The sequence below is a fragment of the Oncorhynchus masou genome, chromosome 17 (genome assembly GCF_036934945.1).
Source record: "Oncorhynchus masou masou isolate Uvic2021 chromosome 17, UVic_Omas_1.1, whole genome shotgun sequence".
Taxonomy (NCBI): Eukaryota; Metazoa; Chordata; class Actinopteri; order Salmoniformes; family Salmonidae; genus Oncorhynchus; species Oncorhynchus masou.
Genome location: NC_088228.1, coordinates 25,092,754 through 25,203,079, shown reverse-complemented (window position 1 = coordinate 25,203,079; position 110,326 = coordinate 25,092,754). Strand labels below are relative to the sequence as shown.

Below are 110,326 nucleotides of genomic sequence, written 5' to 3'. Positions count from 1 at the left end.
AAGGCACAAGCACAGTTATCAAACAGGATACAGGGAAAGATGTGACCTTGTCAAAAGTGTACACCTACATCATGTTAGGATTGCCAGCTACTGGCAGAAAGGAGCTGACTCCATATTTCCAGCAGAGAAACGAAATGACAACGTACCAAGGATGTTTGATGTGGGGAATGAGAGTCATGATACCCCAGAAATGCCAACATCAGGTTTTGCAGCAATGACATGAAGGTCATGTTGGAATTGTCAAAACGAAGCTGCTCACAAGGAGCCACTTCTGGTGGCCGGGTCTGGATCAACAGATAGAAAACATGGCGAAGAACAGTAGCAGATGTTTGGAAACCCTTTACATGCCTGCTCCTGTCCCAGTCCAAACATGGGAATGGCCCGCAGAGCCATGGTAGAGAATTCATGTGGACGACGCTGGTCTCTTTGAAAACAACATGTTTCTGTTTATAGTTGATGCCCATTCCAAATGGCCAGAGGTGTTTTGCACTGACTCCTCCACCTCAGCTCAGACAATACAGTGTCTCAGAACAACGTTTGCATGCTTCAGATTGCCGCTGCAGTTGGTAAGTGACAACGCGCAAGCTTTTGTAAGTGACGAGTTTACAAGATTCATGTCAGTAAATGGAATCAAGCACTCAACCTCAGCTCCGTACAACCCTGCCACCAATGCGCTGGCAGAATGCTTTGTGCAAACCCTAAAGCAATGACTACGTGCAGCAAAACGAGACGAAGGCAAACAAAACTGGCCAAATGAAGTGCTGAACAAACAAGCCAAGATGCTCCCCGGTGGCCGGGGAGGACAGGAAGTGATGTTGCAAGACTACAGAAGGGGAGGGAAAAGGACAAGAGGGACCGTACATACAAACGGGACCCAGAACTTACCAGGTTCAAGTGAACCCAGACACAATGTGGCGGCGTCACATTAACCAAATGCATTCCAAGGAAAACAGCACAACAATCGAGAGAGAACAGACACAGAGAGCTCCTGAGAGTGACACACGGAACTGTAGAGGACAGTGGGGCAGTAAAGAGACCCCAGGCTGAAAGAAGGGAAAGTGTTGATGAAGGTACTGCTATAGCAGAAACTATAATGGAACAAGCACACACTGAGGATGTTCAGGAGCCTCCAGACAATCCTAGGTGCTACCCAGAAGGAAGGCACCGTCCACCAGACAGACTGGACTTATAAACAAACAAACAAAAACAAACTGTTCAAGTTCAAATCAAAAGATGCAAAATAACTACAACAAGTTCTGGGAAATGTTTCAGTTGTGGTTTGGTAAAAGAAACTCCGTATAAGAGAGGGAATGTTATGTTCTGTTAATTACTGATGTCCCCTTTAAGAATGGAACACCCTTGGTCATGTGCAGTGTTATTCTGGTACTAACTCATTTTAGTAAATGTGAAGCTCCAGTTCAATTTCTTGTATTCAGTCTTTCTTATTATATAAATAAGTAATAAGAGCTAAGACACTACACCTACGGTGAAGCATGGTGATGGCAGCATCATGCTGTGGGGATGTTTTTCAGCGGCAGGGACTGGGAGACAGGATTGAGGAAAAGATGAACGAAGCAAAGTAAAGAGATCCTTGATGAAAGGATCCAGAGATCCTTGTTCCAGAGATCTCAGGACATCAGACTGGGGCGACGGTTCACCTTCCAACAGGACAATGACCCTGAGCACACGGGAAAGACAATGAGGGAGTGGCTTTGTTACAAATCTCTGAATGTCCTTGAGTGGCCCAGCCAGAGCCTAGACCCGATCGAACATCTCTGGAGAGACCTGAAAATAGCTGTGCAGCGACACTCCCCATCCAACCTGACAGAGCTTGAGAGGATCTGCAGAGAAGAATGGGAAAAACTCCCCAAATACAGATGTGCCAGGCTTGTAGCGTCATCCCCAAGAAGACTTGAGGCTGTAATCGCTGCCAGAGGTGTTTCAGCAAAGTATTGAGTAAAGGGTCTGAATACTTATGTAAATGTAATATTTCAGTGTTTTATTTTTTATAAATTTGCTAACATATCTAAAAACCTGTTTTTACTTTGTCATTGTGGGGTTTACTATTTTAGAATAAGGCTGTAACATAATAAAATGTATGAAAAGTCAGGGGGTCTGAATACTTTCTGAATGTGTACCATGTGTACCCCATACATACTGTATGACTAATAAAACTTGAAACTTGAGTCTCCACTTCTCATTTGTTTGTCTGATTTCCTGTCCTCAATGGCAAACTGAAAATGAACTTCTTCAGTTCAGACTGCATCTTGCTATACCTCTCCAGTGCTCTTTCTAGATTTTGATGATTTTTTTCTTTCTCTGTTTATTTCGACTTTGGGGATTTGGGAGATTCAATCAGCATCTCTACAGAGATTTGTCATTCTGACTGATGCTTCCGAGAATGGAACCACCAGCCAATAGGATCCCTGACACCACTCTCTGTCCTGAATCCACCCTGAGTCCTTCAGCATCTCCTGACTCAAACCCTGACTCTCCCCTTGAAGTAGTTCAGAGTCCTTAGAAGCCGTCCAATAGCAAGAGGGATGGGGCCTTCATCAGCCTCTAACCTAATCAACACTCTAGATTAGTCCACCCAGCTGTAACAATGCATGACCTAATGTGCATCCAAAGTCTGTGTCCCAAATGGCAATCCTATTCCCTATATAGTACACTACTTTTGACCACAGCCTTATGGGCCCTGGGTGCACATTAGTGTCCTAAATGAGTAGGTTGACATTTGGGATGTACCCTAATACAGATGACCACTGATAATCTACTTCAACATTCTATTTCAACAAAAACCTGACTTGGGTTCTCGTGAACTGTGCTACCCTTGTGAAAAAATCTTCTCCAATTCTCATTTATTATATGCCATATCATTATGACCAAAGTGAGGTAGTAGTGGTCTGGTTTTATTCAGCAGTATTGTGAACAATAACAGTAATACAAACAGTCATATTTAGCCACTCTGGCGTCAGCAGATTTTTGAGTGACAGATGTGGCAGACTGAGGTGTTATTCTAGTCTGTTCTATAAAAGTTAAATATCTGCATCCTAAGTTTCTGATATGGACCAATGTTGGACACCAACTGAAACATCAGAGAAATACAGAGACAATATAAGACTGCTCATTAACTAGGGGAGAGCCGGAACGAAAGCAACATGGGGTGAAAGTAACACGGCCATTTTCTCAGATAACACAGAAACTAGAATTACGTAATGAAGTCAGCAAGTTCCTAATGTGGAGGACAACCTCCCAAAAGAAACAGCCCATGTCAACCATGTTTTGACGAGTTATCAACAGAAATCGACACAAACTTGATAGTACATTTGTTGAAAGTAACGACCATTACAAACCAGAAACATGGAAATAAGACACTTGTACACTTCTCCCCAGCTGTTACTCCCGCCCCGTCCCGCCCTGCCTGTACTAACAAAAGTAAAGTTATGGTAGTTCTGTTCTCTGTCTATTTAATGGGGAAGTTCACCCTGGGGAGTCCAAGGTATTCCTAGGACAGTGAGATGTGTTTCACACATAATTAACCAGGAGGAAGGCAGGTTTGGGTTTCGGGCGGTGAATGATACACTCTATGATGGCTTCCGCTGTATTGATGAGGTGGGTGCAAGATCTAAAAATAAATACATCTGCTTTGTGGCATTTCGTGAAGATTGTATGTCATACTGATTGCTCTATACATCTTTGTGCGTGTAGATGTGGTTGTACTTGTTCGATAGCACCATCGGATGTCTTTCAGCAATGTTCCTATCGGGAGATTCGTTGCTAAATATACAAGTAGACACATTTTTTTACGATCTCTGAGACTACAACTTGTGTTGAGCGCTTTTTTTAAAAGGGGGGCAGACACTAACACAATCCTTTTGGCAAAACTGAAAGTACTGACCAGAAGCAATGGCTTCAAGTGATTCCTCTCGTCAACAAAACTTTGACGATGAAGAATGTTCTATTAACTACATGGTGACATTTAACTATATTTTTCAACTGGAAATGACTGAAGAGGATTCGAAACAAAGAGTTGGATTTAGCTAATGTTAGAAGCGCACAGACAATGCAAGCACCAAGAGGGCAGATGAAAATTACAGTGCCTAGCTAAGTAAGTTATTTTTCCTGCAAGCCACCTAGCTAGCTAACTTTCGTTTATCTACTGAAACCCATATTGTGTATTTCTGGCTAACATAAACTGTGTTACAGTGGGAGGAAATCAAATAATGCTTCTGTTTGCTTACCTAGCTAGGTCGCTAGCTAAGTTAGCTAAACAACTACTGGTAGCCATATCTATTACTAAAAATAGAAAAGGTTTTACAATCAGAGATCTTTTTGTATCTCAATTGTAAAACCTATTTTCTTTTTAGTCATAGATATGGCAAGCTACAAAGTTACAACCAGTCACCTAAAGCTAGGTTTACCACCAAATGTTAGCATGACTGGAGTTGGCTAGCTAGTTAGCCTGGCAACTGCTAACTTATGCACCTCGCTTCACATTTGTAACTTGTTAGCAAACATGTGTAATGTCAGCAACGGTAAATAATTTTACTAGCTAGCTGTGTAACATGATTGATGAGGATTTGCCTATGCGTGCCTGATAGTGTCTATCTACAGCCATGTCTGTCTGCTTACCTACCTAGGCTCATTTGTACGGTCTGGTCACTGTGCAAAGGTTGAGGGTTATGCCATATTTCTTTCTATTATTAGGCTAGATATTGTTGTAATATCTGTGCCTGTCCACATGTATGCATGTTCAACTAGTCTACCCCAATGTTCATGTTATGCTGGCACAGTACAATATTTTTGTCTTGGACAATACCGTGTGGTGCCTTCCTGGAGTTATTTCTAGATACAGAAACAGAATTACTTTGCCTGCATGTGTCATTGTAGCAGAACTGTATCCCGTGAACTGTATCTCTCTCGAGGGGTTAGACATTATGCTGGATTTCAAGCAGTTGACTCATGAGCCCCATGAAGTAATCCAACAAATGTGTATGTATTTTTGCCTCCATCTTGTCTATTTCAAGTCTTCTCCCATTGATCTAGACAGTTATGTTATGATGACATGCAGCACTTTGTGGTGGACACCCACCTTTCTCGATCAATGAGAGAAGACTTGAAATAGACAAGATGTTGTCAGTTAACATTAAACAGTGTTAACTCCCTGTATTTTAGATTTCGACAAATATTCTTTGGATATCGGAAAGTTTAGTATCTGTACAGCTTATGAATATCTTCTGTGAATCCATAAAGGCAGACAAATTTCAAAGATTGATAGAAAATATCCATATTTATTTTATAGTGGTTCTACATCAGGGCTCTCCAACTTTGTTCCTGGAGAGCTACCTTCCTGTAAGTTGATAAGCTGAACCAGGTTGGTTACAGCTGGGGTTGGAGCGAAAACCTACAGGAGGGTAGCTCTACAGGAACAGGGTTGGAGACCCTTGTGCAACATGGTCTTATGCTGAGCCACATTGGTTGCGTTTACACAGGCAGACCAATTCTGATCATTATTGCACCAATTGGTCTTCATCACATCAGATCTTTTTCAGAACTGATCTGATTGGTCAAAAGACCAAATAGTGAAAAAAAGATCAGAATTGGGCTTTATTCTGCTTCAGTACACTGGCAATGGTGTTTGGTATGGTGGGCTGGGGAAGCTGAGACTCTGTACTTATGGCAAATGATCTTGTCCTGTCTGAACGGCCAGCTGGGTAAGGTTCTGCGGAAAGTGGTGTATGGCATCTTAACCACCAACTGTTGCAGAACATTTGCTGGTTTTGCACATTTCCTGGAAAGACATGGTTGTGGTGTTAGCATTTGACATGTTTTGTGGAAGGAACGTAGGGCAACACGCCTTTGTTGGTAAAGGTGTCAACTGAATGGGACCGGCTAGCGTATTGTTTAGGGACAATAAGTGCTGATTTTGAGAGGAAAGATCAGTCAACATAGTTAGCAGGGCAGTTTTTACACAGTATGAATTGTCGTGTATGGTAGATTGAGGAGAAATGGCATCTCTCAATTGTTGTCATACACAACAATACATTTACTGTCTAAGCACAACCCTGCACTACCAAAATCCCCTTCCTCATCTCAAAGTACTGTCTGTAAACCTCCCCCAGCCCATTGACTGACAGATCATTCTTGTCAATAGCAGACCTTTGCAGATGTCTTTGTATTGTGTTTTTAGAATCAGCAGAGAGAGGAATGAAGTGATTGTGTCATTACTGTTGTAGTCTTGATTTTATACCTTTCAGTGTCCCTTGCTGGTTTCTGTCCCACAATCTTGTTGTGCTTCATAACCACAAGGTTTCCCCTCCCTCATGCTCGTGTACCCAAAATGCCACCACTTTGGGGTATTTTTCAGCAGGGCACTGTCACTGGAATGACTCCAGATGAGGGGTAGACTAAATTGATGACATGGTCTGGAAGGAAGGTACTCTGTGGCTACCTCTAACACCATAACACAAACCATGCAAACACTACCTAATTCATGTTTATGCCATGCTTACTGTAAATATTAGCTCTCAGCTTGGTAGGACATCTTGGTATATCTACAACAAAATACACAATTTAACCACCCCACTAATTGTATTGATCTCTATTAAACTGGCTAGCATAGCACACCTAACATGGACATTTCAATATTGTCAGCTAATGTTAGCTAACTAGCATCATCAAATTGGCAGGAAGATTGCTAGCCAGCTGAAACTGACTGAGAACCAACTAACTAATCATAGATGATTTATACAGATTCATCATTGCTACCAACACAAAAACAGAGTTTGTTAGCTATATCGACAATTCCCTTTTTTAGTAATGGAGTGTTTTCCAGGCAAGGGTGTAATAGATGCCTACCAGATTGAGTTACTTTTATTTACTAACGTTAGCGAGCTTGTATTAGATAACGTCAGTCAAAGATATAATGAACAAACATGTTTACTCTGCTGCTGAAGGTAGCTACCAGTCTAGCAGTGACTACCATGGCATAAGTGAAATTGATTGAGAGTGTGTATAACAAAAAAGATAGCTATATGATTTAGCTGATGGCTTTCAGAGTTCAATACTGTAATGTTAGCTAGCTAGCTAATGTTATAGTCCTGTATTGAACTCAAAGCCATGAGCTAAATCATAAAATCCAGTTAGGTTACCTATAATCGAGAATCTTCCGTTTTGTTGTTAAGGGGAAAAAATGTATGGTAGGGGGCATCATTCCTGATATCTGCAAGCCACTGGCAGCATCGGGGTAAATCTCTGGTAGGTAGAATAGTGAAAGATAACACATTTTCACACTTGTTTGTAATTAGCACAGCCAGACACAGAACACCTCACAGGCATTATGACAAAGGTTTGTGAAAAACAAACATTGTCAACAATAACAACAGCAAAAACACTTGCCTTCAGGAGTTCTGAGATTGCTGTGTGTTGTTCGCTCAAAGTACACAATGCCATCATCACAGTTGCCATCATCCACGTTGCCATCATCTACCTTAGCGGACCGTATCTGCATTCGCTATGAATGTCGGACTTTGTGGTTCACTATGAGCAGAGGAATACACAGAAAGTCGAAAACTTCCCAATTCTACCAGTGAATTGAAAATGTGCTAGTTCTAGCTTGCGGTTTGGATAATTGTTATGTTTATGACAAAAAAGTAATGCTATTATAGTAATAATTATATGCCATGGCAGAGCCAGGGTGAAATTCCACTTTCATTTCAACTCATTTACCCTATAAATGAATTTACAGTTGCTAATGGATTCCATATCCATATCCAACAAAACTATGAAATAACACATATGGAATCATGTAGTAACCAAAGAAGTGTTAAACAAATATGCATATATATATACTTTATATTTGAGATTCTTCAAAGTAGCCACCCTTTGCCTTGATGACAGCTTTGCACACTATTGGCATTCTCTCGACCAGCCTCAGGAGGAAGTCACCTTTAATGCATTTCAATTAACAGGTGTGCCTTGTTAAAAGTTAATTTGTGGAATTTCTTTCCTTCTTAATGCGTTTGAGACAATCAGTTGTGCTGTAACAAGGTAGGGCTGGTATACAGAAGATAGCCCTATTTGGTAAAAGACCAAGTCCATATTATTGCAGGAACAGCTCAAATAAGCAAAGAGAAATTACAGTCCATCCTTACTTTAAGACATGAAGGTCAGTCAATACGGAACATTTCAAGAACTTTGAATGTTTCTTCAAGGGCCGTCGCAAAAACCATCAAGCGCTATGATGAAATTGGCTCTCATGAGGACCTCCACATTAAAGGAAGACAGAGCGTTAGTTACCTCTGCTGCAGAAGATACGTTCATTAGAGTTAACTGCACCTCAGATTGCAGCCCAAATAAATACTTCACAGAGTTCAAGTAACAGACACATTTCAACATCAACTGTTCAGAGGAGACTGTGTGAATTAGGCCTTCATGGTCGAATTGCTGAAAAGAAACCACTATTAAAGGACACCAATAAGAAGAAGAGACTTGCTTGGGCCAAGAAATACAAGCAATGGACATTAGACTGGTGGAAATCTGTCCTTTGGTCTGATAAATCCAAATTTGAGATTTTTGGTTCCAACCGCCGTGTCTTTGTGAGAGTGTAGGTGAACAGATGATCCCTACATGTGTGGTTCCCACCATGAAGCATGGAGGGGGAGGTGTGATGGTGCTTTGCTGGTGACACTGTCAGTGATTCTATTTAGAATTCAAGGCACACTTAACCAGCATGGCTACCACAGCATTCTACAGCGATACGCCATCCCATCTGGTTTGCTCTTAGTGGGACTATAATTTGTTTTTTTACAGGACAATAAACCAACACACCTCCATGCTGTGTAAGGGCTGTTTGACCAATAAGGAGAGTGATGGAGTGCTGCATCAGATGACCTGGCCTCCACAATCACCCGACATCAACTCAATTGAGATGATTTGGGATGAGTTTGACCGCAGAGTGAAGGAAAAGCAAGCAACAAGTGCTCAGCATATATGTGGGAACTCCAAGACTGTTGGAAAAGCATTCCAGGTGAAGCTGGTTGAGAGAATGCCAAGAGCGTGCAAAGCTGTCATCAAGGGAAAGGGTGGCTACTTTGAAGAATCTAAAATATATTTGGATTTGTTTAACATTTTTTTGGTTACTATAGTTTTGATGTCTTCCCTATTATTCTACAATGTAGAAAATAGTAAAAATAAAGAAAAACTCTTGAATGAGTAGGTGTGTACAAACTGTTGACTGGTACTGTATATAAAAATATGGAGTCTCCAGCTATATTGATCTCTGAGTAATTAGGAAAAAAAACAAAGTGTTACTTTACTTTCGTCCCGGTTCTCCCCTACAGTATGTAAGACAATATACTTACAAAATTATATTATTCCGTGTTGGGATTGACATACCTTTGCAGTGTATCACCGACATACAGTAGACAATGAACAGGGTTATTGTAAAAGAGACAAAAAACACTTCCAACATCCAAACCTCTATTTCTCTTAAATACACTCTTAAAATAAAAAGGTGATATCTAGAACCTAAAAGGGCTCTTCGGCTGTCTTCGTAGGAGAACTCTTTGAAGAACCATTTTTGGTTACAGGTAGAACGAACCCTTTTGAGTTCCATGTAGAACCCTTTCCACAGAGGGTTCTACATGGAACCCAACATAGTTATACCTCTAACTAAAAAGGGTTCTCCTGTGGGTACAGCCGAATAACCCCTTTGGAAACCTTTTTTCTAAGATTGCAGGACATGTCCTTTTGTGGTAGAAACTTCTAGTCACAGTAACAAGTGAGCACTTCTGCTTTGCACTGCACAGCACAGGGGAGGCCCACTTATCCAGCCTGCAATAAATCTTCCTGCACAAGGGCCCCTGGGACATGGGATTCCGTTTGCTTGGCTGCCTGGGCATGAGTTGCGTTATGCTTTACTGACTGAGTATGGTGTTCAAGGGCACTGTTTTGCCAAGATGTATGTTGGTTCCTTGACCGGAGAAACTCCCCTACTGTGCACTCTGTGCTACATATACTTGGTTATGTAGCAGTCTTTGGTTATCCACACTATAACTCATCTGTGTCTCCAAGTACGTAGATGACTATGATGAACCATTACTATAACTAGTCTCATAAGAACCATTTCTCTCTTTTTTTGGACAGTAGGTGGACATTCACCTGTGTGAGCCATTGCTGGATTTATTTTCAATTCACCAAGCTTTACAGCGAAATGCTTGTCTTGTTTCTGTTAACACTATGGATGGATTAATGACTTGCCGAGGATAAAACTAAACACTGTCTCTCGCCGACTCATGACTCAATTCCAGCATGATGTAGTGCTATGAGTTATCTGTTTACAACATCAGATTCCACCCCATGTCCACCCCAGGGTGAAGTTTCTCTTAGATACAGATCTAGGATCAGCTTCCCCTCCCCCAATCCAAACCTTAACCATTTAGTGGAAAAAGGCTAAAGTTACCCTAGAAAAGCATACAGGTGCAACTTCCCCCTAATCGTCTGATGGTCACACAGTTTTGCAGGGCCCACCGCAAGGTCCAAGGCCACTACTTGTTTAATTGTTGTTGTTTTTTATGGGGCAGAGAGAACCATATGTGACCTACCGGTTCGATTCGGTCTTATGCAGCAACATTTTAAATGGTTCTTTTTTACATTGGATAAAAGTAGAGACTCCGAGCTAGAAAATGGTATATCATACACTACAGTTGAGGAACAATGGGAAAGTAATTCTGCTTTGAAAGTTGATAAACTTGTAACCTCACTTTTAAGAAAGAGGCCTTTGATTGTTTTGGTACACCAATTGGAGAGCTCTTCTTTATCTACACCCATTCAGCATCGGTCACACCCTCTTAAGCTTTAGCCCCATCCATCTCTTTAAGGGTTGATCCGAGCGTTCTGTCCTAACAGCAGTCAGCACTCAAGCTAACTGGCTAACGTTGGCTAGCTTGCTAGCTACTTCCAGACACAAATGAGAGAAAAGCTCACTGACCATTTTACTCGCCATAGCAAAGCTGGTTAGGCTGTTTTTATGTAATCCAGGGCGTTGGTGACTGCAATTGTGCTGATGGCAACAATTTATTTTTTTGCCAACGTTTACTGACATCGGCCATATCGATCGTAAATTTGTCAGTTATTCTGCCAGAGTGAATTTACCAGCTACGTCTATCAACAGCTGTCGCAGTGACATCATGAACATTTTATCAAAATGAATACTTGCATAGTGGAGTCTTTTGTTAAGACATGTAGCCAGCTAGCTAAACAATTAACCTTAATCACAACTCATGATGTTACTAGCCTGCATGAATCTGCAGCTAGCTAACCAACCATGTCCAATGTTAGCTAGCTAACATTAGGCTATAACTAGCAAAGCAAATGGCTTTGAGATACAAATAATATTACTAAACATATCATACACGTAACATTAGCTAGTGAGCCAGCCAGCTAAAGTTAGCAAGCTAGCTACTTTTTGACAAAATTAGAAAAGTGTAATATCGGAAAATGTAGCTAGCTAGACTCTCTTACCTTTATATATGGATGGACGCTTCTCCCTCTCTGTCATGGATGCCATGGTTGCCCTTCATTTGAAGATGTAATCCCGAGACAGGTGTCCTTAGCTATCATACTCTAATTCCACTGATTTCAAAACTCGGTCCTCCAGAAAGTGGAGAGCAATACTTATGCAGTTCTACTACGCAATATATTTAAAAAAGAGCTGCGTTAGACAGGATTACCTACACATACTGACCAGCTCAAATAGACAGAAGCTTGGCAGATCAATCCGAAACTCATCTCTCAGCATGTCCGAGATACTTTTTCAGTTAATATCCATTATTGCCAATTTAAAAAATAAATACACCTTTTTTTTTAGAGTTTTAGTTGGGATCTTTTGCTCTGGACAAATTCATTTCCAGGCATAATATTAAATGTATTTTGATAATTCCCAAAATAAATATTTTCCCTTATAAAATTCCCTTAAATGTACACATATTTGCCATGAGGCTGAGATACATTTTGTAGTTTTGAAGTTAATATTCTGTAATTCTAAACATTTAATTCATGGCTATTGATGTTTTCATATGCTATATTGGGGGCCGATGTCCGGGGGGGGACCAATCCCACCCCCAAAATAAATAAAAATTACATTTTTTGAGGGGAGCAAGGTGTGTGCTACGTAAGTGACACTGGCATCTCTGAGAGGAAGTACATTAACCATTATGCGAATCAATTTCTATTTGTCACATGCTTCGTAAACAACAGGTGTAGACCAGTGGAGGCTGGTGGTAGGAGCTATAAGAGGAAAGGCTCATTGTAATGGCTGGAATGGAACGGTGTCAATCATATGAGAACCACATGATTGACAGCATTCTTTTTATACCATTCCAGCCATTACAATGAGCCCGTCCTCCTATAGCTCCTCCCACCAGCCTCCACTGGTGTAGACTAACACTGAAATGCTTACTCGTTTAGAACAAGCCCCTTAAGTTTGTCATTGTTGAGTGGCTTTTATTCAAAAATAACAGTGAGAATGGTAGTCACAACAGGATGTAGCATAACACTAACTGAGGTTAGCGTAACAGACTGGGGTTAGAATAACAGACCATGTAGCTTACTATATTAATGTACTGATGACATTAGAATATAATATTACATAAAACAGGCATGCAAATAATGTACTTATGTACCTGCTCAAACACATAAACACATGCATGCATGGGCACACACACACACACACACACACACACACACACACACACACACACACACACACACACACACAGTAGTAGTATAGCCCTGGGTAACTGTTTGTTGGCATTTGTACAGGTAAATACAGCTTATGACCAATAATCCTATCACAAGTAGAAATACTCATGGATCAAAAACGTTTTTTTCTACCCCATGGGTCTCCCGGTCACGGCCAGCTACAACAGAGCCTGGACTCAAACCCAGAATCTCTAGTGGCACAGCTAGCACTGCGATGCAGTGTCTTAGACCACTGTGCCACTCGGGAGGCCCCAACACAAAATGTTTTTAATTCCAGTAAGACACACCAAGGAACGCCACAACCTGTCTGTATTGAATCTAACCTCCACAGACTGAAGCACACTGAATAGGCTTTATACTGATGTACACTGTCTGGAGCATATCCATCTTCTTTGAATATGCCTTAAGTATGACATAAACTGTTCAAGCACCCTGTACAGTAGAATAAGAGAGTATACACTATTAAGGTAATACAAAGATAAAATAGGCTGATGCACATAGCAAAATAATAGTTGTGATACCCCTTCAACAGCAATTAATGTGCCTCTGTTTAACTGAACACTAATCCCTGACAGACCAAATGTTAAAATAGAAAAGCCACTGAAAGTTAGGATGTATTTGAATGCCCTTGTTCTCTCCCAATAGTGCCCGTGGTCCCATGCAGTCTCACAGCCAGGTCAGAGTCCGGCTACTCACCTCCTGAGCAACGATGCTGGAGATGCGGACAGCCCTTTTCACTCGTGTGTTCCGGCGCTCGTTGCTGGCCACTGGCCCCCCATCCTGGGATATACTGCCCCTTCCACTGAGGGACATGGTGGATCTGCCCTCCTCTGCCCGCTCTTTCCTCCACACAGCTGCTTGTTATCCTCCCAGACTCATCTCCCCAATCTCACAACCCCGTGCCCTCCCCTGGGTGAGCTCACACTCACAGGCTATGTGCTTCTCTGTGCTGTGAATCCACACAGGGCTGTTTAGGGTTCCGTCAATCTGAGTCCAAAGAGAGATAAACAAAGTGAATGGTCCATCTGTGTTATTTGTCCTGTCATCAACTTCACTTTAGGTCTTGAACCAAAGTCCCCTTTTTTTCTCCTGCTAATGTTCCTTTGTCTTAATGATCTGACACGTCCCCAGGAGAAGAGGTGCTCCGGTGCGGTTCCACCTCATGAGAATTGTTGTCACTTCATCATGGTCTTCTCCCATTCTCTTTTCACTCTACCGCCTCATATTCTCCCTTGTGCAGTATGAGTATCAATTATGTCATGTCCAGAGACAGAGAGCTCTCCCTCTTTCTTTCTCTCCCTTTCACTCCCTCGCTCTCCCTTTCTCTCCCTTGCTCTCCCTTGCTCTCCCTTTCTCTCTCATTCTCGGAGTAGAGTCTTCACTCTACTTTTTAGTTGCTTCGCTGTATCTGTGAGGTGCCACTCGCCCTTCCCTCCATCTCTCTCCCCAACCTCGTCTTTTTCTCTCTCTCTTTCCCCTCCTATTTTTCTCGCCTCTGTAAAAGCGCTGTACCACTCAGGATCAGCTGTAATTGCAGCTGGCTCTGTCTCCTCCTCCTCCTCCTCCTCCCCTCTCCTAATTTCCACCTCTTCAGTCCATCACCAGGCCAGCTGCAGGACTTGATTGATTTCCCCTTTCCCCAAATAAACACCAACAGACTTCCATAAACCTTCTCCCCCCGTCTCTCCTTTCCCTCCCTCTCCCCCTTAGTCACACCAGCTACATATTGCATTACATTTGTTAATGCGCTTAAAATAAATTAATGTAAACAGTGTTAGGGTTTTAAAATACAAGATATTTCGCATCGCCTTGTGGTTGAACCACAGCGGTGATACTTCTGCCTCTGATACCTAGTAGCTAGCTTTTCACTGCACTGGCCCATTAACCCTCCAGCTGCTAACATGTGGTTAACAGTTTCTAAGCTGATTTGCATAGGATGTTGTATGTTAAATAATATAATATATTTTTGCCTCAGAGACACCAGAGACTGTAGACTGGTTCACCTTCTCAACAGTATCTAAACCAATATTATTTGCAACATCTTGGCTAACTTAGGCATGACCTTGGGCACACATAGTTACTCTACTAATCTAATCTTTTATTGATGCTGACAAAACCGAACCTTTCCTTTTACGTACCACTAAAGGCATCCGCATGCTTCCCAGCCGAAACAGTTTGGTAGTTGGAGTTCGTGCATATGTTATGATGACAATTTGTGAAGTTTTCGTGAGTTTTGGACTTTGGGGTGTTTTTTTTGGCTGTTCGGGCAAGCTAAAAAAAAATCTGGAGGCAGGCCAAAGTTCGGAGCCGAAGTCTACACCCCGTCGGTGATTGGTCAACAGTAGAGATTCTTCAATCAAATCTTTGTTGTCATTCAATGAGAGATGACTTGTTTTCATGCACATTTGTTCCTTGAAAAATACTGCACCAAACATCTTGGATGTAATATTGTGCGACGAAGATCTCTTTGGCAAAAATGTCAAAATGAATTACAGATTTCTTTAGTTATCGTAGATTAATTCTGAGTATTTTGAGGAAGTGTATACTGGCTACTGTGTCTCAAAATGGACAAACAGTAATATTGTCACTTTTTCTGGCGCAGGTCTTTTAAGGGAGTACGCAGCACATTCGTTCCGTTTGGCTTGCCGCTGAGCCGCTGAGAGACTGGGATAGGGTTGTAAAACAAAAAGCAGCTTGCCAAAGTATTGAGATGGCAATCAGTCTATGGGAGATTTATTTAAGATTAATCTCAGCTGGAAAGTATAGTGCTGCGATTAAACAATCAATCCAGTTGATAAAGTGAAAGAAGATCCAGTGGGTGTGTAAGGCGAGCCCATGCTTCATTACATTCCCATACCATGTGTGACCTTCCATAAACCAGGAGCTCACCTTGCATCAGCCTCACCACCTGTCGATCCAGCCTCTACTGTCTTCCAGATAGTGTGACTGGGAGCTTTGTTATTTATGACCTTGCCCAGGGGAGTGGATCCCTCTTTATTTTTCAAGTATTGTGGTGGCAGCATCATGTTACCGGCAGGGACTGGGGAGTTTGTCATGATTAAAATCAATATGAAATGACCAAACCCCATTAAAAGTTAGAGGATACCCTGCTTCAGTCTTCTGAATACCAAATACCAAAGTTTTATTTTCAAGCTGTGCAATTACACAAAATGTTAATGCCAAAGACACACCAGAATGGTTTTCCAATAGGTGTTGAGTGTTCCTGAATGGTCCAGTCTCAATCCTAAATGAAAATCAAGAGACAAGGTTTGAATTTGGCTTTCAATCAGTGACTCCCAACCAAATTCGCTGAGCTCGAGCAATTTTGACAAATACAATGGGTATATGTTGCCCTAAGAGTTGGCCAAGTTGGTAGAATCTCATTCAAAATGATACTCAGCTGTAATGGCTGCCTATGGTGCTTCCATCAAGTTTTTACTCTGGGGTGTGAATACATACACAATCAATTAATTCATTTGTAAAATGTTCTATAACTTTTCTTTCACTCTGATAATGTGGATTAGGTTGTGTACATCAGTACGAAAAAAATATACAGTGCCTTGCGAAAGTATTCGGCCCCCTTGAACTTTGCGACCTTTTGCCACATTTCAGGCTTCAAACATAAAGATATAAAACTGTATTTTTTTTGTGAAGAATCAACAACAAGTGGGACACAATCATGATGTGGAACGACATTTATTGGATATTTCAAACTTTTTTAACAAATCAAAAACTGAAAAATTGGGCGTGCAAAATTATTCAGCCCCCTTAAGTTAATACTTTGTAGCGCCACCTTTTGCTGCGATTACAGCTGTAAGTCGCTTGGGGTATGTCTCTATCAGTTTTGCACTTCGAGAGACTGAATTTTTCCCCCATTCCTCCTTGCAAAACAGCTCGAGCTCAGTGAGGTTGGATGGAGAGCATTTGTGAACAGCAGTTTTCAGTTCTTTCCACAGATTCTCGATTGGATTCAGGTCTGGACTTTGACTTGGCCATTCTAACACCTGGATATGTTTATTTTTGAACCATTCCATTGTAGATTTTGCTTTATGTTTTGGATCATTGTCTTGTTGGAAGACAAATCTCTGTCCCAATCTCAGGTCTTTTGCAGACTCCATCAGGTTTTCTTCCAGAATGGTCCTGTATTTGGCTCCATCCATCTTCCCATCAATTTTAACCATCTTCCCTGTCCCTGCTGAAGAAAAGCAGGCCCAAACCATGATGCTGCCACCACCATGTTTGACAGTGGGGATGGTGTGTTCAGGGTAATGAGCTGTGTTGCTTTTACTCCAAACATAACGTTTTGCATTGTTGCCAAAAAGTTCCATTTTGGTTTCATCTGACCAGAGCACCTTCTTCCACATGTTTGGTGTGTCTCCCAGGTGGCTTGTGGCAAACTTTATACGACACTTTTTATGGATATCTTTAAGAAATGGCTTTCTTCTTGCCACTCTTCCATAAAGGCCAGATTTGTGCAATATACGACTGATTGTTGCCCTATGGACAGAGTCTCCCACCTCAGCTGTAGATCTCTGCAGTTCATCCAGAGTGATCATGGGCCTCTTGGCTGCATCTCTGATCAGTCTTCTCCTTGTATGAGCTGAAAGTTTAGAGGGATGGCCAGGTCTTGGTAGATTTGCAGTGGTCTGATACTCCTTCCATTTCAATATTATCACTTGCACAGTGCTCCTTGGGATGTTTAAAGCTTGGGAAATCTTTTTGTATCCAAATCTGGCTTTAAACCTCTTCACAACAGTATCTCGGACCTGCCTGGTGTGTTCCTTGTTCTTCATGATGCTCTCTGCGCTTTTAACGGACCTCTGAGACTATCACAGTGCAGGTGCATTTATACGGAGACTTGATTACACACAGGTGGATTGTATTTATCATCATTAGTCATTTAGGTCAACATTGGATCATTCAGAGATCCTCACTGAACTTCTGGAGAGAGTTTGCTGCACTGAAAGTAAAGGGGCTGAATAATTTTGCACGCCCAATTTTTCAGTTTTTGATTTGTTAAAAAAGTTTGAAATATCCAATAAATGTCGTTCCACTTCATGATTGTGTCCCACTTGTTGTTGATGCTTCACAAAAAAATACAGTTTTATATCTTTATGTTTGAAGCCTGAAATGTGGCAAAAGGTCGCAAAGTTCAAGGGGGCCGAATACTTTCGCAAGGCACTGTAATTTAATAAATGTTGAAATAAAATTTGAAGGCAACAAAATCTGAAGACTGCAAGGGGTGGGTAGACTTTCACTAGACACTGCCACAAGAGGCAGCTGAGCTGGATGGCTCATAATAATGGCTGGAATGGAGTAAATGGAATGGTATGAAACACATGGAAAGTTTTGGGCTGAGCCTCCCATTCAAAGGCAAAGCTTTTGAGAGAATGGTTTAAACTACTATGCCAGTATTTCAACAGCGGTCTTAAAATAATTACCCAACTTATACCCATTAGTATTGTACATTTGAACTAGTGGTCAACTATTGTGCTGAGTTACCAAAAATTAGTAGTACTGTCAGGAAATTGAAATGAAACAAAATATACAACAAAATGCTCATGATTAAACCAACTATTGTCTATGTATCACAATAAAAGCCCACAAGAGACACACACATCACATAGCTGAAATTTTTGCCAGATCAGAACTTTACTTTCACAGAGACAAAGAATACTGTGAGATAAGATAAGCTGTATCCTACATGCTAAATGTGTTACAGTAAAATATCAGATGTCCAGCAGAGAGTCTGCAGTACACAATACTCTGAATTCTGCTTCTGCTTGCTAAAACTAACTATTACCTGTGTGACTCACTCGAGTAGATACATAATCTAACATGATCAAATTGGCCTGGGTTTAGAAATAAAATGTGTGTGGGGAGATATTTTCCATTAAAAAGAAAGCCGTCAGCTATGTGGGCTGTCTGGGTGGGTGTTTTCCCTCAAGCAGGGTTTGTTTGTAAAGCCTATGGGTCGTCGCAAGGATGATATAACTGTCTACACATTCTGATTTTGTGTATGTGGGTGGTGAGTATAGGGCTTATACTGATGTGTCATTTGATGCTTGATAGGGCTTGTAAAAACAAAGGAGTTTCCCATAAGTATGTGAGAGTCTGCATGTTTGACACAGTCCATAAAAAGAACCCAAGTTATTGCAATGGAAAGTGACACATTTCCCTCCAATTCTTTTTTCAACAGCAATAGGCATCCAGCTGCTATGCAATGGCTCAGTGCACAGAAATAACAGTTCACTTGCATCTCAGCAGGGTATATTCCTCTCCTTGATGACAATTCTCCTCTAGGATATGCTTTATCAGGGACACCCTGGAGTTACAACCATCTACAATCTCATCTCAGGTTCTAGGGTTTTTCTGCATCAGCTATATCTGCAGAGTTAACAATGTCACTGAAACACACACTCAGTCCCTCCAACTCAGTGGGCATACTGTGTGTGAAGGTGACCCATTGTTCTATAACTTCACAGGCACAAGGAGTTTTCCCAGTAGGGCCATTATCTATCTCTTATCTTGTGCTCAGGCTTGTAGCTAAGGGAACAACAGTCCACATGACGGAGTGAGTGGTGGTGGTGGTGGCCAAATAGTTACTTTTATGATGACTTCTGAATCTATGTTGCCATTGTGATTCTCTGCAAGGATTTCCTCAATCAGATAGACGTCACATACATTCCTGTGTGTGTATATATAAATACATACAATATTTATAAGCCATGCATGTATGACATTATAGTAAATGCATGTTACAGCTTCTCTATTGTTCAGAGAAAGCCAAGGCTCTAGGGACAGACCAAGCTACGGCTAGGCAGCATCACAGAGGGTGCCATAACAGTGGCAGCTGTTTCCAATAGGCATGTGAGGTATTCTATTCAGTGGTTTTCTGGCTGTTTAAAGGTAATCTCAATAAAAGTGTTTTATTTTTATCTGGCTTATGCGGAAGTGGCATAATGACATGCTACTTTATATTGAAGGTCTTTATGTACATTATGTATATTACCTTTTTGGCCTTAGTCCAGGACAGTGAAGCATTGAGCTTCCATTTGTAGCTTTTAATTAAACCCCAGAATAGCAGAGGCAATCACTTCAGATTAATTTTCCATAACAACAACATCATTATTGTCTGTGACTCAATCTTCCTGTCAACACTGCACACATGTCAGGGACAGAACATACGATGGTGTAGGATACTGTACTGTACATAACATTCAAAATGGGATTTTCTCAGAATACACCTACAGTATTGAGGTGGCATTAAAGGAGAATGTATGTAATGTAAATAAACTGAGGTGTTGTTGTTTGATACAGTACTACCTATGCTATGTATTATTGGTTGATATTATAAAATCATTCAATGACCCGTCCCAGGAAACCGATGATGTTATCAAAATGCCCCAAAGGAGAATTAACTACATGTCATATGTACCATATGTGTACCCTCCATCCACTACCTGCATTCATATACATCTGACCATTTGAACTAAGTAAAATGTTCCATCCTTGGGGGCCACTGGAAGAGAAGGCAAGGTTGTCTGTTACTGTACATGACATAGTACCCCAAAACACCTCCCACACACAAACAAGCCAATCAGCAAAAGTCACAAGGCTTTTTTGATATTATTTTAATTATGGCATTGAGTTTTCATCAAGCAAAGCTAATATTTGCATCGTTATGGTGTCTCTTAACCAGTAAATCTATCCCCATCTGCAGTAACAGAGAATAACCAGAGAATTGCTGTGCACTGTAAAGGTTGTAAATAAATACTATGCATGCACACACCAGATGTCCCTAGACCTATTTAAGCTTTGTAGTAGTAAACAATCCTTCAGCACACAGATTGATTTGTCTGCTCCGGCCCTTCCTGCAGTACAGTATTACTTATCTGTATGACACTGGACTGTCTCACTGACTTGTAACTCCAGCCACGCTGTTCTGTTCTGCCTCACTGGGATAATAAGGCCCACTGAATATATATGGGAGAGGAGGGCTTGGTTAGCAAATTATGCTAACAATTCATTGAGTACCGCCTGCATAGGTAAGCTAGATCTATCTCACTGTCGATGTAATGGAAGCACTGTTATAGTAAGTGAAACTATGAGGCAATAGGGAGGGATTCCCTGTGTTTTTTAGTCTATGCAACAGTGTCACCGGCATAGTTTTATTGGCCGTGTTTAACTGCCTATAATAGATGTACTATATTTTGAGACTAAGTGTATTCTCCTCCAGTCAACACTGTGCTTGTGTCTTTTATATTGTACAGTAAAACATATGATTAATGAGCGTGAGGTAAATGTGAACTACTGTCCTGCTAAAGCCCTGCTCAACATCTCTGAAAACCTGGAGGTTTCCATTTTAGTTTGCTAAGTCTTTTTATAAGTTTCTTCAACCGTAGAGGAGCTCTGCACTTAAGACTTACTGAAGTTGGCAGAACAATCAGTGAACACCAGACAGATAGGTGACTCACAGTAACTCTGAATGGAGTGCTGTGCACGCCTGCAAGTCACATTATGTTGGTTTGCAAAGTGTAATTCCTATTGGAATCCAGCCAGAGTTAGGATATTCAGCAGTTGGAATTTTTAATCACCCACAGCCTGCATTCAGAATGACTATCAGGGTTAGGAAAGTTGATAAGAAGACTACTTAAACCATTCAAACTGGAACAAACATTTTTTTGTAGCAGGTGCAATAAAGCTAACTTACTGATTGGATTAGTTTAGAAAAATGTATGTTATGTATCTTTGTGTAGCATAAGATTATTCACTCAATCAATGTACATGCAAAAACACAGATATTAAAAACAATCCTAAAAAAATCAACCTGCAGTAAAGCATGCTGGGAAATATGATAATGATGGCCGTGGTTTTGATGGGACTGTTTTACTCTCCACAGTGTAAAACAATAACTCTGATTATTAACACCAACACTGGGGGTTCTTATACACTCTTACAGAGTGAATTTAACTGGTAATCTAGTGGTTAGAGCATTGGGCCAGTAACTGAAAGGTTGCTGGATCAAATCCCCGAGCTGACAGGGTAAAACTCTGTTGTTCTGCCCCTGAGCAAGGCAGTTAACCCACTGTTCCCCGGGCGCCGAAGACGTGGATGTCGAATAAGGCAGCCACCCGCACCTCTCTGATTCAAAGGGGTTGGGTTAAATGTGGAAGACACATTTCAGTTGAAGGCATTCAGTTGTACAACTGACTAGGTATCCCCCTTTTCCTTTTTCTGAATCAAAACTAGAAATGTTACACTGAAAAATCAACACGGGCCTATTTGCGGTGTGATGTGGCCTGTAAAGTACTCACTTAGTGAAAGCCACAGGCCTTTAAAATGAAATAATTGAATAACCATGTCACAAACAAATACAGTCATGGGTGTTTAACTACGATTAACTCAAAGAAAAGGCACCCTGGGAAATATGCAAATTAGGCTTTATACCATACAGTGTTAAAAGAACATCCCAAAATGATTTACTGTAACACTACAGGTGTTAATTTCTTCCGCTGACAAACTGTAACAGCATCTGCACCAAGAAAAGTGAGTCCAGTTTATCTAAATCAAGTGTTATGTTTTACACTTTACGTGTTGGGTAATACTCTACAGTAGAGCTATACAAGCACCACAATCAAGTTAATTTGAACACGTTAATCTTGAAACTCTGGGGGCGCAATTTCATTTTTGGATGAAAAACGTTCCCGTTTTAAACAAGATATTTTGTCACAAAAAGATGCTCGACTATGCATATAATTGATAGCTTTGGAAAGAAAACACTCTGAATTTTCCAGAACTGCAAAGATATTGTCTGTGGGTGCCCTAGAACGGGAGCTACAGGCAAAACCAAGATGAAACGGCAACCAGGAAACCAGCAGGATTTTTGAGGCTCCGTTTTCCATTGTCTCCTTATATGGCTGTGAATGCGATAGGAATGAGCCTGCCCTTTCTGTCGTTTCCCCAAGGTGTCTGCAGCATTGTGACGTATTTGTAGGCATATCATTGGAAGATTGACCATAAGAGACTACATTTTCCAGGTGTCCGCCCGGTGTCCTCCGTCGAAATTGGTGCATCTTTTTCAGCTGCTGGTATTTTTCCATGCGATTCTGAGGGGAAAGCAGGCTTCCACGAACTGCATATCAATGAAGAGATATGTGAAAAAACACCTTGAGGATTGATTCCAAACAACGTTTGCCATGTTTCGGTCGATATTATGGAGTTAATTCGGAAAAAGTTTGACGTTTTGGTGACTGAATTTTCGGTTCGTTTTCGGTAGCCAAATGTGATGTACAAAACGGAGCGATTTCTCCTACACAAAGATTCTTTCAGGAAAAACTGAACATTTGCTATGTAACTGAGTCTACTCATTGAAAACATCCGAAACTCTTCAAAGGTAAATGATTTTATTTATTTGGTTATCTGGTTTTTGTGAAAATGTTGCGTGCTAAATGCTACTCAAAATGCTAAGCTAGCTTAGCATACTCTTACACAAATTAGTGATTTGCTATGGTTCAAAAGCATATTTTGAAAATCTGAGATGACAGTGTTGTTAAGAAAAGGCTAAGCTTGAGAGCAGGCGCATTATTTTCATTTTATTTGCGATTTTCAGAAATCGTTAACGTTGCGTTATGCTAATGAGCCTGAGGCTTTATTCACGATCCCGGATCCGGGATGGGGAGTATCAAGAGGTTTTAAGACTTGAATGGAGAACACAGCAAAATAGTTCAATCTTTAACACTTTCAAAAGTGTTATTTTAACACTTCAGTGTGACTCATGTTCACTGAAAATAGTGTGCATTTTAAACTTTCAGAGTTAAATGCGGAACACTGCAACAGTGTTACATCTTTAATACTTTCAAAAGTGTTCATGTACACCCTTAATTTTGCTGTGTAAAGACCAACAAAAGAATCTAATACAATATATTTCTGTCCTTTCCACATACACTGTATCCCCAGCCCCACGGAAAACTACAGAGTAAAAAATACAATGAACAACATCAGTCATTATGAGTATTGCAGGTTCCATGTTTGTGTTTTCTTCATTGCTGTAAAGTGGGACAACTTGAGTCAGGTGAGGGGGAGATGTAAGTAAGAAGCAGGAGAGGCTGTCCATTGGGATCCTCTGTTTAACATCTCTTATCTCCAAAGTTACTACAGAATGACAAAACAACCTTGTGCAGTGTTTACCCTTCATAAGACTTATTAAAGTACCTACTGCCACGTGAGTACAGAATGAAGTGCCTGTTCCAGCACTCCAGTGAGTCGAACACAGTGCCATGTGTCGGCCTTTTGAAAAGGGACAATAACTTCCTACGTGGGTTGTCATGAGAAACCCAGGCTTCTATACAGGTGCCATGTCCATGTCCCTTCATCTGTTTGATAGCAAAATGAATGAGCTTCCATCAGCAGAGTAGAGGAAGGCAGAAAAGGCTATAAGGCGTCGAGAGGGTATGCGACCACATACAGTAATGTCCGATTGCACTGGGGGGGGGGTGTCTTTTGAGTATACGTCAGCCGCTCTGCTATACAGTAGAGATAGGGGGTTAGGGGGCAGGTGTCAGAGCAGCCAGAGGCGAAAAATGACATAAATTTATAAAATCTGCCTGTACAGTACACCTCTCCTGACCTATTAACAGGACCTGTCGTCAACCCTTGTTCGTCCCAATGCTCACGCATTATCTTTTATTGTCCTCACAAATAACCAGTTGTTTGAAGTTCCAAAGTTTATTTGTCACGTGCACAGGTGTAAAACAGTACAGTAATAAACAACGTTTTACGCATAATACAAACTGCAGTGCACTACACCCTCATCTTCCTCTCCTCTGTATTATCATTAGTTGTTGGAGACTTGTATTGCTTGTGTTGCAGACTGTAGGCTGAAAGCAGTGAGTGGAGCGTTCCTAGCAATCTGGTCTCAGAGCATTTTGTATTATTCTGTATATAAATCTGAGACACCCCATTTGGTATGATATGTTATGTTTCGTATGGTATGTATTCATTTGTGGATGTCCATCATCCATTTCATATGATATGTTACAAATTACAATTCGTATGATATGTTACGAATTACAATTTGCATGATATGTTATGAATTGCAATTCATACAATATGTCACGAATTGCAATTCGTACAAAATGTTTTATGAATTTGCTAAATGTGTGAAACTAGGGGGCACTATTTTCATTTTTGGAAAAATAACATTCCAAAGTAAACGGGCTATTTTGTCAGGACAAGATGCTAGAATATGCATATAATTGACAGCTTAGGATAGAAAACACTCTAAATTTTCCAAAAATGTAAAAATATTGTCTGTGAGTATAACAGAACTGATATGGCAGGCGAACGCCTGAGAAAAATCCAATCAGGAAGGGACTCTTATTTAGAAAGCTCTGCGTTCCTATGCCTCCCTATTAAGCAGTGAATGAGATAGAAAAAGGAATCTGGTTTATGGTTCCCCTAATGTGTCTAGTCTCCCAATACATAGTTTCAGGCTTTTATTTTGAAAAATGAGCCTGAACGACAACATTGCGTCAGTGGTCAGCTGGAGGCTCTCAGAGTGTTTTGTGCGTAAAAGACAAATGCGGCCATTGTTTCTCTTTCCTACTAAGAAGCCACCTGTCCCGGTTGATATATTATCGAATAGATATTTGAAAAACACCTTGAGGATTGATTATAAAAAACGTATGCCATGTTTCTGTCGATATTATGGATCTAATTTCGAATATTTTTCGGCATTGTCGTGACCGCAGTTTTCGGTGGATTTCTCAACCAAACGTGAAGTACAAACGGAGGTGTTTCGGCTATAAAAAATAATCTTTCTGGGACAAAATTAACATTTGCTGTCTAACTGGGAGTCTCGTGAGTGAAAATATCCGAAGCTCAAAGGTAAAGATTTAATTTGATTGCTTTTCTGATTTTCATGACCAGATTGCCTGCTGCTAGCTAGGCATAATGCTATGCTATCGATAAACTTACACAAATGCTTGTCTTGCTTTGGCTGTAAAGCATAATTTCAAATTCTGAGATGAGAGGGTGATTAACAAAAGGCTAAGTTGTGTTTCAATATATTTCACTTGTGATTTCATAAATATTAATATTTTCTAGTCATATTTTTTGTCCGTTGCGTTATGCTAATTAGTGTCAGTTGATGACAATTCTCCCAGATCCGGGAGAGGGAGCTCCAAGAGGTTTTAAGTTACGAATTCCAATTTGTTGTTGCTAATGTTAGCTTGGTGGCTAAAGCTAACATTAGCGAGCTGGCTAACATTAGCTAGGCTAGGGGTTAGGGTTAGGAGTTAGGTTAAAAGATCAAGGTTAGAGTTAGTGTTAGAGGAAGGGTTAGCTAAAATGGTAAAGGTTAGGGTTATGGGAAGGGTTAGCTAACCTGCTAAGTAGTTGAAAAGTAGCTAAAAGTAGTAAGTAGCTGCAAATTAGCTCATTAGCTGAAATGCTAAAGTTGTCCGTGAAGAGATTTGAACACGCATACCTTTGGGTATATATGGTAGTATATACTATAGTAATTACTTAGTGTTTTTGCAGACTGTAGTATTTATTGTAGAGTTTTTACTGACATTACTGTAGTAAACACTATAGTGTTGTTATCTTTGACATAGCAGTAAAGGCTTTGTCCTTGAGGAAAACTACTAGACAAATTACTTAAAGTGCACATTTTCTATAACCTGTAGGTAGGTAGGACTAAGGTCTGAACGAACAGTTCAGAGCTTCTGCTATTTTTTTATAACCTGTAGGGAACACAATAAATTGCCTTCACTCTGTGTGCAATAAAAGTGTTTAACAGGATTTTTGAATGGCTGCCTTATCTCTGTACGCCACACATAAAATTATCTGTAAGTTCCCTCAGTCAAGCAGAGAATTTCAAACACAGATTCAACCACAAAGACCAGGGAGGTTTTCCAATGCCTCGCAAAGAAGGGATTCTATTGGTAGATACAAAGAAAAACAGGCATTGAGTATCCCTTTTGAGTTTATTTTAATTTTTTACAGGGGCGGTGCACATACAACTGCAGTCCCTTGGCAGGTTATTAAAAACTATTACAATATCAATACAGACAAACAATGAGCAGTGAGCACATGCAGAGAAACATAGCACAAGCAACACGTAGCATGCAGAAATAGCAATAGCACAAAAAGCAACAAAACAATACATAAACAGCGTTTACACACCTCACAAGCTACAGACAACAGATAACATGGAAAGGGGCAATACACTACTAGGAATTACTAGTGTTCACAGGTCTGATTGTCCTTTAGCCATGTCTTTGTTTTTTGTGTGAAGGTGTGATAGGTGGTGCAGTTATGTGTGTCTGATGGCATCGTGTTCCAGACATGGGAAGCTCTCACAGAGAAAGCAGTTTGACTAAAGGTGCTTTGAGCATTGGAAAGTCATTAATTACACTTTTGATGGTGTATCAATACACCCAGTCACTGCAAGGATACAGGCATCCCTCCTAACTCAGTTGCTGGAGAGGAAGGAATCCAACCGCTTAGGGATTTTACCATGAAGTAAATAGTGACTTTAAAACAGTTTATTGACAGAGTGAAAAGAAGAGCCTGTCCAGAATAAAAAAAAATATTCCAAAACATGCATCCTGCTTACAACAAGACACTAAAGTAATACTGAAAAACATGTGGCAAAAAAAATCACATTATTGTCCTAAATAAAGAGTGTTATGTTTGGGGCAAATCCAGTACAACATATTACTGAGTACCATCCTCCATATTTTCAAGCATAGTGGTGGCTGTGTCATGTTATATGTATGTTAGTAATCATTAAGGACTGGGAAGTTTTTCAGGATAGAAAACCCCCCAGAATGGAGCTTAACCAGAGGCAAAATCCTAGAAGAAGACCTGGTTTAGTCTGCTTTCCACCATACACTGGGAGAGGAATTCACCTTTCAGCAGTGCAATAACCAAAAACACAAAGCCATATCTACACGAGTTGCTTACCAAGAAGACAGTGAATGTTCCTGAGTGGCCGAGTTACAGTTGTCTGCTGGCAAATCTATGGCAAGACCTGAAAATGGTCGTCTAGCAATAATCAACAACCAATTTGACAGAGCTTAAAGACTTTTGAAAATAATTATGGGTAAATGTCGCAAAATCCAGGTGTGGAAAGCTCTTAGAGACTTACCCAGAAAAACCCGTAGCTTTAGTCGCTGCCAAAGGTGCTTCTACACACTATTGACTCAGGGGTGTGAATACTTATTTTCAATATATTTAGGAAAATTTCTACAAACATGTTTTCACTTTTTCATTATCTGGTATTGTGTGTAGAATTTTGAATTCAAGGTGTAACACAACAAAATGTGGAATAAGTCAAGGGGTATGAATACTTTCTGAAGACATTGTACTGTATATGGTCTATACTTGACATGTAGGTGTCTCACTTATGGCCGGCATAAATTGGGATATCAGGGAGGGGAATGGGCAGGGTATAGGTAAATTGAATACGGCAGTATATACTATAGTAATTACTGTAGTGTTTTTGCGGACTGTAGTGTTTTTGCATACATTACTGCAGTATTTACAGTAGTGTTTTTGTGGTCTGTAGTATACTGTAGTATTTACTATAGTATTCTACAGTATACTACAACATTCTATAATAAGTACTACAGTACACGAGGTATATTACAGTGTTTAGTATAGTATTCTACATTTTACTACAGAATTCTATAGTAAGTACTGTAGTATTCTATAGTAACTGTAGTATTTTTTCATGTGGGCATTGAAATAAAATTAAGTCAGTTAAGATGGCATCTCATGGAGACATAACATGCGCAGTTTGAGCTCCTCAAGGACGTGATGTCGCAGGCTAGCCCAGTACTGTCCTCTCATTGAGTAAATCAAGTTGAAGGCCGACTGGGGTACCATTAGCAACTAAATTATCCTGATAACTTCTTCTGTGTGCGATATAAAGAAATAATTGGTTCAAGGAAGCAGTTATTGGTACCATGGTTGTCTAAAATTTATTTTATTTACATGCAGATTGACCATGAAGATTGCAATTTTTCAATTCAAATGGGGATCCTGTTTTCGGCTAACAATGCCTGCAGTACCACGGTTGACCTTGAACTTCTGTGGTTTCAATGAGAGGGGCAGTTGTTCTCCCCTGGGCAGAGTTTTTAAAACTCCTCCCAGGGGCCGTGGTGGACTAATAGACTGCTGCAGTGTGTTACTGGGCTGCTAACACTGACCACATTTACATGTACACAGTGTTCCGGAAAATAGCTCATATCCCGGTTAACGTCTCAGGGCTCTACAGTACAACCATTTTACTCACATTTGCGCCTAAAAATAGATGTGTACAAACTCAAAAGCTCAAGTATGCGCACATGTTCGACTTCTGATTTTAAAGCAACAACAAAGAAATGCTGCCGTAACTATTTTCAAAGTATTTCTCCTGTTTTGTTTCATAGCTGGTATATATTCAAACAAATAATTATGTAGAGTCCTATATATACCATATATGCAGTGCCTGGGGTGATGTGTGCACTGTGAGTGAAGTGGTGCTGAAAACTTCATTTTTAGAAGTGCACAGGCATAGAAGTCACTGGTGTAGCACACACCCCCACGGCCCCCTCGAGGTCGGGCGCCCCAGATATGCAGACTGCACTAGCATCGAATAGTCCCCGCGATATGCAACTTTTCATGGAAATCAGGAACCAATACACGCAGTCAGTTAGGAAAGCAAAGGCTAGCTTTTTCAAACAAAAATTTGCATCCTGTAGCTCTACCTCCAAAAAGTTTTGGGACACTGTAAAGTCCATGGAGAATAAGAACACCTCCTCCCAGCTTCCCATTGCACTGAGGCTAGGAAACACTGTCACCACCGATAAATCCATGATAATCGAGAATTTCATTCATCCGTCCACTACTCTGGACAGTTCTGACTTGGAATATGTGGACAACTACAAATACCTAGGTGTCTGGCTCGACTTTAAACTCTCCTTCCAGACTCATATTAAACATCTCCAATCCAAAATTAAATCTAGAGTCGGCTTCCTATTTCGCATCAAAGCTTCCTTCACTCACGCTGCCAAACATACCCTCGTAAAACTGACTATCCTACCGATCCTCGACTTCGGCGATGTCATTTACAAAATAACCTCCAACACTACTCAGCAAACTGGATGCAGTCTATCACAGTGCCATCCGTTTTGTCACCAGATCCCCATATACCACCCACCACTGCGACCTGTATGCTCTCGTTACATATTCGTCGCCAGACCCACTGGCTCCAGGTCATCTATAAGTCTTTGCAAGGTAAGCTCCGCCTTATCTCTTCTCACTGGTCACCATAACAACACCCACCAGTAGCACGCGCTCCAGCAGGCATATCTCACTGGTCATCCCCAAAGCCAACACCTCCTTTGGCCGCCTTTCCTTCCAGTTCTCTGCTGCCATTGACTGGAACGAATTGCAAAAATCGCTGAAGTTGGAGACTTTTATCTCCCTCACCAACTTTAAGCATCAGCTATCTGAGCAGCTTACCGATCGCTGCAGCTGTACACAGCCCATCTGTAAATAGCCCATCCAATCTACCTACCCCATCCCCATATTGTTTTTATTTACTTTTTTGCTCATTTTCACACCAGTATTTCTACTTGCACAGCATCATCTGTACATCTATCACTCCAGTGTTAATTTGCTAAATTGTAATTACTTGTCACGCCCTGGCCATAGAGAGGCTTTCTATTCTCTATTTTGGTTAGGCCAGGGTGTGACTAGGGTGGGCATTCTATGTCCCTTTTTCTATGTTTTGTATTTCTATGTCTTGGCCTGGTATGGTTCTCAATCAGGGACAGCTGTCTATCATTGTCTCTGAATGAGAACCATACTGTTTTGTGGGAAGTTAATTTTGACTTTGTTCAGGGCACATAGCTCAAAACTTCATGGTTTGGTTTTGTTCTTTATTTTGTCGGCGTCATTTTTAAATAAAGAAAATGTACGCTTACCATGCTGCACCTTGGTCCAGTCCTTCAGCCATTACTTCACTAGTATGGCCTATTTATCGTCTTTCCTCCTCACGCCATTTGCACACTCTGTACTGTACAGTATATAGACTTTTTCTATTGTGTTATTGACTGTACATTTGTTTATTCCATGTGTAACTCCGTGTTATTGTTTGTTTCGCACTGCTTTGCTTTATCTTGGCCAGGTCGCAGTTGTAAATGAGAACTTGTTCTCAACTGGCCTACTTGGTTAAATAAAAGTGAAAAATAAACGTCATAAGTCATAAAAAAAAATATTACAGGGAATTCGCTTAAGAAATTAAAAAAATTCTCAGCCTCATGGCAAAATGTGTAGAAGAGCAAGAAATTAGCTCACGTATTCTAGAATATTGGGGAGAAACTTGATTTTTAAGCTTAAGATTTATAATTTGTGGAATTCTATGAGGAAAATATATGTTTTGGGAATTTTCATGTCAGCTCTACGACCGGAAATGCCCTTGATTGGAGCAGAGGATCCCAATTTCAAACTCTCCAATAAAGTGTTTAAAATCTGCCAATAATGGATGTTAACTGAAAAAATATATTATGTAGTTTATTGAAATAGCCCTTTGTGACTTTTATAGAATAGTTCTCTCAAAACTGTGATTCCTAAAAGATGAGTCCAGCGATTTGGTCAACTTCGTCAGATTTTTCTAAAATCCTGAATTCATCAGGAATGAGCAGGGTCAGCTATACCATAAGGACCCCTTATTCATGTCCTCGTTACATGTAGTGTAGCAAGACCACTCATGGTCTGTAAAGTTCTCTACTTTTGAGAACCTTCCAGAAGGACAACTATCTCTGCAGCACTCCACCAATCAGGCTTTTATGGTAGAGTGGCCAGAAGGAAGCCACTCCTCAGTAAAAGGCACATGACAGCCCGCTTGGAGTTTGCCAAAAGGCACCTAAAGGACTCAGACCTTTAGTCTCTGGTCTAATGAAACCAAAATTGAACTCTTTGGAGTCTGTAATCTCTGCCAAAGGTGCTTCAAAAAAGTACTGAGTAAAGGGTCTGAATACTTATGTAAATGTGATATTGCCATTATTTATTTTTAATACATTTGCAAAAATTTAGAAAACCCCGTTTTTGCTTTGTCATTATGGGGTGTTGTGTGTAGATTGATGAGGGTGAAAAACAATTTAATCCATTTTAGAATAAGGCTGTAATATAACAAAATGTGGAAAAAGTAAAAGGGTCTGAATACTTTTCGAATGCACTGTATTTGCTGTGCTAGAGATAATGTTTGCTTAAAAACGTTTTATGTTCTAAATCTAGAAAAACATGGAAAATAAATTTGCCCTGATTCATTTAATAGCGATTTAAAAACAAAACAAAAAGAAGTTTGGAGATTTGTATTACATATTTGAATATTCTAATGTTACAATTAAACAATCAATTGTAAAAATGAAATGCCTTTATGGTGCCTGATGGAGTTGACATAAATCTAGTAAGTTTCATTTTATGATTATGATGATTTTTTAATTAACAGGCTGTTCCTTTACATGGTGTGATAGCTGATACTTTGGTCTATGAAAATACATATGAGGGAACTTTTACAGATGCATCATTGAGAGCATCCTGTCGGGCTGTATGGTAGCTGCACCGTCCACACTCACAGGGTTCTCCAGAGGGTGGTGCAGTCTGCCCAACGCATCGCTGTCTGCCCCACAGGACATCTACAGTACCTAGTGCCACAGGAAGGCCAAGAAGATCATCAAGGACCTCAGCCACCCGAGCCATGGCCTGTTCACCCTGCTACCATTCAGAAGGCGAGGTCAATATAGGTGCATCAAACCTTGGACAGAAATGCTGAAAAACAGATTTTAACTCAAGGCCATCAGGCTATTTCATAGTCACCACCAATGTTTCCTCTAAACTGCTCACGGGCGTGCAGTAGCCCCGAGACTGCCCCGTAGAGCACAGAATAAATATCAGCCCAGGGAGAGAAGCAGCATATTGAACTTTTTGTTAAGTTTTCCCTTTTCGTTAAGACTATCAACATTTCCCTTTACTGTGGCAAATGTGATCGAATCAATGCAATATTAGTCACTTTCATTGCAACATTCCTGAAACAAAACGAATTACGGAAGAGATTGTGTTGTAGGCACAACGCATCAGAGTAGGATTCTGTTGTGCACGACTCAGCCGGTACTCTACACAGACTGGTGCTGCATAACCAGTAAGGCCCATACGAAAATAGATCATTGCCATATATGGATATGTGCTATTTACTTTGAACTGAAAGGTTTACAGCTGTGGACGTGAGTCGATGAGCTTGTTTTGAGATCAAAGCAAGAGCTGCGTGTAGCCACTTGTGCACATTTTGTTCATATCTTTTGTTAGTTAGTGACTTATTAGACCAGTTATAGATAATGTGTAGTCAGCAATAGGGGAGTGATTGCTTCCTGCAAGAGCACAAAACGTGTACATTTCTAGATCTATTTGAAAAGCAAGTCATATAAAGAGCATTTTTTTGTCTTAAAGGTGCAGTGTTCTATTTTGAGACAGGCTTGAATACATTCTGTAGCCAATAGACAGAGGGTAGGATAATTTTGTCTGATTCTCTGTAATAATGGTATGGGAATAATAATGCATTTTATTTTGTAAAGTGGTTTCTTGCATCAAACAACACAACAACAAGTTCAGTCACCTCCATGTCTGAAGGACAAGTGGATAAACAGGCTAATGTCAAGCCCTGCATGTTTTCTTTCAAAAGTCTCATGGAGCGTAGGCTTACGTTGAACTACATTGAACTGCTACTGTAGGCTGAATGATAGAACAGCTGTTTTCATGTTAAAATGTTATGGGATGCATCACTTTCTCCATTGTTTTTTTTAATGATCAAATAGCCACAGTAGCCTACTTGGCCACTGTTATAACTTTAACTTAAAGCAGGTACAGCCTCCGTGTTCACAGGGTTCCAGTTTGAGCTCAGCAGGCCTGAAATTTGATCAGTGTCGATTATTTTTTTTATGGAACATTGGTCACCACTAGCTTCCCTCCGCCCAGTACCCTGCCCTGAACTTTAGTCACTAGCCGGGCTACCACCCGGTTACTCTACCATGCACCTTAAAGGCTGCTACCCTACGTACATAATCAATGAACACTGGTCACTTTAATAATGTTCACATACTGTTATACCCACTTCATATGTAAATACTGTATTCTAGTCAAGGCCCATTGTATTTAACTTTGCTGTACAGATGCTATTATTCAGATATACTACATATTCTATCATATTGTCTATACATTCCATCAAATATATATATATATATTTATATTTTTACTCCGGACATTACTCGTCCTAATTTTTCTATATTTCTTAATTAGATTCTTTAACTTTTTTAGATTTGTGTGTATTGTTAGATATTACTGTACTGTTGGAGCTAGGAAAACAAGCATTTCGCTACACTCGCAATAACATCTGCTAATCAGTTGAAGGCTTTCAGTTGTACAACAAACTAGGTATCTCCCTTTCCCTTTAAATATGTGTATGCAACCAATCACATTTGATTTGATTCGAAGTTTACCAGCAGCGACTGAATTTAGAGCAAAAGTCTCTGGATAGTGCTGCCACTCTCAGGAAAGACACTGCAATGGTAGACTACAGAAGGGACAGGGTGTCTGTGAAAGCCTCTAGATCAGGGCTCTCCAACCCTGTTCCTGGAGAGTAGCTACAGTCCTGTAGATTTTCACTCCAACCCTAATCTACCACACCTGATTTTAATAATTAGCTGGTTGATAACACCAGGTTAGTTACAACTGGGGTTTGGGCGAAAACCTACAGGACGGTAACTCTCCAGGAACAGAGTTTGAGACTCCTGCTCTAGATACTGCAGTTTGTCATGAAATAGTGTCATCCTATCTATATACATCCACTGATAGGAGAAGAGCAGCGACTCACCTGAGTGAATTTCTCAGTAACCCCGTGTGTGCGGTCCATCAGTTTACACGGGGCAATTATGTCCATCTCTGCGGACGGGTGGGCCACCAGGGGGTTGGGCCTGTATTCAAGTGGGTTGACCTGTGTCACGTGACTAAAGGTCCGGAAGCGGATAAGGTTCGGGTCAGACGTGGTGTCAGATGTAACATTACGCAGGCTGGACTTCATACAGGTCATTCTGCCTGAGAAGGAATATATGTTGATGATAGTGTTAGACTTAGAAGTCTAGGCTTACTCCCTGTTTATTTCATTGCCAGTAACATAGAGTTGAAGGCGATTTGTGCATGACACAATACATAGTTATGTTGAACAGATGGAACATTAACGTAAGACAAGGATTCATCAATTACATGATTTATGAGCTCCTCTTTCATCCTCAAATGTCTCCATACAGCTCCTGACAGCCCCGCCTTTTTTATGTGTCCCATACATGTCCTCAACCTGTCCTGTCCCTTCACCTGTCCTTGCCCGTGCCCCCGCCCCCCATCCTTATCTCTGTCCTATGCCCACGAACCCTATCCCCTGTTCTCGTCTCTGTCTCCTCCTCTACCTGTGCTGCTGGGCCGCGTCTGGAGCTTCCCGTGCCAGCTGGCCCGTCCCCTCCGGATCTTGATGCCGTCCACGGAGGAGACGTGCCGCAGACTGCAGAGGCTCTCACATGAGTGGCTGGGCGTCACAATGCAGTTGGAGCCACATTCCTCATCCATCCGGAGGCAGTGCAGCCTGGGGGAGGACTGGGAGAAGCCCAGGGACAGGGCTGGGGGAGCATCGGATGTGTCTGTGGAGGGCAAGATGGACTCACCTATAAACACATATGAAATAAGTAAGCATTAAATAAGTAAATGAGAATGTGTTCTCAGTCAACTTACCTGGTAAAATAAGGGTAAAATAAATCAAATTAACATATGACAGCCTCTGCATTATCAGGGACTAACACTTCTCCAGCAGTGTAGGAGGGCACAAGGCTGAAGTCCATTTAGCAAACACTTTCATCCAAAGTGACTTAAAGTACAGTGAATGCATACGTTTTAGTACATGTGACCATAGTGGGAAACAAACCCACACCCTGGTGTTGCTCCCACCATGCTCTTACCAACTGAGCCACAAAGGACCACTCACCTCCCAGCAGGGCTCTCTGGTCCTCATCCCTGTGTAGTACCCCGGTGCCACCCAGATGCCGGCGCTCTGGCGGGGACAGCAGCTTTTTCAGTGCCACAGACTCATGACCCAGAGTAAGGAGGTCCCGCTGGTGGCCCAGCTTGGTGTCGTTCTCCAGGGACTGTTTACTCCTGCTGAGGGGGCGGACCAAGGTGGAGCGCAGGCGAAACCTATTCCGACATTCTGCACGTCAAAGGGAAAAGGTGGGCGATTACAGTTTCTGAATACACTACACCATAACAATGTCATTAAAATACTTTAATCTCTAAGATTTTACGGGAAAATCTTTGGACCCTACTCATTAACACACAGCGGATGTGCTTTGCTTACTTAGGGTCAGCCAGGGGATGGGCAACTTGTGGTTGAACTCTCTAGTTGGGGACCTGGGAATATGTGGATCAGTGGGAAGCTCGAAGTTGAGGATGAAAATGATCAGCAAGCCATCCTCATTTTTCACTGGCACCACATCGATTTTACAGGAGAAACACACACCTGGACACACACACACACCACCACCAGTGAGCAAACATGATTGTATTTTAGGGCGTGCATACCAAAGTTCCCCTCAAGAGGGAGACACACAACATCAGATGAGAGCTGCATTGATATGCCATGGAGTGGGTTTCCTCAAGGATACAATATTTACATTAAGGAAATATATTAGTCCTGTAAATTGTCCGTCCTATGAATATGATTATCTTCTCAATCCTTCTCTCTCTCTGTTAGTGAATGAATGTCAGTCAGTGCTGTTTATGTGAGTTGTCACAGAGTACTTATATGAGAGAAGAAAATAATGTTGCAGTGAAACAAATAAAGTATTTATTGTTATCATTCAATATTCAGGATAGAACTATAGACTGCATAATATTGTAAGCATGTCTTGTGATGTAACTAGGTGAGTAACTCCTACACATCCCGTCTCAGTCCAACTGTGTCAGGTGACAGTGATAGCAACCTGGTAGAGAGCTAAAGCTTTACCAGGAGCCAAACTAATCTGGCTTCCCCTGGGAGAACGGGAGAGGAGGAATAGGAGAGCGAGATAAAGAGAGAGAGGGGGTTAGAGAGAGCGAGGAGGTTAGGGAGAGGGAGGGGATTATAGAGAGGGGGGAGAGAGGGAGAGGGTAGTAGGGAGAGCAAGGGGATTAGGTAGAGCAAGAGAGAGAGGGGGGGCATGGAGGGCACTGACTGACTGTAGGTATGGGGAGGAGGTAGTCAGAAAACGCTGTAGCATGAAGGACACAGGACAGGCCTGACAGGGACAGTACTGAGGACAGGAGGAATATTCTGAATTATCACCCCTCCTCAATTAGAGCTCTAACATGGCTCTTTATTCTACCTTAATTCATCTCATTGATATCACACACCGTACTGCAAAACCATCTGCTACTAAACCCTTTGTTCTGGGCACACCACATCTATAATCTACACAGATTTACAGCATATTGGATAGGCTAAGTCACCTTTGACATGTGGAGCACACCATTAACTGATAGATCATAACCATGATGACCCTATCGAAAACTGCTACACAAAGGATTTGACTGAAATCATTGGCTGGAATTATAAGAGTCCCAAGTGGAAAAAGTGACCCAAATAAACCGGTACAAAAAAATGTAAACATACGTTAGCATAATGTATAACATATTTTTTTGTTCCCGCAGGAGATATTACAACTGCCTTGTCCTTGGTTCTTTATCTGGGGCATTAAGGAAACAAGATCATAGTTTACATGAAGAACATAAGCACCATATAAACCAAAATAAATTATAGGATTATATCCCGGAAAAGATTACCCCTCCACCATCTCTCTCTCCCTGTCTTTCTCTCCCTCTGTCTTTCTCTCCTTCTGTCATTCTCTCCCCCCCTTCTCTTCCATCCTTCCACCCTCCCTCCCTCATCATCACAAACGGTGAATTACTCATTGGAGATGTCTCTTTCTCTTCTTAAAGTATTTACATATTAGCTTGAGGAGAGAGCTGAACTATTGGTCTGTTTGTGCCGCTACTATCTTATCTCAGTCTGCAATAACACAGCCAGGGGGACAGCTGAGCTGTTCAGACTGCTTAAAACTGGAACAGGACCAGAGATGCCTGACAGAATTATGGACATACCTGTTAGAATCATCCAATAATCAGTGGTGGAAAAAGTACCCAACGGTCATACTTAAGTAAAAATAAAGATACCCTATTAGTAAATGACTCAAGTAAAAATCACCTAGTATAATTCTACTTGAGTAAAAGTCTAAAAGTATTTGGTGTAAAATATACTTAAGTATCAAAATTAAAAGTATGCTTTCAAATTCCTTATATTAAGCAAACCAGCACCATTTTCTAGTTTTTTTTTTAATTTAGGGAAAGCCACAGGCACACTCCAACATTCAGACATCATTTACAAACGAAGCATGTGTGTTTAGTGAGTCCACCAGATCAGAGTCCATAGGAATGACCATGGATATTCATTTGACACAGGTGTGAATTGGACTATTTTCCTGTCCTGCTAAGCATTCAAAATGTAACAAGTACTTTTGGGTGTCAATGAAAATGTATGAAGCAAAAAGTACAATATTTTCTTAAGGAATGTAGTGTAGTAAATATAAAAGTAGTCAAAAATATAAATAGTAAAGTAAAGTACCGACACCCCAAAAAACTACTGAAGTAGTACTTTAAAGTATTTTTGCTTAAGTACTTTACACCACTGCCAATAAAACTGCTCATCCAGCCAGCATGAATACGTATCATTAAGTGATGGCAGAACAATGACACGTCAATGAGAGACAGATCGCATTCCAGCAGATCCCAACGTAGATAAGGAGTTGAGATTGGGTCTGTCTGATACAGTATATATAGAATGTTCATCAAATTCATCACAAGTGTAGATACTGCAGTAGATCATTGAGAGAATGCTAAGGATTGATACTAGGTGTGGATACTGTTCATGAAGATGACCCTTAAGGGTTTGGCAGAACAGAGCTAGTATTTGGGATGTATTATATACCCCCTTATGGGCCCTGGTCGAAAGTGGTGCACTATATAGGGACTGGGGTGCCATTTGGGATGTAGCCCTACCTACTGGGCACACACTGGTTGAATCAATGTTGTTTTCACGTCATGTCAATGAAATTATGTTGAACCAACGTGGAATAGATGTTGAATTGAAGTCTGTGCCCAGTGTGTAGTATCTACTAGAGAGGAAATGAGTCTTGGGGATAATTGGACAATGAATGTTAATAAAAGGCTGGTTCTGCTCTCAGAGGAGAATCACCTTATTGATCTGTGGAACTCAGTGTTCTCACAGAGAAGAATTAGACGAGAGGCTAGGACCGTGGCCCGAAAGGAAATAACAAGTCCCACGCAATGAGAAGTACCTAAAACAACAATTACTTTGTGTGAGATCCCCTATTGAGTACGTAAGAGCAAAGGAAAACTAATCTCTGTACAATTAACTCTAAAACAGATTTTAAGACTAATCCACCTTTGGCTTGGCAACAAAATCCCACAGAATCACTGTTTCACTTGAACAAACATAGCATGACTCAGTTTGGATTCTGAGAATACATTTTACAAAAATATAGCACCAATGACCACTGTACCAATCCTTAATTCAGAAATGTATAGTTATTTTAGAGCAAAAAAAAAACATCGGAAGTCAGCTATACGTGTAACGGTTTTCTTGAGTCGAAGGAGAGGAGGACCAAAATGCAGCGTGGCTATTTAGATTCATGTTTAATGAAAAAAAGAACACTAACAGTACAAAAACAATAAACGTAACGAGAAAACCTAAACAGCCTATACTAGTGCAAACTAACACGGAGACAGGAACAATCACCCACAAACCCCAACACCAAACAAGCTACCTAAATATGGTTCCCAACCAGAGACAATGACTAACACCTGCCTCTGATTGAGAACCATATCAGACCAGACATAGAAATAGACAAACAAGACATCCAACATAGAATACCCACTCAGATCACACCCTGACCAAACAAAACATAGAAACATACAAAGCAAACTATGGTCAGGGTGTGACAATACGTGTGAACACATCTATGAAAAGTCAGAAATGAGTAATGTACACTCATAATAGCCATTCACAATGCCCTGTAAGTCATCACTAATAATAACCAGCAGCTCGGGACAGAGGGGCGGAAGCTCGGGACAGAGGGGCGGAAGCTCAGGACAGAGGGGCGGAAGCTCTGGACAGAAGGGCTGAGGGGGTCTGGTGCCTCTGGGCTGAGGGGGTCTGGCGCCTCTGGGCTGAGGGGGTCTGGCGCCTCTGGGCTGAGGGGGTCTGGCGCCTCTGGGCTGAGGGGCTCTGGCGCCTCTGGGCTGAGGGGCTCTGGCGCCTCTGGGCTGAGGGGCTCTGGGCTGAGGGGGTCTGGCGCCTCTGGGCTGAGGGGGTCTGGCGCCTCTGGGCTGACTGGCGGCACTGGCGGCCCCTGGCTGACTGGCGGCCCCCCGAGACTGGCGGCACTGGCGGCTCCTTGCAGACTGGCGGCACTGGCGGCTCCTTGCAGACTGGCGGCACTGGCGGCGCTGGGCAGACGGGAAGCTCCGGCAATGCTGGAGAGGAGGAAGGCTTCGGCAGCGCTGGACAGGCGGGAGCACCTGTAAGGATGAGCCGGAGAGACAGCCTGGTGCGGGGGGCTGCCACCGGAGGGCTGGTGCTTGGAGGTGGTGACGGATAAACCGGACCGTGCAGGCGCCCTGGAGCTCTTGAGCACCGAGCCTGCCCAACCCTACCTGGTTGCATGCTCCCGGTCGCCCTGCCAGTGCCGCGAGGTGGAATAGCCCGCACTGGGCTATGCAGGTGAACCGGGGACACCATGCGCAAGGCTGGTGCCATGTAAGCCGGCCCAAGGAGACGCACTGGAGACCAGATGTGTAGAGCCGGCTTCATGGCACTTGGCTCCATGCCCACTCTAGCCCGGCCGATACGCGGAGCTTGAATGTATCGCCCCGGGCTATGCACCCGCACTGGGGACACCGTGCGCTACACAGCATAACACGGTGCCTGCCCGGTCTCTCCAGCCCCCTGGTAAGCACAGAAAGTTGGCTCAGGTCTCCTACCTGGCTTCGCCACACTTCCTGTGTGCCCCCCCCCAAGAAATTTTTGGGGCTGACTCTCGGGCTTCCATCCATGCCGCCGTGCTGCCTCCTCATACCAGCGCCTCTCCGCCTTACCACCTCCAGCTCTTCTTTGGGGTGGCGATATTCTCCAGGCTGTGCCCAGGGTCCTTTACCATCGAACTCATCCTCCCATGTCCATTCCTCCTCGCGCTGCTCCTGCTGCTGCCCGTTACCACGCAGCTTGGTCCTGTTGTGGTGGGTGATTCTGTAACGGTTTTCGAAGGAGAGGAGGACCAAAATGCAGCATGGCTATTTAGATTCATGTTTAATGAAAAAAAGAACACGAACAGTACAAAAACAATAAAAGTAACGAAAAAAAGCCTATTTTTTATTTTTTTTTTTTATAATTTATTACATTCAATACCATTCATTCTTTACAACTCATAATTTTCATTCATACTTCAATAATGGTATTTTAATTTAACTAAACAAAAACCCCAAACAAAACCTCAGGGGAGCATCTTCCCTCCCCGTCACCCTACAAACTACCTTTCCCTATCTCCCCGTCCCTAATCTATCCCCTTACAAATCTAAATAACACCCAGCCCTAAACCCCCCTTCCACCTCTCCCGAGCAGCATGCTGCCCCCACTTCCTCTCCTCCCTCTTCATCCTCCCCCTCAAATCTCCTTCCATCCTCCTCAATATACCTTCCACCCCCCAATCTCTCCCTGTCTTCACCATGTTCTGCCTGGCTTCCCACAGCCCCCGTTTAAAGAGACTCATGAGAAGCCAGAGCAGAAACCTGTCCCTATCCGTCCCTCTCGCTCTCCCTACACCTCTCTCTAACCTGGCGCACGTCAATACAAAATCCCCCCTTACCAAACCTAACAACACCCGTGCCCTAGCCCATACTACTCCGGCAAAGGCACAGTCCCAAAAGACATGGCGCACAGTCTCCTCCCTGCCACAAGAGGATCTTGGACAGGTGGGGGATTGCACCAAACTATACAGGTACATGATGGAACGTACCGGCAAGCACTTATAGAGGCTCAACCAATTCAGGTCCTTGAGCCTGTTGTCCAGACCCCATGCCTGCACCCCCTCCCAGAACACTTCCGAGATGCCCACTACAGACGCCGGACTCCCTGCCTTTCTGACCTCCTCGTACAGGTGCCTGTGATCTAAACCTACTAGGGCAACTTCAACCTCAGGGTGCGCACGCAGCCACTTGGCCGCATGACCAAAGTGCCACGGCAGCTGTTCCGCCCGAGGACCCGTGTTAGACCACACCATTACGCTTCTCGCCTGATACGAGAAGAACACCCGCAGGAGGTAACCGGACGGGTGTATCACTGGATGAGCAAGCTCCGTTAACAAGAAAAAAACAAAAATTGCATCCAGCTTGAGGGGGAAATGTGGTACCCCCCTACCTCCCTCCCCGATGGGACAGAGCATGCGTGCCCTGGCGACCCACTCGCACCTGCCACTCCACATAAACTGAAACACAAGCCTCACTAGAGGCCTCCTCAGACAAGCCGGCAATGGGTAGATGTATGCTAAATACAAAAGAGACGGCAACACATCCACCTTTAGGACCAGGACTTCGCCCATAAAAGACAAATACCTAGCTTTCCACATTGCTAGCTTCCTCTGTACCACTGCGATACGCATGTTCCAGTTTAGTGTCGCTGAGCCAGAGGTCTCAAAATGGACCCCGAGAATCCTCAGGGCCCCCTCACAGAGAGATAACCCCCCAGGCACATCCGTTCTACCGCGCCATCTTCCTAAAAACTTGACGGAAGTCTTTGCATGGTTCAGAACTGCTCCCGACGTGCGGGTGAAATCCCCAAAGATGGCAAGGGACCTTGTCAGGCACGAGTCCTTGCACAACAGCAAGGAAGTGTCGTCGGCGTACTGCGTCATCTTAACACGCAGCCCACCACTTCCAGGGATCAGCAAACCTTCCACCCCTGTGTCTGCCCTAATGGCAGCCCCCAGAGGCTCCATGTACAGAACGAAGAGGAGAGCCGAGAGTGGGCACCCCTGCCTGACCCCAGACGAGAGGTCAAACACGTCACCCAAGTGACTATTTACACTAACTCGGCACCCCGCTCCGACATATAATGTACGAATCCATCCTATGAACTTCTCCCCAAATCCTAATCGACCTAACACTCAATAAAAAGGATCTATTCACGCGATCGAAGGCTTTCGCCTGATCTAGCGCTGCTACCATAAAAGGCAGTCCTCTATCTTCAACCCAAGCGATGGAGTCCCTGATTAACTGTAGGTTCCATCTAATAGAGTGGCCCTCTACCCCGCACGTCTGATCCTCATGAACGACGTAGGGAAGGGCTGTGCGCAACCGGTCTGCTAAAACCTTTGCAAGTAGCTTGTAATCTACACACAGCATGGTCAACGGCCGACAGTTGCCACGGTCTGTTACTTCCCCCTTCTTATATAAAAGTGACAGCACACCAACAGCCATTGATCCCCCAGGGACCCCCGTCTCAAGGATGGCCTTCAAGACTTCAAGGACCACTGGTCCAAGTATACCCCAAAACTTGAGATAAAACTCAGCCGGCAGCCCATCCATCCCAGGCACCTTCCCTTTTCCCATCCTCCTAAGAGCACTCTCAACCTCTTCTAGTGAGATCTGGGCCTCCATCACTTCTCTAATGTCTTCCGGCAACCGCCTGGACAAGTGTTCTAAAAACACATTTCCCTGCTCTACATCTATTTCCCTTTCCTTAAATAAACCTTGGAAATGATCAGTTGTCACCCTGACCATATCCTCTGGTTCTCTAACTATACTACCATTTTCTTCCCTAACACCATGCATTACCTTCCTACTCTGTCTTGCCCTAACCAACTTAAAGAACATAGCAGAACAAGTCTCATTATGTTCTAGAAAGCCACTATGCGCACGCTCCAGGAAAGCTCGAGCCTTCCGCTCCTGCAACTCCCTGAGCTGCGCCTTTAGGGTTGCGGATCTCTCCCAGTCAAACGACCCGCCGAGGTTGCCTGCCTCGTATTCGAGTTCAATTAACCTTTGGATACGATCCACCTCCCTCCTCTCCTCCCTTTTTTCCCTCTTGCAATACCCTATTATAAAAGCCCTAATCCTCACCTTAACTAATTCCCACCACTCTAACACCCCCTCGCACATGGACCGGAGGCCCTCAAGCCTCCAAAAGAAACCATAAAACCCGTCAACAAAAGCCTGCTCCTCCAGCACATCCCGATCTAGCTTCCAGTACCCCCTACCAAAGAGGCAGACTGGCGACCCCACCTGCAGGAGCACCCCGTCGTGATCCGAAAAGAAAACAGGCAACAGCCGCCCAGACAAACTACCCAAAGACCTGGGTACAAAAATATAGTCGAGCCTCCGCTCAACCCCCCTGGAGTTGCGCCATGTAGGACCGTCCATTTTCGGAGTAGTGTGCAGACCACCATCTACCAGACCATGGCAAGCCATTAGCCTGGCAATGGCGCCTGCACTGCTATCCCCCCCTCTTCCTAAATCTGTATTAAAATCCCCCCTATCACTAATTTCCTATTTGTGACACACAGGGGCGTCAGACAGTCCACCATCTCCCTCCTGTCTGCCACCACCTGTGGCCCATACACCACCACTAATCTAAATTTACAATCCCTTATCGTGACATCCACCCCTATAACCCTCCCCTGCATTACCACTAAAGAATCCTCCACTTGTACCTCCCTGTGCCCACACAAAATCCCTACCCCCGATGAGTGCACACCCCAAACCGACTCCCCCTTGTCCCACTCCCTCTTAAACCTACTAACATCCCCTCCATCCCTCAGGTGAACCTCCTGTAAAAAACAAAAATCAAACCCCACACCCTCCAAATAACTAAAAACCACCCTCCTCTTAACAAAATCCCTGAAACCCCTTACATTTAAACTAACAAAAGTAAAATTAGACTCCATGAAAAAATAAAAACATGTAATACACTCAAATTCTAAACCCAGACAGAAAAAAAAACAAAAACAGGAGACTCACCCGATGCTCCCCTGCTCCATATCTACCGGTGAGAACACCATCCGTAATCCCGACATCCCCCCCTCTTCCTCCATCACACCATCCCAGGATGCAGGAATAGTATTTGGCTCCGGGGTGCCCTGCACCCTGGGTCTACCCCCACAATCCTCCCCCTCCCCAGTGTTGCAGCTGGTTTGGAAAAAAATTGGGGAGGCTGAGTCCCCAAACAAAAAACTCCCCACCTCCTCCTGTACCCAGTCCTGAGTCTTGTTAGGTGTGTCCCCACCCAACAGACGTTGAGGGCCTGGGGAAACCAGCAGCAACCCAGAGGTTTCTCCCACCCCCATCACTCTCTTGGCCATCCCCTCCCCCTCACTGTCGGCCAATCACTCCCTCCGCTTCATTCTCTTCTTTGGTGATGGCGGCAGTGGAGAGATACCACCCTCCCCCCCCGCCAGCTCCTCCACCATACCCCTCATCTCTTCCACCAGGGCACGTTCCCCCCAGTCCACTTGCTCTTCCACCGTCTCCTTCTCCACCACTCCTCCCTCGCTTTCTTCTCTCTCATGCTCCTCCACTCGGTTGCCTTCTTCCGCCACTTTTCCTGGTTCTCCTACTCCCGTGCCTTCCATTTCCTTCTCTCTTCCATCCGCCGCTTCTTGCTCCTCTTCCTTCCTTGTGGCCTTCCCCTCTGGACCTTTACTCTGGTCATGAGGCGTGCTTCCTTCCCCTCCTCTTCTTCCCCCATCCCCCGCTCCTGCTCCCCCCCCAGCCGCAGACGCATATGACCTCTGACGGGCCGGGCACCCCCGCCACAGGTGTGCTGACGAGCCACACCCATGGCACGTCTTAGGCTTGTCACAATCCCTCGCCTCGTGATCCTCAGATGCACAAAATCTGCATTTTCTTGTACTGCACGAGGCGAATATGTGACCGTAGGCCATACAGCGCCTGCAAAATGGGGGCTGACATGCATAAAACAACGTCCCCCTGTCAGCCCCTAGGGAGAACATAGCAGGAGGATGGAGGTAGCCACCATGTCCCTTTGGGTCCTCTCTGAGGAGGGCCTGGAAGCCTCTCCTCCCATTCCAAAACCCAAGGGAGTCTTTGAGGTGCCTTGCTGAGGAGACGTTATCCATGTATCTCCCCAGAAAAGCCCTCACCTCTTCGTCCTTAACGTAAGGGTTGTAAATGTTGACAGTTACAACCCTAAAGTTATTCTTCGCCAGGCTTGTTATTTCGTAGTGGCACATCGGCCTCTCACCTCCCACTGCTCTTGCCCTTCTCAGGATATCATCGTGTTTTTCCTCTGTATATAGTGCCACGTCGTATGCTCCCTCCAACGAGTTGCCCTGGAAACAAAACACGTCCTTCACCGTCAGCTTTAGAATCCCCATCAATATTATCCTTCCAAAAGATTCCCGTCCTAAAGGCTTCAACTCCTTTTCCTTCCAAGCAAACCGAATCGTGTTGGCCAGCCCAATCCCAGGGACCGACCGTGTTGATGTATTTAGCACCATCTCCGAAAGGAGAATGGCGCTCGTTCTCTTCTCTTCCAAAACAAGTAAAAAGAAAAACCAAAGTGACCGAGCCTATCTGGTGAAACTACACAGAGACAGGAACAATCACCCACAAACCCCAACACCAAACAGGCTACGTAAATATGGTTCCCAATCAGAGACAATGACTAACACCTGCCTCTGATTGAGAACCATATCAGGTCAGACATAGAAATAGACAAACAAGACATCCAACATAGAATGCCCACTCAGATCACACCCTGACCAAACAAAACATAGAAACATACAAAGCAAACTATGGTCAGGGTGAGACTACGTGTGAACACATCTATGAAAAGTCAGAAATGAGTAATGTACACTCATAATAGCCATTCACAATGCCCTGTAAGTCATCATCACTAATAATAACCTTAGGAGTCAGCAAATAATAGATCAGTGAGATGTACAGTGGGGTTAGCCATTAACCATAGAATATTAATATGCTTGATGTGTGTCTAACATTTTTTAATTTTTAATTTAAACTTTATTTAACAAGGCAAGTCAGTTAATAACAAATTCTTATTTATAATGACAGCCTTCCCATAGCCAAACCCGGATGACGCTGGGCCATTGCGCGCCACTCTATGGAACTCCCAATCATGGCCGGTTGTGAGACAGCCTGGATTCAAACCAGGGTGTCTGTAGTGACGCCTCAAGCACTGAGATGCAGTGCCTTAGAACGCTGCGCCACTCACGAGCCTCCTCTTCTACAGTATGTAACCAACATCATACTGAACCTACTGTGGCACGTGTGTGATTATCTCTGATGTTATTGTATGCTTATCATGGTCTGCATACAGGATATCATATGTCTCAACACACACAACATCAATTCGGGCATAACCATTGAGTGTTCTGTGTGTGTTTATTATAAAGCTGAACGTCAAAATAGTCAAGTGAATCAAAGAGACTCGTTAAGGGGAGAGAGGCAATAATGGAGACCCATGGGGTTAGACTGGGGAGTGATCAGCTCCTCATCAGACCTAAATTACAGCAGGGTCCCAGGTCTGGCTCACTCTCAATTTCAATTAAAGGGCTTTATTGGCATTGGAAACATATGTTTACATTGCCAAAGCAACTGAAATAGATAATAAACAAAAGTTAAATAAACAATACAAAATTAACAGTAAACATTTCTTATTATGTATATATACACAGTGCTGTCTCTCACTCTATTTAACCAGGTAGGTTGACTGAGAACCCATTCTCATTTACAGCAATAACGAGGGAAATAGTTACAGGGGGGAGGAATGAGTCATTTGGAAGCTGGGGTTGATTAGGGGTCCATGATGGTATGTGGGGCAGATGGGGAATTTAGCCAGGACACCAGCGTAAACACCCCTACTCTTACAATTAGTGCCACAAGCTCTTTAGTGACCACAGAGAGTCAGCTGTTTAACATCCCATCCGAAAGACAGCACCCTACACAGGGCATTGTCCCCAATCATTACCCAGAGGAAAGGATGCCTCATACTGGCCATCCAACACCACTTCCAGCAGCATCTGGTCTCCCATCCAGGGACCAACCCTGCTTAGCTTCAGAAGCAAGCTAGCAGTGGGATGCAGGGTGGTATGCTACTCTCTCCCTCTTTTGCTAGCTCTCTCATCATCCCTATCTCTCTCTCCTCTCTCGCATGGGACAGAATTTAAATGTGATGGAGGTTCTCTAATTGCTGCTGTCCATATCGCTGCTGTGTAATGTGTGTTCCTGCCTAGATGATGATCTCACAGTGAATTCCCTTTGTGAGGACCCCTTTGATCGTAACAAAATAATGAGATTTCTAATAGCTAAGCTCAGACTTAAGAAGTGACAGTCATTCAAAAACTCTTCAAGAAGAAAACACTGAGGGTACAAAACATTAGGAACACCTTCCTAATATTGAGTTGCATTCCCTTTAGTCCTCAGAACAGCCTCAATTCGGGGCATGGACTCTACAAGGTGTCGAAAGCGTTGCACATGGATGCTGTCCCATGTTGATTCCAATGCTTCCCAGAGTTGGGTCAAGTTGACTGAATGTCCTTAGGGTGGTGGACCATTCTTGATACACACAGAAAACTGTTGAGTGTGAAAAACTCAGCAGCGTTGCAGTTCATGACACACTCAAACCAAACTACCATACCCTGTTCAAAGGCACTTAAAAATGTTGTCTTGCCCATTCACCCTATGAATGGGACACATACACAATTCATGTTTCAATTGTCTTCAATTGTCTTTAACCCATCTTCCCCCCCTTCATCTACACTGATTCAAGTGGATTTAACAGGTGACATCAATAAGGGGTCATAGCTTTCACCTGGATTCACCTGGTCAGTCTATATCATGGAAAGGTATTCCAAATGTTTTAACACAAAACCTTTTAAATAATTGTTTGTCCTATTAGACATGTGTTTATTGCATATCCCAACTCTCCCTGAGACAACCTTGGACAGAGGTCACGACCAGGGTTTGCCTTTATCAACGGTGATCCTTGGGCAATTAGGGTTAAATGCCTTGCTCAAGGGTGATGAGTTTTTGTATGGGGGTGAAGAGAGACTGTCGAATTAGGTCAAGATAAATATGAATTGCTATTTTGAAAGGTAATAATAATAATACACTTTATTTGCATAGCACTTTTCATTACAAGTCACAAAGTGCTTCCCATCATTAAATCATTTTATAAAGCCGGCTCGCCCGGGAGCCCGGCGGGCTGGCTGAGACGCGGGAGCCCGGCGATCCTGCTGAGGCGCGCGAGCCTGATGGGCCGGCTGAAGCATAACGTGGGGTGGGCGCTTGCCGAGCCCACCGAGGCAAGACGAACCCTCAAGCTAGCTAAGGCATGGAAGCCCGACGAGCTCGCTGAGGCACCCTACGACCCAACGTCACCAACCAAAACTCCCCAATGCTTCTTTTAGTGATGTCAGCATTCTGTAAGGATCAATACTGGTAGAGACAAGAAGCAGGAACAGGGAGTGAACATTTAATGCCAACGGACATGGAACAAGACAGGACAGCATCTGGACATGAATACATTACAACATTAAGGCTTACACAGGGAACAAATAGGGGAGCAGACAGTTATAGACAGGGCAATCAACAAAGGGAAGTAGTCCAGATGAGTCCAATGAGCGCTGCTGCTGTAATGATGGTGACAGGTGTGCGTAATGAAGGTCAGCCTCGAGCGCCAGAGGGAAACATTTCTGTCGCATCTCATGCCCTACACTCATCTGTCCAATGCATGTAAATAGCTTGCTCACTCCATAGCAAGCTGCTCTACCCACACTGATTGGTGAAGTAATTTAATGTTGAGCTAAATGTAAAAAATAAAATAGTTTCAGATTTCAGAGGTTTAAAAAGGAACAGAAACCATTGATATAAATCGTTCGAACCGATTCAGAACTTTATTTTGCTGGTCGGAACAGTGGAATGGAACGAAAAAACAAATGCTTCTGTTCAGAACGAAAGGATTGGGAAATTATTTTGGTTTCAAACCCTGGCTTGAAACCAAACAAGAGTTGTCTTGGGTGTGTGGTTTGATGTGGGTGTTTCTTGTGTGTGACTGACACACAAGAAACACCCACATCAAACCACACACCCAAGACAACTCTTGTTTGGTTTCAGTCATGGCCGCTAGCATTTCTTACTGAGCAAGCTCCCTTTTATATATGGCTTTTTGACTTATTGACTTCAGGAAAATTATAATTACCAGCTTGGTTTGGCTCTATCCCCCTTTAGCAGGATTTTGTATTCATCCTCCACTCCTAAACCAGAATAATGTGCCATAATAATGACCCAAATAGAAATCCCTCCTGTCTTCCAATGCTTCTGCTCTAATATTGGTGATGAGAGGATGAAATCTTTCAGGAGTTCCTGTCCCAAATCTCTGTCTTGTGGATGGAAGGCAGCCAAAAGACAGGCCATGAAAACATGCTGCTCACAAATTGAAAAGCCAATTACACACAAACCCCAGGAGAGATAGACCACAGTGTAATGCTCCAGTGTGTCCTTGTGCTTCACCATATTAACTAATGCGCTTCAGCTGAAGGGTTAGCCTAGGCTCCCAAACAGGGGTCACTTCAATGAGAAGTGAACAATTCTTCCTTAGTTGTTAATTTCTCACAATCTAAAGGCAAAACCTAGATTTGAGCCAATGTCTTAAGTAGCCGAAGTTGTTATTACTCCAACTTCGTGAAAGAGACATACTGACACGTTTTCATTTTCGTCAAAAACAACTATATATATCTGCGTGCCTTTGATTTGACGGCCTGCACATAATCAGTTTGGAGTGAGACGACCGTTAAACCCGCTTAAGTGTTCATGCACGAGTTTACCTAGCCAACATCGCCATGACATTGCTTGCAAGCAGGATCTTGGATTTCTATTTCAAGCAGTTTCTACACATAATCATGCAGCACCATCTTTAGTTGACCAGTTCTGCCCACACATCCTTTGATGGCTGACGCACACAAGCTTTGCGGTGGTGTTTCTTGCTGACATGCTATTGCTGTAACATTTCGCTGTCTGTTTTCTGCCCACAGCCTTCAGGAACTGCAGGGCGTTAGCCATGTTAACCGGCTTATGGCTACTTCTGCTGTTGGCTACCAGTTGGGGGTTTGTAAATCAGATGGATTTGATTGCGAAGATAATTTCTTGCATGTTGCTTACTGCCTTGTCAGTCACTAGGCCTAATTATCTGGCTGCAAACTACCTAGCTAAAATATAATTATTTCGGGAGTTTCGTAGCCTACACTGTTTTTCTTAAATTCCCCATGCTGCTCTGACAAGGTCCAGGAAGCACACTCCTGAACTAATCTGAGCACACAAATCAATCAAGGATAAACTCACCCTCACTGTACAAGTAGCTTCTATGGCCAAATGAGTACATCTAACTAATGAAATGAATTGTTTTATCTCTGACAGTATTCTGACAGTATTTCAGACCCTATGTATGAAGCTAGTTAGCTTGGTTGGTCTTCTGTTAGTGTACACTGTATGTGACTTGCTCCATCTTTATCAGTGGCATTGACCCCTTGCAATACATTTGAGATCTATATATTGTTGAAAAGAGGAGATTCTAAGCTTCCAAACGATGTATTACTTATGTATCAACTATTAGAATTTAGCATAGCAGAGCTACATATAACACAGGTGTCATTGATTAGTTCAGAGAAAATCACCCCATGAGTTTTGTTAGTTTTCAACGCTCCACTTGCATTCTGCATGTTGCAATATCACATTACTTAACCGTCTTGCGCGCCTGCTTCAAACAGTGGTGGCAAAAACAATAAAAGCAATTATAAACTGGGTGGTCCAATCCCTGAATGCTGATTGGCTGACAACCGTGGTATTTCAGACTTTATACCACGGGTATGACAAAACGTTTATTTTTACTGCTTTAATTATGTTGGTAACCAGTTTATATTAGCAATAAGGCACCTCAGGGTTTGTGGTATATTGCCAATATTCCACGGCTAAGGGCTGTGTCCAGGCACTCCGCGTTGCGTCATACATTAGAACGGCCCTTAGCCGTGATATATTGGACATATACCACACCTCTGGCCTTATTGCTTAATTATCAGCTTGCAGTTCGCATTGGAAAGTATGTTAATCATTTTCAAACGGTAATGAAATAATGGCTAATATGACTGGGCACTAGTCAGCCTATCAATAGCCTGTGTTGCCTTTCCTTTCTCTTACTGACAGTTCGCGTTGAGATTAGAAAAATATTTGAACGAGTTATTCTGTCTTGCACTTGCTTTTTGTCAAGTCTGCTTCAAATTAGTTTGTTTACACTGGACTTTGTTTTAATAAAATGACTTCATTCCAACCAACAAATGTCTTATGAAATCATACATTCATTGCACAATAGAATGGTGGTTTTAAAGATGTGTAATATTAACATTGTGAGACTGCGGGCAGGAACTGGATGAGACCTGGCGGTGGGATGTCGAAAAAAAACCTGTGGGAGGGTGTGGTATGAGATCTTACAGGAGAGGGCGGGCATGATACCAAAAAATGTGTCCATCTCAGACCTCTACTTTGCAATGCAGTGATGGTAATGTCTGTTTTTTTGCATAACTCATAGTTTGCTTGCTACTCATTTAACAGTTTAACAAGATAATGTGCTAGCTAGCTGGTTAAAAATGATTGCTAGTAGTAGCAAGCTTAACAGCTAGTTAGATAGCTTGTCAATTGACTGTAAGGGAGCCAATGACTCATTAACATCTGAGGGCCTTTAACAGTGTACCTCACTATGATTTCGAACTAGTTATGCAATAGAGGAAGCAAGGCATTACGTTATAATGATGTTGCTTATTCTAACTGGAGCATCGTGATAACAGGCGATCTCTTGGCTGCTCTACCCTCAGTCCAGTCCTAGGGCGGAGGTAATTTACTAACTAGGCCTACAGCACCGCATGTTGGCTTATGGTAAAGGCAATTTACGTAAGCACATTATTGCATTCATGCTTGCGTCATAATTTTGTCCAATGTACTGATTCATAAACTCATCAAAAAAAGAAACATACCTTTTTCAGGACCATGTCTTTCAAAGAATTTGTAAAAATCCAAATAACTTCACAGATCTTCCTTGTAAAGGGTTTAAACACTGTTCCCCATGCTTGTTCAATGAACCATAAACAATTAATGAACAAGCACCTGTGGAACGGTCGTTAAGACACTAACAGCTTACAGACGGTAGGCAATTAAGGTCACAGTTATGAAAACTTAGGACACTAGAGGCCTTTCTACTGACTCTGAAAAACACCAAAAGAAAGATGCCCAGTGTCTCTGCTCATCTGTGTGAACGTGCCTTAGGATGCTGCAAGGAGGCATGAGGACTGCAGATGTGTCCAGGGCAATAAATTGCAATATCCGTACTGTGAGACACCTAAGACAGCGCTACAGGGAGACAGGGCAGACAGCAGACTGTCCTCGCTGTGGCAGACCACGTCTAACAACACCTGCACAGGATCGGTACATCCGAACATCACACCTGCGGGACAGGTACAGGATGCCAACAACAACTGTCCAAGTTACACCAGGAACGCACAATCCCTCCATCAGTGCTCAAACTGTCCTCAATAGGCTGAGAGAGGCTGGACTGAGGGCTTGTAGGCCTGTTGTAAGGCAGGTCCTCACCAGACATCACAACAACGTCGCCTATGGGCACAAACCCACCATCGCTGGACGAGACAGGATTGGCAAGAAGTGGTCTTCATTGACGAGTCGCGGTTTTGTCTCACCAGGGGTGATGGTCGGATTTGTGTTTATCGTCGAAGGAATGAGCGTTACACTGAGGCCTATACTCTGGAGCAGGATCGATTTGGAGTTGGAGGGTCCATCATGGTCTGGGGCGGTGTGTCGGACTGAGCTTGTTGTCATTGCAGGCAATCTCAACGCTCTGAGTTACAGGGAAGACATCCTCCTCCCTCATGTGGTACCCTTCCTGTAGGCTCATCCTGACATGACCCTCCAGCATGACAATGCCACCAGCCATACTGCTCGTTCTGTGCCAGCCATACTGCTCGTTCTGTGCCCGGATCTCAATCCCATTGAGCACGTCTGGGACCTGTTGGATTGGAGGGTGAGGGCTAGGGCCATTCCCCCCAGAAATGTCCGGGAACTTGCAGGTGCCTTGGTGGAAATGTCTGGTTACATCTCACAGCAAGAACTGGCAAACCTGGTGCAGCCCATGAGGAGGAGATGCACTGCAGTACTTAATGCAGCTGGTGGCCACACCCAATACTGACTCTTACGTTTGACCCCCCCCCCCCCTTTGTTCAGGGACACATTATTCAATTTCTGTTAGTCACATGTCTGTGGAACTTGTTCAGTTTACGTCTCAGTTGTTGAATCTTGTTATGTTCATACAAATATTTACACATGTTAAGTTTGCTGAAAATAAACGCAGTTGACAATGAGAGGACGTTTCTTTTTTCACTGAGTTTATATTGATTGTTGAGACTGCTTTACACATGTTTTATATTTTGTATATTATTAATCTATTTTACATGGGAGAGTAGGAGTGATGGATATTTTATTGGCAGCATGTGTTTTATGCTCTGCTCATGCTATATAATGGGTCAGCTGCCATTTCCCTGCATCATCTGCACAATAGTATTGTGTTACGGCATGGATACTAATATTACATAGGCGGGAACACACGTGTGGTCGTGGCGCTACATTCTCCACTATGATGGTTTCAGTAATACTGCATCATGCACTGGCTCGAAAACATGGATTAGCTCTGGGCACATGCTTTGTACTCCTACAGTCAGTCTATTGGTTAGTTATGTCCATTCATTCAAGCTGTTATGCTCATGAAGCAATTGAGGTTAGGCATTATCTAGGTGTGTTCTATTTATTAAGAGACCTGTAAATCCATCATGCATGCTTGTACATTGTGTATATGCAAGGTATCTCTATAACTGTCACGCCCTGGTCTATATTTATTATGTTTATCTTCATTTATTGGGTCAGGCCAGGGTGTGACATGGGTTTATTTGTGGTGTGTTTCGTCTTGGGGTTGTGTGGGGTGTATAGCATAGTCTATGGCTTCCTGAGGCGGTTCTCAATCAGAGTCAGGTGATTATCGTTGTCTCTGATTGGGAACTATATTTAGGTAGCCATATTCTTTGAGTATTTTGTGGGTGTTTGTTCCTGTCTCTGTGTCTTCACCAGATAGGACTGTTTAGGTTTTCACGTTTCCGTTTGTTGTTTTTGTATTGTTCGTGTTTTTCCGTTCTTCAATAAATATGCCTCAAAAGTACCACGCTGCATTTTGGTCCGCTCCTCCTTCAACAGAAGAAAGCCGTTACAGAAACACCCACCACAACAGGACCAAGCGGCGTGGTAACAGGCAGCAGGTGCAGCAAAAGGAGGAATGGACATGGGAGGACGAATTGTTTGGAGAAGGACCCTGGGATCAGCCTGGAGAATATCACCGTCCCAAAGAAGAACTGGAGGCGGTGAGAGCTGAGAGGCGCTGGTATGAAGAGGCAGCACGGCGACGCGGTTGGAAGCCCGAGAGTCAGCCTCAAAAATTTCTTGGTGGGGCTCACAGGGAGTATGGCTACGCCAGGTAGGAAACCTGCGCAAACTTCATGTGCTTACCGGGGGGATAAGGAGACCGGGCAGGCACCGTGTTATGCTGTGGAGAGCACGGTGTCTCCAGTGTGGGTGCATAGCCCGGTGCGTTCTATTCCAGCTCCGCGTATCGGCCGGGCTAGATTGAGCGTCGAGCCAAATGCCATGAAGCCGGCTCTACGCATCTGGTCCCCAGTGCGTCTCCTTGGGCCAGCTTACATGGCACCAGCCTTACGCTCGGTGTCCCCGGTTCGCCTGCATAGTACAGTGCGGGCTATTCCACCTTGCCGCACTGGCAGAGCGACCGGGAGTATTCAACCAGGTAAGGTTGGGCAGGCTCGGTGTTCAAGAGCTCCAGTGCGCCTGCACGGTCCGGTCCACCCAGTACCACCTCCACACCCCAGCCCTCCGGTAGCAGCTCCCCGCACCAGGCTTCCTGTGCGTGTCCTCGGGCCCAGTACCACCAGTGCCAGCACCACGCATCAGGCCTACTGTGCGCCTCGCCTCTCCTGCGCTGCCGGAGTCTCTCGCCTGTTCAGCGCTGCCCGAGCCTTTCTCCTCTTCTGCGATGCTGGAGTCTCTCGCCTGTTCAGCGCTGCCCAAGCCTTTCTCCTCTCCTGCGCTGCCGGAGTCTCCTGCCTGTTCAGCGCAGCCAGAGCCTTCCTCCTCTACAGCGCTGCTGGAGTCTCCCGCCTGTTTAGCGCAGCCCGAGCTGTCAGTCTGCATGGAGCAGCCAGAGCTGTCAGTCTGCATGGAGCAGCCAGAACTGTCAGTCTACATGGAGCAGCCAGAGCTGTCAATCTACATGGAGCAGCCAGAGCTGTCAGTCTTCATGGAACAGCCATAGCTGTCAGTCTGCATGGAGCAGCCGGAGATGCCAGTCTGCATGGAGCTGTCAGTCTGCAAGGACCTGTCAGTCTGCAAGGAGCTGTCAGTCTGCAAGGAGCTGCCAGTCTGCATGGAGCTGCCAGTCTGCATGGAGCAGCCAGAGCTGCTAGTCTGCAAGAAGCCGCCAGAGCTGCCAATCTTCATGGAGCAGCCAGAGCCGCCAGTCAGCATGGAGCAGCCAGAGCCGCCAGTCAGCATGCAGCAGCCAGAGCCGCCAGTCAGCGTGAAGCAGCCAGAGCTGCCAGTCAGCGTGGAGCAGCCAGAGCCGTCAGTCTGCCAGGATCTGCCAGTCAGCCAGACTCTTCCAGATCTGCCAGACTCTTCCAGATCTGCCAGTCAACCAGACACTTCCAGATCTGCCAGTCAATCAGACTCTTCCAGATCTGCTAGTCAACCAGACTCTTCCAGATCTGCCAGTCAACCAGACTCTTCCAGATCTGCCAGTCAACCAGGCTCTTCCAGATCTGCCAGTCAACCAGGCTCTTCCAGATCTGCCAGTCAACCAGACTCTTCCAGATCTGCCAGTCAACCAGACTCTTCCAGATCTGCCAGTCAACCAGACTCTTCCAGAACCGCCAGTCAGCCAGGATCTGCCAGAACTGCCAGCCAGCCAGGATCTGCCGGATTCAACTACCTTGCTGAGCTTTCTCTCAGTGCTGGGCTTCCTCTCAGTCCCGAGCGTTCCCTCAGTGCTGAGCTGCCCCTCAGTCCCGAGCTGCCCCTCAGTCCCGAGCTGCCCCTCAGTCCCGAGCTGCCTCTGTCCCCCAGCTGCCCCTCTGTTCCGAGCTGCCCCTCTGTCCCGAGCTGCCCCTCAGTCCCGAGCTGCCCCTCATTCTCGAGCTGACCCTCAGTCCAGTGGGGTTCCGGGTGAGGACGACTAGGCCATGGTCGGCGGCGAGGGTGGACTATCCTAGGGCGCGAGGAAGGGGGACTAAGACATTTATAGAGTGGGGTCCCGCGCCGGAGCCGGAGCTGCCACCATGGACAGACGCCCACCTGGACCCTCCCTATTGTTTTGATGTGCGTCCGGGAGTCCACACCTTAGGGGGGGGTTCTGTCAAGCCCTGGTCTATATTTATTATGTTTATCTTCATTTATTGGGTCAGGCCAGGGTGTGACATGGGTTTATTTGTGGTGTGTTTCGTCTTGGGGTTGTGTGGGGTGTATAGCATAGTCTATGGCAGCCTGAGGCGGTTCTCAATCAGAGTCAGGTGATTATCGTTGTCTCTGATTAGGAACAATATTTAGGTAGCCATATTCTTTGAGTATTTTGTGGGTGTTTGTTCCTGTCTCTGTGTCTTCACCAGATAGGACTGTTCAGGTTTTCACGTTTCCGTTTGTTGTTTTCGTATTGTTTCTTGTTTTTCCGTTCTTCAATAAATATGTCTCAAAAGTACCACGCTGCATTTTGGTCCGCTCCTCCTTCAACAGAAGAAAGCCATTACAATAACCTGGTTTAGCTCAACTTTACTACAGCTGTTCAATTATGCTGTGGGTCTCGAGCTTTGTGCACAGTAGCTGAGTGTGACTCATATCTACCACCATTGTGTGGGCCGCTATGTGCGCTATTCAGCAATCGAGCAGGGTGATTTCTTGTGCTACGTGGGTTTGTCGAATTAGGTCAAGATAAATGTGAATTGCTATTTTGAAAGGTAATAATAATAATATACTTTATTTGTGTAGCACTTTTCAATACAAGTCACAAAGTGCTTCACATCATTAAATCATTTTATAAAGCCGGCTCGCCGGGAGCCCGGTGAGCTGGCTGAGGCGCGGGAGCCTGGCGAGGTGCGGGAACCCGGCGATCCTGTTGAGGCGCGGGAGCCTGGTGAGGCGCGGGAACCCGGCGATCCTGTTGAGGCGCGGGAGCCCAGCGAGGTGCGGGAGCCTGGCGAGGCGCTGGAACCCGGCGATCCTGCTGAGGCGTGGGAGCCTGATGGGCCAGCTGAAGCATAACGTGGGGTGGGCGCTTGCCGAGCCCAACGAGGCAAGACGAACCCTCAAGCTAGCTAAGTCATGGAAGCCCGACGAGCTAGCTGAGGCACCCTAGTTCCCTTGGCGACGGCACCCGGACCCAACGTCACCAACCAAAACTCCCCGATGCTTCTTTTAGTGGTGTCAGCATTCTGTGAGGATCAATGCTGGTAGAGACAAGAAGCAGGAACAGGGAGTGAACATTTAATGCCAACAGACATGGAACAAGACAGGACAGCGTCTGGACATGAATACATAACAACATTAAGGCTTACACAGGGAACAAATGGGAGCAGACAGTTATAGACAGGGCAATCAACAATGGGAAGTAGTCCAGGTGAGTCCAATGAGCGCTGCTGCGGTAATGATGGTGACAGGTGTGCGTAATGAAGGTCAGCCTCGAGCGCCAGAGGGAAACATTTCTGTCGCATCTCATGCCCTACACTCATCTGTCCAATGCATGTAAATAGCTTGCTCACTCCATAGCAAGCTGCTCTACCCACACTGATTGGTGAAGTAATTTAATGTTGAGCTAAAATGTAAAGAATAAAATAGTTTCAGATTTCAGAGGTTTAAAAGGGAACAGAAACCATTGATATAAATCGTTCGAACCGATTCAGAACTTTATTTTGCTGGTCGGAACAGTGGAATGGAACGAAAAAACAAATGCTTCTGTTCAGAACGAAAGGATTGGGAAATTATTTTGGTTTCAAACCCTGGCTTAAGACACACACAAGAAACACCCACATCAAACCACACACCCAAGACAACTCTTGTTTGGTTTCAGTCATGGCCGCTAGCATTTCTTACTGAGCAAGCTCCCTTTTATATATGGGTTTTTGACTTATTGACTTCAGGAAAATGATCATAACCAGCTTGGTTTGGCTCTATCCCCCTTTAACAGGATTTTGTATTCATCCTCCACTCCTAAACCAGATTAATGTGCCATAATAATGACCCAAATAGAAATCCCTCCTGTCTTCCAAGGCTTCTGCTCTAATGTTGATGATGAGAGGATGAAATCTTTCAGGAGTTCCTGTCCCAAATCTCTGTCTTGTGGATGGAAGGCAGCCAAAAGACAGACCATGAAAACATGCTGCTCACAAATTGAAAAACCAATTACACACAAACCCCAGGAGAGATAGACCACAGTGTAATGCCTCAGTGTGTCCTTGTGCTTCACCATATTAACTAATGAGCTTCAGCTGAAGGGTTAGCATAGGCTCCCAAACAGGGGGTCACTTCAATGAGAAGTGAACAATTCTTCCTTAGTTGTTAATTTCTCACAATCTAAAGGGAAATCCTAGATTTGAGCCAATGTCTTTAAGTAGCCAAAGTTGTTATTACTCCAACTTCGTGAAAGAGACAAACTGACACGTTTTCATTTTAGTCAAAAACAACTATATATATTGGCGTGCCTTTGATTTGACGGCCTGCACATGCTCAGTTTGGAGTGAGACGACCGTTAAACCTGCTTAAGTGTTCATGCACGAGTTTACCTAGCCAACATCGCCATGACATCGCTGGCAAGCAGGATCTTGGATTTCTATTTCAAGCAGTTTCTACACATATTCATACAACACCATCTTTAGTTGACCAGTTCTGCCCACACATCCTCTGATGGCTGACGCACACAAGCTATGCGGTGGTGTTTCTTGCTGACATGCTATTGCTGTAACATTTCGCTGTCTGTTTTCTGCCCACAGCCTTCAGGAACTGCAGGGCGTTAGCCCTGTTAACCGGCTTATGGCTACTTCTGCTGTTTGCTACCAGTTGGGGGTTTGTAAATCAGATGGATTTGATTGCGAAGATAATTTCTTGCATGTTGCTTACTGCCTTGTCAGTCACTAGGCCTAATTATCTGGCTGCAAACTACCTAGCTAAAATATAATTATTTCGGGAGTTTCGTAGCCTACACTGTTTTTCTTAAATTCTCCATGCTGCTCTGACAAGGTCCAGGAAGCACACTCCTGAACTAATCTGAGCACACAAATCAATCAAGGATAAACTCACCCTCACTGTACAAGTAGCTTCTATGACCAAATGAGTACATCTAACTAATGAAATGTTTTATCTCTGACAGTAATCTGACAGTATTTCAGACCCTATGTATGAAGCTAGTTAGCTTGGTTGGTCTTCTGTTAGTGTACACTGTGTATGTGACTTGCTCCATCTTTATCAGTGTGTAACGGATGTGAAACGGCTAGCTTAGTTAGCAGTTGGTACGCGCTAAATAGCATTTCAATCGGTGACGTCACTTGCTCTAGTTCCCCTTGCTCTGCAAGGGCCGTGGCTTTTGTGGAGCGATGGGTAACGATGCTTCGTGGGTGACTGTTGTTGATGTGTGCAGAGGGTCCCTGGTTCGCACCCGGGTATGGGCAAGTGGACAGTCTAAAGTTATACTGTTACAAGTGGCATTGACCCCTTGCAATACATTTGAGATCTATATATTGTTGAAAAGAGGAGATTCTAAGCTTCCAAACGATGTATTACTTGTGTATCAACTATTAGAATTTAGCATAGCAGAGCTACATATAGGTGTCCAGGTGTCCTTGATCAGTTCAGAGAAAATCACCCCATGAGTTTTGTTAGTTTTCAACGCTCCACTTGCATTCTGCATGTTGCAATATCACATTACTTAACCGTCTTGCGCGCCTGCTTCAAACAGTGGTGGCAAAAACAATAAAAGCAATTATAAACTGGGTGGTCCAATCCCTGAATGCTGATTGGCTGACAACCGTGGTATTTCAGACTTTATACCACGGGTATGACAAAACGTTTATTTTTACTGCTTTAATTATGTTGGTAACCAGTTTATATTAGCAATAAGGCACCTCAGGGTTTGTGGTATATTGCCAATATTCCACGGCTAAGGGCTGTGTCCAGGCACTCCGCGTTGCGTCATACATTAGAACGGCCCTTAGCCGTGATATATTGGACATATACCACACCTCTGGCCTTATTGCTTAATTATCAGCTTGCAGTTCGCATTGGAAAGTATGTTAATCATTTTCAAACGGTAATGAAATAATGGCTAATATGACTGGGCACTAGTCAGCCTATCAATAGCCTGTGTTGCCTTTCCTTTCTCTTACTGACAGTTCGCGTTGAGATTAGAAAAATATTTGAACGAGTTATTCTGTCTTGCACTTGCTTTTTGTCTAGTCTGCTTCAAATTAGTTTGTTTACACTGGACTTTGTTTTAATAAAATGACTTTATTCCAACCAACAAATGTCTTATGAAATCATACATTCATTGCACAATAGAATGGTGGTTTTAAAGATGTGTAATATTAACATTGTGAGACTGCGGGCAGGAACTGGATGAGACCTGGCGGTGGGATGTCGGAAAAAAACCTGTGGGCGGGAGGGTGTGGTATGAAATCTTACAGGAGAGGGCGGGCATGGTACCAAAAAATGTGTCCATCTCAGACCTCTACTTTGCAATGCAGTGATGGTAATGTCTGTTTTTTTGCATAACTTATAGTTTGCTTGCTACTCATTTAACAGTTTAACAAGATAATGTGCTAGCTAGCTGGTTAAAAATGATTGCTAGTAGTAGCAAGCTTAACAGCTAGTTAGATAGCTTGTCAATTGACTGTAAGGGAGCCAATGACTCATTAACATCTGAGGGCCTTTAACAGTGTACCTCACTATGATTTCGAACTAGTTATGCAATAGAGGAAGCAAGGCATTACGTTGTAATGATGTTGCTTATTCTAACTGGAGCATCGTGATAACAGGCGATCTCTTGGCTGCTCTACCCTCAGTCCAGTCCTAGGGCGGAGGTAATTTACTCACTAGGCCTACAGCACCGCATGTTGGCTTATGGTAAAGGAAATTTACATAAGCACATTATTGCATTCATGCTTGCACCTGCTTTTGTCATAATTTTGTCCAATGTACTGATTCATAAACTCATCAAAAAAAGAAACATACCTTTTTCAGGACCATGTCTTTCAAAGATAATTTGTAAAAATCCAAATAACTTCACAGATCTTCCTTGTAAAGGGTTTAAACACAGTTCCCTATGCTTGTTCAATGAACCATAAACAATTAATGAACAAGCACCTGTGGAACGGTGCTTACAGACGGTAGGCAATTAAGGTCACAGTTATGAAAACTTAGGACACTAAAGAGACAGCAATCTACACACAATAACCCACAATGACAACACGAAAACAGGTTTTTAGAACCTTTTACAAATGTATTTGAAAAAAACAACAGAAATACCTTATTTACATAAGTATTCAGACCCTTTCCTATAAGACTCAATTGCGCTCAGGTGCATCCTGTTTCCATTGATCATCCTTGAGATGTTTCTACAATTTGATTGCACTCCACCAATCAGGCCTTTATGGTAGAGTGGCCAGACGGAAGCTACTCCTCAGTAAAAGGCACATGACAGCCCTCTTGGTGTTTGCCAAAAGACACCTAAAGGACTCTCAGACCATAAGAAACAAGATTCTCTGGTCAGATGAAACCAAGATTGAACTCTTTGGCCTGAATGCCAAGTGTCACATCTGGAGGAAACCTGACACCATCCCTACGGTGAAGCATGGTGGTGGCAGCATCATGCTGTGGGGATGTATTTCAGTGGCAGGGAGTGGGAGACTAGTCAGGATAGAGGGAAAGATGAACGGAGCAAAGTACAAAAAGATCTTTGATGAAATCCTGCTCCAGAGTGCTCAGGACCTCAGACTGGGGCAAAGGTTCACCTTCCAACAGGACAACTACCCTAAGCACACAGCCAAGACAACTCAGGAGAGGCTTCGGGACAAGTTTCTGAATGTCCTTGAGTGGCCCGGCCAGATCCCGGAATTGAACCAAATCAAACATCTCTGGAGAGACTTGATAATAGCTGTGCAGCGACGCTCCCCATCCAACCTTACAGAGCTTGAGAGGCTCTGCAGAGAAGAATGTGAGAAACTCCCCAAATACAGGTGTGCCAAGCTTGTAGCGTCATAAACAAGAAGACTTGATCCTGTAATCGTTGCCAAAGGTGCTTCAAAAAAGTACTGAGTATAGGGTTTGAATAATTATGTAAACGTAAAATTTACATTTGCAAACAATATCTAAATACCTGTTTTTGCTTTGTCATTATGGGGTATTGTGTGTAGATTGATGAGGGGGAAAAAGTATTTCATAAAGTATAAGGCTGTAACGTAACAAAATGGGGGAAAAGTCAAGGGCTCTGAATACTTTCCGAATGCACTGTAGCCTCAATGGCGCTGACCATGCTGTCACATACTCCAGATAATTACACAGATTCAAAGATGAGACCTCTATATATCTCTATGGTGTCAATTGTTTCGATTGAGACCATTTCAGTTTGGACAATTTATACTTATTTTGGGCTTAAACTGGCACTCCAGTCTCCTTTTCACCTCATTTAACACCGTATTTACTTAACAAAAGGTACACCCCAATAGGTGGTCCAGGTAAGTCATGACATAGCACAATCCCAAGACAGGGGGAGGCTGATGACATCAGGGGTTCCCATCAGACCAACTCCTTGAATGCCCTACTCCTCCAGTTGTGTCTAAACACCATTTTGCCCAAAACTTGTTTTTTTACCCTTTAGTGTGTTTACTTTACTGTATTTATACTTGGGATATCGCTTTTCAGCAACAAAAGTACAAAAATCATGGTGGACGTCTTTAGGTATACCTAACATATCGCTGGCTATCTTTCATTTGGACAGCCTTTATCTAATTCAGATAAACTTGTGGATACCATTTTTATGTCTACGTGTCCAGTATGAAGGAAGTTAGAGGTAGTTTTGTGAGCCAATGCTAACTAGCGTTAATGCAATGACTGGAAGTCTATGGGTACCTGCTAACAGACACTAGTGTGCAATTGCGCTAGTGCTAGTTAGCAATTTCCTTAAAACTGCACACATACAAATTGTATCTACGAGTTCATCTAACTCTGGGGAAGTATACAATTTAAAAAGAATTGTGGTGGGACCGCAATTTACCCCACATCTGTAGAGGTACCCATATAAAGCTGCAGGTGGTTGGCTGGGTTCATACTGATTTACGTTGCCATGTTAGATGGGTGGATTATTTCAGATTGTACCAAGATGGCAGGTTCATCTTGCCTCAGAAATGGCACCGGGCGGAACGCCACATGAGAAATAAGCCCATTGTTTCTGAGATCTATCTCAGTATGGTGTGTGCCTGCCGTATCCTACTCATAGATATCTTCATGCTATAGAATGACCTGATATCAAGCTATCTATCAAGCTATTTTAGAACAATGTGCTGCCTTAAACTACATATAGTCCATCAGCTGATAGCTTTCCCACAACCCACCCCAGCCCACCTGTTTGGGCTCTGCTTTTGTTTCAGTTGGGGGGATTGGTATACAGTTGCTGTACCACACATGGGGATGTTTGAAACTTACTCCTCTGCCTGAAGTGTCCCCATTTGCGCCAGTGAATGGCTAGCTTTTTGTGTGGTGGTAAGATGGTTCAAGACTGGTAAGATGGTTCAAGAAGGTGGTCATGTGTGCTAGCAAGGCAGAGGTCCTGGGTTCGAGCCTTGGTGTGAGTCAAATCAGGAGGATGCGATACTTGCGAAACAAGCAACGTGACGTCCTTTACAGTGGTGCCTCGTGACTTGGATCTACAGTTGCGCTCAGCTCAACACAGGTCGCTGCTGAGTAAGTTTGAGGGGTGAATGTAGCACATGAGGATGTGTGAAACTTACTCCTCCGTCTGAAGTGTCCCCACTAGCGCCAGTGAATAGGTGGCTTTTTACGTGGTGCAACTGGTAAGACGCTTTGGGAGGGCAGTCACGTGGTCCTGGGTTCGGAAGGAGGAAGTGGCATTCCCTAAGCAAGCAGCGTGATGTCCTTTACACACACTGCCTGTAGCTTATTATTATGGTAATGATTTAGCTTTGCTATGGCCCTGAGCTACCCTAAAGCTGCAGAGCCTTCCGCCAAGACCTAATGTAAAACAAACCAAAACTGGACATCTATCATTTACGGAGCATACCCTCAGTGGGTTAACTGAGATTAAACTGAGGATGCAGTGGACACAACTGTTATATCCATAGCGATGAGGGTATTCCAGCTGGGCTGTATTCTATTGCTGCAACCTGGTATCAGTGCTTTATTCAGATTGTAAATCCGAGACACTCCATTTAGTATGATAGCTCATGTTTCGTATGGTATGTATTAATTTGTGGATGTCCATCGCCCATTTCTTAATATATGTTACAAATTAAAATTTGTATTATCTGTTATGAATTTGCAAAACGTACAATATGTTACAAATATGCAAAACGTATGATATGTTATGAATTCTAGCGAGGCTGCGATCATTACCAAGCGTAACATATCATACTAATTTGACTGTCCTGGATTTACATTTACTATGTTTACAACTAGTCTATGAGACCAGACTGGGAACGGAGATGAACTTGTATAGAATCATGTAAAAGGCAAATTTTCCTTTTTGTTTGCTGGAGATTGATACCGTAAAGATGTTGTAAATTTGTATGAGAAATTAATCAAATCCTTTTGCGTAAATCTATATTAAGGTATTCTGAGGTAGATTTAAGAACAGTGCAGGGTTCACAACATGGTTAGCATAGGCCTACGGATTGGATTCGGTCACTCGTTAGATCCAGTATGTCAAGAGCAGGCACTTCATAGCCAGCCAAGCTCTCAGGCAGGCAGGCATATAGATGATCTCATCATATTCACAGTGAAAGACACAAGTAATCTACCTAAAATCCCACTAGATTTAAATGGTCTTTGTCAGCAAGATAAAATACCTCCTTGATTTGGCACAGTGTGACTCCTCAGTCCTCACAGTTCATCACTGAGGTAAATAGGCCACTGTAGTATGTATTCATTCATTCATTCCTGGAACTCAAATATACTGATGACAAACAGAAATGTGTAACAATAATCACAGAAATGAGCAGCAATCCCCGGAAATCAGTGTCAGTTAAACCTGGTATCACCGCAATGTGTTTGCATTTGAAGTAGAGAACTGATGTATTTTACACCTTTTGAGCCATATACTGTTCAGTATCAGTATACACAGTGCAGATTTACAGAGTTCCTGAGTGACTGAGTACTCCTCAAGTGTACTGTAGCAATGACCTAAAGGTGAATATAATCAGCCTCGTCTCATAGACTAAACGTAAGATAGTAAATGTAAATCCGGGACACTCAAATTAGTATGATATGTTACGTTTGGTATGTTTGGTATGTTTTTTGTTGTTGTTTTTTTTCACCTTTATTTAACCAGGTAGGCTAGTTGAGAACAAGTTCTCATTTACAACTGCGACCTGGCCAAGATAAAGCAAAGCAGTGTGACACAGACAACAACACAGAGTTACACATGGAGTAAACAATAAACAAGCCAATAACACAATAAACAAGTCAATGACACAGTAGAAAAAATTAAGTCTATATACAGTGTGTGCAAAAGGCATGAGGAGGTAGGCAATAAATAGCCCATAGGACCGAATTATTACAATTTAGCAGATTAACATTGGAGTGATAAATGAGCAGATGATGTGCAAGTAGAGATACTGGTTTGCAAAAGAGCAGAAAAATAAATGAAATAAAAACAGTATGGGGATGAGGTAGGTACATTGGGTGGGCTATTTACAGATGGACTATGTACAGCTGCAGCGATCGGTTAGCTGCTCAGATAGTTGATGTTTAAAGTTGGTGAGGGAAATAAAAGTCTCCAACTTCAGCAATTGCAACTTTTGCAATTCCTTCCAGTCACTGGCAGCAGAGAACTGGAAGGAAAGACGGCCAAATGAGGTGTTGGCTTTGGTGATGATCAATGAGATATACCTGCTGGAACGTGTGCTACGGGTGGGTGTTGTTATCATAACCAAAGAACTGAGATAAGGTGGAGCTTTAGCTAGCATAGACTTATAGATGACCTGGAGCCAGTGGGTCTGGTGACAAATATGTAGCGAGGACCAGTAGACTAGAACATACAGGTCGCAGTGGTGGGTGGTATAAGGTGATTTGGTAACAAAACGGATGGCACTGTGATAGACTGCATCCAGTTTGCTGAGTAGGGTATTGGAAGCTATTTTGTAGATGACATCGCCGAAGTCGAGGATCGGTAGGATAGTCAGTTTTACTAGGGTAAGTTTGGCGGCGTGAGTGAAGGAGGCTTTGTTGCGAAATAGAAAGCCGATTCTAGATTTGATTTTGGATTGGAGATGTTTAATATTAGTCTGGAAGGAGAGTTTACAGTCTAACCAGACACTTCAGTATTTATAGTTGTCCACAAATTCTAGGTCGGAACCGTCCAGGGTGATGATGCCAGTCGGGCGGACGGGTGCGGGCAGCGAACGGTTGGAAAGCATGCATTTTGTTTTACTAGCGTTTAAGAGCAGTTGGAGGCCAAGGAAGGAGTGTTGTATGGCATTAATGCTCGTTTGGAGGTTAATTAGCACAGTGTCCAAGGAAGGGCCAGAAGTATACAGAATGGTGTGATCACAGAAACATACAGGAACTCAAATCCTTCTGTTCACCTGATTTAGAATTCCTCACAATCAAATGTCGACCGCATTATCTACCAAGAGAATTCTCTTCGATTATAATCACAGCCGTATATATTCCCCCCCAAGCAGACACATCGATGGCTCTGAACTAACTTAATTTGATTCTTTGCAAACTGGAATCCATACATCCTGAGGCTTCATTCATTGTAGCTGGAGATTTTAACAAGGCTAATCTGAAAACAAGACTCCCTAAATTGTATCAGCATATCGATTGCGCAACCAGGGCTAGCAAAACCTTGGATCATTGTTATTCTAACTTCCGCGACGCATATAAGGCCCTGCCCCGCCCTCCTTTCGGAAAAGCTGACCACGACTCCATTTTGTTGATCCCTGCCTACAGACAGAAACTAAAACAAGAAGCTCCCACGCTGAGGTCTGTCCAAAGCTGGTTCGACCAAGCTGATTCCACACTCCAAGACTGCTTCCATCACGTGGACTGGGATATGTTTCGTATTGCGTCAGACAACAACATTGACGAATACGCTGATTCGGTGTGCGAGTTCATTAGAACGTGCGTTGAAGATGTCGTTCCCATAGCAACGATTAAAACATTCCCAAACCAGAAACCGTGGATTGATGGCAGCATTCGCGTGAAACTGAAAGCACAAACCACTGCTTTTAATCAGGGCAAGGTGACTGGAAACATGACCGAATACAAAGAGTGCAGCTATTCCCTCCGCAAGACAATCAAACAAGCTAAGCGTCAGTATAGAGACAAGTAGAATCTCAATTCAACGGCTCAGACACAAGAGTTATGTGGCAGGGTCTACAGTCAATCACGGACTACAAAAAGAAAACCAGCCCAGTCACGGACCAGGATGTCTTGCTCCCAGGCAGACAAAATAACTTTTTTGCCCGCTTTGAGGACAATACAGTGCCACTGACACGGCCTGCAACGAAAACATGCGGACTCTCCTTCACTGCAGCCGAGGTGAGTAAAACACTTAAACGTGTTAACCCTCGCAAGGCTGCAGGCCCAGACGGCATCCCCAGCCGCGCCCTCAGAGCATGCGCAGACCAGTTGGCTGGTGTGTTTACGGACATATTCAATCAATCCCTATCTCAGTCTGTTGTTCCCACATGCTTCAAGAGGGCCACCATTGTTCCTGTTCCCAAGAAAGCTAAGGTAACTGAGCTAAACGACTACCGTCCCGTAGCACTCACTTCCGTCATCATGAAGTGCTTTGAGAGACTAGTCAAGGACCATATCACCTCCACCCTACCTGACACCCAAGACCCACTCCAACTTGCTTACCGCCCAAATAGGTCCACAGACGATGCAATCTCAACCACACTGCACACTGCCCTAACCCATCTGGACAAGAGGAATACCTATGTGAGAATGCTGTTCATCGACTACAGCTCGGCATTTAACACCATAGTACCCTCCAAGCTCGTCATCAAGCTCGAGACCCTGGGTCTCGACCCCGCCCTGTGCAACTGGGTACTGGACTTCCTGACGGGCCGCCCCCAGGTGGTGAGGGTAGGCAACAACATCTCTACCCCGCTGATCCTCAACACTGGGGCCCCACAAGGGTGCGTTCTGAGCCCTCTCCTGTACTCCCTGTTCACCCACGACTGCGTGGCCACGCACGCCTCCAACTCAATCATCAAGTTTGCGGACGACACAACAGTGGTAGGCTTGATTACCAACAACGACGAGGCGGCCTACAGGGAGGAGGTGAGGGCCCTCGGAGTGTGGTGTCAGGAAAATAACCTCACACTCAACGTCAACAAAACTAAGGAGATGATTGTGGACTTCAGGAAACAGCAAAGGGAACACCCCCCTATCCACATCGATGGAACAGTAGTGGAGAGGGTTGTAAGTTTTAAGTTCCTCGGCATACACATCACAGACAAACTGAATTGGTCCACCCACACAGACAGCATCGTGAAGAAGGCGCAGCAGCGCCTCTTCAACCTCAGGAGGCTGAAGAAATTCGGCTTGTCACCAAAAGCACTCACAAACTTCTACAGATGCACAATCGAGAGCATCCTGGTGGGCTGTATCACCGCCTGGTACGGCAACTGCTCCGCCCACAACCGTAAGGCTCTCCAGAGGGTAGTGAGGCCTGCACAACACATCACCGGGGGCAAACTACCTGCCCTCTAGGACACCTACACCACCCGATGTACAGGAAGGCCATAAAGATCATCAAGGACAACAACCACCCGAGCCACTGCCTGCTCACCCCGCTATCATCCAGAAGGCGAGGTCAGTACAGGTGCATCAAAGCTGGGACAGAGAGACTGAAAAACAGCTTCTATCTCAAGGCCATCAGACTGTTAAACAGCAACCACTAACATTGAGTGGCTGCTGCCAACACACTGACTCAACTCAAGCCACTTTAATAATGGGAATTGATCATAAATTATGTAAAATATATCACTAGCCACTTTAAACAATGCTACCTAATATAATGTTTACTTGTTGGTTATTACTGCATTGTCGGAACTAGAAGCACAAGCATTTCACTACACTCGCATTAACATCTGCTAACCATGTGTATGTGACAAATAAGATTTGATTTGATTTGGTGTCGTCAGGGTAGAGGTGGATCAGGGATTCGCCCGCAGCAAGAGCGACATCATTAATATATACAGAGAATGTATATATATACAGATATGGGGCTTTTGTCACCAAAGCCCCATATACTACCCACCATTGCGACCTGTACGCTCTCGTTGGCTGGCCCTCGCTTCATACTCGTCGCCAAACCCACTGGCTCCATGTCATCTACAAGACCCTGCTAGGTAAAGTCCCCCCTTATCTCAGCTCGCTGGTCACCATAGCATCTCCCACCTGTAGCACACGCTCCAGCAGGTATATCTCTCTAGTCACCCCCAAAACCAATTCTTTCTTTGGCCGCCTCTCCTTCCAGTTCTCTGCTGCCAATGACTGGAACGAACTTCAAAAAGCACTGAAACTGGAAACACTTATCTCCCTCACTAGCTTTAAGCACCAACTGTCAGAGCAGCTCACAGATTGCTGCACCTGTACATAGCCTACCTATATTTTAGCCCAAACAACTACCTCTTTCCCTACTGTATTTTATTTATTTATTTTGCTCCTTTGCACCCCATTATTTTTATTTCTACTTTGCACATTCTTCCATTGCAAATCTACCATTCCAGTGTTTTACTTGCTATATTGTATTTACTTTACCACCATGGCCTTTTTTTGCCTTTACCTCCCTTATCTCACCTCATTTGCTCACATCGTATATAGACTTGTTTATACTGTATTATTGACTGTATGTTTGTTTTGCTCCATGTGTAACTCTGTGTCGTTGTATGTGTCGAACTGCTTTGCTTTATCTTGGCCAGGTCGCAATTGTAAATGAGAACTTGTTCTCAACTTGCCTACTTGGTTAAATAAAGGTGAAATAAATAAATAAAATAAAAAAAGAGTCGGCCCGAGAATTGAACCCTGTGGTACCCCATAGAGACTGCCAGAGGTCCGGACAACAGGCCCTCCGATTTGACACACTGAACTCTGTCTGCAAAATAGTTGGTGAACCAGGCGAGGCAGTCTTTAGAAAAACCAATGCTATTGAGTCTGCCGATAAGAATACGGTGATTGACAGAGTCAAAAGCCTTGGCCAGGTCGATGAAGACGGCTGCATAGTACTGTCTTTTATCGATGGCGGTTATGATATTGTTTAGTACCTTGAGCGTGGCTGAGGTGCACCCGTGACCGGCTCGGAAACCGGAATTACACAGCGGAGAAGTTACGGTGGGATTCGAAATGGTCAGCGATCTGTTTATTAACTTGGCTTTCAAGACTTTAGATAGGCAGGGCAGGATAGATATAGGTCTGTAACAGTTTGGGTCTAGAGTGTCACCCCCTTTGACGAGGGGGATGACCGCGGCAGCTTTCCAATCTTTAGGAATCTTGGACGATACGAAAGAGAGGTTGAACAGGCTGATAATAGGAGTTGCAACAATGGCGGCAGATTGTTTTGGAAAGAGAGGATCCAGATTGTCTAGCCCAGCTGATTTGTACAGGTCCAGGTTTTGCAGCTCAGCTCTTTCAGAAAATCTGCTGGATTTGGGTGAAGGAGAAGCTGGGGAGGCTTGGGCGAGTAGCTGCGGGGCGGAGCTGACGGCCGGGGTTGGAGTAGCCAGGACGAAGTTATGGCCATCCGCTGAATTTTAGATTATCGTGGATTTATCACTGATGACAGTGGTACCTAGCCTCAGTGCAGTGGGCAGCTGGGAGGAGGTGCTCTTGTTCTCCATGGACTTTACAGACTTTTTGGATTTCGAGCTACAGGCTGTGAATTTCTGCTTGAAAAAGCTAGCCTTTGCTTTCCTGACTAACTGCGTGTATTGGTTCCTGACTTCCCTGAACAGTTGCATATCGCGGGGACTATTCAATGCTATTGCAATCCGCCACAGGTAGTTTTTGTGCTGGTCGAGGGTAGTCAGGTCTGGTGTGAACCAATGGCTATATCTGTTCTTAGTTCTGCATTTTTTGAACAGGGCATGCTTATCTAAAATCGTGAGGAAATTACTTTTAATGAATGACCAGGCATCCTCGACTGACGGGATGAGGTCAATATCCTTCCAGGATACCCAGGCCAGGTCGATTAGAAAGGCCTGCTTGCAGAAGTGTTTTAGGGAGCGGTTGACAGTGATGAGGGATGGTCGTTTGACCGTGGACCCATAGCGGATACAGGCAATGAGGCAGTGATCGCTGAGATCCTGATTGAAAACAGCGGAGGTGTATTTGGAGGGCAAGTTGGTCAGGATAATGGCTATGAGGGTGCCCATGTTTACGGATTTAGCGTTGTACCTGGTGGGTTCCTTGATGATTTATGTGAGATTGAGGTCATCTAGCTTAGATTGTAGGACTTCCGGGGTGCTAAGCATATCCCAGTTTAGGTCACCTAACAGAATGAACTCTGAAGCTAGATGGGGGCGATCAATTCAGAAATGGTGTCCAGGACACAGCTGGGAGCGGAGGGGGGTCGATAGCAGGCGGCAGACTTATTATAGAGACTTATTTCTGGAGAGGCTCATTTTTTAAATTAGAAGTTTGGGTATAGACCTGGAAAGTATGACAGAACTTTGGCAGAACTTTGCAGGCTATCTCTGCAGTAGATTGCAACTCCTCCCACTTTGGCAGTTCTATCTTGATGGAAAATGTTGTAGTTGGGTATGGAAATCTCAGAATTGTTGGTGGCCTTCCTAAGCCAGGATTCAGACACGGCAAGGACATCAGGGTTGGCGGAGTGTGCTAAAGCAGTGAGAAAAACAAACTTAGGGAGGAGGCTTTTGATGTTGACATGCATGAAACCAAGGCTTTTTCGATCAGAGATGTCAACAAATGAGGGTGCCTGGAGACACGCAGGGCCTGGGTTTACCTCCACATCACCCGGGGAACAGAGGAGGAGTAGGATGAAGGTACGGCTAAAGGCTATCAAAACTGGTCACCAAGAGCGTTGGGACAATGAATAAAAGGAGCAGATTTCTGGGCGTGGTAGAATCGATTCAGGGCATAATGTGCAGACAGGGGTAAGGTGGGGTGCGGGTACAGCGGAGGTAAGCCCAGGCACTGAGTGATGATAAGAGAGATTGTATATCTGGATAAGCTGGTTATAATGGGTGAGGTCACCGCATGTGTGGGAGGTGGGGAAAAGGAGGTATCAGAGGTATGATGAGTGCTTGCCTACGGAGCTGTGAGGGGAACGGCACCGCAGTACCTCCAGGCTCTGATCAGGCCCTACACCCAAACAAGGGCACTGCGTTCATCCACCTCTGGCCTGCTCGCCTCCCTACCACTGAGGAAGTACAGTTCCCACTCAGCCCAGTCAAAACTGTTCGCTGCTCTGGCCCCCCAATGGTGGAACGAACTCCCTCACGACGCCAGGACAGCGGAGTCAATCACCACCTTCCGGAGACACCTGAAACCCCACCTCTTTAAGGAATACCTAGGATAGGATAAAGTAATCCTTCTCACCCCCTCCCCCCCCCCTTAAATAATTTAGATGCACTATTGTAAAGTGGCTGTTCCACTGGATGTCATAAGGTGAATTCACCAATTTGTAAGTCGCTCTGGATAAGAGCGTCTGCCAAATGACTTAAATGTAATGTAATGAGGGGTCCTCCACAAGGCAATCAAACAAGCTTAGCGTCAGTATAGAGACAAAGTAGAGTCGCAATTCAACGGTTCAGACACAAGAGGTATGTGGCAGTGTCTACAGTCAATCACGGATTACAAAAAGAAAACCAGCCCCGTCCCGGACCAGGATGTCTTGCTCCCAGACAGACTAAACAACTTCTTTGCTCGCTTTGAGGACAATACAGTGCCACTGACACGGCCGGCTACCAAAACCTGCGGACTCTCCTTCACTGCAGCCGACGTGAGTAAATCTTTTAAACGTGTTAACCCTCGCAAGGCTGCAGGCCCAGACGGCATCCCCAGCCGTGTCCTCAGAGCATGTGCAGACCAGCTGGCTGGTGTTTTACGGACATATTCAACCAATCCTTATCCCAGTCTGCTATTCCCACATGCTTCAAGTGGGCCACCATTGTTCCTGTTCCCAAGAAAGCTAAGGTAACTGAGCTAAACGACTACCGCCCCGTAGCACTCACTTCTGTCATCATGAAGTGCTTTGAGAGACTAGTCAAGGACCATATCACCTCCACCCTACCTGACACCCTAGACCCACTCCAATTTGCTTACCTTCCCAACAGGTCCACAGATGACGCAATCGCAACCACACTGCACACTGCCCTAACCCATCTGGACAAGAGGAATACCTATGTGAGAATGCTGTTCATCAACTGCAGCTCAGCATTTAACACCATAGTACCCTCCAAAATCATCATCAAGCTCGAGACCCTGGGTCTCTACCCCGCCCTGTGCAACTGGGTACTGGACTTCCTGACGGGCCGCCCCCAGGTGGTGAGGGCAGGTAACAACATCTCCACCCCGCTGATCCTCAACACTGGGGCCCCACAAGGGTGCGTTCTGAGCCCTCTCCTGTACTCCCTGTTCACCCACGACTGCATGGCCATGCACTCTTCCAACTCAATCATCAGGTTTGCAGACGACACTACAGCGGTAGGCTTGATTACCAACAACGACAAGACGGCCTACATGGAGGAGGAGAGGGCCCTCGGAGTGTGGTGTCAGGAAAATACCCTCACACTCAATGTCAACAAAACAAAGGAGATGATCGTGGACTTCAGGAAACAGCAGAGGGAGCACCCACCTATCCACATCGATGGGACAGTAGTGGAGAGGGTTGTAAGTTTTAAGTTCCTCGGCATACACATCACGGACAAACTGAATTGGTTCACCCACACAGACAGCATGGTGAAGAAGGCGCAGCAGCGCCTCTTCAACCTTAGGAGGCTGAAGAAATTTGGCTTGTCACCAAAAGCACTCACAAACTTTTACAGATGCACAATCGAGAGCATCCTGTCTGGCTGTATCACCACCTGGTATGGTAACTGCTCTGCCCATAACCGTAAGGCTCTCCAGAGGGTAGTGAGGTCTGCACAACGCATCACTGGGGGCAATCTACCTGCCCTCCAGGACACCTACACCACCCGATGTCACAGGAAGGCCATAAAAATCATCAAGGACAATAACCGCCCGAGCCACTGCATGTTCACACCGCTAACATCCAGAAGGCGAGGTCAGTACAGGTGCATCAAATGAAAAACAGCATCTACAGTGCCTTGCGAAAGTATTCGGCCCCCTTGAACTTTGCGACCTTTTGCCACATTTCAGGCTTCAAACATAAAGATATAAAACTGTATTTTTTTGTGAAGAATCAACAACAAGTGGGACACAATCATGAAGTGGAATGACATCTATTGGATATTTCAAACTTTTTTAACAAATCAAAAACTGAAAAATTGGGCGTGCAAAATTATTCAGCCCCTTTACTTTCAGTGCAGCAAACTCTCTCCAGAAGTTCAGTGAGGATCTCTGAATGATCCAATGTTGACCTAAATGACTAATGATGATAAATACAGTCCACCTGTGTGTAATCAAGTCTCCGTATAAATGCACCTGCACTGTGATAGTCTCAGAGGTCCGTTAAAAGCGCAGAGAGCATCATGAAGAACAAGGAACACACCAGGCAGGTCCGAGATACTGTTGTGAAGAAGTTTAAAGCCGGATTTGGATACAAAAAGATTTCCCAAGCTTTAAACATCCCAAGGAGCACTGTGCAAGCGATAATATTGAAATGGAAGGAGTATCAGACCACTGCAAATCTACCAAGACCTGGCCGTCCCTCTAAACTTTCGGCTCATATAAGGAGAAGACTGATCAGAGATGCAGCCAAGAGGCCCATGATCACTCTGGATGAACTGCAGAGATCTACAGCTGAGGTGGGAGACTCTGTCCATAGGACAACAATCAGTTGTATACTGCACAAATCTGGCCTTTATGGAAGAGTGGCAAGAAGAAAGCGATTTCTTAAAGATATCCATAAAAAGTGTTGTTAAAAGTTTGCCACAAGCCACCTGGGAGACACACCAAACATGTGGAAGAAGGTGCTCTGGTCAGATGAAACCAAAATTGAACTTTTTGGCAACAATGCAAAACGTTATGTTTGGCGTAAAAGCAACACAGCTCATCACCCTGAACACACCATACCCACTGTCAAACATGGTGGTGGCAGCATCATGGTTTGGGCCTGCTTTTCTTCAGCAGGGACAGGGAAGATGGTTAAAATTGATGGGAAGATGGATGGAGCCAAATACAGGACCATTCTGGAAGAAAACCTGATGGAGTCTGCAAAAGACCTGAGACTGGGAAGGAGATTTGTCTTCCAACAAGACAATGATCCAAAACATAAAGCAAAATCTACAATGGAATGGTTCAAAAATAAACATATCCAGGTGTTAGAATGGCCAAGTCAAAGTCCAGACCTGAATCCAATTGAGAATCTGTGGAAAGAACTGAAAACTGCTGTTCACAAATGCTCTCCATCCAACCTCACTGAGTTCGAGCTGTTTTGCAAGGAGGAATGGGAAAAAATTTCGATGTGCAAAACTGATAGAGACATACCCCAAGCGACTTACAGCTGTAATCGCAGCAAAAGGTGGCGCTACAAAGTATTAACTTAAGGGGGCTGAATAATTTTGCACGCCCAATTTTTCAGTTTTTGATTTGTTAAAAAAGTTTGAAATATCCAATAAATGTCGTTCCACTTCATGATTGTGTCCCACTTGTTGTTGATTCTTCACAAAAAAATACAGTTTTATATCTTTATGTTTGAAGCCTGAAATGTGGCAAAAGGTCGCAAAGTTCAAGGGGGCCGAATACTTTCGCAAGGCACTGTATCTCAAGGCCATCAGACTGTTAAACAGCCATCACTAACATTGAGTGGCTGCTGCCAACATACTGACTCAACTCCAGCCACTTTAATAATGGAAGAATGTATGTAATACATGTATCACTAGCCACTTTAAACAATGCCACTTTTATATGTTTACATACCCTACATTACTCATCTCATATGTATATACTGTACTCGATACCATCTAATGCATCTTGCCTATGCCGTTCTGTACCATCACTCATTCATATATCTTTATGTACATATTCTTCATCACTTTACACTTGTGTGTATAAGGTAGTTGTTGTGAAATTGTTAGGTTAGATTTCTCGTTGGTTATTACTGCATTGTCGGAACTAGAAGCACAAGCATTTCGCTACACTCGCATTAACATCTGCTAACCATGTGTATGTGACAAATACAATTTGATTTGATTTGGTACTAGGGGTTCCATTGTAAACTAAAACAATGATAACTAACCTAAACACCTGTATACAAGGCATATTGCCATACAGTGGGGCAAAATCAGCCACCATTTGTGCAAGTTCTCCCACTTAAAGATGAGAGAGGCCTGTAATTTTCATCATAGGTACACTTCAACTATGACAGACAAAATGAGAAAAAAATTATCCAGAAAATCACATTGTAGGATTTTTTATGAATTTATTTGCAAATTATGGTGGAAAATAAGTATTTGGTCACCTACAAACAAGCAAGATTTCTGGCTCTCACAGACCTGTAACTTCTTCTTTAAGATGCTCATCTGTCCTCCACTCGTTACCTGTATTAACCTCTTGAAACTCCCCATCCCGGATCCGGGATTGTGACTAAGCCTCAGGCTCATTAGCATAACGCAACGTTAACGATTTCTGAAAATCGCAAATAAAATTAAAATAATGCGTTTGCTCTCAAGCTTAGCCTTTTCTTAACAACACTGTCATCTCAGATTTTCAAAATATGCTTTTGAACCATAGAAATTGACTAATTTGTGTAAGAGTATGCAAAGCTAGCATAGCATTTTGTGTAGCATGTAGCACGCAACATTTTCACAAAAGCCAGATAACCAAATAAATAAAATCATTTACCTTTGAAGAGCTTCTGATGTTTTCAATGAGGAGACTCCCAGCCACATACCAGATGCGCAGTGTTTCCTGAAAGCGTCTGTGTGTAGGAGAAATCGTTCCGTTTTCTACATTGCGCCTGGCTACCGAAACGAACCGAAAATGCAGTCACCTACAACGTGAAACTTTTTCCGGATTAACTACATAATATCGACCAAAACATGGCAAACGTTGTTTGGAATCAATTCTCAAGGTGTTTTTTCACATATCTCTTCATTGACATGCAGTTCGTGGAAGCTTGCTTCTCTCTCTTTTCTCCCATGGAAAAATACTGGCAGGTGACTTTTGCGCACCAATTTCGGCGCAGGACACCGGGCGGACACGTGGTAAATGTGGTCTCTTATGGTCAATCTTCCAATGATCTGCCTACAAATACGTCACAATGCTGCAGACACCTTGGGGAAACGACAGAAAGGGCAGACTCATTCCTCTTGCGTTCACAGCCATATAAGGAGATCATGAAAGACAGAGCCTCAAAAATCCTTGTCATTTCCTGGATGCCAAGTCATCTTGGTTTTGCCTGAAGCTCACGTTAAAGGGCACGCACAGAGAAGATATTTGTATTTCTGGACACGTCAGAGTGTTTTCTTTTGAACAGTAGCAATTATATGCATAGTCGAGCATCTTTTTGTGACAAAATATCTTGTTTAAAACGGGAACGTTTTTCTTCCAAAAATGAAATTGCGCCACCATAGGTGTAAGAGGTTAATGGCACCTGTTTGAACTTGTTATCGGTATAAAAGACACCTGTCCACAACCTCAAACAGTCACACTCCAAACTCCACTATGGCCAAGACCAAAGAGCTGTCAAAGGACACCAGAAACAAAATTGTAGACCTGCACCAGGCTGGGAAGACTGAATCTGCAATAGGTAAGCAGCTTGTTTTGAAAAAAATCAACTGTGGGAGCAATTATTAGGAAATGGAAGACATACAAGACCACTGATAATCTCCCTCGATCTGGGGCTCCACGCAAGATCTCACCCCGTGGGGTCAAAATGATCACATGAACGGTGAGCAAATATCACAGAACCACACGGGGGGACCTAGTGAATGACCTGCAGAGAGCTGGGACCAAAGTAACAAAACCTACCATCAGTAACACACTATGCCGCCAGGGACTCAAATCCTGCAGTGCCAGACGTGTCCCCCTGCTTAAGCCAGTACATGTCCAGGCCCGTCTGAAGTTTGCTAGAGAGCATTTAGATGATCCAGAAGAAGATTGGGAGAGTGTCATATGGTCAGAACTTTTTGGTAAAAACTCAACTTGTCGTGTTTGGAGGACAAAGAATGCTGAGTTGCATCCAAAGAACACCATACCTACTGTGAAGCATGGGGGTGGAAACATCATGCTTTGGGGCTGTTTTTCTGCAAAGGGACCAGGACGACTGATCCGTGTAAAGGAAAGAATGAATGGAAAACCCCCTTCCATCAGCAAGGGCATTAAAGATTAAACGTGGTTGGGCCTTTCAGCATGACAATGATCCCAAACACACCGCCCGGGCAACGAAGGAGTGACTTTGTAAGAAGCATTTCAAGGTCCTGGAGTGGCCTAGCCAGTCTCCAGATCTCAACCACATAGAAAATCTTTGGAGGGAGTTGAAAGTCCATGTTGCCCAGCAACAGCCCCAAAACATCACTGCTCTAGAGGAGATCTGCATGGAGGAATGGGCCAAAATACCAGCAACAGTGTGTGAAAACCTTGTGAAGACTTACAGAAAACATTTGACCTCTGTCATTGCCAACAAAGGGTATATAACAAAGTATTGAGATAAACTTTTGTTATTGACCAAATACTTATTTTCCACCATAATTTGCAAATAAATTCATAAAAAATCCTACAATGTGATTTTCTGGATTTTTTTTCCTTCTCATTTTGTCTGTCATAGTTGAAGTGTACCTATGATGAAAATTACAGGCCTCTCTCATCTTTTTAAGTGGGAGAACTTACACAATTGCTGGCTGACTAAATACTTTTTTGCCCCACTGTATGAGAGAGACATACAACGAGGCATAAAGTTATCACAGGTGTTGATTGGGAGAGCTAGCTAAGACAACAACGGGTGAAACAACAACAGCTGATCAGCTTAAACAACAACAGGTAAAATGGTGATGACTGGGTGGAGAGGGTCGGTTAACTACACACAGAGCCTGAGTTCGCGGCTGGGGCCAACAGATAAACAAAAAAATAAACAGAATGGAGTACCGTGATTAATGGACAGTCCAGCAGGCATCAGCTATGTAGCCAAGTGATCATAGGGTCCTGGAGGCAGCAATAGAAGGAACAGGGAAGCCACGGAGTAGTCGCTACTACGCTTGCACGCTGACGACATGGCATTTAAAGTTAGTAGCCCAGGGCTAGTAGAAGCGTCTGCTCAGACGGAGGCCGGATGAAGGCACAGTGGATGGAGTATTCGTCGGCAGACCAGTCGTGGTGGTGCAGCAGGGCGCCGTGTCGACAAAGGATCCAATCCAGATGGAGAAAGAGGTATTGTAGTTGTAGTAATTTAGTTTTCTAGCCGGGAGATGCGCCTGGCTCACGGCTAACTGGTGCTAGCTTCGGGGCAGGGGCGTTAGCCACTATAGCCACTCGGTAGTAGCGGTGATCCACTGCCAAGGTCCAGAGCTTATGGCAAGGATCCGGTGGAGTAGTGTGTTCTAGCCGTGTTTAGGTGGAGTCCGGGTGAACAACTGAGTGTGCCGGGAGGTGGGCCTCAGGGATAGCTTCGGTACTGGGTAACTCGGTGGGTGCTAGCTAGCTGTGAAGATCAGGAGTAATGGTCCGGGGATTACGGCAGGAATCCAGTGTTGTAGTGGAGAGACAGTCCGTTACTGGTAGGCTGGCGAGTATTATCCAGGCAACAAAAAAAGGGCTGGTATCTGTGCAGAAGGTAAAGGCTGCTAGCAGTGGCTAACTATGACTAAATAGCTTGTAGCTAATTAGCTGGTTAGCTTCTGATGGCTAGGTGGTTCTTGCTATAAGGTCTAAAAATAAAAAAAATAATAGCGGTTCCGTATCACATTGGGTGAGGCAGGTTACTGGAAGGTATAATTTAACTAAAATGGAGAAGAGATTGAAAATAAAATTGAAATATATACAAAAGATGAAAAATTCAAAAGTACACGAGAGGACGAACAAAACACGTCTGCACTGCTACGCCATCTTGGAATTAATTTTGTACGGTTACAAAAGACAGATGGTTACTTCAGGCAAAAACGAAAGAAGGGTGGTTGGTCGGGGTGGATGGTGGACGAGTTTGAATCTCATCATGGACAACTTTAGCATTTTAGCAACTTTTCAACTACTTACTACTTTTTAGATACTTTGCAACTACTTAGCATGGTACCTATCCCTTCCCCTAACTGTAACCTTAACCCTTTTAGCTAACCTTTCCCATAACCTTAACCATTTAGCTAACGTTAGCCACCTAGCTAGAATTCGTAACATATCATACGTTTTGTAAATTCTGAACTTTTAGTACATTTTGCAAATGGGTAACATATATAATACAAATTGTAATTCATAACATACAGTATCATACAAAATAGGGGATGGACATCCACAAATTAATACATACCATAGGAAACGTAACACACCATATTAAAAGGGCTGTCTCAGATTTACGTACAGAACAATACAAAATTATCCGAGACCAGGTTTCCGCTCCTTGAAACAGAGAGAGGACATTGTGTGTTAGACTCTTATGCAACCATTCGATAAAACAGGGGTTTCCTTTGGGATTTGAGCGGCATAGTGAGTAATCGTCCTTCAAGCCATCATGACTCATTATCTTTTGTTACTATTGTTATGATTCTCCATATCCCACCTGCCAATCACTACATTAAAGAGACAGGCTTACTATTTAAAAACAGAATATATTGTAATAACAATTGTTACGGCAAGAACACCAGTCTGTGTCTATCTTGCAGTCATATTAATACTGGTCTCTAGCCTTGAACTTTGGGGTTCGGTACTTTATCTATTAGACAATGGTTCTTTCTTTATTAAACTAATGAACTGGGAATTTTGAGGGTGTTAAAAACAGATTTGGTCAGGTCCACACATGATAGGTCAGATCCATTTGAAGACTGAGCAGTAGATTTTTCATCTGATAACAGGTCAAATATCTCTGAAAGCTGCATTATTTACATAAAAGAAAAAATGTACAAATCATGAATGTTATTATTTTTGTGCATCTCTGAGCAATATTCTATTGATTCCCAAGGTCATTTCATATTTTCATGTGTATCTGAGCTATTCGCGGTTCAAAGCAGGCAGAGGTTTTGCAGAACTTGTCACACCAACTGTATTTCTGCCTGCTTGAATGGCAATGAGAGAAATAACAGAGTAATAAAAGCATGGACCATATTATTCCATTATGCAAATGTATTATTCTACCAGCTATATGGTCAGAACATACCATATTCTTCTGATATTATAGACTATGTGTCACGGATCGCATGTCCGTGACTTATAGACAATGACACAAACAAATGATTGGTTTGAGAAAGACTCTTTATTGTATCTCTTCAAGGTATAGCCAACAATCCTGAAACAAAAGAAAATATGTTGGTTCGAGTTGCGCATTCCGTTTGCCAACAATACTTTGACATAAGGTTCCAAAGTCAAGTGTTGTTTGTGCACACCAGTAACTAAAGCAATGTAACTTGTTAACCATGTTTCTACTGTGTATAAAGTGGTCTATTTTAGAGGTACATGCTCTAGCAATGTGAAATATATTATTAGAATAACGATCAAAGAGAATAATCATGTGGCCTCCCGAGTGGCGCAGTGGTCTAAGACACTGCATCGCAGTGCTGGCTGTCCCACTGTGTGTGTACGGTGTTTCCTCTGACACGTTGGTGCTTCTGGGTTAAGTGGGCATTGTGTTGAGAAGCAGTGAGGCTTGGTTGGGTTGTGTTTCGGAGGACGCACGACTCTCGACCTTTGCCTCTCTTGTACAGGAGTTGTAGCGATGAGAAATCTGTCGTTCTGCCCCTGAACAGGCAGTTAACCCACTGTTCCTAGGCCGTCATTGAAAATAAGAATTTGTTCTTAACTGACTTGCCTAGTTAAATAAAGGTAAAATATATATATATATTTTTTAAATACCATGGAAATTGGTTAAAAAAAAGAGAATAATCATATAATTTAACCTACCTGATGTTTGTTTGAAGCTCCGCGCTGTTTTCTTGTTGAAGTGCCGGTGTGCGTGACGCAAAATAGTCTGCGAGTCATCAAGGAACATTTATTGGTTAATGGGAATAACCAAAGTGATGAATTATCCCAGGGGTGAATTACTTCATGAATGTGTATTGTGTGACTTAAAGAAGAAGTTATGGCAGTAGCAGGTTGGCTAGAGTAGAGCCCTACCTGTGTTATATTATAGGCAAAGCTGTTGCCGGAATAGTTTATACTGACAATGTCTTTCATTTATTCAAGTCTTTATGTCAACATCCTGTTTGTTATTTTCTGTACAAAGTGTATTGGCCAATTTGTCCTGTGCCTGTTATTATTGTAAATAAAAGCCTCTAAAAGAGGTGAGCACCAGAACATCCTGTCTGTCTCCTCATTGTACAATCAGCCGCTTCTGTTTCACACTATGTCATTATTATGACACTGTTAAGTTATGATAGTGTTATGACACCAAAAGACATCACAAAAATGTAAGATGACTTTACAACCCATATTCCTAACTCTGTTTGATGTTTCAAAATAAAATGAGAGCCCTGCTGAGGCCCTGGTGGGCTGTGCTGGGTCGTACCATCTTTGGTGTAGAGAGAGATATCCACCTTCCTCTCCTTGGAGCCCAGCAGAGCCTTGGCCATCTGGGCCACGGCAGGCCTCTTGGTGTGCGGTCCATACAGGAAGCTGCAGGTACACGGCTTCTGCATGACCTCAGCGCGTGTGTACCCGCACATGCCACAGAAGGCGTCGTTGCAGAAGATGATGGCACAGTTTTCCACACGAGCATTTGCGATGATGAACTTGCGATCTGAGGGAAGGAATAATATATCAATATTATTCTAATCTACAGAGTCCTTGGAATTTGTCATCGCATATAATACAGTTTACTACATACAATTTAAGATGGTTATTTTATTTGACCACACATGCCATATCAGTGATCTGCACCAAGGCATATAACCAAGTAATTTAATAAAACCTGCAAGAGAACTAAGATGGGAGCATCTGTAAGGTGCAAGTCTGTTTTCACCTTCAACTACTAAACTTACTGTTTACATAAAAACTGTTAACTGTTTAAAGCCTTAAAAAACAAGTCGATTATGTTTTGGCATCAAAATATGTCCCCAGAAGGAAACATTCAGTGATGCATATCAGTTTTTGAAATGTAGCTGTTTTATTCTCTCCTATCCTGCTTAGAAACTAACTTCTGATCCTGTTTGGATATGAGCCAAATGTATGCTCTGATAGACACTGCTGCCTTATATTTATATCCTTGAAATATTACTCTCCCAGTAAGTCTGTCATTTAGAAATGTATCCCATAGGCCTAAATCAGATTTTATCATCATTTGTACCCTAACATTCTAGAAGGGAAAAATAATTAAACTAAGGTGCAAATTCGACAGTCATACCATAACTCATACATTTGCAGTACTATACTTATAGTTTGCTTTTTTTACAGGAGAATCACAACAGCTTACAGTGCAAGATCATAGATCTAATTAAACCTATTAACTCAACACATGCAGATTTCAATAATAGCCTAATTTCAAAAGGGACATTTTTTCATTTATTGCCAAAAGAAGCCCTTTGAAAATAGAAAGAGGCTGTTTGCATCTTATTCCAAACCCCTAACCAAAAGGATTTCTAATCATGGGTTCCCCAAAATGTTGAATAGGAAAAATCTTACTCTGTCCTTCGAATTTTCTGATGATTGTATCCAGAAAAGTGTTCTTAGGAGCCACGTGTCCCCGCCGAACCGGCATTTTGGTCCGTATTTCGCGCGGTTTGGAAAGTTGGACGGTATGCTCCTGTCACAGGTGTGGTCTCGCGCTGTGCGCGGCTTTCGCCTATGTGGTCGCTCTAAAATCCCTAAACCGCTGGAAACATATCACATCCACCAAGCCCTGCGATGTAACGTTTTCATCACTTTGAAAAGCAGACACTCCTGACGTTGTTGTGTAAAAAAATCCCAGAACTGCATTACTGGCTATCAGCCAACCTGCTTTGTTGTTAGGCTACGGGTGCATCCTTCACTTGGAAGTAGCACCGCCTCATGTTCAGTGGAAGCAGCAATTCCAATTCACAGGTGCCTGGGGACTGTTGCTCTATTATCCTGTTTCTCTGACCACCCACGATTTCTTGGCTGCAAACCCTGCTCTTTGAAATTATGATGGTCTATCAAGTCGTAGATGTTGTCAGTTGCGTCTCTGTCCATGGTGTTTTGTGTTGTTGTTGTTGTTGTTTTTTTACAGAAGGCAATATTACAGAAATTACTTTACTGAACAGAAGATTAGCCTATTTTTCTTATTTTGTTTTGAAAATTGATTGTGACATTGCAAAGGGAAACACTTTTAGATGTAGGCCCATCACAGAAGCAGCAAGGCAATATTTGAACTATATGTATTTTTGTAGGTTATGTTATTTTAGATAAACAAATTCTTAGTTATTTAATCATGTCGATGTATACAATAAAAGTCTACGAGCATTTTATAGCATCATTCACTCACCACCTGGAACACTGTGCCTTCAATCCAGAAGAGAATGAATGGTGTGATTGCCATCTAGAGGCACAGAAAGCACATTACCAGATAGTTTGTATTCTGGTACAGTATGAGCCTATGACCAGCAGGTAGCAACAGCAGGTTACAAATTCAAATCTAACTTTGTTTGTCACATGCGCCGAATACAACAAGCATAGACCTTACCGTGGAATGCTTTCTTACATAACAATAACGAGGCTATATGCAGGGGGTACCTGTACTGAGTCAGTGTGCGGGGGTACAGGTTAGTTGAGGTAATTTGTACATGTAGGTAGGGGTGAAGTGACTATGCATAGATATTAAACAGTCAGTAGCAGCAGTGTACAAAACAAATGGGGGGTGTCAATGTAAAAAGTCCGGTGGCCTTTTGATTAATTGTTCAGCAGTCTTATGGCTAGACTTGATGCTATGGCACCACTTGCCATGCAGTAGCAGAGAAAACAGTCTATGACTTGGGTGACTGGAGTCTCTGACATTTTTATGGGCTTTCCTCTGACACCGCCTATTATATAGGTCCTGGATGGCAGGAAGCTTGGCCCCAGTGATGTACTGGGCCGTACGCACTACCCTCTGTAGCGCCTTACAGTTGATGCCGAGCAGTTGCCATACCAGGCAGTGATGCAACCGGTCAGGATGCTCTTGACGGTGCAGCTGTAGAACTTCTTGAGGATCTGGGGACCCATGCCAAATCTTTTCAGTCTCCTGAGGGGGAATAGGTTTTGTCGTGCCCTCTTCACGACTGTCTTTGTGTGCTTGGACCATGATAGTTCATTGGTGATGTGGACACCAAGGAACTTGAATCTCTCGACCCGCTCCAGTACAGCCCTGTTAATGGGGGCCTGTAGACCACGATCAGCTCTTACCTGTCAGGTTAGAATTGTGAAAGGTAAACCAGATTATGTTGTTCTCAAGAATGTCATAGACTATGCTTACTGATTTTGTCTGTTCATGCTCAACTGTCTCAAATGTCTACATTGGCATTTCTATACACTTACCAATGGCTACCTATGATAATGGAAATGATGAACTTGTAAATCTTCCTTACGGGCAGACCACAGGCTGTGAGGGTTGGCAACAACATCTCATCAAGTTTACTGACAACACTACGGTTGCTGGCCTGACAACCAACAACGACGAGTCAGCCTATAGGGAGGAGGTAAGTGAACTTGTATTGTGGTGCTAGGAAAACAAACTCTCCCTCAATATCAGCAAAACAAAGGAGTTGATTGTTGACAGGAAACAGAGGGAACATACCCCGATCCACATCAACAAAACTGCAGTTGAGAGAGTCAACAGTTTTTTGGTTCCTCGGCATCCACATCACTGAGGACATGGACCAACACCACCACCACTCCTGTCAAGAGGGCTGAAGAAATTTGGAATGCAACCCCGGGTCCTCTACAAATACTACCCCTGCACCCCAGGAGGTTGGTGGCACCTTAAATGGGGAGGACAGGCTTGTGGTAATGGCTGGAGCGGGAATGAGTGGAATAGTATCAAACACATGGTTTCTATCTGTTTGATGCCATTCCATTCGCTCCATTCCAGTCATTATTATGAGCCGCGACTCTCCTCAGCAGCCTCCACTGCCTGCACCATCGAACTGGTTGCATCAGGATCTGGTACAGGAATTTCTCCTTCCACAACCTTAAGGTTCTCCAGCGGGTGGTGAAGAGGGCCCAGTACATCACTGGGACTGTGCTTCCACCCATCCAGGACATATACTACCACAGCATCATCAAGGACCCAACACATCCAAACTGTTCACTCCCTTACCGTCGTCCAGACAATATCGGAGCATGAGGTCTGATATCAACAGGCTCAGTCAGACTGCTGAACACTGGACTGACCACGTGCATTGACTCTCTGCTCCTTAGCAAACATAATCACACTCACACACCCACACATACAGTATACATTCATACTACACACACATCCAAACTATTGCTACCAGACTCTTGTGAAAGCTAAATACTGCACAATTTAAACACCTGCCCCCCAATCCCCCTTCTGTAAAACACTTGTAAATATTGGACTATTAATGGTGCCATCCAATACATTTTAAGAAAGTCTAAGCTCTTTTACTGCATTTCTATACAATTTAAAAACTATAAAATGCTATTTGGAGAACAGCAAAAGCAAGCCAAATGCCCCCAGCCATTATCACAGTGGTTGCTGTAGCTTCATTCACTTTAACTCAACTCCGGAATTAAAAACTATAATTTAAAACGTACTTAGGGATCTGTTAGCAGAATTTTTTTTAAATTAACAAACGTTTAAAAAATAAGTTTGCTTTACAGATTTTTTTTGTTGTTGTTGCAGTTTTTAAGCACATTACCTGCAATTTTACACATTTTACCATGACTCATGCCGTGTTAATATGATATCTGAGTGAGCCTGATTAACAAAATCAATGTGTTCCCCCTGGAGGTTAGGGTACCTAGGCACGTGCCCTGCATGCCCGGTCGGTAATTCGGCCATGATAACTACACGTTTAGATAGCTGGCTAGCTAGACTACCTCCACCTAGACTAACCAATCAAAACATGGGCTAATTGAGTAACTGTCAGTGAGTGACACACAGGGGTGCCACTTTGGTTTTAGGGGTGGGGGGGGGGACATAGCCTGGCGGGTGGTCATCTAAAGTTAATTTCCTCAATTTTTACACAATCCAATATGCCGTCTCTATTTAGGACAAATAGAAAGCAAAAATGCCTACAGTCATCAAGCTCGGTAATAGATCATTATTAAATGTTTAAGTGATTAATAAGATTGAACTAGATAAAATGTAATTCAATTATAAATATTGTGTTGCACCTTTAACCAATAGTTTAACAAATTAACTATTGAAAAGACCATTTCCTTCCCAGTTCAGTCCTTCCTAGTTCAACACCCTGCAGCCCCCCAACCCAACCCAACACACCCCACTCAACTTCAGGATTTTAGTGAAACATTCATTATTGGTTTTGTGTGCGTTAGGCCAAGGCCAGAGTGACAACCCACAGCACAGCAGACCCCCATGATCAGGACTGAGCAGCCCAGCTGCTAGGGATTGCCTAAATAAGTTTCTACCTTGACGTGGATATGTTTTCAATACAGACTCCTTTAGTCATACTGTATTCCATACAGTATATGGCATCCAGACCTTCTCTTGTAATAAATAAAATATAGTGTTACATACATTGACATTGTGGGAGGATAACCAGCCTTCCAATTAATGGCAATGCATTTCTTAGCCGCTATAAAGCGGCTAAGAGTCAGGCGCAGGAAGCAGTGGGTAAGGAACAATGTTTTTTTCCGGCACAGGGGAAATGGTCACAAAATATTAAGACCGGCCCAAAACCAGGACCCAACCAGTCCGGAGAAAGACAAAGTAAATCGCACAACCACAAACATGAACAGAGGAAAAATAAGTCCGCACAAAGAGCAGGCGGGCCTACTGGCTTAAATAGCCCAACTAAAACCTAAACACGAAACAGGTGTAAACCAATAAGACAAAACCAACAGAAAAGGGAAAAGGGATCGGTGGCAGCTAGTAGACCGGTGACGACGGCGGCCGAGCGCCGCCCGAACAGGAAGAGGAGCCACCTTCGGTGGGAGTCGTGACAAGTTATGTATCACTATATTTTATTTACTACAAGATTCACGGTATACTGGGCAACTTTCATAAGGTCGGGATGCCATATACCATATGTAGTCTCCAATATCAACATTTTCAAGAAAACAAAAACATGAAGGGACAATCTGTAGACATGCTGAGATAAAATAACATACTATTTGACAGAATTCAGCCAGCCTTCACAAGACCATAACATATGCAAATGTGTTGTACATGTTTTGTGTCATGGGGAAAAGCCTCTATCAACCATTGATACATTTTGGAAATCAACTTTGGAGGTTTGTCAGACTGCCTTAAAATATAATCTGGCTTGTCCAGTGTTTGCACAGAGAGAATAAAGTGTTGTATCTGCAATTCACCTCATCTCTGTCACAAACTGGTCTTCCCTGGCTGCCTGACCCTGCTGAGACCCCGTCACCATCGGATCCTACTAAAATGAGGCATGACAAAGAATTATCTTGGTGTACACATTTATACATTGATTATATTCTTGGATAATATAATGGTTCAATAATTGAAATGACCATTGTTCCCAGATCCTAGACTGTAGCTTTAATCTGCTGTCCTGTATCTACTGTATCTAGGTCTACCCATCAACTCAAGATAGAACTTTGTATCATTCACTGATATTGTTAATATACTGCAAAGTTCACTTGAGCTCCGTAGACTGGACTTCCCTGGCTGTCTAACCCTGCTGGGACCCTTGTCACAATCTGATCTTGTTAAGTTCCCGGGCAGACCTCCACTGTGCACCATGACAGTGAAGCCTGTAACATTAGAGCTGTTTATTACTGTGTCAGTCTGAAAAGTGGGGAATTAGCTCGGTAAACTAACAGATCAATAACAATATATTGTCATACAGACTAATAAAGCTCAAATTGTACTGAAAAGAACGTCAGAATATCAATATTCAATTGTTTGAATGACGGTTTCATAGATGGATTCAGGTCTAGTGTGATTGAGGCAAAAATATTAGCTAATGTTAGCCAACTTTTGGCCAGCTCTCTCTCTCTAATGATACATCAACTGGCAAAAGCTAGCCGGTTTCATTTACTTCTGAAGTGGGACAAAACAAAGGCTACAAAACATTTCCATACAAACAACAGCTGTTAGATAGTAAAAATAGGCTAGAGCTGACCTGGCTGTGGTAGTTACCAGCTAGCGTAGCTTATTCACTCAACTCAGTCTAGAGGGGATGAAACATTAGCTAACATTACAAGTCAGTTACAATAGTAGCTCAGCACTGGGAATAAACACTAGTTTTGTTTTATACAGTACCAGTCAAAAGTGTGGACACACTCATTCAAGAATTTTTCTTTATTTTTACTGTTTTCTACATTGTAGAATAATAGTGAAGACATCAAAACTATGAAATAACACATATGGAATCATGTAGTCACCAGAAAAGTGTTAAACAAATCTGTTTTTAGATTCTTCAAAATAGTCATATGCTGAGCACTTGTTGGTTGCATTTCCTTCACTTTACAGTCCAACTCAACCCAAACCCAAGCCTTGCACACTCTTGGCATTCCCTCAACCAGCTTCACCTGGAATGTTCCCACATATGCTGAGCACTTGTTTGTTGCTTTTCCTTCACTTTGCAGTCCAACTCAACCCAAACCATCTCAATTGGGTTGAGTGATTGTGGAGGCCAGGTCATCTGATTTTTAAAATATTTTTTATTTAATTAGGCAAGTCAGTTAAGAACAAATTCTTATTTACAATGACAGCCTACACTGGTCAAACCCAGACGACGCTGGGCCAATTGTGCACCGCCCTATGGGAATCCCAATCATGGCCAGTTGTGATACAGCCTGGATTCGAACCAGGGTGTCTGTAGTGACACCTCTGAGATGCAGTGCCTTAGACCGCTGTGCCACTCCATCACTCTCCTTCTTGCTGAAATAGCCCTTACACATCCTGGAGGTGTGTTGGGTCATTGTCCTGTTGAAAGACAAATGAAAGTCCCACTAAGCACAAACCAGATGGGATGGCGGATCGCTGCAGAATGCTGTGGTAGACATGCTGGTTAAATGTGCCTTGAATTCTAAATAAATCAATGACAGTGTGACCAGCAAAGCACCCCCACACCATCACACATCATCCTCCATGCTTCACAGTGGGAACAACACATGCAGTGATCATCCGTTCACCTACTCTGCGTCTCACAAAGACACGGCGGTTGGAAAAAATCTCCAATTTGGACTCATCAGACCAAAGGACAGATTTCCGCCTGTCTAATGTCCATTGCTTGTGTTTCTTGAACCAAGCAAGTCTCTTATTATAACTATTGGTGTCCTTTTGTAGTGGATTCTTTGCAGCAATTCCATGTAATTTCTGATGCTGGTAACTCTAATGAATGTATCCTATTCAGCAGAGGTAACTCTGAGTCTTATTTGAGCTGTTCTTGCTATAGTATGGACTTGGTCTTTTACCAAATAGGGCTATCTTCTGTATACCACCCCTACCTTGTCACAACACAACTGATTGGCTCAAACACATTAAGAAGGAAAGAACTTGAACTTTTAACAAGGCACACCTGTTAATTGAAATGCATTCCATGTGACTACCTCATGAAGCTGGTTGAGAGAAGGCCAATAGTGTGCAAAGCTGTCATCAAGGCAAAGAGTGGCTACTTTGAAGAATCTCAAATATAAAATATATTTTGATTTGTTTAGCACTTATTTTGGTTACAACATGATTTCATATGTATTATTTCATAGTTTTGATGTCTTCACTATTATTCTACAATGTAGAAAATAGTAAAATAAAGAAAAACCCTTGAATGAGTAGGTGCGTCCAAACGATTGACTGGTACTGTGTGTGTGTGTGTGTGTGTGTGTGTGTGTGTGTGTGTGTGTGTGTGTGTGTGTGTGTGTGTGTGTGTGTGTGTGTGTGTGTGTGTGTGTATATATTTATAGTGCCTTTCTGAAAGTATTCAGACCCATTGAGGAGGAGGTGTGTCTTCTGATTGATGATTGGTGACTGATTGGGGAGTGATGATTTTCACCTGTGAGGGGAGAAGAAGAGAAAAGAAACACACACACAGGATACACACACAGGATACTTCATCCGTAACAATGATCAATGGAAACAGGATGCACCTGAGCTGAATTTCGAGTCTCATAGAAAAGGGTCTGAATACTTATATAAATAAGCTATTTTTGTTCTTCATTTTTAATAAATGTGCAAAAATTCAAAAAAACTGTTTTCATTTTTTCATTACGGGGTATTGTGTGTAGATTGCTGAGGATTTTTATTTATTTAATCCATTTTAGAATAAGGCTGTTTCAAAAATGTGGAAAAAGTCAATCAAATCAAATGTATTTATATAGCCCTTCGTACATCAGCTGATATCTCAAAATGGGTCTGTTTGGTTATGGTGTTTTTTTGTTTGCTGGTGGGAAAAGGGGGAACCAAGACATGTCGCCCATGGGCATACACTACCCGTAGGTAAACTTTGTTAAATACCCTAGTTAGAACTGGGCGGACCACCCACTGTATTTTTGGTTAGTTAGTTAGCTGTTGTTGAAATAGGCTAGTCTAGCTTAGGGGTGTTTTTGAATACTTATTATTTCTTTCCTTGGGTCCAGCTCAGCCCCTTTTCCTGCTCCCCCCATTACCGTGTGTTTTACAATAAACCCTGAGTTTGACGGTAGATTTCAGTTGTCGTGGTTATTTCGTTCTCACTTTTACTTTGTCACTATTATAAATTGCATGAGTTATGTTACGGGTCTCATTACCATCCCCCCTAGACTGTCGGGCCAAAAGGGATTCGTAACAATCATCATTGAGATGTTTCTACAACTTGATTGGAGTCCACCTGTAGTAAATTCAATTGATTGAACATGATTTGGAAAGACACACATCCGGCTATATTTGGTCCCAGATTTGACTGTGCAAGTCAGAGCAAAAACTCAGCCATGAGTTCGAAGGAATTGTCCGTAGAGCTCCGTTCAGAATTGTGTCTAGACACAGATCTGGGGAAGGGTACCAAAACATTTCTGCAGCACTGAAGGTCCCCAAGAACACAGTGGGCTCCATAATTCTTAAATAGAATAAGTTTGGAACCACCAAGACTCTTCCAAGAGCTGGCCGCACGGCCAACCTGAGCAATCGGGGGAGAGGGACTTTGTCAGGGAGGTGACCAAGATCCTGAGGTGACTATCCTACCGATCCTGGACTTCGGCGACGTCATCTACAAAATAGCTTCCAACACTCTACTCAGCAAACTGGATGCAGTTTATCACAGTGCCATCCGTTTTGTCACTAAAGCACCTTATACCACCCACCACTGCGACCTGTATGCTCTAGTCAGCTGGCCCTCGCTACATATTCGTCGCCAGACCCACTGGTTCCAGGTCATCTACAAGTCCATGCTAGGTAAAGCTCCGCCTTATCTCTGTTCACTGGTCACGATGGCAACACCCACCCGTAGCACGCGCTCCAGCAGGTGTATCTCACTGATCATCCCTAAAGCCAACACCTCATTTGGCCGCCTTTCGTTCCAGTTCTCTGCTGCCTGTGACTGGAACGAATTGCAAAAATCGCTGAAGTTGGAGACTTTTATCTCCCTCACCAACTTCAAACATCTGCTATCTGAGCAGCGAACCGATCGCTGCAGCTGTACATAGTCTATCGGTAAATAGCCCACCCAATTTTACCTACCTCATCCCCATACTGTTTTTATTTATTTACTTTTCTGCTCTTTTGCACACCAATATCTCTACCTGTACATGACCATCTGATCATTTATCACTCCAGTGTTAATCTGCAAAATTGTAATTATTTGCCTACCTCCTCATGCCTTTTGCACACAATGTATATAGACTCTCTTTTTTTCTACTGACTTGTTTATTGTTTACTCCATGTGTAACTCTGTGTTGTCTGTTCACACTGCTATGCTTTATCTTGACCAGGTCGCAGTTGCAAATGAGAACTTGTTCTCAACTAGCCTACCTGGTTAAATAAAGGTGAAAAAAAAAATCCCAATGGTCACTCACAGAGCTCTAGAGTTGTTCTTTGGAGATTGGAGAACCTTTCCAGAAGGACAACCATCTCTGCAGCACTTCACTAATCAGGCCTTTATGGCTGAGTGGCCAGACGGAAGCCACTCCTCAGTAAAAGGCACATGACAGCCCCTCTTGGAGTTTGCCAAAAAGGCACCTAAAGACTCTCAGACCATAAGAAACACAAATTTCTGGTCTGATGAAAGCAAGATTGAACTCTTTGGCAAGAATGCCAAGTGTCATGTCTGGAAGAAACCTGGCACCATCCCTACAGTGAAGCATGGTGGTGACAGCATCAGGCTGTGATGATGTGCAAAGTATAGAGACATCGTTGATGAAAACCTGCTCCAGAGGGCTCAGGACCTTAGACTGGGGCGAAGGTTCACTTTCCAACAGGACAATGACCCTCAGCACACAGCCAAGACAATGTAGGAGTGGCTTCGGGGCAAGTCTCTGAATGTCCTTGAGTGGCCCAGCCAGAGCCTGGACATTGACCCGATCAAACATCTCTGGAGAGACTTGAAAATAGCTGTGCAGCAACGCTCCCCATCCAATCTGACAGAGCTTGAGAAGATCTGCAGAGAAGAATGGAAGAAACTCTCCAAATACAGGTGTGCTACGTTTGAAGTGTCATACCCCAGAAGACTCGAATGCTGTAAACCCTGCCAAAGGTGCTTCAACAAAGTCCTGAGTAAAGTAAATCGCCAATCTTGGGTTTATACCTGTTCAACCACACTCCAAGTGGCAGTATGCACCCTTTCAGTTTCTTACCAACTCATGAAAGTAGGGGATGAAGAAAATGGACTACTTCAAAATGGAGATGGCCTCAGTGGCGCTGCCCGTGCTCTCACAGATGCCACAATGGGACAGATACAAAGACGAGTTGTCTAAGTCCCATGACATCCGGTTTCCACTAGATTTCACAGCCACATAGTCAAAATAGGCTATCGTAAAATATTATGAAAACAATCATTTGCTTTTTGGTCTTCATTTAAGGTTAGGGTTAGGCATAAGGTTAACAGTGTGGTTAATGTAATGGTTAAGGTTAGGTTTAAAATCACATTTTAAGAAGAGAAATTGTGGAAATTGGCACAGTTAATTTTTTGTGGCTATGGTAACTTGTGACAACCATGACAAGTTTATTTCTCTCAAATCTGGCATTTACATCCCTATTAGTGAGCATGTCTCTTTTGCCAAGATAATCCATCCCCCTGACAGGTGTGGCATATCAAGAAGTTGACTAAACAGCATGATTACACAGGTGGACCTTATGCTGAGGACAATAAATTGTTTAGTTTTGTCACACAGCACAATGCCACAGATGTCTCACGTTTTGAGGGAGTGTTCAATAGGCATGCTGACTGCAGGAATGTGTGGGTGAGCGGTTTGATGATGTCAACATTGTGAACAGAGTGCCTCATGGTGGCTCTGGGGTTATAGTCCTGTGTAATTCAGTTGGTAGAGTATGCCAACGTTGTGGGTTTGATTCCCACGGGGGACCAGTACAAAATAAGTATTCAAATGTATGCACTCACTATTGTAAGATGCTCTGGATAAGAGTGTCTGCTAAATGATGTGTATATAATGGTATGGGCGAGCATAAGCTACGAACACAATTGCATTTTATCGATGGCAATTTGATTGCACAGACATACCGTGACAAGATCCTGAGGCCCATTGTCATGCCATTCATCTGCCGCCATCACCTCATGTTTCAGCATGATAATACAGAGCCCCATGTCACAAGGATCTGGACACAACTCCTGGATGCTGAAAATGTCCCAGTTCTTCCATGGCCTGCATACTCAGACATACTCAGGCATACTCAGTCACCCTTTTAGAATGTTTGGGATGCTATGGATCGACTTGTACGACAGCGTGTTCTAGTTCCCGTCATTATCCAGCAACTTCGCACAGCCATTGAAGAGGAGTGGGACAACATTCTACAGGCCACAATCAACAGGCTGATCAACTACATGTGAAGGAGATGTGTCACGCTGCATGAGGCAAATGTTGGTGACACCAGATACTGACTGGTTTTAATGATCCACGCCACTACCTTTTTTTTAAGGTATCTGTAACCAACAGATGCATATTTATATTCCCAGTCATGTGAAATCCATAGATTGGGGCATAATTTATTTCAGTTGACTGATTTCCTTATATGAACTATAACACAGCAAAATCTTTAAGATTGTTGCATATTGCGTTTATATTTTTGTTCAGAATAAATTGTAATGGATAAGTTGCTTTGTCAGAACAAATGGCCAATTGACAAGTCAATCAAATTTCACCAAACATTTTAAATTCCAATGCTACTTTGTTCTATCAATCAATCAAATGATACAACTCTCAGATGATTGACAACCATAACAAATAGGCCTATATGCCTCCTACAGCATTTCCCCAATGGTTTGCTCTGTGGACATTGCTTTTAATTTGAAGTGCCTTTGTTTTTGCACTGAAAATAGTTTGAAATCTTTAACAGTAAACAACCTGCATGTACTGCCAAAGGAACAAAGCATTGCATGATTCTCAGTCTTACAAGGCATTTTAGACCTCTTATCTCATCTCCCTTCATCTTGTCACACTCTGACCATTATTTGCGTTGTTTGTTTCTATGTTTTGTTTGGTCAGGGTGTGATATGAGTGGGCATTCTATGTTGCATGCCTAGTTTGTCTGTTTCTATGTGTTTTGGCCTGATATGGTTCTCAATCAGGGGCAGGTGTTTGTCGTTGTCTCTGATTGGGACCCATATTTAGGTAGCCTGTTTTGTATTATGGTTTGTGGGTTAATGTTTATGTGAAGTTGCCTGTGTCTGCAGTCGTTGGGCATAGCGGCTTTTTGTTTAACTGTTCTTTGTGTTCTTCCTTCAATAAATGAAGAATGTATTCTAATCACGCTGCGCTTTGGTCTCCCCTTTACGACGATCGTGACACATCTTCCCATGACAAAGTTTATAATCATACTGCACACAACCAGAACTCAGTCTGATTAACACACACCTTGTTATTATTCCAGAGTACATCCAAATTGCTGTGCAGCAACGCTCCCCATCCTGCCTGACAGAGTTTGAGAGAATCTGCAGAGAAGAATGGGAGAAACTCCCCAAATACAGGTGTGCTAAGCTTGTAGCGTCATACCAAAGAAGACTCGATGCGGTAAACGCTGCCAAAGGTGCTTCAACTATGTACTGAGTAAAGGGTCTGAATACTTATGTAAATAAATTATTTAAGTTTTTTATTATGAGGTATTGTGTGTAGATTGATTCAATTGTTTTTTCCCTTCATCAATCTTAGAATACGGCTGTAATGTAACAAAATGTGGAAAGGGGTCTGAAAACTCCGAAGGCACTGTATACATAAACTGTACCTTGCCAGTTACATCAGTCAACTAAATAATAGCCAGTTTCTGCTCTGCTCTGCTTGCTTTTGAAACTCTGTGAGAGAGTGGAACACATACACACTGAACTATGCTCAACTCTCCTCTGCTGGTCCAGCCAGCCTTCCAGAAGATTTGCCTTCACACAACCTGTCAGACCGCTCTGTGATCCAGCTGGCTGAATACAGCTGACTGCTCAGAGGTGTCCGCATGGTCCTAAAGCACACCTCTGCCGCATTTTGTAACAGATTGCAATGATAAAGCTGGGGGGGGGGGAATACAATTTCAGAATGACCCCCCCCCCAGTTCCCCAGTGAAAGTTGCACCCCTGGTGACATATGACAAGTGGAAAACTGCTGATACACATCCAAGTTTTGAAATTGCATCTTGTGCATTCTATTATTATAACTCTCAACAGTAAGTGCATATAGTTGTTTTTTATTCAAAAAAATTACAGAGGTCTGGACCTCGGTGTCCACATACGTAGCTACAGCCCTGGGTGGGGGAGATTCTCAATTTGAAAAACAGTCAGTCCTCGAATCCTCCATCTCCTCCGTGACCCGGAAATAGATTAAGTGGTCGAGTGATCGAGGAGAGTGTCAATTCAATAGTAGTCGACTGAAGAGTGCTCCCCTCCTTGATTGCCTACTTCGGCAGAGGTTGCACAAGAGTAGCCTCTACCGACAATTGTGGAAGTGTTTAAAATCAAATGTTATTTTCGTGAAGGATAAAATCCATACATTTAAAACAATAAGCTACTTATCATTTAATCTATAAAATGTATTGCACAACTAGCTCAATTTGTTTTGATCACTTTACACATTTATTTTGTGATTCCACTCCTGTAAATGTAATTTGCCTAATGACATGAGAGTGGAGAAGAAGTCTCACTTCAAACAAGCGCATTTGTTTTCATGTTTCCTCTCCTCGCCTCCGCTCCTCAATTACCTTTGACTTTCAAAAAGAGACAAGGAGAGGAAAGAGGAGGGGAGGCGAGCAAAACCAATTGAGATTCTCCCTGGGTTAAGGAAAGATCACATAATTCTGTCCAGGTCATCAGGAGGGATCAGCCAATGAATTATACTGTTGAGCAAACATACCATAACTGCAGGAGGCAGTAAATCGACAAATTTGGTTTATACCTGTTCAACCACACTCCAAGCGGCAGTACGCACCCTTTCAGTTCCTTTACCAACTCATGAAAGTAGTGGAAGAAGAAATGGATTACTTCAAAATGAAAATGGCCTCAATAGCGCTGCCTGTGCTCTCACAGATGCCATAATGGGACAGATACAAAGATGAGATGTCTATCTAAATCTATGCTCGAACCCATGACATCCGGTTTCCACTAGATATCACAGCCACATAGTCAAAATAGGCTATCATAAAATATCATGAAAACAATAATTTGTTTTTTGGTCTTCATTTAAGGTTAAGGTTTAGGCATAAGGTTAACATTGTGGTTAAGGTAAGGGTTAAGGTGAAGCATACAATCACATTTTAAGAAGAGAAATTGTAGAAATGGACACAGTTTATTATTTTGTGGCTTTGGTAACTTATGACGACCATGACATCTGCCATTATAGATTTTCCACCATCTTGGAATTTTGGAAAAATCTAATTATTCTGCTCGTGAACAGCATGGTGATTTGGTATGTGCATTCTTAGCAAAGATTTTGGAATGTTTTGCCTGTTCCTCTTTGGCTGTTGGCCTACTTGTCCCAAAATACACTGATCAAAAATATAAACGCAACATGTAAAGTGTTGGTCCTATGTTTCATGATCTGAAATAAAGGTCCCAGAATTTTTCTATATGCCCAAAAAGCATATTTCTCTCAAATTTGGCATTTACATTCCTGTTAGTGAGCATGTCTCTTTTGCCAAGATAATCCATCACCCTGACAAGTGTGGCATATCAAAAAGCTGATTAAACAGCATGATTACGCAGGTGCACCTTATGCTTGGGTCAATTAAAGGCCACTCTAAAATGTTTAGTTTTGTCACACAGCACAATGCCACAGATGTCTCAAGTTTTCAGGGAGTGTGCAATTGGCATGCTGACTGCAGGAATGTCCACCAGAGCTGTTGCCTGAGAATTCAATGTTTATTGCTCTACCATAAGCAGCCTCCAATGTCGTTTTAGAGAATTTGACAGTACATCCAAATGACCTCACAACCGCAGACCACGTGTATCGCGTTGTGTGGTTGAGCGGTTTGATGATGTCAGCATTGTGAACAGAGTGCCCCATGGTGGCTCTGGGGTTATAGAGTATGCCAGGGTTGTGGGTTTGATTCCCACGGGGTCCAGTACAAAAGAAGTATTAAAATGTATGCACTCACTATTGTAAGATGCTCTGGATGAGAGTGTCTGCTAAATTATGTAAAAACAATATATGTGTTATGATATGGACATTTTATCGATGGCAATTTGAATGCACAGAGATACCGTGATGAGATCCTGAAGCCCATGGTCGTGCCATTCGTCTGCCGTCATCACCTCATGTTTCAGCATGATAATACACGGCCCCATGTCGCAAGGATTTTTATACAATTCCTGGACGCTGAAAATGTCCCAGTTCTTCCATGGCCTGCATACTCACCAGACATGACACCCATTTAGAATGTTTGGGATACATGGATCGACGTGTACGACAGCGTGTTCTAGTTCCAGTCATTATCCAGCAACTTCTCACAGCCACTGAAGAGGAGTGGGGCAACATTTCACAGGCCACAATCAACAGGCTGATCAACTACTTGCGAAGGGAATGTGTCACGCTGCATGAGGCAAATGTTGGTGACACCAGATACTGACTGGTTTTAATGATCCACGCCCCTACCTTTTTTTAAGGTATCTGTAACCAACAGATGCATATTTATATTCCCAGAAATTCATAGATTGGGGCCTAATTGATTTATTTCAGTTGACTGATTTCCTTACATGAACCGTAACACAGCAAAATATTTGAAATTGCTGCATGTTGCGTTTTATATTTTTGTTCAGTATACATTGTAAAGGATAAGTTGCTTTTTCAGAACAAATGACAGATTGACAAGTCAATCAAATTTCACCAAATGTTTTTAAAATTCCAATGGTACTTTGTACTATCAAACTATAAAATTATCCAACCCACAGATGAATGACAGCCATAACAAATAGGCCTATATGCCTCCTACAGCATTTCCCCCAATGGTTTGCCCTGTGGACATTGTGCTTTTATTTTGAAGTGCCTTTGTTTTTGCACTGACAATAGTTTGAAAGCTTTAACAGTAAACAACCTGCATGTACTGCCAAAGGAACAAAGCATTGAATGATTATCTCTTATCTCATCTCCCTTCATCTTCCCATGACAAAGTTTATAATCACACGGCACACAACCAGAACACAGTATGACTTACATACACCTTGTTATTGCTCCAGAGTACATTCAACTGTATACAATGCAAGGATAAGGTGTTCTGATAATCGATACTGGCATTACTGGGAGATTTTGGTTAAATAGCCCAAGAGTAGATGTGAGATTTTTACCATTTTGTTGTGTTCAGCGTTATTCATGTGATGTTTCCAGAATGTTCATTGTCATGAATAGCCTTCAGTCTTTTAAATCTTTCTCTTTTCAGCTTTTTTAAGAATCCATTCGACCAATTGTTCCATATTTTTCCTCTGGGGCACCCTCAGGCTGAAGTGATTCACATGCGTGCCTAGGGCCTTTGTGTTGATTGCTGCCTTACCACAGGGGGCAACTCTCCCTCTCTCTCAACTGGCAGGGTCAGTCTAGCGATCAACACCTCTGAATTACTCTGTGGGAAAGGAAACACCCTTTTGTTTACCTGTGCTTAATGTCGCAGACTTCTGACTTACACATGGTGGGAAAACATAGAGGAAGGAAGACAAAATCCTGAGTCACTTTACCATAGTTCTACACTGTCCCAAAAAAATGCAGTTTTATTGTCACAGACAGTACTCCGGATAGGTGATGTGAAATGTTTTGTTTTACAGGCTCAGCCATATTAGTATGGTGCCACTGGAGCAAATTAGGGTTAAGTGCCTTGCTGAAGGGCACTTGGACCAATTATTTTTTGGGGGCGGTGGATCAGTTTTAATTTTGCAAATAGATTGTAGCTTCTATCAATGTAATTGTCTGCATAATTTCCAATCCCCCATCTCGATTTTTTAAAATAAATACAGTATATATATATATTTAAAAATATTCTCATCAATCTATACACAATACCCCATAATGACAAAGAAACTCTTTCTTTTCTGGTTAGAGCCAGTTTGCGCTGTTCTGTGAAGGAAGTAGTACACAGCGTTGTATGAGATATTTCGTTTCTTTGTAATTTCTCACATGGAATAGCCTTCCTTTCTCAGAACAAGAATAAAATGACAAGTTTCAGAAGAAAGGTCTTTGTTTCTGGCCATTTTGATCCTGTAATCGAACCCACACATTCTGATGCTCCAGATACTCAACTAGTCTAAAGAAGGCTAGTTTTATTGCTTCTTAATCAGAACAACAATTTTCAGCTGTGCTACCATAATTGCAAAAGGGTTTTCAAATGATCAATTAGCCTTTAAAATTATTAACTTGGATTAGCTATCACAGCGTGCCATTGGAACACAGGAGTGATGGTTGCTGATAATGGGCCTCTGTATGCCTATGTAGATATTCCATTAAAAATCTGCTGTTTCCAGCCACAACAGTTATTTACAACATTAACAATGTTTACACTGTATTTCTGATCAATTGTATGTCATTTTAATGGACAGAAATGTAGCTTTTCTTTCAAAAACAAGGATATTTCTAACTGACCCCAAACTTTTGAACGGTAGTGTATATAAATTAGGAAAATTAAAATAAAATAAAACTGTTTTTGCTTTGTCATTATGGAGTATTGTGTGTAGATTGATGAGGGGAAAAAATATTTTATCAATTTTAGAATAAGGCTGTAATGTAAGAAAATGTGGAAAAAGTCAAGGGTTCCGAATACTTTCCGAATGCACTGTTAATTTTACGGATACAAAATATTTCACATTAGTTATCTTTTTTGTTGTTCTTCTTTTTGGTCCCACCCTTCAGCTCCCCTCTACCCCTTCCATCTATCGCCGAACACCATCCAGTTTTGAGTTCTATTTGCCATGCATTTTCTGTTTTGTGATGTTTCACAAATGTTCTGAACCTTTCTATTCTCATAGTTCCTACAGATTGTAAATTAAAGATACATTTTTTTGCTAAGAGTATTATTATTATTATTGATCGATTGACTATGACTTTTCAGATCACCCAGCAGTGCTATTTGCAGAGTTAACTCCAGGTAAATGTTGCAATTCTTCAGCCATTCCTGAACCTGCGACCAAAAACAAGCTAAATATGGACAGTACCAAAACAAATTATCTATTGATTCTCTCTTTGCAGCTAAATCTGCAGAGCTGGGATGGTTGTATCCCCCATATATACATGTCACGTCTTGACCATAGAAAGCTTTTATTTTCTATGGTAGAGTAGGTCAGGGTGTGACTGCGGGGTTGATATAGTTTATATTTTCTATGTGGGGTTCTAGGTTTATTTTCTGGTTGTCGTTGTCTCTAATTGGGGATCATACTTAAGTAGCATTTTTTCCACCTGTGGGTTATGGGATATTGTTTATGTTTAGTTGCCTGTTAGCACTGCATTGTTAGTGACGTTTCATTTATTCTTTATTTGTTTCGTCTTTGCTAAAGTTTCACTTTATTCTTTAATAAATATGTGGAACTCTACATATGCTGCGCCTTGGTCCGACCATCATTCCTACAATCGTGACAATATAACATTATATTGGTTGCAAGAATTTTGTACTATTTAAATTGAAAAAGTTTTGAAAAGTTTTGAATCCAGCGTAGTTTTGTGTATCAGTTCGTAAACCATGTGCCATGGAATCGGTACATCAAATCTCTTCCCAACTATTTTGCAATCTGTATGGCACAGCTGTCAATTTTTTGGTTAGCAGACATTTCCATATATTTTTGTTGGCTGCATGTATGACATAACTCCACCAGGCCTATTTATGATTTAATTTTTGTTCTCCAAATATAACATTTTATTTGATCAATTAATATATTTGGGGTTAACCATAATATTTGTTCTGATTTTTTCTGGTGGATTAAACTGAAATTGCAACCAACTTTCTATGGCTTGTTTTAAAAATAGCTATATTTTGGAGATGATTTCATTTTCAAATAACCGAAAGTGAGAGGTTGTAATCTACATAAAGGGAATAAGGCCGTTCTTGAACACAGGGTGAGTCATCCTTACTAATCTGTTAGAGAACCAATTTGGATTTAAGTATAGCTCTTGTTTGACTGAAGCCTTTAGTGAGAGGTGTTTATATTTAATCGTTTCTGCCCTCCAAATTCATATGCATTATATAAATAGGCCAGTTTAGTTTGGTTTGACTTGCCATTCCAAATAAAATGGAATCTTTTTTGCTTTTATAATTTAAAAATAAAGTCGTTAGGTGTTGGCAGGGCCATAAGCAAATCGGTAATATGTAAACTGGGTTATGGCTAAAGAGTTAATTGGGGTAATTTTTCCCAAAATAAACAGGTATTTTCCTTTCCATGGTAGCAAGATCTTATCTATTTTTACCAACTTTCTACAAAATGTTAGTGTAGTGATGTCACGACTTCTGCCGAGGTCGATGCTTCTCCTTGTTCGGGTGGTGCTCGGCGGTCGATGTCACCGGTCTTCTAGCCATCATTGATCCATTTTTCATTTTCCATTGGTTTTGTCTTGTCTTCCTACACACCTGATTTCAATCTCATTCATTACCTGTTGTGTATTTATCCCTCTGTTTCCCCTCATGTCTTTGTCAGAGATTGTTTGTTGTTCAGTATTCGTGTTTTGTATTGGTGCGCGATGGGTCCTCGTACCCAGTTTTTTAAAATTGTGTTCATGGTTTTGGAGTTATGTTTGTTTTCAAGTTATTAACTTCTTGAAACTCCCCATCCCGGATCCGGGATCGTGACTAAAGCCTCAGGCTCATTAGCATAACGCAACGTTAACGATTTCTGAAAATCGCAAATAAAATTAAAATAATGCATTTGCTCTCAAGCTTAGCCTTTTCTTAACAACACTGTCATCTCAGATTTTCAAAATATGCTTTTGAACCATAGAAATTGACTAATTTGTGTAAGAGTATGCAAAGCTAGCATAGCATTTTGTGTAGCATGTAGCACGCAACATTTTCACAAAAACCAGATAACCAAATAAATAAAATCATTTACCTTTGAAGAGCTTCTGATGTTTTCAATGAGGAGACTCTCAGTCACATACCAAATGCGCAGTGTTTCCTGAAAGCGTCTGTGTGTAGGAGAAATCGTTCCGTTTTCTACATTGCGTCTGGCTACCGAAACGAACCGAAAATGCAGTCACCTACAACGTCAAACTTTTTCCGGATTAACTACATAATATCGACCGAAAAATGGCAAACGTTGTTTGGAATCAATCCTCAAGGTGTTTTTTCACATATCTCTTCATTGACATGCAGTTCGTGGAAGCTTGCTTTACTCTCTGTATCGTATGGAAACATACTGGCAGGTGACTTTTGCGCACCAATTTCGGCGCAGGACACCGGGCGGACACGTGGTAAATGTGGTCTCTTATGGTCAATCTTCCAATGATCTGCCTACAAATACGTCACAATGCTGCAGACACCTTGGGGAAACGACAGAAAGGGTTGACTCACTCCTCTCGCGTTCACAGCCATATAAGGAGATCATGGAAAACAGAGCCTCAAAAATCCTTGTCATTTCCTGGATGCCATCTCATCTTGGTTTTGCCTGAAGCTCACGTTATAGGGCACGCACAGAGAAGATCTTTGTATTTCTGGACACGTCAGAGTGTTTTCTTTCGAACGGTAGCAATTATATGCATAGTCGAGCATCTTTTTGTGACAAAATATCTTGTTTAAAACGGGAACGTTTTTCATCCAAAAATGAAATAGCGCCCCCATAGATGTAAGAGGTTAAACAACTCCATTCCAGTAAGTTAGATTGTCCTGCCCCTGACTTCCCTGCCACCTATACACAGGACTCTTTCCTTCGGAATATGAATAACGAGTATGTCCACTTCACCGTCAGACAATTTTATTGGTAAACTACACAGTAATGTAAAATGTTTTGTTTTTAGTGATCCAATATGTAATTTAGTACACAACAACATAATTTGGTTGTTATGCAGAGAGGTTAGAAAATGTATATAGATCCACTATGAGGCTATGGTGGGATCCAAATTGTATATTTAAAAGAGAACATGAATCATCAGCGTACAATGACACCTTTTGTTTTTATGCCCTGGATTTCTTATTCTTCTTGTTGGACAACCTCATTTTACTCCTGACAGTTTAATACTTTCTGAGATGTAGCCATTATTTACTATTTTACACTTAGGGTTACTATACATAACTTTAACACATTGTATGAGATTCTCCAAAATTGAAATATTCCAGGCATTTATGTATACATTTCAGTCGTACTTTATTAAAAGCCTTTTCAAAGTCAGCTATGAATACCAGTTCTGTTTTCGCAGGTTTTTCATAGTGTTCTATTGTTTCCAGCCTTATATTATCTCCAATGTATTGTCCATGTAAAAAGGCTGTCTGATTTGGATGAATATTATCCTACAATACCTTTTAAATTCTATGCGCTCTGCATTTTGCTATAATTTTGCGTCAAAACACTGAAGTGTAAAGGGGACTCACATTTTTTAAATGTACTCTTTATATTTACCACCTGGGTCCTGTTTAAGTAATAGTGAAATCAGACATTGTGTATCTTGTGTATCTACCATTTTTATAGAAGTGGTTAAAACATGATAATAATGGTTCTCTGAGTACATCAAAAAAGGTTTGATATATCTCAACTGGTATGCCGCCCAGCCTTGGAGTTTTCCCGGACTTAAAGGCTTTAATTGCATCGAGAATTGCATTCCTCAACAGATTTTTTTACCTCATTGGCTCAGGTATTTGAACCAGTGACCAGGGGTGTAAGAGCCGGGGGGGACATGTCCAATGTTATAAGCAGGTAAAATGGGCCATCCCCCAATATTATACACTGCTCAAAAAAATAAAGGGAACACTTAAACAACACAATGTAACTCCAAGTCAATCACACTTCTGTAAAATCAAACTGTCCACTAAGGAAACAACACTGATTGACAATACATTTCACATGCTGTTGTGCAAATGGAATAGACAACAGGTGAAAATTATAGGCAATTAGCAAGATACCCCCAATAAATTAGTGGTTCTGCAGTTGATAACTACAGACCACTTCTCAGTTCCTATGCTTCCTGGCTGATGTTTTAGTCACTTTTGAATGCTGGCGGTGCTTTCACTCTAGTGGTAGCATGAGACTGAGTTTACAACCCACACAAGTGGCTCAGGTAGTGCAGCTCATCCAGGATGGTACATCAATGCGAGCTGTGGCAAGAAGGTTTGCTGTGTCTGTCAGCATAGTGTCCACAGCATGGAGGCGCTACCAGGAGACAGGCCAGTACATCAGGAGACGTGGAGGAGTCCGTAGGAGGGCAACAACCCAGCAGCAGGACCGCTACCTCCGCCTTTGTGCATGGAGGAGCACTGCCAGAGCCCTGCAAAATGACCTCCAGCAGGCCACAAATGTGCATGCATCTGCTCAAACGGTCAGAAACAGACTCCATGAGGGTGGTATGAGGGCCCAACGTCCACAGGTGGGGGTTGTGCTTACAGTCCAACACCGTGCAGGACGTTTGGCATTTGCCAGAGAACACCAAGATTGGCAAATTCCCCACTGGCACCCTGTGCTCTTCACAGATGAAAGCAGGTTCACACTGAGCACATGTGACAGACGTGACAGAGTCTGGAGACGCTGTGGAGAACGTTCTGCTGCCTGCAACATCCTCCAGCATGACAGGTTTGGCGGTGGGTCAGTCATGGTGTGGGGTGGCATTTCTTTGGGAGGCCGCACATCCCTCCATGTGCTCGCCAGAGGTAGCCTGACTGCCATTAGGTACCGAGATGAGATCCTCAGACCCCTTGTGAGACCATATGCTGGTGCGGTTGGCCCTGGGTTCCTCCTAATGCAAGACAATGCTAGACCTCATGTGGCTGGAGTGTGTCAGAAGTTCCTGCAAGAGGAAGGCATTGATGCTATGGACGGGCCAGCCCGTTCCCCAGACCTGAATCCAATTGAGCACATCTGGGACATCATGTCTCGCTCCATCTACCAACGCCACGTTGCACCACAGACTGTCCAGGAGTTGACGGATGCTTTAGTCCAGGTCTGGGAGGAGATCCCTCAGGAGACCATCCACCACCTCATCAGGAGCATGCCCAGGCGTTGTAGGGAGGTCATACAGGCGCGTGGAGGCCACACACACTACTGAGCCTCATTTTGACTTGTTTTAAGGACATTACATTAAAGTTGGATCAGCCTGTAGTGTGGTTTTCCACTTTAATTTTGAGTGTGACTCCAAATCCAGACCTCCATGAGTTGATAAATTTGATTTACATTGAGAATTTGTGTGTGATTTTGTTGTCAGCACATTCAGCTATGTAAAGAAATGTAATAAGAATATTTCATTCATTCAGATCTAGGATGTGTTATTTTAGTGTTCCCTTTCATTTTTTTGAGCAGTGTATATTTTTTAGGAACTCAGTCGGGGTCTCAACTTACTGTTGAGAGTTAGAAGAGTAGAATACACAAGGGTAAATTAAAAAAATATTGGCAGTTTTGCCATGCACTCAATTAGCCCATGTCAGCAATTTTTGGGGGGATTGGTAAATTAGCCAGCTATCTATAGTTAATCATGGTCTAATTACCAACCAGGGGGCTCGCATTGATTTTGTTAGTCACTCTCACTCACTCAGACATATTAAAAACGGCAAACATTTCTCTCTACCCAATGGCAAAATATGTAGAATTGCCGGGAATTAGCTGTAAAACTGCAACATTCTCTTCGGCCCCATGGTTAAATGTGCAGGAAATGAACTCTTTAAACTCCGCTGTCAAGAGGGGGACAGCTAAAATGTTTTGCTTGCAATTTTTTGGATTGCCTAATAATTTTGAAGGTATGGGGGGGCACATGATATCCTCACGTAACTATTGCCATATTCACGTGCTAGTGTTTTGCTTGTGTAACGGATGTGAAACGGCAAGCTTAGTTAACGGTGGTGCGCGCTAAATAGCATTTCAATCGGTGACGTCACTTGCTCTGAGACCTTGAAGTAGTAGTTCCCCTTGCTCTGCAAGGGCCGCGGCTTTTGTTGAGCGATGGGTAATGATGCTTCGTGGGTGACTGTTGTTGATGTGTGCAGAGGGTCCCTGGTTCGCACCCGGGTATGGGCGAGGGGACGGTCTAAAGTTATACTGTTACATTGATGCTGTTGACCCGGATCACTGGTTGCTGCGGAAAAAGGAGGTGGTCAAAAGGGGGGTGAGTGTAACAGATGTGAAACGGCTAGCTTAGTTAGTGGTGGTGCGCGGTAAAATTGATGGGTAACGATGCTTCCTGGGTGACTGTTGTTGATGTGTGCAGAGGGTCCCTGGTTCGTGCCCAGGTATGGGCGAGGGACGGTTTAAAGTTATACTGTTACACTTGCACTAGGAAACTCAGACAATTCCAACTTGCTAACTGGCTGTAGATATACACATGCCGCGTGGAACTAGTTAGAAGTCAAAAACTTTAATTTGACAAGAACTGTATCCCTTCTAACCATGACCCACTTACACAGACAAGAACCTTGACAATTTTTTTCAATGGTAAACATGCAGATTCTTTAAATGCATTTATTTTTAACTTAACCCTTATTTAACTAGAGAAGTTAGTTAAGAACAAATTCTTATTTACAATGGCGGCCTACCCCGGACGATGCTGGGCCAATTGTGCACCGCCCTATGGGAGTCCCAATCACAGCCGGATGTGATACAGCCTGGATCGCATTTTCAACTTTAAGATAGTTTGTCACCCCCAAAAAACTGTTGTGTTAAATAGCAAGTGAACTATATTATTTATCCACCAGCTTTGGCTCACCTCCACATTTAATTCTAAATGCCTGCTGCTTGCAAAATATATTTTTAAAACTATTAAAATAATGTTTCTTTGTAGGACAAGGATTGTCCTGACTTTCTAAACTTGGAATTCCCGTGGT

General features: G+C 43.0%; 1 protein-coding gene across 1 annotated transcript; it reads right to left on the bottom strand.

The window, feature by feature from the left end:
• Positions 1 to 13,626: 13,626 nt before the first annotated feature.
• On the bottom strand, positions 13,627 to 85,625 carry LOC135558242 (potassium voltage-gated channel subfamily H member 2-like). Its single transcript, XM_064991969.1, has 7 exons — positions 85,303 to 85,625; positions 84,191 to 84,421; positions 36,212 to 36,373; positions 35,843 to 36,064; positions 35,274 to 35,525; positions 34,685 to 34,905; positions 13,627 to 13,752 (listed from the first exon to the last, which is right to left on the bottom strand). Exons 1-7 carry the CDS (start codon positions 85,376 to 85,378, stop codon positions 13,627 to 13,629), a joined length of 1,290 nt encoding a protein of 429 aa, XP_064848041.1. The 5' UTR covers positions 85,379 to 85,625.
• Positions 85,626 to 110,326: the final 24,701 nt, after the last annotated feature.

What these genes read in the sequence shown, in the direction of transcription:
- LOC135558242 (XM_064991969.1), bottom strand. Translation starts at nt 85,378, where the DNA reads ATGCCGGTTCGGCGGGGACACGTGGCTCCTAAGAACACTTTTCTGGAT. An exon ending in CTCTCTCTACACCAAAGATG is followed by an intron (nt 36,374 to 84,190) that starts GTACGACCCAGC and finishes GTGTGTGTCCAG; the next exon opens with GTGTGTGTTTCTCCTGTAAA. An exon ending in GACGCGGCCCAGCAGCACAG is followed by an intron (nt 34,906 to 35,273) that starts GTAGAGGAGGAG and finishes ATTCCTTCTCAG; the next exon opens with GCAGAATGACCTGTATGAAG.